This window comes from Pinus tabuliformis, chromosome 7, assembly GCF_031772625.1.
Source record: "Pinus tabuliformis cultivar Carrire ecotype Pingquan chromosome 7, CPIR1, whole genome shotgun sequence".
In the NCBI taxonomy this organism is placed as follows: Eukaryota; Viridiplantae; Streptophyta; class Pinopsida; order Pinales; family Pinaceae; genus Pinus; species Pinus tabuliformis.
This window is the reverse complement of record NC_142293.1, coordinates 520,653,693-520,767,764: the sequence shown is the minus strand read 5'-3', so window position 1 is coordinate 520,767,764 and position 114,072 is coordinate 520,653,693. Positions and strand designations below refer to the sequence as shown.

The 114,072-nt window shown below is 36.5% G+C and overlaps 1 protein-coding gene and 1 pseudogene across 1 annotated transcript; both read right to left on the bottom strand.

Annotated features, from left to right (window-relative positions):
- Nucleotides 1-24,440: 24,440 nt before the first annotated feature.
- Nucleotides 24,441-26,590, bottom strand: LOC149248350 (serine acetyltransferase 3, mitochondrial pseudogene; annotated as a pseudogene).
- A 6,168-nt stretch (nucleotides 26,591-32,758) lies between these two features.
- LOC149248349 (lipid phosphate phosphatase epsilon 2, chloroplastic-like) lies at nucleotides 32,759-98,014 on the bottom strand. Its single transcript, XM_089456032.1, has 4 exons — nucleotides 97,670-98,014; nucleotides 95,930-96,161; nucleotides 59,723-59,796; nucleotides 32,759-33,204 (listed from the first exon to the last, which is right to left on the bottom strand). Exons 1-4 carry the CDS (start codon nucleotides 97,997-97,999, stop codon nucleotides 33,016-33,018), a joined length of 825 nt encoding a protein of 274 aa, XP_089312158.1. The 5' UTR covers nucleotides 98,000-98,014; the 3' UTR covers nucleotides 32,759-33,015.
- Nucleotides 98,015-114,072: the final 16,058 nt, after the last annotated feature.

The window sequence follows — 114,072 nt, the reverse complement described above, 5'->3', positions numbered from 1 at the left end:
GGACCCTTCAAGATCATGAGACAAGATGGATTGAGTAGTGTTAAGGAATATGAAAGTCACACTCTTATTTTAATTCTTGAGTGTTCGGTTCTTCACAATAGTTTGAAAATTAAGGATTGACTACATCATATTGGATTTATGGATAGATGTTGTGTGGTTTTTCATAAAGTGGAAATAGTCATGCATGTATGTCAAACTATGGGGTTTTTTTTTTTTTTTCACACTTTTATTTTTGTTGACCCTATTCATTGGAAAGGGATCCTCTTTTGATACAAACAAATGAAAAAAGAGGCATAAATGCATGGTGAGATCTATTGACATTCTTATGTACCTTTTGAGTTATTAATAAATAGAATCTTGTACCCTCTTATTCTAGAAAATCCTATAATACACTTAAAGGCTCCCTTCTTAATTGATGAATCATTAACGAAAAATACATAATAAAGGTAGGTGAGAAAGCATTAATCTCTTCTAAGCTAGAGAGGAGTGGAAGCTATGATCAACACATATAGGAATTATGAGGTGAAATATGATGAAAATTGGCATGTGTATTTGAAAAAATGTACATTAAGAACCCTAATGAATACATCTGTTAACACTTACAACATTATTTACAAGAAGAAAAAATTATGTTTCATTATCCAAATAGGGAAAATTAGTATATTACACTTTAAATGAAACCATTTTCTTCTTATTATATGTAGCTTTAAACTTTATCAAAATATATGCCAAGACATCACAGTATTCTGCGATTCAATTAAATATTTACTAAGACTTTACAATATTTTGTAATTCAAAGAAAACTTCACCTAGAAATTATACAGAAAATTATATTATTGATAAAATATCCTTTGCATTTTCCTATATATCATGGTGATTCACACATATATTACAAATATACATTTAGGCTGGGGCAGGCGGTGTGGGGGGAGTGGGTGGGGTTTCTTAAACTTTTCCTTTGGTGATATTTACGATGTTAATGATGTTGATGTTTATGTTGATGATTTAATAATGGTATTGATGTTGATTTGCCATTATTGTTAATCTGGGTGATGTTGATTGTTTTATAATGATTTGTTGATATTGATGATGTTAATGATCATGTTGATTTAATAATGATTTGCTAATGGTATTGATGTTGATTTTTTGATATTGATAATCTTGGTGACTTTGGTGATTTGATAATGATATGTTTATATTGATGATCTTAATGATTTGTTAATAATATTGATTTTGATTTGTTCATATTAATGATGCTAATGATATTGATGTTGATTTCATAATATTTTATTATTTGATAATGATTTTTTTGATATTGATGATGTTATTAATATTGAGCCAATATCAATATTCTTGAGAATATTGATGATGATTATGTTTTATAATAATGATTTGATGATGCTAATGATGCTTATCTTATTCAATGATTTTGATGATGGCTATATTGATTTGAATTTAGGATGATGATGTTGTTGATGTTGGTTTGATTTTGATGATATTTATTAAGCATCAAAATGGTTGACGTGCATACTAATTGGATGTTTCTATTGCATTAATTTGGATAAGGACTCAAAATTGGTATTGTAACAGATGTCTTGATTCCAAATTGTGAATGCCATTATTTTACATTGATTGGACATGTAATTGTTTAGGATTATGCTGATAAATTTGGTTGAATAGTTTGATGATGTTTTGTAGTGAACTTGAACGACAGATGATAATTATCGAGTTACTATCTTATTGACATTGCTTATGGAAGCTCAACTCTTGTATTCAAAAGATTGCAATTTTTTGTGTTACTATCCAATAAATGCATGTTTTATGATGTATGAGTCTTGGAATTTAATTTTATGATATAGCATTGGTTAATGACAAAGTGGATTAACTAGTGCTCTAATATTAAGGTGATGGCACGTTCTTTTTTATTAGTGATTGATGAGTAATGCGTTGAAAAATTAATTTAGGGGTAATGATCCCAAGAAATGCATTTGAATTTGGTAGGATGACTTGCCTATGAGGTCATAGCCCTTTTTAGAGGGGAGTTACTTGTAATAACCAATCCTAGTGCATTTTTGTTGTTTTGTTGATACTTCATCGATGAATTTACTTGTTGAATTATGATTCTTGGTTGGGAAATGATTTTTGGATTTACTATTTTCTTAATGATTACTGATGATTATGTCCTTATGATTCATGGTATTATTTCCTTTAGTGATGCATTATGTTCATGTTTTTATATATACCATAGTGTTGTTTGGAAAACAAACCATTTTGGAGGTTATGTTCTTGAGATCCACACTGAGTTGGTTAGGTAATGGGAGGAGCTCAAATGAATATTAATTGAGTTGTGGAAATCATGCCAAGGGATGGACGCTTTCTCAAAGAGGATGGTTTGCCGACTCCTAGGGTCTAGAGATACTAACAAGGGGAAAAATAATTAGAATTTACTTCCTAAATGATCTAGGGTAAAAATCCTAATAGGGAGGGGAGTTATTTCACCTTTTGCCCATTTTGGGACGTTTACAATTTTTATCCTAAGCCTAATTTCTCCCAAGTGTGTTGATGAAGGGGGAATATGAATGCCAAGAGACATTCTTGGGAGGGAGGTCTTATATTATGAGAGATTAGAAAAAAATATGCTTTCCTTGTAAAAGGGGTTGGTTTTCTGGGGATTGTGGTGAATTCCTACCTTAAGAAAGAGTTTGTCAAATCTATGCATTTGATGAGAGTAACTTGAAAACTACTCTAGCATATTTGAGTTAGTAGATGAGGTTGGGGCTATACTTAACTATTCAAGGGTACTAATGCCCATTATTCAAGCTTAGTAAATGATTTTAGTCCCTTTGGACTCCATAATTTGAGGTCTACCAATCAAGGGTATATAAGGAACTATAGTGGAATAATATAGTACTTGTAAAGCAACCTCACAACTAGAGTTGTACCTAGCCAACTTAGGATACATTGGGAGCTAGTGTGGGTTTTTTTTGCACAACATAACCTTGAGGTGTTGTAAGTTTGGAGGCATCTCCGCTACACATAAATGATTAGATGAATATATGGCCCATTGATTTGATTGATGGGTAGATGAGTGATTTGTGCTAAGATCATCTAATATTTATCCTTGCATACTCATCGAGCTTGATCCCCTACTTAGGATGTAGCACCTAGGTTTAGGTGATTGCATCAGTCGGTGGAAAGGCACCCTTTCGATTATGTTACAAGCCATTTTGTCACATCTGTTCAATAGGCTTGAAAACTGGACCAATCAACATCCTTGAACACTTTGTCATAATCCCTTTGTAAATCCCTAAGCACCATCTCTCTAAAAAGTCAAGAGTTTTTGGGTCAATCAACTCAAAAAAATCATTTTTAGCCCCAATGCACCCTACATGCTTGTCCACCTGCAATGGTTGCAAGTTGCATAACTAAGCATATGCACTGATCAACACAGGTTTCTCTTCTCTACAGGTGCTATGGTTTTAGAATTTTGGGAAAATTAAAAAATGTTTTCGAATCTTCTCCTTCCAGAAGCTTCTAAGGTGGTTTTAACCATTTACCATGGATAGAGATATTTAATTCCTATATGATCCTACTCTGGTGGTCTTATCTCTTATTCCTAAAGCTGATCTTCCCTCATATGTGGATCTCAAGCATAGATTGGTAAATCCTAAACTACCATGTTTACCCTATCAATGTACTCTTTCCCATGGAGTCTGGGTTGGCTTTTGGAGACTACTAGTGTCCTCATGCTGTTGCTTTGAGCTTAAGGAGTCATCATCCATTTACATTAGGGTTGAGTGTGTGTTAGGTCCCTATAATACTAGTGTCTTCCCCTATTATTATTGTCATTGTAGCCCCTTATTGTTATTGTTGTGACCATGTTGTTCCCATATTGTTATTATTGAACCCCATAGAAGCCCATTATTGTTATTGTTGTGCCCTTACATTATTATTGTTATGTCAACTCTAATTATATTGTGACCCCTTAGACTCCTATATATAGAAAGGAGGTCTTGTCATTTGTATCATCTAAGAATTGTTCATTTGTGTAATGTAAAGGAGGTTTCCCCCTCAAAGAGGCTACTTTTGGAGTCGTTGATCTATCTATTTCTTCTATTTTGTGAGCTGGTTGCATACCAATGTGAAGGTTTGCTTTGTGGTAAGGAAGGAAAAGACAACTGGGGAGACATCTACAGAGTCAAATTCGATATATGGTTGTAACTCTCTTTTATTTATTAATACAAAAAGCACTATGTTTTCCTATATTTGTGTCATGTTGATGATTATGTATTTCAATTCCATGTTGATTCATTGATTACATATATTTGATTATAGTATGTGGATATTATAGTTCCCTTGCTTGTTTAGTCATTGTTGCAGGTTCCATTTAGAGTGTGTGGAGCTAGAGTTGGAGCTTACAAGCAAGGATAAGAGGAGGACTTACTACATATTCTAGGTAGGTCTCTTTTCCGTATTCTAATATCTCTAAGGAAAACATAGATCTTTTTGCCCTATGTTGTTCTAGATCAGACCAATATATCTAGGGACTTCATTTTTATCTATAGAAGTTAATTTTCCATATAAAAAATTAGCGACTCCACTGGGGACCGAGATTTTCCTTAGTGGTTTCCTTGGCCTTAACATTTTTTCACCTTTAAAAGCAACCTTAATTGACTTATTCAGATAGTAATTGACCTTAAGAAAACACATTTTTGAGCTTGGTAGGGTTTCTTGTGTCGTGTTTTGACCAAATTAACCCCAACACAATTTGTTTTGACACAAAGCGACCCAACGTATCCTCTCCTATCTGGCAGTGAGATGATGCACATTTGTTCCTGTTCTGCACCTTCGATGATCCTGTAGGATGTAAAAATTTGCATTTCTTTGCCTTGCTCTTTATTATGCTTTGGTCCAAAAAGTTTTCTTGAGTCTCTGAGTTTGTTTGTCTCTGAAAAGCCATCATAGTGTTTGCATTTGATTTATTAGCCTTTGGTGAAAACTTCTTTGGTTTTTTCTTCCTTCTTATCAATTAGATATTTTGTAAACATTTGGCTTGATTGTTGATTGGCTTGAAGAAAGTTATTGTTAAAATTGGCAACCAGGGCAAAACTTCATGTGGGTCCACTTATTCATGGCTGATAATATTTTTATTAGATTCCTCTTGTCGAGAGGTGTAAGATTGATATAAAGATCATCCGATTCCGATAAGTATTCATGGAGATATGAATTTATTTTGATTATGGAATTATTATCAAGCCGACCTACAACTCATGTAGGCTCAGAAGCCCAACAGTCGCATCTATTCAAACACCAACGTTGTGTATAAATATAAGAGGAATTTTCCTCATTTGCACTCACTCTTCTCATCACATCTCTCTCTCTCTACTGCGCAGAAATGAGTCTCTTCTCTATTGCGCAGAAATTGGTCTCTCTCTCACACATGTGAATCCGGAAGCTGTTGAACCTGAAGCTGCAACTGTAGATCCAAAGATTGACTTGCGTGGCCTAGAAGATCACCTCATCTGAACTGCGTTGTAGGTTCATCTGAACTTCCTCTGAAAGGCACAACTTTTGGTGGTGGAATGAAGTCAATTCGACAAACGGTTTGCAAGATATTGACTGCCCTAGTTTGAAGCCGGAAACTGCTGAAACTGAAGCTGCAACTGCAGAAGTAAAGATTGATCTACGTGGCCTAGAAGATCTCCTCATCTGAACTGCGCTGTAGGTTCATCTGAACCTCCTCTGGAAGCCACAACTTTTGGTGGTGGAATGAAGTCAATCCGACGGTCAGTTTGTGAGATATCGTCTGCCCTAGTTTGATAAAGAAGCCGCTACTGCTGATGTTGCTGATCTAGGGTTTGCTAATACTGATATGAATCAGATTTATTGTACTATTTCTCTCTGCTGAATTATTGAAGATAAAAGAAGATTTGATCAAAGGGTTTCCCCACACATTGTGGGGTTTGTCCCTAGCTAGCCGCCACATCTTGTGTCTCTTGCCTTGGCTTGTTTTCTGTCAATCGTTTAATGTTCTATCTGCACTTTACTTTATGTACATTTGATTGATAATCTGTGGAATATAATAAGAAAAAGAAGTAAACTATTATAAGCATAGAACATAACATGGTATCAGAGTTGAGGTGAAGACAAAGCCTGAGGAAGAGCAAGAGCAATCACCGAAGAGAAGATTGGCGAGGCTATCCTAAAAGAACTATGGGGTCCTCAACACTCTGCCGAAGGCAAGCTTCGTAAGAAAGATGACTATCACGGATATGGAAGATGTCTATCGATCTAACCCTAGAAGATCCATGAGTGCTGGACCATGTAAGAGGCAATATTGTTGAGCCTCCATCAAATGCATCTGCTGCTGCATGGAACAAATGGAAAACCGAAGAAGTCAAAATAGAAGATCATCCGGGACTCTATCTACAAGCACTTGGTGGCTTACATCTCTGAATTGGACACCTCCAAGGAAATCTACGATAGACTGGGAAATGGCACTCATGACTCTTGGAGGATTACCAACCGAATGGTACGTGTTCAGGACTAATCTTCTAAACTATAACGTAATTCTTGGTTTCGAGGAATTAATGGCTAGATGTATTCAAGAAGAAACAAGGGAAGAAGAGCAAGAAATGCCCATGCCTAAAGGTCCTCCTGCTGCCTTTTCTTCTCATGCTAAGAAAATAAATAATTCCGGGACTAAATCAAAAGGAAAGGTTGGACCTAAGGGTGGAAGAAAAGGACGATGTTACATTTGCGATAAAGCAGGTCACTATGCAAGGGAGTGCCTTGATAGAAAGGACTCACACCGGGACAATGATCAAAATCCCTCTGATGGCAAATCAAAGGAATGACAAATTCAACAACAAAGGTAAGAGGACAGCTGGGGATTGAGGAAGAGGACAACCATTCAAGAAGGCTAGAAAGTCCAGGATGTATTAAATGCACCCGACCTCAAAAAGAACCTAGTGTCCATCTCGGCAATGGAAGACAAAGGCTACAAGGTAACCTTCAGCAATGGCAAGATATGTATATGGAAAAATAATGTTAAATATGCCTTTACTCTTGGGTTTAGTGTTGATTCATTATATCAGGTCGATGGAAGTCCACTAGGTGTCATGTCTTATGACACATCTCTTCAGTCCGAACTTTGGCATCGGAGGTAAGACAGATGGTAACAGGGATGCCTGAATTCCAAGTAGAGAAAGAAGGTGTATGTCCGAGATGTGCCGAAGGAAAGCTCAAAAGGGGACCATTCCCCTCAAGTCAAAGCAAGACCTCTGATATATTACAGTTAGTTCACTCAGGCATATCTGAGGCTGGCATTAAGAGGGAGACTACTACACCACGTACTCTTAAGCAGAATGGTGTGGTGGGAAGGAAGAACCACACGATTGTGGAAGCTGTCCGGGCCATGCTACATGATCAAAGACTTCCGAAGTTTCTATGGGCTGAAACTACAAACACTGCCGTATATGTACAAAATCGATGCCCTCATCAAGCATTGGGTTCCAAGACTCTTGAAGAAAAGTTCACTGGTAAGAAACCTGATGTTTCTCATTTTAGAATTTTTGGAAGCCCTGTATATTTTCATGTGCCGAAAGAGAAAAGAAATAAATTGGGTGCATCTGGAAAGAAGGGAATTTTCGTGGGCTATGGTGAAAATACTAAAGGCTATAGAATCTATGTAGCCAGTCAAAGGGAAGTCGTAATTAGTCATGATGTCACCTTTGACGAAGATATGGCTCTCAGCAAGGTGAACAATCTTCTGACTTTGAGGAGCTCTCAAGAAGCCGACACCAGGGAACCAAAAGAAAAGGATGATGAATCAATGCCTGATGTAGAAGAACCCGCAGATCCGATTGATCCTCCTCCACATGAGCCTTCCTCTTCTAGGAAGAGGCCTTCATGGCTTAGGGGGCTACTTGATGATGCTGAAGGACATGCTGCACCCCGAGGAACCTTTCATGAAAGTAAGAAACCTAATAGGTATCAGGGATACCTAACCATCATGAACACGATCATACAAAATATGCCTTCATCATTCTCAGACGCCGTCAAGCATCAAGTATGGAAGGAAGCTATGACCGAAGAATATGAGTCTATCATGAAGAATGATGTCTGGGAAGTAGTTCCCAGCTTCCCAGACCCCAGGACAAGACAGTTGTTACTTCCAAATGGCTTTACAAGATAACGCATGCAGCAGATGGAAGTACGGAAAAGTATAAGGCTCGTTTTGTTGCTCGTGGTTTCTCCCAGAAGGAAGGTGTAGACTATGATGTGATATTTGCACTTGTTGCCAGATATATGACCATCCACTCGATCATAGCCCTTGCCGCTTCACAAGGTTGGAACCTACATCAGATGGATGTCAAGACTGCATTCTTACACAGCTCGATCAAAGAAGAGGTCTACATGGAGCAACCTGAAGGATTTGAAATTTATGATCGAAAATCTCATGTATGCAGGTTGAAGAAGGCTCTCTATGGGCTGAAGCAAGCACCCCGAGCATGGTATGAGAGGATCGACAACTACTTGATGAAGTTGGAATTCACTAGGAGTGAAGCCGATCCTAACCTTTACTTTAAGGTTGAAGATGACAAGCCTCTCATACTGGTGTTGTATGTGGATGACCTCTTTCTAACAGGTGCAGACCCTCTCATTCACAAATGTCAGAGGGAGTTGGTTTCTGAATTTGAAATGAAGGACCAAGGACTTGAAGTGTGGCAGAAGCCAAGGGAAATTTTCCTATCTCAAGGAAAATATGTGGTAAAGATATTGGAAATATTTGGCATGATGGACTGCAAGCCTGTGACTACCTTGAGGATCTTAACTTTTAGAAGTTATATAGTAGTGATGTCGGACGAGATTTGGGAAATGCCTTTGAGTTTCAAAAACTCATTCGCGTTGATGTTCTTGGTGAACCTCCGTCCGAACATATGTTTTGCAGTTAGCACTGTGAGCTCATATTTGGTTGAGCCTCACTGCATTGATGCCAAGAATATTCTAAGATATCTTCATGGCACAATTACTAATGGATTGAGATACACTACTGGAAATATGAAACTACATGATTATTCGAATGCTGATTAGGCAGTTAGTGTGGAGGATCACTGCAACACTTTTTAGTGCTGTTTCTATTTGGATTCTGCTTCGATATAATGGATGAGCCGGAAGCAGAAGTCAGTCGCCATAAGCACCACCGAGACCAGATACATATCTACGAGTATGATCTCGTATGAAGCTGCCTGGTTGGGGAAGCTCTTCATTGAGCTGTTTGAACACATACCATTGTGATTCTTTGTAACAACTAGAGGTGGGATTCGATTATTGAGGAATCCCGTATTCGTCGATTGCTCCAGCAGATAGACATCATCTAGGATATGGTAAGTCGATGAGCAAGGAGGCTCCATCGCATTAAGATGATGTACAGGTCGATACACCTTGTCAAAGCCGCGAGAAAAGATTTAATCTGTGATTTTCCCAAACGACTTGGAGTCGTCAAGAAACCCTTGTACAAGGGTCCTGCATGTTGCATACATTGAGCTCTGTGAGCTCTAAGGGCTTGCGATTCTTACTAGAGCAACATACGACCACAGGGTGACTCACCCTCCCCTGGTGGTGCGCACTGGAACAAGATGACTCGCTCTCTTGTGGGACAAGATGATTCGCTCACTTGTGGAACATGATGATTCGCTCTCCTGTGTAGCATGATTGATGTGTTCTCTTGTGAGGCCTGGATTGATGTGTTCTCCATGGCGATTGTAGCAGGATTGATTTGTTCTCTTGTGAGGCTTGGATTGATGTGTTCTCCATGGTGGCCTGGATTGATGCGTTCTCTATGGCGATTGTAGTAGGATTGATGTGTTCTCCTATGAGGACAGGATTGATTAGTTCTCCTGTTGAGGCATCCTACCCATGTAGTCTGGGACTCATGGGAAGTACCTCTCATTTGATCAATGAGCAAGGAAATGAAGCTAGGGACCATAGTAGTACCGATGGACGCATCGTTGTATCTACCATACTCCCTACGCTAGGATGACCTCCATTGATCTGGGATCAATGATACTGGTTTGGGACTAGTGGTAGGAGTTGTACCATACTATGACGCTGACTTCGGGTCGTTTGAGACTGGTTTGGGACGAGTGGTACATACTCCGAGACTGACTTCGTGTCAGTGCAGTACTGGTCTAGGACCAGTGAGAGTGGTACATACTATGACACTGACTTTGGGTCGGTTGAGACTGGTCTAGGACCAGTGGTACACTCTCTGAGACTGCGATACTGGTCTGGGACCAGTGGTAGGAGTGGTACTTACTATGAAGCTGACTTCGGGTCGGTTGAGACTGGTCTGGGACCAGTGGTACGCACTCTGAGACTGACTTTGAGTCAGTGGAGGATGATACTGGTCTAGGACCAGTGGAGTTGTACTCACTATGACGCTGACTTCGGGTTGGTTGAGACTGGTCTGGGACCAATGGTACATACTCTGAGACTGAATTTGAGTCAGTATGATACATCCTCGATCATTTCTTCTTCTTCATAATTCGGATAAAAGCAGAGCAGAACAGAACAATGCAAGAGCAAAGCAGAACAGAGCAAAACAGTACCGATCAGTACAGGGCAGAACAAGACAAAGCAGAATAGAGCATAGCAGGGCAAGGTTTAGGCTGTACAAGGCAGTGCATTTGATGGATGAATAGTAATGACCGATAGACAGATTGCAAATGAAGTTCTCCCTGGTTGAGAGGGAGTGTTAAAATTGGAAACTAGGGCAAAACTTCATGTGGCTCCCCTTATTCATGGTTGATAATATTTTTATTAGATTCCTCTTGTCAAGAGGTGTAGGATTGATATAAATATCATCTGATTCCGATAAGTATTCATGGAGATATGAATTTATTTTGATTATGGAATTATTATCAAGCCAACCTACAACTCATGTAGGCTCAGAAGCCCAATAGTTGCATCTATTCAAACACTGACATTGTGTATAAATATAAGAGGACTTTTCCTCATTTTCACCCACTCTTCTCATCACATCTCTCTCTCTCTCTACTGTGCAGAAATGAATCTCTTCTCTACTGCGTAGAAATGGGTCTCTCTCTCTCACACATGTGAAGCCGATAGCTGTTGAACCTGAAGCTGCAACTGCAGATCCAAAGATTGAACTGCATGGCCTAGAAGATCTCCTCATCTGAACTGCTCTATAGGTTCATTTGAACCTCCTCTGAAAGGCACAACTTTTGGTGGTGGAATGAAGTCAATCCGACGAACGGTTTGCAAGATATCGACTGCCCTAGTTTGAAGCCGGAAACTGTTGAAACTGAAGCTGCAACTGCAGAAGTAAAGATTGACCTGCGTGGCCTAGAATATCTCCTCATCTGAACTGCGCTGTAGGTTCATCTGAACCTCCTCTAGAAGCTGCAACTTTTGGTGGTGGAATGAAGTCAATCCGACGGTCAATTTGTGAGATATCGTCTGCCCTAGTTTGATAAAGAAGCTGCTAATGCTGATGCTATTGATCTAGGGTTTGCTATTGCTGATATGAATCAGATTTATTGTACTATTTCTCTCTGCTGAATTATTGAAGATAAAAGAAGATTTGATCAAAGGGTTTTCCCACACATTGTGGGGTTTGTCCCTAGCTAGTCGCCACATCTTGTGTCTCTTGTCTTGGCTTGTTTTCTGTCAATCGTTTAATGTTCTATCTGCACTTTACTTTATGTACATGTGATTGCTAATCTGCGGAATATAATAAGAAAAAGAAGTAAACTGTTATAAGCATAGAACATACCATAACTTAACAGTTATATTACAGTCATATTTTGTGTGATTTATTTTATCAATGATTTAGATGCATCTTAATTTGCATTGCATTTGAAAATTAAGAGGAAAGAAGAAAAAAACGTTCATTATTTGCATCATATATAAGGTTATGAATTTGAATTGGAGCAGTTGCATTGAAAGATTTACTTAGAAAGTTTTGTTTGATGCATTTTTTATTGCTGCATTATTCTTTGTCTCTTCCCTCTCGTAGATAGATCTTCATTGGAAATAAAAGAGTTTTAGTTGTCATGCTAGATTGCATTATAGGGAATTCAGGTGAACACGTACCATGAGCCTTGAAACTAAAATGTAATTGAAGATCACCTTCTAAAATTTACTCAATTAATCTAAGGAGCATTTGGAACATTTGCGACACACATAGAGGTTTAGGCTAGAGACATGCTCCAATGTCTTTAAACATATGAATTGTCATTATTTGTTTGCATTACATTCTTTAGGTAGTCAATATTCCACGTACGTAAGTATATCATATTGTTCTCCACATACCCTTGGGTATATCAGATGGTGCTCCATGTATGAAAAATACATTAGAATGCTTCCTATTGTACATGATACATTTGACAACACTACTACGGACTGCGCTTCCATGTACCTACAGGTATATTTTGGAAGTCCCCTATAGGTTGCTATCTCGCAATAGGTAAACAAGTCAATTGCCTTGTCCACTGTGACATAATGAAAACAACATTCAAGAATATTGCCTACACATACTGGAAATAGTATTTTGTAGTTCGCTGTGACTTGGTAATCCTTTTTTTCATGGTTATCCCTTTTTTATTTTTTTATTTTGTGTTTTTAAAGTTCTAAAATTTATTAAACCATCGTGGAAGAACACCCTCAACAACCCCGTCGTTCGCGTAGAATGCAAATATTTCCTCCTCTACCTCTAGAGGCAACACCTAGTCGTTGAAAGAATAAAAAGACACAAACTACTAAAAATGGTATCTTGGAAGCTTCTCCTTCTGTAACTACATTTGAAATTAACCAACTAGAATCATCACTTCCCATAAGTATTGAACCCAAAATCACATCTTTAACCACTGGTGAGTCCAACACAGTTGAAACTGAAGCCCTTGAAACTTCACTACCTGAGGTCTTCGAACTTGAATTCCCTGATTCAGATACATTGGAACTTGGGGTTATACAACTTGAGGAACCTAATTTAACTAAGCCTCTTTCTTTAGGGCCTTATTCCTCTCTTCCTCTACCTTTGACTCAACCACAACCCATATATTTTGGTCCCTACGGAGAATAACCTCCACCTGATCTTTTGAGTATTGAGGAAATTACAAAAGAGTATCGACCTTCCCGTCCTGTCCATTTAAGAGGGACTCCTCTTTATCAAGCTCATTCTTTCCTTACTCCTCACGCTATGGTACAAGCTCCTTTACATAACACTCCTTGTTTCAACTCACCTTTGAGTTTCCCTCAGAAAACTTCTTTGGGAAGTTTAACCATGATTGAGTGAACGATGATTTATCAACCTGTATCTATTATCATGAGTGAGTCAAACGAAGTTGCAGCTAATTCCATGTTTGTGACTTCACCAGAAACCCATTTATATGGTGGTCCATCAGTGCCACCTAGCAACTAGGCATTATTTGGGAGCTTTTTTAGTGTGTCGACAAATCCATGGACTTATCTCTTGTCATCTTCATCTGGAATGTTATCTGGTACTTCTTTGATGAGCAACTCACAACCCATTCAACCTGTTGCGCCCCAACCTTCTTTGGAGCAACAATATGGTTCATTTGTCAGTGGATTGGGACATTTACAGTAGTCTACGCCACCCTGTTCTGGGTATTATCTACCTAGGGGGAAATCACCTCTATATTCTCCCTATTATCCAACAGGGGGGGGGGGACCTATTGTTTTTGTGTCTCCATCTCTTGATCCAATGTCACAAGTTGGTGCTCCCTCCTATTCAAGTCCTCCATTCTGGGAATGGCTTCTAATCCTTGGAATCCCACGTTTCCTATTCAACCTAGTTTGGTTTTGAATCAACTTCCCATTTCTCAACCTGCCTCAGTCACACCCCAGGTTCCTACTTGTCAACCCACTCAATCTATGCCTCAACCTGCCCAAGTTTTATCTCAAACAAGTTGACCTTGTCTAGGCTACACATCAAATAAAATCTATTCCACTGATATCTCTCAAATCCCACCTACCCAGCCTCTTCATGGTGCATTGAAAACTCCACCACTTGGTCAATCTGTTCCTTAAATGCAAGTAAGTCAACCTGCATATGGTATGGTCTAGTTATCAACTAGTCAACCCAACATTAGGGTGATGCAAAACCCCTTTGGGTAACCTTTCCAAAGTATTCCACAAATACTTGTTGGTTAATATACTATTCCGCAAATGCCTTATCAAGGCCAACAGATTCAAACCCAACCATTTTAGCCTTTTCAAGGTTATCTTAGAACTGGGCAGTCTGTGTATGTTTATCCTAGTTACCAAAATCTTCCTTATCCCGGAATGTAGATACATGTTCTTAATCCATTTCGGCATACCGAGGATATCCTCCCTTTGATTTTAATAGGCAATTGATGATTGTGGCAACTCTTGAATTGCCAGATTTAACCTGACTAATGAATGGTCCTATTTGTCATTATCCCTTTTGGCCAACCGTTCTTACCAAATGACCGAGTGATACCCCAAAATTCAATGGAAATCCTGGAGAAGACCCATATACTCATGTTATGACCTATCATTTATGGTGTTCATCCAACTCCTTAAATGATGATTCAATTCATTTACAGATTTTCCAGAGAACTCTTACTAGTACAACTAAGTGGTATGTTGAATTACCACGAGCTTCATTTAAAAATTTCAATGCCTTGGCAACTACGTTCCTAACCCATTTTCAATTACCTATCTGATATGAAATTGGAACCAAGATTTTGACCTCGTTGAAACAATCTAACTCCACTCATATTTTTGATCATATTCATGAATGACGATGTCGACTGGTTAAAACTTTTATTCCCGATCAATTATTGGTTGAATGGTTTATCAAATATTTGTTACCATTAATAACTGAAGGCGTTGCTAAAGGTGGAGTTGTTACTGAAGAGAAAGTCATTGCTCATGCCCAATATCTTCATTTGATTTATACCCAATTCGACATGCTCTATGATAAAATACCTAATGCTTTGAGACTTCAGTATATTGTTCCACCACCTCCCACTAGAGAATCACATGCCACTGATGGCATGATTGGTTCTACTAGACAACAAACCGTGAGTAAACTATTTGGTTCGTCTCTTGTTGTGGCTACTCAAAGCCCATCTTTTGTTACTCCTACGACTACTTTCGAGATTAATTTCATTCAATCCATGAAGTGAAAATCTCAACAAATCAAAAGTAAAAAGAAAGGAAAAGGAAAGAAAAAGAAACATAATTCTTCGTAGGGAAAAAAATTAATCAGTGTCCTGAAGACAAACGAAAGCCTCGTTACGCTTACCTTATTTGTAATGAGGAACATTTTAATTAGCACTGTCCACATCGGGTGGAAGTTAATCAATTGCTAAAGTCATCATCTAATTTTCCTGCTGTGTTAACAGATCCCTTTCAGAATCAAGAGACGAATATGGTTGCATGAGATCCAACTTCCTCTTCCTAGGTTATGATGTTATCTTCCACCAAACAGAAAAATGAGATTATGGTGGCTACGAGAAATAAAGACTATGGTAACCCGAATCCCTCGACTGGTAAGGCTATTGATCAACCTTTCAGTTCCACCTAATCCACCTCGAATCCTTCTCCAAATGCGATATTGATTGAATTAACCATTAAACCTTCTAAAGGTGTTATTCACAAATCTGCATTCAATCCTCGTGTGAGAGCTACACAAAATTATAATATAGTTGAGGACTTGGTCCAAGCTCCTTCTGCTATGTTATCTCTCGAGGTATTGTAGAATTGTCCTGCCCAAAAGAGGTATTTTCTTGCTGCAATTAGAGGCATAGATCCTTCAGATTCGAGTCTTGTGGTCTTTAATAATGCGAATCATACTCCCAAAATTCCACCTCAATTGGCATTTATGACTCAGGTTGTTGTTCGAAGTAAGACTATGCATCAAACAATTGTGGACGAGACTTCTTGATCATTGTACATGTATTATTGGTTTATATGCTAAGCATGGGTATGCCCCCTTCAACAATGATATCATGATGATAATATGTATTGTAACAGATGATGATCTCAACCAATTTGTTCTTGATCCACACTTATCACAAGGTAGAGAACTTCAGTCCTCAACCATTGCTTATGAATTTGTACTTTAGGAGGCAATCTTTTGTAGAGCATTTTGCCACATATGTTCAATAGGCCTGAAAACTGGATCAATCAACATCCTTGAACACTTTGTCATAATCCCTTTGCAAATCCCTAAGCATCATCTCTCCTAAAAGTCTAAGTTTATGGGTCAATCAACTCAAAAATGTTGTTTTTATCCCCAACGCACCCTGCATGCCTGTTCACTTGCAATGGTTGCAAGTTGCATAACTAAGCACCTGCACTGATTAACACAGGTTTGTCTACTCTGCATGTGCGATGGTTCTATACTTTCAGTGAATTTTTTTTTTTTTTTGAATATTCTCCTTCTAAAAGCTTCTAAGGTGGTTTTAACCATTTACCATGAATAGAGATCTCAAATTCCTATCTGATCCTACTCTAGTGATCTTATCTCTTATCCCTAGAGCTTATCTTCCCTCATATGTGGATCTCAAGCCTAGATTGGTAAATCCTAAACTACCATGTTTACCTATAAATTTACTGCCTCCCATGGAGTTTGGGTTGGATTTTGGAGACTACTAGTGCCCTCATGCTGCTGCTTTGAGCTTAAGGAATCATCATCCATTTGCATTAGGGTTGAGTGTGAAGGTTTGCTTTGTGGCAAGGAAGGACAAGACAATTGGGGAGACATCTACAAAGTCAACTTCTATATATGGTTGTAACTCCTTTATTTATTAATACAAAAAGCACTCTGTTTTCCTATACTTGTGTCATGTTCATGGTTATATATTTCTACGCCATGTTGATTCATTTATTAGAGATATTGGATTATTCTATGTGAATATTGTAGTTCTCTTGCTTGTTTAGTCATTGTTGCAGGTTCCATTTATAACACGTGGAGCTAGAGTTGGAGCTTACAAGCAAGGAGAAGAGGAGGACTTACTACAAATTCCAGGTAAGTCTCTTTTCCATATTCTAATCTCTCCAAGGAAAACATAGATATTTTATCCCTCTGTTGTTCTAGATCAGACCACTAGATCTAGGGAGTTCAATTTTGTCTGCAAAAGTTAATTTTCCATATAACAGATTCTAATTTCCCCTTAATGATAATGTAGTTGTGGAACACTAGTTTGGACTAAAGAATAGTTATAAAAAAGTCAAAGGGTTATAGGTACATATTTTTTCTCTAATCTCAAATTTCCATGGTTTTCATTATATGAATTTTCTCTCATATGTTCCACATTGTTTGACATTATGAAAGCACTATGGACCTATAAGCATGGTTCATCTTTAGGACAATGATTCAAGTTTGAGCTTGCTATTGGTTCATGCAATAAATACTAATCTATACCCTTCGATAGTCTCTATTCTACCTCGATGTGAACTTACCAAGGTTGATTCCTATGTTGGTGGATTATTAAAATTCCATTATCTCTCACCTCCAATTCTCTATCCCCATTTATATTATTAGGATACATAATGATCTCAAGAGCCTCTCTCACCTAATTATTGTACTAATGGTCTTTTTTTTCCATGATCTCAATGCCCTCAAGTTCTATGGCTTTAAGTACCTTAAGAGAGTAGTTAGCTAAGGCCAAGGTTTTAATGTGCTTACTATGAATATCAATGCTATTCTCTCTGATCCCAACTTGAAAACAACGATATATTTCTCCTATGTAACATTTTCCATATGAACATGAATTCTTAAAGATCCCCTTTTATTGCCTTGTATCCCATGCTATATTTTACTAATTTCATTAACTACCTCATTTTACAATGAAGTTTAAAGAAATCACGATATTTTTTTTTTTTAGAATATAACAAAATCTTGTCTACAATGACATGTATGTAAGGTAAGAAATCTTTCATACCTTCTAGATTGTTTTGTTCCCTAGCCCTACCACCTCTTATTTTGGCTTTGTGAATGCATTTTATTATTTTCCATTCTTTATATCCAATGTCTTTGAAAACCTTGACTAAGTATCGCTCCTCCTCACTGAGGTGCTCTTCATCTGAAATTAAGCAAACCCTAGGGGCCATTTTCTAAGCAGAGTGATGATGAGAATCAACATGAAGGTACCCTTATGTGTGGGTTTTCATTCGAAAAATTTGATGTTATAATGTTCCATCCAATTCATTCTCGATCAACACATCAAGGATATCTGTTCTTCCTTTTTCCTATTTCTCCATAGTCAATTTAATTTGTTTTAATTGATTGTTGTGATTGAGAAATGTAAGGACCATGTTCAGACTATGTACGCATTTTTTTTTTTTTTTAAAACAGCAATGGCAACCAGAAAGGAAACGCATTGAAATTCAAATTTATTTAGCACACACATTCCTGCGACTCATTTTAGGAAACATACCCTAACATTTTCATACCTTTAACTAAGATCAATAGTAATGAAATACATATGTACCGTTCACCAGAAGGCGAGACTCCGCTTGCTCTGCTGTTGCTGGTATTCCCTGGTAGCTGGTCACCTCTGCGAGTGAATGATGACGCACTTGATCCGAATGTGAAGACTCACCGGTTAACCTCCCAGCCTACTCCTTGGGTACTCTTCTTCCCCGCGGACCCCCGAGCTGCAATGGGGTTGTACAATGGAGACAAGCACTAGCTGGTAGAGGAGAGCACACCTTGGCTCAAGAGTCCCCTCTCTAAATCCTCTACCTCACCAAACTCACTATAGCTTCGTAATCACTGCTCTCACAACATCTCATCCATCCAACAATAGGGTTCCCCCAAAAAAGTCCTTTTTCCCATGGCTTGCCCCTTCTTTTATAGGAGTCCTCATAGGTGACACTTGTCATGTCATGCATAATTAATTATTTTGTTATAATTCAATAACTTGATTATTCACCCACCCATGTGTCATTCTCACATCAAGGTCTCCCAAAATTATTTACTTAAATTTTTATTTAAAACTAATATTTTCCTCACCTCAACAAGATTCCTATTTCTTCTCCTAGTTGTCTCTTTATTCCCCCCTTTTATTCCTTAATTTGTGTTCATTACTTGAAGTCAATTAATGAGTCAAGATTTTATCCCCAAACTACTCCCTAATTTAACTCAGGTTATCTCCTAGATGGATATTCTTATGTTGGTTGTTGACACATGGAGCTTCTCTACATTTCTCTAAATTTAATTTATTATTCTCATTTTAATTCAACTTCCCCCTCTTTTATAATTAGGTTTAAATTAGTTTAGGATTAATCTTTATCCTTACTATTATGTTTGTCTTTCCCCTTTTTCCTAATTAAACCACATAGTCTTCCTAGTATTTTCCAACATGGGACGGGTAGAGTTTTTAAGGTACTTTATTTTAATTCTTCCTATGATCCTCCTTATTCCAAGTTTTATTTTTGATTTAATTACATTGGTTTCTAATCATCATTTACCCTTGATGTAAATTTATCTAGTTTTCATTCCTTGCTTATATTTATTTATTATTATTTATTTTTAATGATTCCAAGGATGCCAAGTTTGGTTGTGCCCTTCAAGAACTTCCCTAGAAGTTCCAAGGGTGCCACACCTAATAGCTTATTTGTGATGTCAAGGGTGCTAGTTTGGTTGTGCCCTTCAAGAACTTCCCTAGAAGTTCCAAGGGTGCCACACCTAATAGTTTATTTGTGATGCCAAGGGTGCGAAGTTGGTCGTGCCCTTCAAGAAATTCCCCTGAAGTTCCAAGGGTGCCACACCACTTGCCCTTCAAGCATCCAGTGATTACGAGGGGAAAGTATAGTGCAATGTCATAGACCACTGTCATCTCTTATGTTGCCTGCTATAGTGAGACTAATGGTGTCGGGGATCAAGGAATCCGCCTTGATGCGCGCCCCCCGGTAAAGTCCTCATGAGCGAACCAACTTTGGAACCTGCCCTCATGGCATCGTGATCTTCAAGGCGAAGGTGTTTCAACCCTTCCAGCCCAAGTCACGACGGGAGTGCTAGTGGGTGAGATCAGGGACTCTGTCCCACCCCTCCCATGTAGTTCCATCCATTTGTACAACCCCATCACCCATATGTGAGTCATTCGGTTAAGCAACTAATCTGTGCCTGCAACCATTAATATATCATCAGAATATAGTTAAACATATATGGCAGATTCCAAGATCGACTTAGACTTTCACAGATAAAGTAATATAAATTTTCATCAAACCAGGTGTCATCGACATGTCATATGCGGGTGCCTCTGATGGTTCCCTGCCATACTCAATAATCATCAGTAACACGGTTTCTCAATGTTAGTCAATTATCATAATAGCATCATTAACAATTCCTGGTCATTCTCATCATTGTCCATTGTAAGTCTGAACTAAAGGAAGTAGGTAACATAGGGGACACATCCCTTATGGCTATCATCAATAATCATCAATGGAAACATACATATTAATTAAGCTATCAACATTGTAACATTGTAGAAATATACCTACCCATAAAATTTATCCTCATTATGCCTTTAGTAGAGCGCATACATATTCTTTACTACCCTCATCATAATTTCAAATAGAGACCACTTAACTATTAATATTGCAATCATCAGAATACTTATAGAGATACATAACCATTCATGCTACCATAATATCCATGGATAGCATTCATAAACATCACAACCATGAATATCTCAATCGCTAATAATAGTGTCATGGGTCCAGATCTTCAATCTGAGGTCCTCGAAGAATAGAGTGTCTAAGATAATGTCGTATCCGGGTCAGGAAACTAGAGTGGGCACTACATACACCCCCTCTTAACAATGGACTTCGTCCCGAAGTCCTTAGAACATAAAGGAGGAACGGCGACACATAATCCTTGGAACCCTTCCTGAAACTCTTGCCAACCTTCTGGTGGGCAGGTTAAAATTTTCCCAAGGTATTTATAGCACGAATTCCGTTATAACTGAAGGACTATATCTGGGGAACATTGCAACCCACTTTTTGTATAAATGTACAAAACATACATTATTAATAGTTACAGGAAGCGTCATTCATAAACTTTTCCAACAAAATCATCATAATCAAAATCACAACTATTTAAAGCAACAATTAATAACACCCACCTTCCTTCAAATGACAAATTGACTAATTTAGGAGAAATCTCTCTAGTTTTATTCCTTCAATCATGCAATTAAGATAGCAATAATTTTGTATTAACTCAAATTCATAGGGGATGCCTATGCCTTTTTCATAGGAGGAACTACCCACCTTAAGCTTGGACTTCAATATTTGTAATGGTCAATAATAATTGTGTTAATTATTGTTGATATTTCACCTATGACGTAATCCACCTTTGTTTACCATGTTCTAAATCTTCAATTTTGTTAGGAACTACAATCAGTACTTTGAACTAGTCACAATAGATGCATTTGAAGAACTTGGTTGTGGAGTGGTTGTATGTAGAGAATTAACACTAGATGAAAGTTTTTATATGTGTTCCTTTAAATCAATTATATATTTCTTTAGTTTGTTGTGATTCTTGAGTTCTATTTTTTTTTTAAAAGCTCTAATATGAGTGATTTTAGATCACTTTTATTTTTCTCTAGTTTTCATGATTCTTGGCTTTGATTTTCTCTTCAACTTATCATGATTCTAATCAATCAATGATATGTTTGTATTGAGTATCTACCACTTGCATGTCTCTAATTTGTCCATTCTAAATTGGCCTTTGGAGAAGAAATTTTAAATTTTGTAGTTTAATTATTGGTAGTTGAGTGAATGAGGTCTTCCATACTTAATTGTATGGTTTTGTCGTTCCTCAATTTTCTTAACAAAGCATAAACATTTTTTTCTAAATATTCAAATTGCTCATATAATGATACAAAAATGGCAACACAAGGTTGAGTTGCAACTATGTGTTGTGACGAATGGACAACAATATGATATGGCAACTATATGACATAGAAATCACATCTATTGTACAAACATGGAATGATGTTGGTGTATGCGTTGCAGAGTGATACAACAATTCCAATGCACGACAATTACATAGAGAACTTGGCAACATAATTTTTTTAAATGTCAAGCCTAATTCTTCTAAATTTTTTCTCTTTTGCAATCAATTTTGCTTGAAATCCAATAGGAATTTGTTGGAATTACAAGTTATAGTATGTATAGATTGAGCACCCCAAAGGTTTTTTCAAGGTAATAAATCCATTTATGCATTCAAAAATGCATTGAAGTAACCAAAAATCACAATCTTGCCAAAAATTGCATCACTAGATCCTCATGAAAGAAACCAAAATATAAACAATTAAACTATGCATTTTTAAACAACAGCGAATGAAAATAGTATATAAAAATCAACTAACAATATGGAAAAGAATATTTTTGTGTGATCACAGTGACAAGTATGGTAGAAATGACAAGTTCAATATCTCAAACTATCTTTGATACCAATGGAGCATAAAAGTCCATGATAAATTTCCTCCATGATATAAAGACAAAAATATAATAATATGTTGAATGAATAAATTAATAATGATGACATTTATTGTGAATGACCCTCATGCATATTATGAATAACCTTTATGCATATTATTTAGGAAGATATTTTCTTTTAATTATTATTATTATTTATTAGGTTTATTTAGTTGATATTTATAGACAAATATGAAAGAAGAATTTAATATACAAATATAATCTCAAAAATGTTATATAAAGAGATACTATATTTAGGATATATATATATATATATATATGGATTTTCACATATCCACATTAGCATAAGTTGCCATTAGGGATGATCGCTTTATATATCTTTATCTTTAGTGGTTCATCTTTGATTTTGGAATGATGGGATAAATTATGTGAAATTAATTGAACATTGACTCTTCAGTACCATATATTATCAATTGTTTATGTTATATAGCATGGTTGTTCTACCATCAAGACATGATTGATTGATGTTTTTCTAGAGCTCTAACCTAATATCTAACATCTTTAGCAATTTCCAATCCGACTCATCCACCAGTCCTAAAGATTCCTCTTATTTCCTCCATATATGGATGCTTACACTCTCCCATCTCACTATTGCTAATGTGTTGTTCTCTGATATCTATTTAGCTAGCCTTTCATTAAACAGCTACACAATGCGAAAATCGATGTCAATTACCCGGTATAAGCAGAATTCAATCATTTTATAATAATAACCCATTGCTCTACTTTGCCTATTTGGTAAATCGACCTGTTAAGCTTACTTTGAGGGCGTTTGTCCTCTAATTGAAATTGGGCAGAAGAAACTTGTGGGTCTAAAGTTGCAGGCTTCGTGGAAACCAATAAAGCCTCCAGTTTATCCACGAACCACAAGAGGCTTCAAAACTGCACCAAACGGCTTAAACCTTTACAAGCAGCAGAATCTATCTTTTGGCAATACAATACAAAAACACGAATATTCCCGCACAATTCTCAGATTGGTGCCACTTAATCATATATCGACAGCTGCAGGGTTTACTGTTCTAGAGACTCAACCTTGTCAACAAGACTTTTATGCAAGGTGCTGGACAACTTACAACCCAGGTGTATGAGATATATAACTGCTACAGATTTTAAGTCACCGTGATAAGGTCGTATTACAGGAGATAGCTGCCCCTGGCTAGAGTATATATGCTTCATGAGTCTGCCATACAGGACTATAAAAACTAAGATCACTAGGAACCCAAATCAGAAAGTCATATGAGATCATGCTGATGTGAAAATCTAGACAATTATGATCTGAGATCTGAGCTCACCATAATAACAGGTCTGAACTTGTTTAGCTCTAAGTCACTAATATCTGCGATGTGTTATAACACGAGGTTACAACAATACATATTACAAAGTGATATCTCTCGTTCATCATAACATGGTCGATATAGGTCACTGGGATGAAGACCATATAACTTGAGGTACTGAACATTGCCATTCATTTCGATAAGACATAACTTTAATTTGTACCATAAAAAGTGCGAGTCTCCAGGACAACAAAAGGATCGAACCATGGAGATTGTGTAGACATAATGAGTGAATGTCATGCCAATAGAGTGAACCATGATGATAATAGTATCAAGTTACCGTGGACTGGAGGATAACAAGGCATTAAAGAAATATAGCGTTGACTGAAGCTAGATATTTATAGACAGAGATGCAATGCCCATAATCATACTCAGATTCATGCTGCTGAAAAAAAAAAAAAAAAAAAGGTCTAGTTATATCGATGCTGTAGTGTCAAGAGCGGAACATGAATATCTATATATATATGTATATGTTGGGCATGAAATTTCCTGCAGGGGTGAGCGATATCATGTGGCATATCATAGAACCCTAAGGTAGTTTTGAAATGAACTGCACCGTGAAGCGATACTGAAGTCAACGTCTTGTAGCCAGATCGAGAGGCTAATTTGACCGGGAGCAAGAGTTGGATCTTAGGGGGGCGGAAATACTTTGTAACGTTGCGCTGAGACCATTTGATGAGTCATAACTATTATGAAACATGAACTTCGAGAAAATATATTTATGGTGAGGAGATGAAGCATTATACTAGGATCACTTATATATGATGCTGAGATTGCCCATATATAATAGTGCCAGAGTTATACTTGCCGAGATGAAGCCTTATAGAGACCATAATTCTATAACACAGATATCCAATACAGAGAATGGTCCTGAGAGTAGTCCATACATGTTTGGATCACGCTGAGATTTGCCAGGAGTTTCAAAATCAAGCCATCATCTTAGAGTGAGATGTGCCTAAATGCCTTTTTAAATCAAACCTTTTTCTTCCAGGGAATGCGATTCCTGTTGCGGATGCGAGATCTCATCCAATGTGAGACCCATATATGAGAGCAAGAGTATGGTCATAAGGATGAGAGATTCTTGAAGCGAGATACTTGTAGCCAATAGCAAGTAGTATATATCTGGAACAGATTGACGAAGGTCTCAGGAAATGCAAATTCACAGAGAGAGGTTCAAGTCATCGTGCCACAAAGCAAGATCGCATCTTTGTGATGATCTTTTACGGAAAATCCTATTTGATCTGCGAACCACACCATTACCGCAGGTCATAAAAGAGCCATATAATGACGTTATATGTATTGTCCTGACGCGAGAGGGTAATGCTGAGCAAGAGTACTAAAATGGCACAGTCTCGAATCATAAAGTATGAGCTCCAGGAGGAATGCCACAAAATTGCTCCAAAATAGATGCAAATGACCTTAGAGGAATACGAGTCAAAACAAAACCACAGAGTTTGATCTTTTTCGTAGTGATCCCTATTTTACTTTGCAAGGGTCAAGAGAAGGAAGGCCACATAGAAGGGCCAAGAGAAAAATCTGCAACCTCTGTCCTGGTTAACTTCATGGGAAAGATGAGGGTGTAATGTAACGACCGTATATAGAGACTAGATTACATAGTCTGACCACTCAGAGACAGAACGATTCATGGAGGAACTCAGCAACAAATTTGATTCTGTCCGCTCGAGCCACTTCATTACTCCAATCAATCAAGATGCCGGAGTTAATGCAGAACCTGTATCAGATTCACTAACATGGATCAAATGATGGATGTTCTTCGCTGCCCACTCCGAATGAACCGAGAAGGGCGCTTTCACCCCAGCCCGCAAGGGGTTATTTGAATGAGCGGTATACAAAGAACATAAGTCATCTCAAGCAGTCGAAGAGAAAGGTAATGAAGATGGCTTGCATGCAGCTAGTTATTGGAATAACCATTACGGATTAGGTGCTCCATTAATTCATCATGTTCGGATCGGGAACACCTGGGGCATAAGAATAACCCAATGTCGGTCGAACATAATCTTTTCTTGAGATGAAGGAGGTATGATCCATGGCTAAACTGTCAGTCTTATCAAGCTTACCGCCAATTAACCGTGCTGGACTGCCAACAGCCGTAGTATAAGGGGGCACATTAGTGAGCACTACAGACCCTGCTCCGATCTTGGCATCCTCCCCAATACTGATATTGCCCAGAACATTCGTTCCAGCGCCCATTAGCACGTCATCTCCAATCTTGGGATGGCGGTCGCCCCCTTGTTTTCCAGTGCCTCCAAGGGTAACATGGTGCAGAATGGAAACATTATTCCCAATTATAGCAGTCTCCCCCACCACCACTCCAGTCGCATGATCAAACATAACCCCCTTGCCAATTTGAGCGTCGGGATGGATGTCAACCGCAAAAACCTCCGAAACCCTACTCTGAATTGCAAGGGCGAGAGGAACCCTTCCCCTGCTCCAAAGCTTATGCGCCACTCTGTGCGCCTGGCAAGCCAGAAAGCCCTTGAAATGGAGCAGGCAATGTATATAATAATGCATGCAGGGTCCCTCTCTTTCACGGCCCTAAGATCCGTTCTTATCGCTTCTCGGATCTCTTCATCTTCCAGTAAAACACCTTTAATAACATTGTAGAGGACGGTGCTTGAAAGAGTGCAATGTGACCTGTCGATATTTACAAAGGGAAGCCAAAGAACCAACAAAATCGTATGGAAAAGAGGTCGATATCCATCAGATTCATATCAATATGGGAGCAAGAAATGAATGTAAGAGTGACAGAGATGGAAATGCGAAAGAGAACGGTGCAGTGGACAGTGGAAAGTTTCCAGCGAAAATGTCTACTGTGAGAGTGATAGAAGAGAAACTTTGTGGGGCTATTGAGGACTGTGAAATAATAGGACTATATAACGGTTTGGCTAACATGTCGAATATTAAACAAGGATATGGGTTTATCGAGATGAAATGTGGATGTACAAGCTTGAACCAGATCTGTTGAGTTCTCAACTGCAGTTGGAATCGCCTTATTAATATTACAACTGACAATATCCAGAACTTTGATGCGAGACTTCAGGAATCGGCAATTTCCATATTTCGGTGTTGTCCCTAATAATCCGCGCAGTCTCTTCTAAGATGTTTTCTGTGGGATGAGATTCGAATAACTGTGCAGATCTCGTCCCACTTTCCACTTGTTTCACAAGTGGTATTGCATCAGCAGTATTGTTCAAAAGAATTTTTTTTTTTTCGCTTACAGATCCCCAGAATTCTAAATTTGCCAGAACTCTCCCTTGTTATATAATATAATAGCAATAATTTAATAATAATTAGCACGACCAAGATAACTATCACATTAAAGTGGTAAAAATCATACAAACCCTTTATTTTCTTTATAGAACTTTTTGCTCTTTGGTTTTTCTACTGTGCAGCGCTATGGAGACCAACAACTGGAGGAATGAGGAATCCAGGAGGAAGGTCGTCAATATGATGTACTAATTCTGCTCACAACACCCATCTCGCTCGTTCTTTTTCTGGTTTATTTATTTATTTGGGTCATTGTGGATATTTCAATGTAGATTTGGGTTTATTAATTGATGATAGTTTAGGCCAACTCCATCAATCCACAGACAATAAAATTACGATTGTGGACTTCTAAATTATGATTGAGAGGGGCTCTGGAATATTACAATTCAATAGCAGCTGGTATTGCCCTTTGAGAATATCGAATATACCCACGCCTTTGTTGTTGAGCTCAATGAATTTACTCATCCTCAATGATTATTTTGTGAAATACCTTGCAAGGAACGAAGGCCCGATGGCGTCTATTTATTAGATTGAGATTTCTGGGATTACTTTTTCCCAGAGACTCAAAGGATTTGCAATTTTCTCAACTTGCAGTTTAAATGAGCGAACACCCATATACGCGAACTTTCTTTATTCTGGGCATGTAAAAGAGGACTAACGGGCTATTATTGGTTTTGATAAATGTTTTTTTTTATTAAATCATTTCAAGAGTTACGAGAGTCATTAAAACTGTGATGAGCAAACCGAGAGAATGTACACTGGTAAAAGATTCGTAGACAGCCAATATGGATCTCCCAAGCCATAACGAGAACGCGAGTGGGCTAATAAGCATAGTGTTTTGATCGAACCTTAAACTTCCCAGACCACAATAATAAATCAAAAGTTTTCTAGTGATGTATGGCAGACTTTTTTTTTTTACTTTTTTTTTTTGAAACTTGAGTAATTTGATTTTAGAAAAATACCCACATATAGCAAACAAAGCTAGTCATGCATGCATGGGCCCATAGGCCCCAAGGGTTCAACTTGTGCTCTGATACCAAGTGTAAGGACCATGTTCAGACTATGTACACATATTTTTTTTTTTTTAAAAACAACAATGGCAACCAGAAAGGAAACGCATTGAAATTCAAATTTATTTAGCACACACATTCCTGCGACTCATTTCAGAAAACATATCCTAACATTTTCATACCTTTAACTAAGATCAATAGTAATGAAATACATATGTACCGTTCACCAGAAGGCGAGACTCCGCTTGCTCTGCTGTTGCTGGTATTCCCTGGTAGCTGGTCACCTCTGCGAGTGAATGATGACGCACTTGATCCGAATGTGAAGACTCACCGGTTAACCTCCCAGCCTACTCCTTGGGTACTCTTCTTCCCCGCGGACCCCCGAGCTGCAATGGGGTTGTACAATGGAGACAAGCACTAGCTAGTAGAGGAGAGCACACCTTGGCTCAAGAGTCCCCTCTCTAAATCCTCTACCTCACCAAACTCACTATAGCTTCGTAATCACTGCTCTCACAACATCTCATCCATCCAACAATAGGGTTCCCCCAAAAAGTCCTTTTTCCCATGGCTTGCCCCTTCTTTTATAGGAGTCCTCATAGGTGACACTTGTCATGTCATGCATAATTAATTATTTTGTTATAATTCAATAACTTGATTATTCACCCACCCATGTGTCATTCTCACATCAAGGTCTCCCAAAATTATTTACTTAAATTTTTATTTAAAACTAATATTTTCCTCACCTCAACAAGATTCCTATTTCTTCTCCTAGTTGTCTCTTTATTCCCCCCTTTTATTCCTTAATTTGTGTTCATTACTTGAAGTCAATTAATGAGTCAAGATTTTATCCCCAAACTACTCCCTAATTTAACTCAGGTTATCTCCTAGATGGATATTCTTATGTTGGTTGTTGACACATGGAGCTTCTCTACATTTCTCTAAATTTAATTTATTATTCTCATTTTAATTCACCTTCCCCCTTTTTTTTTAATTAGGTTTAAATTAATTTAGGATTAATCTTTATCCTTACTATTATCTTTGTTTTTCCCCTTTTTCCTAATTAAACCACATAGTCTTCCTAGTATTTTCCAACATGGGACGGGTAGAGTTTTTAAGGTACTTTATTTTAATTCTTCCTATGATCCTCCTTATTCCAAGTTTTATTTTTGATTTAATTACATTGGTTTCTAATCATCATTTACCCTTGATGTAAATTTATCTAGTTTTCATTCCTTGCTTATATTTATTTATTTTTAATGATTCCAAGGATGCCAAGTTTGGTTGTGCCCTTCAAGAACTTCCCTAGAAGTTCCAAGGGTGCCACACCTAATAGCTTATTTGTGATGTCAAGGGTGCTAGTTTGGTTGTGCCCTTCAAGAACTTCCCTAGAAGTTCCAAGGGTGCCACACCTAATAGTTTATTTGTGATGCCAAGGGTGCGAAGTTGGTCGTGCCCTTCAAGAAATTCCCCTGAAGTTCCAAGGGTGCCACACCACTTGCCCTTCAAGCATCCAGTGATTACGAGGGGAAAGTATAGTGCAACGTCATAGACCACTGTCATCTCTTATGTTGCCTGCTATAGTGAGACTAATGGTGTCGGGGATCAAGGAATCCGCCTTGATGCGCGCCCCCCGGTAAAGTCCTCATGAGCGAACCAACTTTGGAACCTGCCCTCATGGCATCGTGATCTTCAAGGCGAAGGTGTTTCAACCCTTCCAGCCCAAGTCACGGCGGGAGTGCTAGTGGGTGAGATCAGGGACTCTGTCCCACCCCTCCCATGTAGTTCCATCCATTTGTACAACCCCATCACCCATATGTGAGTCATTCGGTCAAGCAACTAATATGTGCCTGCAACCATTAATATATCATCAGAATATAGTTAAACATATATGGCAGATTCCAAGATCGACTTAGACTTTCACAGATAAAGTAATATAAATTTTCATCAAACCAGGTGTCATCGACATGTCATATGCGGGTGCCTCTGATGGTTCCCTGCCATACTCAATAATCATCAGTAACACAGTTTCTCAATGTTAGTCAATTATCATAATAGCATCATTAACAATTCTTGGTCATTCTCATCATTGTCCATTGTAAGTCTGAACTAAAGGAAGTAGGTAACATAGGGGACACATCCCTTATGGCTATCATCAATAATCATCAATGGAAACATACATATTAATTAAGCTATCAACATCGTAACATCGTAGAAATATACCTACCCATAAAATTTATCCTCATTATGCCTTTAGTAGAGCACATACATATTCTTTACTACCCTCATCATAATTTCAAATAGAGACCACTTAACTATTAATATTGCAATCATCAGAATACTGATAGAGATACATAACCATTCATGCTACCATAATATCCATGGATAGCATTCATAAACATCACAACCATGAATATCTCAATCGCTAATAATAGTGTCATGGGTCCAGATCTTCAATCTGAGGTCCTCGAAGAATAGAGTGTCTAAGATAATGTTGTATCTGGGTCAGGAAACTAGAGTGGGCACTACAAGAAACTTCTGAATAACTCGTCATTCTCGTGTGGCCATTTTACAATGGTATCATCAATAAGCCTCTTCTAAGTTGGCTTGAGCAAGTAAGATTTCATTTCTTCTCTTTTGATGTGATCCATGAATAGGTTAGTAACTATAGGAGTAATCGGGGATCCCATGGCCACCCCAATGGTCTAATGTCAAAATTTCATTGTACATTGAAGAATGTAGAGAAAATATAGACTTTTCTAAGCTCATTCTTCTTATATCTAAGAGTCATTAAAAGGAATATTGGTGAATAGTGAAGCCATGTCAAGCATGGCTTAAATTAATGTTTTGTTATTGAATTACTTTCTTGTTTAGAGATGTTAGACTTATTTGATTTGGCTAGAGAAAAAAACTTCTAATAGATAAAGTCGTCATAGTCCATTCATGTCAAGTAAAGTTACAACTAAAATGCAATATCAATGATTTTTAACCATCTTAATTAATTTCTATTATTTACTAAAGACTTGCTTCATATCTTAATTCCAATTAAATAACTATTTTATTTTTTAAATTTATTTTCCATCATAAAAAAATCAATTCATATAATATAAGCAATCAAATTCCCCGGATGCGGGTGTTTAAGACGATGGGACGGGAGTCGGGGGCTGGCCACATGCCGCCCCTCAGCCATCACGTGGCATCCCAAGCGCGAAGCTGGACAGGACAGAGAAGATTAAAGGCGAAGGGACCTGGGGCAGTTAATGCCCGGAGAGTGCACTCGATCCAGAGCAAGGCAGCAGTAATGGAGGAGGAGATCCCAAGCAGAGTAGGTGAGGATGAGAGGAATAAAACTGGGCTGGAGCATGGAATGTTGGTTGTGTTGCATTCGGTCGGCCTCTCTGTCGTTGAAGTGGTCCCTGCTCAGACGGACGGGTCCATCGAGGGGCTGGCTCTCGCAGTTGATAGTCTGGTTCACCTGGTTGTTTGTTGGAAGGCTCATCCCACTATGGTGAGACCCCGACAGCGGTTGTTAAGCCGCCGAGGCTCATCCAGAGGAGGGGGCTCGCGCAGACCTGAAAGGGATAGTGTTGGGCATTGTTGCCACTGCAATCTTGCAAGCTCCATGAGAGCCGCCCCCCTACACTCAGGTCAACACATGGATGCAGGGGCTTCAGGCTCGGCCACCTTGCCAGCTTTTGGATCCACCATATTCAATTTCACCAGCTCAACAATAAACCCACGCATCAACGCGCATGTTTCCATTCTGTTCATTGAGAATCCTCCAGAGGCTGATGACCCCATAGATGCTTGGGAGCAAGGAATGCAAGACTACCCAAGGGAAGCAGAGCAGGCTTCGACAGCTGAGGCGGAGCAGGAAGCTCAGGGTCGGGCTATTGACAAGGAAAAAGCCAAGCACACCCAGAATGCTCCAAGCGTGGAAATTGGGGAAGAGGCAGCGACATCTCCTACTGAAGCTGAGCCGGACTACTATAGGTGGTGCACAATTGTGGAAGAGCAACCGGATGAATCGAACGAATGACGGCGCCAGTGCTCATGCTTCACCAGGTCGCTCAAGGTCCAGTTATCGTTTGCTGTTTTGATATCTGTTCAATTAGTGTTTTCTGGGGTGTTATAGCTGTTGGGTATTTTGTCTCCCCTGCGCGGGAGGATTTGGTCGGCATCTTTTGTCTAAGGCCCCTGCGAGGGCCTTCGTCTATGGGCAGTCTTGGTATCTCAGTTTACAACCCCTGCGCGGGCTTGCTGTGGGGGACTATGTCTTGGTTTTTATCAGTCTTAGTTTCTGTCTCTGTCTGATGCCCCTGTAAGGGCAAGAGCTCACTGGTTTCACCTGATGTAATTTTGAACTCTGTACATATTTAATAGATTAGCCTTTTTACCGAGAAAAAAAAAATATAAGCAATCAAATTTAACTCCAACCTCGTCATTTACACTTCAAAATTATAAATACACCATATCATTCCCTTGCCATATCTTAAAAATAGGTTACATATATCAAATTTACACTAACTTCAATATATACAATAAAAATATCCTTCATCATATCATTCCCTTATCATATCTTAAAAAAATGTTACACATATCAAATTTACACTAACTTCAATATATACAATAAAAATATCCTTTTACAAATTAAACTTAGTCACTATTGTTGAAACACCTTCCCAAACATGTTAATAGTCATAGCAATGTTGAAATAAGAGTATATGTAATATAAATGACATTTTCTTCCTCATTACATATCATCTTTTAACAGGAGTCCTCATCACAACACCAAGTAGCAATCCTCTTAAGATTACATTTTTGTTTCATAAACAAAATGGTACTTTTTCCAAATTAAACTCTTACAAATTTAACGAGATAATAAGTGAAGCCAAATGCAAGTATAGTCTAACTCTATTAAAAAATAATAAATGTGTGACTATTATAGTGTTCCATGTATAATACCATGTGATGGCTGTAATGAAACCTAGCATTATGCCCACCATAACTTGAAGTCGAGTATGCAATCCTTCCACAATACGCAACCAGGCCTAAAGTATAAAGATCAATACATTACACTTTAGAATACATGCACCAAAACCGTTGACTCCTCAATCCATTTATCCTTATTTTTATTTGAATTAAAAAAATAAATTTACAATGAAGATAATGGTAAAAGCACATTATTTTACTTCGATCAACTTATTAGAGGGTAAGTTCAAAAGTAGATAAATATAATATATCGAAAATGTGGATCATTATGATTTCACTTGATTAATGTTAATTTTTGATGATAAGATATTTTATTTTTATACCTGTTTAGAACGTAGGGCAGGTTCTATTTTAATTAATTTGTAATTAAAATGTTTTAATTTTCAATTAATTTTTAAAAAAATTAAAAAGATTTTATAAAGTTTATTAAAGTTTTGAAAAAAATAACTATTACACGAAATATTTTGAAAATAAAAAATAATTTTTGAAGTTTAAATTTAAATTTTCTTATTTGTTAATATAGATGAAATGAATAATTTTATGAGGTTATAAATAGAATTTGTTAGAAATAAAAACTATTTAAAAAAAATAAAAAAAAATTCTATGTACCACCAATTGTCATAATAATAAACTCATCAAATTTTATTATTTATGAAAAAACACACATCAAATTTCAATATTTATGAAAATTTCATTATTTAAAAGAAAATTATATGCCACCAAATGTCATAATAGTACACACATCAAATCTCAATATGTATGAAAAATAGTACACATCAAATCTGAATATTTATGGAAATTTCATTTCCAAGTAAATGTATCAAATCATGTTTGACTTTTAATTAATAAGTGTTAAAAATAATTTAAAAAGATTATTCAAGTTTTTGAAAATTTTTAACAATCACATTTTATTTTATGATTTTTTTTTGGTCATTATATATATATATGTGTGTGTGTGTGTGTGTGTGTGAGATATTTTAAATGTGAGATTACTTTATATATAGATTCAATTTTATATATAATATTAACATATATAATCTATTTAATATAAGAAAAACATTTAAAATTATTATGTCAATACTTAAATAAAATATTTCTAAGTTATAATGGGAAATCTTTAACAAAATTTATTTTAAGCCTTACTATTAGGACCTCTAATACTATTGCAACAACTGCAAAAAAAATCCAACAAACACATTTGTGATTTTCTATCACTTCTTATATCAATATAGAGATATTTTTGAAAATGCAATCTAAATTTTTCCTCTAAATTCTTGTTGCATTTGAGTCCCTTCCTACATTAGTGCAACTTCTTTAGATAGATGATCAACATTTGAGTTGAGTTTTATATATATATATATATTGCTTTTTACTTTCATAAATTGATTTCTAATTGAAACTGATACTATAGTCTCAATTTTACATTTATTGCATATCTAATCTATTAATAACTTAAAGTCTCCCAATACTTATAAATATTTTTCTATTGTTTTTTTTCATAAAAATATAAAATGCCTTAACTATGATATTCAAAAGTTTGTGGCAAAATGTTTGGTTTGCCAACAAAATAAAGTCGACACAATTACAACCCTAGGTATTTTACAACCATTATGCATTCAAAGTCAACATTGGGAGGAGGTCTCAATGGATTTTATCACAAGTCTACCCAAGTCTAAAGGAAATAGTGCCATCATGGTGATAGTTTGTATACTTACCAAATATGCACACTTTTTTGCATTATCTCATCCTTTCAAATCCAATACAATCACTACTGCGTTTGTGGAAACAATTTAAAAACTACATGGAAACCCAAATATTATTGTAAGTGACAAAAAGCCCATTTTCACTATAAATTTTTGGAAATAATTATTTTCTTGTCTTGGTACTCAATTAGCTCATATCTCATCTTATCATCTTCAACCTGATGGGTAAATTGAGATAGTGAACAAATGTTTGGAAGGATATCTTAGTTGTTTTGTATCCGATAAACAAATAAATGGGTCAAGTGGTTACTTCTAGAAGAATGGTGGTAAACCACTTCCTTCCATACAACAACAAAAATAACCCATTTATGGTGCTTTATGGATATCTTCCACTATCCATCATATCATCTCTAAGAGACAATTCTAAGATTCAAGCAATGGAAGATCACATTGAGCATCAACAATAATTTCTCCAACTCTTAAAGGATAACCTGACTCTAGCGTAGAATCAAATGAAACAACAAGCAGATCAACATCGCAGTAAAAGAAGTTTCGACGTGGGTGATTGGGCTTTTTTACGACTACAACCATACAAACAAATGTCCTTCAAGCAAGGTAAGAAGGATAATAAATTATCACCCAAGTATTATGGCCCTTACAAGGTGTTGCAAAGGATTGGTACTATGGCATACAAATTGGAGTTGCCTACAACTTCGAGAGTACGCCTACTTTTCCATGTTTCATGCTTAAAGAAGGTTATAGGTGACAAGTTCCTAGTTCAAAATATATTGCCAGAACTTGACGAGGAAGAAAAAATCATATTGGAGCTTAAAGAAATCATGAAAACAAGAATCTAACAGCTATGAACCCGATCGATTTCATAGTATCTCATTAAATAGAAGAACTTACATGTTGAAGATTCCACATGGGAGGATGAGTATTTTATACAAAAGCATCCAAAAATACTCAAGCATCGAGGACAACACTTTTTTGAAGGAGAGGGGCATGTTAGGTCCCTACATGGGGGCTTCACTGGAGGAGTAATACCATACCATGTGCGTTCATATTGGGGATATATATTGAGGAAAAAATGACATAATATATTAGGGGATATATAGGTGGTAAAGGATTTTTATATTGGCATGTATAGAAAATGGAGATCAAAGTTAATGAAAAAATATAAACAGGTATAAAGAATGTTAATGAAAAATGGATACCTACAATATCTAGTGAAAGTAGGAGTTTTTTAAATTGGGAAGTTATATTGGGTTCGTATTGGTAGAGTGTTAAATAATGTGATTTTTAGAGGTATTTTCCAATATGTAGTTAAATTAGGGTATTGTTTAATATTGCATGAACACACATGATATGTCAGAGGTTCATGGAGTAAAGCCCCTATGGGTCCCTATAATACTTGTGTAGCCCCTATGTTGTTATTATTGGGACTCATAGAAGCCCACTATTATTATTGTTGTGCCCTTACATTATTATTGTTATATAGGCCCTAATTATATTTTGACCCTTTAGACTCTTTTATATACTAAGGAGGTTTTTCCATTTGAATCGTCTAAGCATTGTTGATTTTTGTGATGTAAAATGAGGTTTCCCCCTCAAAGTGGCTTATTATCAAGTCGTTGATATATCTTTCCTTACGTTTCTATGTTATTTTGATCTAGATACATAACATGTTACATCAACTTTTCTGGCTCCAACCACAAGGAGACACCCATCCTCCGAATTCAGAGACATTAGAAAAATTTTGAGGTAAAAAATGGGCCTAAAAACAAAAATGTACAAAAAAATCAACTTTATAAGAACAAATAGGATTCAATGTGATGATGTCAACCATTGGGGATGATTCACCATTTTTGGAGTAAAACTATTTTTGCAACTCATTTCTCCCTACGATTTAACTCAAATTTCGAGTAAGAGCACTTGTTGGATGCAAAATTTATTTTTTCATCTAAGGAGTACCCATGTTGTATATTTTCGATGGACCCTGCTACACAAAAATGTGAAATACATGAAAAACGTGATTAGAATCACATTTTTAAATGTATTTCACATTTTTCATGTAGTAGGGTCCATCAAAATTACGCAACATGGGTACTCATTTAATGTAAAATTATATTTTGCATCCAACGAGTGCTCCCTCTCCTAATTTGAGTGAAATCACGGGGAGATAAGTTGAAAATACGAGTTGAAAAAATAGTTTTTTTTTGTTTTTTCCTCCAAAACTTGATGAGGTAATCTAATATTATTTTATTATTTCCACTATTATTTTATAATTTCCTTAGGAGGCCCATTTTAGACCTCAAAAATTTCTCTAATGCACCCACTCCCTGATCGTTACAGGAACCAACCTGATAGAAGCACCCACTCCTTGATATTTACAGGAACCAACCTGAAGGAATCACCCACTCCCTGAATTTACAGGAACCAACCTGAAGGAAGCACCTACTCCTTGATGTGTAGACACCAACTTTCTTTGCCTAGTATATCAATATTTCATACATTTTCAAACTTAGATCCATATCCTTTCTTCTCATTTTAAACTTCAAGCTTATTATATTTATATTTCAACTATCACTCGGCTAGATTTTTTACCGCATCTCAAAAATGCTCAAACTATTAACATTTCACTCAATCACATCTGCAAACACAATCTCTATTTTGCATCTCTTTCCTTAGGTCCAGATTTGATCACAACTTTTAGATCTATTCTCACATATCTTTTCTCTCTTTTCTTGCAACAACCTCGATATCTCACATTTGGACTTTACTTGCATTCCATGTTCAGGACATCTTTAGGACAACCTTTCTATTTTAGCTTATCTTAGAGACGAACTCTACTCATTTTCAACTTTTTTTGTACCTCCTGTTTTCATTCGTAGATCAACTCTCTCTTACATAGGTTGAACACTTACTACATTGTTATTATCTTCTTTTATGGTTTTAGTCATTTATTTACCATGGGTATTAATCCATGGTACTTACCCATGTTATTTATCACTTGATTGAATCAACAAAACCATGCTCCCTTCTATCCAACCTTTCTATCGACTACCCCCTTGTTCATATCTCTTCACAGATTCAATGGTGCTTAGGCCACTCACTGCAACTATCCAGAGTGTTTACATTGACTCCTCATTATTGACGGTGGGAACCATAGCCTTAACATTTTTGTTAGACCTCGAGTGTTGGGATCACCACTTATCTCCATGCATTGTTGTAGCCCAATGGCCTAATGATCCATGGAATTGGTCTTAAGGCATTCAAACTATATCCCCATGTGACCTGAGGTGTGGCTGTAGACTTAACCACCATTAATTTGTCTGTTAGCTCACTACTTGTTGCCCTTACTATTGATGGTCGATATGCCAATAGGCCCTTGGGCTCTCACATGTTAGCTCCTTTGACTAGGGGGTATAACCACTACTTTTCTACTCACCACTCATCGCTCACTTCCCAAACTCTGAGTCTTGTCTTCCCTCTATTAGTGATTTGATAGACAAAACCGCTAAGAGGGTGCTGCACTTGAAAAACCAAATTCTATTTGATGCCTCATCGCTTGCCACTTTGCTACTAGACAATGTTAACATTGCTTGTATTGATAACCAATTAGCGATCGAATAGATGGGACTATCACTTGATGGTACCGCACTTAGCATGTGAATATTTGTTAGTTTCCTCATTGCTCATTTCTCTATCGTTCACCACTATATCACTATATCGCTCATTACTAGATCTATCTTCCACTCACAATACTTGCAGGACAAGCGATGGGTGATGTTCGATGGCCCCAGTACATGAAGTCACAAGAAACAAAAAAATATTTTAACACTTTGATGCCTTACAAAACCATTCCTTAGCGCAGATCCCGAAGCATCCTAGGTTGTCATATCATGTCCACATGCACCAATTAGAGCCTCCCACATGTTTTCTATTGGCATGTACCTACCACATCACTTTCTGCCATGTGTCCTACCATGTGTACTTCCATGTCATTGCTACATCACTTTCTACCACATGTCCCACCACATCAATGCAACATCACTTTCTGCCACATGTCATGCCATGTGTACTGCCACATCACTACAACATCACTTTATTCCACATCATTTCCATGTTCCACTAAAAAAAGGGCCACTTGGCCACCCAAAAGGGCCAAATCCACCTACCATATGCCACACCTACAAGCTCCACATGTCATCCTATATGTGTCTACCTACTAGTTGTCTCGACGTCATTTCCACCTGCCACATGGAGGTGCCACCTATACTTCCATGTTGTGCCACCCATCACTCGTCACCCATTCTTTTGTGTGTACATGATTTGGTTTTGGTGGTTCCATAAGCACTTTGGTGCCTAGGCCAAACACCCTATGACGAGGGGCTGTGACCAAGAGCTTTATCGACCATTGCTCACCACTCACCACCCATTTCTTTTGTTTGCAGTTCGAATGGATGGGGTGATCTGATAAGTTCCTTGACACTTAAGCCCTACTACCTGTGATCAGGGGCTACAACTAGCCACTTACCGCTCCAATTCTCATTGACCTTCACACTTCTTCCTGAGCATCTTTCAAGTTTGGTGCCAGTTTGATGGGGTCCCACGCTAAAACCATGACCAACTAGAACCTCACTTGAACTGCAACACTTCAAATTGAGTTTTCTCTTTATTCTTTGGAAGATAGGTCAAGTGCCATATATCTTTGGAAATCTCTTTGAGAGGGCTATCTAACTAAAAACTTTACATGCCCTTTTTATTAAGTCCTTGTAGTGCAAATCATTGGAAAGATATATTATCCACTTGATCTAGATTTATGACTTCAACTCGTACAATATGCAACCACACAACAATCAATGACACTAGATACATTAAGCAACAATTTCATTACTAGCATCATGAAAACACAAGAAGCTCCTCAACAGCCACCCCCCCCCCCCACCCGAGCTTAACATCAATGACTAGACTCGACATCAATGACAACAACAAACTACCAACATCAAGCTCCTCCATAGCTCAATATTTCACCTGAATGTTGGTATGGAGTATTCTTAAGGTGTCACTTTTCTTTTTTCTTGGTTTTTATAAATGGTTCGTAGGCAGAGGCCATTACATATATGAGAAAGAGACGGGCCATGTTTTTTTCTTTTATTTTTTGTTTATTTTATATGGATATAATGACGATAAGAGGGTAGACGTTGGTGAAAGACACGAAAAATATAAGGAAGCATAGTGCAATGTGAATAAATGTTCACATACATGTCAACTTGCTTTAGATTAATTTGATTACATAAAGTCTTGTACTTCTAAAATTAAACCTATTGACTATGCTTTTAAATCCTTCCTTAGTGAGAGTTGTTTGAAGGTCTATCCTTAGTATTTCATTTCTAACTATGCAAAAATGGGTTTATTGATCTTAATTATTAGTTAATGGTTGTTTGTAGGATACAATAAAAAACCAGAGGCCTTATAGTCTCTTTGCATGAGAAAACCAAACAATTAAGCTACGAAGTTAGCCAACATACCATCCTCACACACCTATTGAAGGACAATGAACATAGAGGGTTATAGAGGATCTTGAACTAAGACCTTAATAATGTTGTATACAGGTCTAATAGCCTTATGGGAGGTAGAATCTAGTGTTTCATATATATTGCACCTATTAATAGAGGCTTAATAAGAGCTCCCTGTATACGAAGAGAAACAAAGAGGAAAAAAAACATAGAATAGGTTTTAACTTCCAGAAAGGATCATGTTAGTGAAGTGATTAGGCAATATGTCTCTAATTTACATATCAAGAATTGATATGTAGAATCACTAGCAAGATCAACAACTATTTCCTATGTTGTGTAGAGCCATCTAGGAAGTGTTGGTGCTAGTGCAAGCTCATGTTCAATGGACCCAACTAGAGGAAGGTGAGTAGGAAAGGTGGATTTTCATCCTCATTATCAACATCTACAGAAGAAAATAAAATAGGATCATTGAAATAAAATCCAGGAAGAGAATATGGAATAGGCATTGAAGATGGCAGAAATATTGAATTAGGCTAGTAGGATGAGATATTTTCATCAAACTTAACATCTTTTCTAATAATAATTTCAACCCAATGAGGTTGAAGAAGTATATACTTTTTTACGTCTTTGAAGTATCCAACAAAAATGAACTTCTCACTTTTAGGTTGTAATGCTTTCCTTTTCTCATTAGAATGTGTCAAGCCTATGCTTTATTACCAAACACATGAAAATGACTTACATTTGGTTTAATTTTACTCCATGCTTCTTTTTCAATGTTATATTTTTTAACGCCTAGTGTAATTTACTATGTAATTAATACAATTAAAGGATTTTCCCAATAATGAAGACTTAATCCTTTATATTAGATCATATGATTCACAGTTTCCTTTAATGCATAATTCTATCTCCAAACAACACCATTTTTTGTGTGGCATATATGTAATAGTATGCTACCTCTGAATGATGTGTGCAATGCAATAAGTCGTACATTTGTTGTTAAAATATTCACCTCCATTATATGTTAACTTTTGTAGTTGATGTCCATATTATTTTTCTGAGTGCCTTGCAAGCCTCAAACATGTCAAAAAATTCACTCTTGCCCAAGTGTGTTTACAGAAGTCATCAATGAAAGGTAAGAAGTACTTACACCTAAACAAATAAGGAGAAAGAAGCATACCAATCAAATCACTATGAACATGCTAGAAGGGGGAAAAGGCATGATAAGGGGCATGCTTTTCAAATCTATCAAGATGATGTTTGCAAAGAACACAACCACAACAAAAATTGTATTTGCAAGAAATGACAAGAAGGCCAATCACCATATTTTCATTACATAGTTGTTGCACAAAGAAATAGTTTAGATGACCAAATTGCTCATGCTAAATTTCACTCACTACATCGCAATAAAAAATGAAAACTAATGAAAAACATGATGATTTTGTACAACCTACTAATATCACCAACAAGTCGAGTTACGAGCTTAATGCTTAGGGTCTTTTAAACCCTTGAGTATAAGTTGGTGAGATGAAAAATTTAGTAATTTACTTTCACTTGAATGAATGATTTAAGATACTGATAAAAGTTTGTGGGAGAGACTTGGAACACACAATACATCATTAAAATTGCAATAATCTAATTGAATTTCACTAGACTTGACAACACCAAGATATTTATCGTCACCAACAAATATTGCTTTGGTGTTACAATGATTAAGAGAAGGAAAAATGACTTTATCCTTAGCCCTATGATAAGATTCTTTATAATCATTAAGTCACTCATTAGAAGAAGAAGAAGATGTTGCATTGAAGTGAAAACCAGAAATAGAAAGTGCATCTACATAAGAAGAAGAATAATCAAGATTAATGTTGTTCTTTATAATAGTTGCTTCTAATTCCTCCATATTTTTAAAACAATGAGAGTCTAGATGATCTTCTGACCCACAAAATTTGCAACATCTCATAGTTTTCTTACTTTTTGATTTTGATTCTTTGTGTTAGGTCCCTATAATACTAGTGATTCCCCCATTACTATTGTCATTGTATCCCTTATTGTTATTGTTGTGCCCCTGTTGTCCCCATATTGTTATTATTGTGCCCCATAGAATCCCACTATTGTTATTTTTGTGCCTTTATATTATTATTGTTAGGTCAGCTTGGTTATATTGTGACCCCTTAGACTCCTATATATAGAAAGGAGGTTTTGTCATTTGTCTCATCGAAGAATTGTTCATTTGTGTAACGTAAAGGAGGTTTCCCCCTCGAAGAGGCGGAATTCTAAGGTGTTGATCTACCTTTTTATCTTTTTGTGAGCTGGTTTCCTAACATTTGGTATTAGAGCTTTGTATTGTAGGGTTTCGTTGCTTCAAATAGGTCATCGTGGCATTTTCGCTATAAATTTTTTTCTGAGATGTTTCAGAAGCGAAAAAAAAACCCATTTGAGATGAAATCGTGTTGAACCTCAAAGCTTGTCTCACTATATTTTTGGAGATATGATATGAGGAAGTTAGGGTTTTTGCAAGCTCTAGAATTTAAGCTAAAATAGGTCATCGTGGAATTTTCGCTATAACTCTTTCGCTACGAAGTTTCAGAAGCTAAAACAAAAACCCATTTGAGAAGAAATCGGTTTGAACCTCGGCTCCGAATTTCAGATCCTGTCTCGCTATATTTTTGTAGATATAGTCCGAGGAAGTTAGGGTTTTTGCAGATCCCTGAATTACATTCCAAACAGGTCACCGTGGGAAAATCATCATAACGGTCTCTCTGAGCATCAAATTGAAATTTCGTAAGAAGTTACAGAAATACGACGGAGTGTAGTTTCTTGTGTATATTTTTCAGGTGCAAAGGTCGAGACGGTGACACGTGGCACGTCGTACAAGTTCGCTCTACTGAACTAGTCTATAATCAGGTCATTGTGGGAGATTTGGCATAACTCTTTCTTGGAGAATCCAATTTGGGTCAGACTGGTGGCATTGGAAATAGGACGCGGAGGGCTACTGCAGGTCATGATTTTAGAACTTGGAGATGCAAAATTACAGAGATACATCAGATTCAATATCGAGCTCCTACAAGTGAAAAAATATGTGTATTTTTTAAATTTTTGCATAAGCTTGGTTTGAAAAATTAGTTTGAAGGAATTCAAAGGGCATAATGAAACATTATTATCGGTAATTGATGCCCCAAAGAAAGAAAATGGAAACACCTAGTAAGCAACCTGAAAGCTCTAACATGACTCAAGAAGAAGAGGAAGAAATGCAATATGATATATCAATATTATGAAACCAAGTGCAACGGATTTCACTCGCACAAAAGCTAACATAAAATAAGATGGATGGTTTAAAAAAAGGCATAGAAGCTAAGATGAATGGCATGGAAGCTAAGATGGATGACGTGGAAGCTAAGATAGATGGCGTGGAAACTAAGATGGACTATTTGAAAACAGGCATGGAAAATTTGAAGATAGATTTGACAAAGTTTCTACAAGAAATGCTTACCAATGGCGAAAGGGTAGTAAAGGAAACTCATGATGAGAAAAAAATAAAAGTTAATCATGATTTCATAGACTCTAATGTTGGATTGAAGAACCGCCATGTTCCAAAGATCGATATGAGGAAGTTTGATGACAAGGATCTCAGAACATGGATACTACAGATAGAGCAATTTTTCAACACACAAAAGGTACGCACTGCAACTTTATATTTGGAACCAAATCAGTTTGTATGGTATCGATGACTTTGCTCTCGTAAACAAATTGTCACTTAGGCTATTTTTATAGATGAAATGATAGCACATTATGAGGATACAAAAAGCAACACCTTTTTTAGCCAATTGATGAATCTCAAACAAAAGGGTTCAATGATGGAGCACATTGAGGACTTCAAAAAATTGAATATAAGGGTAAAAGATATTCCAGAGGAGCATAGCATTGATATGTTCATAGGGGTTTTAAAAGATAACGTCCAACATGAGGTTTGCCTTTGGGAACTATATTCATTGGAGAAGGCATTCAGGTTGGCAAGAAAAATGGAAAGCAAAATTATGGCAACAAGGAAGCCTACCACTCACAATCATAAAGATGGAAATGTTGCTACCCCTAGCCATCCACAATTTACAAGGTTGGCACCACAATTGGAAGAAAAAAGAGCAAAAGGGCTTTGTTACAGTTGTGATAGCAAATACACTAAAGGTCATAAGTGTTAGGTCCCTATAATACTAGTGATCACCTCATTACTATTGTAGTTATATCCCTTATTAATATTGTTGTACCCCTATTTTCCCCATATTGTTATTCTGTGCCCCATAGAATCCCTCTATTGTTATTTTTGTGGCTTTATATTATTATTGTTAGGTCGGCTGGGTTATATTGTGACTCCTTAGACTCGTATATATAGAAAGGAGGTTTTGTCATTTGAATCATCCAAGAATTGTTCATTTGTGTAATGTAAAGGAGGTTTCCCCCTCGAATAGGCTGAATTTTAAGGCGTTCAACTATCTTTTCTATCTTTTTGTGAGCTGGTTTCATAACATTTGGTTTCAGAGCTTTGGATTCTAGGGTTTCGCTACTCCAAATAGGTCATCGTGGCATTTTCGTTATAACTTTTCTTTTGTGATGTTTCAGAAGCTAAAGAAACCCATTTGAGGCGAAATCACACTGAACCTTGGGTCCGAATTTCAAAGATTTTTGCACTATATGTGCGGAGATATGATCTGAGGAAGTTGGTCTTTTTGCAGACTCCTGAATTACATTCCAAACAGGTGACCTAGGGAAAATCGTCATAACTTTCTCTCTGAGCATCGGATTGAAATTTCGTAAGAAGGTACAGAAAGAGGACGAAATGTAGTTTCCTGTGTATATTTTTTAGAGCCAAAGGTCGAAACAGTGACTCATGGCACGTCGTACAAGTTCGCTCTACTGAACTAGTCTATAATCAGGTCACCGTGGAAGATTTGGCATAACTCTTCCCTGGAGAATCCAATTTGGATCAGACTGGTGGCATTGGAAAGAGGACGTAGAGGGCAACCACAGGTCGCAATTTTAGAACTAGATGATCCGAAATTATACAGATACATCAGATTCAATATTAAGCTCCTACGAAGTGAAAAAAGGTGTGTAGTTTTTTTTTAATTTTTGCATAAGCTTGGTTTGAAAAATTAGTTTGAAGGAATTCAAAGGGCATAGTAAATCATTATTATCGGTAATTGATGCCCCGAGGTAAGAAAATGCAAACAACTAGTAAGCAACCTGAAATATCTAGCATGACTCATGAAGAAGAGGAAGAAATGCAACATGATATATCAAAATTACGAGACCAAGTGCAACAAGTGTCACTTGCACAAAAAGTAATAGAATATAAGATGGATGGTTTAAAGAAAGATGTAAAAGCTAAGATGGATGGTTTAAAGAAAGGCGTAGAAGCTAAGATGGATTGTTTAAAGAAAGGCGTAGAAGCTAAGATGAATGACATGGAAACTAATATGGATGATGTGAAGACAAGCGTTGAAGATTTGAAGACAGATTTGACAAAGTTTCTACAAGAAATGCTTACTAATGGTGAAAGGTTAGTAAAGGAAACTCATGATGAGAACAAAAGAAATGTTAATCATGATTTCATAGACTCTAATATTGGATCAAAGACCCACCATATTCCAAAAATCGATATGAGGAAGTTTGATGGCAAGGATCCCACAACATGGATATTACAGATGGAGCAATTTTTCGATCTCAATAATATGCAAAACACACAAAAGGTACGTATTGCAACTTTATATTTGAAACCAAATTAGTTTGTATGGTATCAATGGCTTTGCTCTCGTAAACAAATTATCACTTGGACAATTTTTACGGAATAATTAACAACAAATTATGAGGATACAAAAAGCAACACATTTTTAAGCCAATTGATAAGTCTCAAATAGAACGGTTCAATAATGGAGCACATTGAGGAGTTCCAAAAATTGAACATAAGGGCAAAAAATATTCCAGAGCATAGGATTGATGTGTTCATAGGGACTTCAAAGGATAATATCCAACATGATGTTCGCCTTTGGGAACCTGATTCATTAGAGAAGGTATTCAGGTTAGCAAGAAAAATGGAAAGGAAAATTATGGCAACCAGGAAGCATACCACTCACAACTATAAAAATGGAAGTGTTGTTGCCCCTAGTCTTCCACAACCTATAAGGTTGACACCACAACAATTGGAAGAAAAAATAGCAAAAGGGCTTTGTTACAGTTGTGATAGCAAATACACTAAAAGTCATAAGTGTGCTAAGAAGAAATTATTCTACATAGATTGTGAAGAGGAAGAAGAAAAGGAGGAGGAAAAGTCAAAAGAAGAGGATATACACCACGAACAAAGCTTAGATAAAGAAGAAATGAATCCAACCATATCTTGTAATGCATTAGCTGGAATTACCACTCTCAAACTATCAAGATAGAAGGACAAATCATGAAGAAAAAGGTAATAGTGTTGATTGATTCAGGAAGTACCCACAATTTTATTCATTGTAAGGTAGCAAAAGAATTGAATTGCTTCCTATATCCAGCACCAGAGTGTCAAGTGATGGTTGCAAATGGAGGAACGATAAATTTCTCTGGAAAGTGCCATAATATCAAGCTATCCATGGGAGAATATGTATTAACTAGCCCAATGCTTTCCATTCCAATGGGAGGTGTTGATGTTGTACTAGGAGTCCAATGGCTACAATCCTTGGGTGCAATAGCTTTTAATTTTCAAGAACTTTTCATGAAATTCTCTGCGGAAGGAAAGGAAGTTGAATTAAGGGGTAGTGTAGGGAAACCGGGAAAGATAATCAGCTCTAACGGTATGACAAAGCTTCTAAAAAAGGAACAAAGAGGTGTAATTGCACAATTATGTTCGCTCGATGTTTCCACATCGGAATCATCTATTTCTCCAGATCTCCAAAAAGTTTTGGACAATCATTCCAAGGTATTCGAGACTCCCAAAGGTCTCCCACCTATTCGTGATCATGATCATGCTATTCATCTGATTCCAGGAAGTGTTCCTCCAAATATCAGGCCATACAGATATCCCTATGCCCAAAAGAGTGAAATTGAACGTATGGTTGCAGAAATGCTAGAGGCTAGTATAATTCAACTTAGTCAAAGTTCTTTCTCTGCTCCAGTAGTATTGGTGCACAAGAAGGATGGATCATGGCGCATGTGTCTGGATTATAGGGAGCTCAACAGGCTCACTATTAAAGATAAGTTTCTCGTTCCTGTCATTGATGAATTACTGGATGAATTGCATGGATCAATTTACTTCACCAAGTTGGATCTTCGTTCAGGATATCATCAAATCAGAATGAACACTGAAGAAATTCCGAAAACAACATTTAGAACTCATGAGGGTCATTATGAATTTTTGGTCATGCCTTTTGGCCTTGTCAATGCACCTTCTACATTTCAAGGTTTGATGAATGCCATTTTCAAACCCACCCTTAGAAAATTTGTGTTAATATTTTTTGATGATATATTAATCTACAGCAAGTATTGGAAGAATCATGTTGAATATGTTGATAGGGTGCTACAACTATTGGAGGAGAAACAATTATATGCAAAAAGATCCAAATGTTTCTTTGGAGTACAAGAGGTGGAATATCTGGGTCATATTGTATCTTATGAAGGAGTTAAGGTAGTCCCTAGCAAAATTAAAGCCATTAAGGAATGGAAAATCCCCACGTCCATAAAGCATTTGCAAGGATTTCTTGGGTTGACAGGGTATTATCGCAAGTTTGTTAAGAATTATGGGAGAATAACAGCACCTCTAACAACTGAAGAAATTCCGAAAACAACATTTAGAACTCATGAGGGTCATTATGAATTTTTGGTCATGCCTTTTGGCCTTGTCAATGCACCTTCTACATTTCAAGGTTTGATGAATGCCATTTTCAAACCCACCCTTAGAAAATTTGTGTTAATATTTTTTGATGATATATTAATCTACAGCAAGTCTTGGAAGAATCATGTTGAATATGTTGATAGGGTGCTACAACTATTGGAGGAGAAACAATTATATGCAAAAAGATCCAAATGTTTCTTTGGAGTACAAGAGGTGGAATATCTGGGTCATATTGTATCTTATGAAGGAGTTAAGGTAGTCCCTAGCAAAATTAAAGCCATTAAGGAATGGAAAATCCCCACGTCCATAAAGCATTTGCAAGGATTTCTTGGGTTGACAGGGTATTATCGCAAGTTTGTTAAGAATTATGGGAGAATAACAGCACCTCTAACAACATTATTGAAGAAAGATGCATTTTCATGGACTCCAGAAGAAACAAAGGCCTTCGAACATCTTAAAGAGGCAATGTGCCAAGCACTGGTCTTAGCTACACCGGACTTCACAAAAACCTTTATTGTGGAATGTGATGCTTCAGGAAATGGAATCGGTGCTATTTTAGTGCAAGATGAAAGACCCATTTCTTTTGAATGTCGTCCAATCAAGGGAAAGTTTTTACACAAAGCTATTTATGAGAAGGAAATGTTGGCAATACTACATGCACTTAAAAAATGGCGACCCTACCTAATGGGAAGACACTTCAAGGTAAAAACGGATCATGATAGCCTTAAATACTTTTTAGAACAAAGATTATCCTCTGAAGAGCAACAAAAGTGGGTCACAAAGATGTTGGGTTATGAATTTGAAATCATTTAGAAAAAAGGGAAGCAAAATGTGGTGGCAGATGCACTCTCAAGAAAGGATGAGGATGTGGAAGCATTGTGGTGCACCATTTCTATTATCCAACCAGATTGGATTAACGAAGCAAGGGAGGAATGGAAGAATGATGAAGAAGTGTGGGCACTTATTTGAAAGTTACAACAAGATTCCAGTACATCTGATACATTTAGTTTGAAAAATGAGTCGTTATGGTACAAAGATCGCTTATACCTCTGTATAAGAATTCCCAACTCAAACAAAAGATTCTTATGGAATTGCACACTTCTCCCTTAGGAGGGCACTCAGGATTTTTAAAAACCTACCACAGGGTTAAGAAGGAATTTTTTTGGGATGGCCTTAAATTGGATATTCAAAAGTTTGTGGTAGAATGTTTGGTTTGCCAACAAAATAAAGTTGAAACAATTAAGATCCCAGGTTTATTACAACCTTTATCCATTCCAAGCCAACATTGGGAGGAGGTTTCAATGGATTTTATCACAGGTTTACCCAAGTCTGAGGGAAAGAGTGTCATCATGGTGGTAGTTGACAGACTTACCAAGTATGCACACTTTTGTGCATTATCACATCCATTTAAAGCCAGTACAGTTTCTACTGCATTTATGGAAACAATTCAAAAGCTACATGGAAACCCAAAGATTATTGTAAGTGACAGAGATCCCATTTTCACTGGAAATTTTTGGACAAAATTATTTTCTTGTCTTGGGACTCAGTTAGCTCATAGCTCATCTTATCATCCTCAATCTGATGGGCAAACTGAGATAGTAAACAAATGTTTGGAAGGATATCTTCGTTGCTTTGTATCTGATAAACAGACACAATGGGTCAAATGGTTGCCTCTGGCTGAATGGTGGTATAACACCTCCTTCCATACTGCAACAAAAATGACCCCATTTATGGAACTTTATGGATATCATCCACCATCCATCACATCATATTTAAGAGAAAATTCTAAGGTTCAAGCAGTGGAACATCACATCGAGCATCAGCAACAAGTTCTCCAACTCTTAAAGGATAACCTTACCTTGGCGTAGAATAGAATGAAACAACACGTAGATCAACATCGCAATGAAAGAAGTTTTGATGTAGGTGATTGGGTATTCCTACGGCTACAACCATATAAACAAATGTCCCTCAAGCAAGCTAAGAAGGATAATAAATTATCACCAAAGTATTATGGTCCGTACAAGGTGTTGCAAAAGATTGGTACTATGGCATACAAATTGGAGCTTCCTGCAGCTTCTCGAGTGCACTCACTTTTCCATGTTTCATGTTTAAAGAAGGTTATAGGCGACAAGCTCCCAGTTCAAACAATATTGCCAGAACTTGATGAGGAAGGAAAAATTATATTGGAACCAGAAGCAGTCACAGAAACAAGAAGTCGACAGCTACGAAATCGATCAATTTCAGAGTACCTAATCAAGTGAAAGAACTTATCTGCTGAAGATTCCACATGGGAGGATGAGAATTTTATACAGAAGCATCCAGAACTACTCAAGCGTTGAGGAAAACACTTTTTTGAATGAGAGGGGCATGTTAGGTCCCTATAATACTAGTGATCACCCCATTACTATTGTAGTTGTATCCCTTATTAATATTGTTGTGCCCCTATTGTCCCCATATTGTTATTACTGTGCCCCATAGAATCCCTCTATTGTTATTTTTGTGGCTTTATATTATTATTGTTAGGTCGGCTGAGTTATATTGTGACTCCTTAGACTCGTTTATATAGAAAGGAGGTTTTGTCATTTGAATCATCCAAGAATTGTTCATTTGTGTAATGTAAAGGAGGTTGCCCCCTCGAAGAGGCTGAATTCTAAGGCGTTCAACTATCTTTTCTATCTTTTTGTGATCTGGTTTTATAACAATAAGTGTGTCGAGAAGAAATTATTTTACATAGATTGTGAAGAGGAGGAAGAAAATGAACAAGAAATGTCAAAAGAAGAGGATATACATCAGGTAAAAACCCTAGAAAAAGAAGAAATGAATCCGACCATATCTTGTAATGCATTCGCTGGAATTACCACTTCTCAAACTATCAAGATATAAGGGCATATCAAAAAGAAAAAGGTAATAGTGTTGATTGATTCGGGAAGTACCCATAATTTTATTCATTATAAGATAGCCAAAGAATTGAATTGCTTCCTATATCTAGCACCAGAGTGTCAAGTGATGGTTGCAAGTGAAGGAACCATAAATTGCTCTGGAAAGTGCCATAATATCAAGCTATTCATGGGAGAATATGTATTGAATAGCCCAATTCTTTCCATTCCAATGGGTGGTGCTGATGTTGTACTAGGAGTCCAATGGATACAATCCTTGGGTTCAATAACTTTTAATTTTCAAGAACTTTTCATGAAATTCTCTTTAGAAGGAAAGGAAATTGAATTAAGGGGTATCACAGGGAAACCGAGAAAGATAATCAACTCTAATGGAATGACAAAGCTTCTAAAGAAAGAACAACGAGGCATAATTGCACAATTATGTTCACTAGAGATTCCCACATTGAAATCATCCATTTCTCCAGATCTCCAAAAAGTCTTGGACAACCATTCCAAGGTATTTGAGACTCCTAAAGGCCTCCCACCTATTCGTGATCATGATCATGCTATCAATTTGATTCCAGGAAGTGTTTCTCCAAACATCAGGCCTTACAAATATCCCTATGTCCATAAGAGTGAAATTGAACGTATGGTTACAGAAATGCTAGAGGCTGGTATAATTCAACCTAGTCAAAGTTCTTTCTCTGCTCCAGTAGTATTGGCTCACAAGAAGGATGGATCATGGCGCATGTGTCCAGATTATAGGGAGCTCAACAAGCTCACTATTAAAGATAAATTTCCCATTCCTGTCGTTGATGAATTATTGGATGAAATGCATGGATCAATTTACTTCACCAAGTTGGATCTTCGTTTAGGATATCATCAAATCAGAATGAAGACTGAAGACATTCCAAAAACAACATTTAGAACTCATGAGGGTCATTATGAATTTTTGGTCATGCCTTTTGGCCTTACTAATGCACCTTCTACATTTCAAGGTTTGATGAATTCCATTTTCAAACCCTTCCTTAGAAAATTTGTGTTAGTATTTTTTGATGATATACTAATCTACAACAAGTCTTGGAAGGATCATGTCCAACATGTTGACATGGTGCTCAAACTATTGGAGGAGAAACAATTATATGCAAAAATGTCCAAATGTTTCTTTGGAGTACAAGAGGTGGAATATTTGGGTCATATTGTATCTCATGAAGGTGTTAAGGTAGACCCTAACAAAATTAAAACCATTAAGGAATGGAAAATCCCCACATCCATAAAGCATCTACGAGGATTTCTCGGGTTGACAGGGTATTATCGCAAGTTTGTTAGGAATTATGGGAGAATAGCAACACCTCTAACAACATTATTGAAGAAAGATGCATTCTCATGGACTCCAAAAGCAACGAAGGCCTTTGAACATCTTAAAGAGGCAATGTGGCAAGCACCAATCTTAGCTACACCGGACTTCACAAAAACCTTTATTGTGGAATGTGATGCCTCAGGAAATGGAATTGACGCTATTTTAATGCAAGAACAAAGACCCATTGCTTTCGAAAGTCATCCAATCAGAGGAAAGTATTTACACAAAGCTATTTATGAGAAGGAAATGCTGGCAATACTACATGCACTTAAGAAATGGCGACCCAACCTAATTGGAAGACACTTCAAGGTAAAAATAGATAATGATAGTCTTAAATACTTTTTGGAACAAAGATTATCTTCAGAAGAGCAGCAAAAATGGGTCACAAAGATGTTGGGCTATGACTTTGAAATCATCTACAAAACAGGGAAGAAAAATGTTGTGGTAGATGCACTCTCAAGAAAAGATGAGGATGTGGAAGCATTTCTTTGTGCCATTTCTATTATCCAACCAGATTGGATAAACGAAGAAAGGGATGAATGGAAGAATGACGAGGAAGTGGGGGAACTCATTCAAAAGATACAACAAGATCCTAGTACATATGATACATTTAGTTGGAAAAATGATTCGTTATGGTACAAGGATCGGTTATACCTATGTAAGAATTCCCAACTCAAACAAAATATTCTTAGGGAATTGCACACCTCTCCCTTAGGAGGGCACTCAGGATTTCTAAAAACCTACCACAGGGTTAAGAAGGATTTTTTTGGGATGGCCTAAAATCGGATATTCAAAAGTGGTGGAATGTTTGGTTTGCCAACAAAATAAAGTTGAAACAATTAAGACCTGGGGACATTACAACCCTTATCCATTCCAAGCCAATGTTGGGAGGAGGTTTCAATGGATTTTATCACAGGATTACCCAAGTCCGAAGGAAAAAGTGTTATCATGGTGGTAGTTGACAGACTTACCTAGTATGCACTTTTGTGCATTATCTCATCCATTTAAAGCGAGTAAAATTTCTACTGCATTTATGGAAACAATTCAAAAGCTACATGGAAACCCAAAGATTATTGTAAGCGACAGAGATCCCATTTTCACTGGAAATTTTTGGACAGAATTATTTTCTTGTCTTGGGACTCAGTTAGCTCATAGCTCATCTTATCATCCTCAATCTGATGGGCAAACTGAGATAGTAAACAAATGTTTGGAAGGATATCTTCGTTGCTTTGTATCTGATAAACAGACACAATGGGTCAAATGGTTGCCTCTGGCTGAATGGTGGTATAACACCTCCTTCCATACTGCAACAAAAATGACCCCATTTATGGCACTTTATGGATATCATCCACCATCCATCACATCATATTTAAGAGAAAATTCTAAGGTTCAAGCAGTGGAAGATCACATCGAGCATCAACAACAAGTTCTCCAACTCTTAAAGGATAACCTTACCTTGGCGCAGAATAGAATGAAACAACAGATCAACATCGCAGCAAAAGAAGTTTTGATGTAGGTGATTGGGTATTCCTATGGCTACAACCATATAAACAAATGTCCCTCAAGCAAGCTAAGAAGGATAATAAATTATCACTAAAGTATTATGGTCCGTACAAGGTGTTGCAAAAGATAGGTACTATGGCATACAAATTGGAACTTCCTGCAGCTTCCTGAGTGCACCCAGTTTTCCATGTTTCTGAAGATTATAGGTGACAAGATTCCAGTTCAAACAATATTTCCAGAACTTGATGTGGAAGGAAAAATCATCTTGGAACCTGAAGCAGTCAAAGAAACAAGAACTCTACAGCTATGAAATCGATCAATTTCAGAGTATCTCATAAAGTGGAAGAACTTACCCATTGAAGATTCCACATGGGAGGATGAGAATTTTATACGGAAGCACCCATAACTACTCAAGCGTTGAAGACAACACTTTTTTGAAGGAGAGGGGCATGTTAGGTCCCTATAATACTAGTGATTCCTCTATTACTATTGTCATTGTATCCCTTATTGTTATTGTTGTGCCCCTGTTGTCCCCATATTGTTATTATTGTGCCCCATAGAATCCCACTATTGTTATGTTTGTGGCTTTATATTATTATTGTTAGGTTGGCCTGGTTATAATGTGACCCCTTAGATTCCTATATATAGAAAGGAGGTTTTGTCATTTGTATTATCGAAGAATTGTTCATTTGTGTAATGTAAAGGAGGTTTCCCCTCGAAGAGGCTGAATTCTAAGGCGTTGATCTATCTTTTTGTCTTTTTGTGAGCTGGTTTCCTAACACTTTGTCATGACTAGGAGTAGACATTGGCTGAGAGGGTTTGGGACCCTTCTTTTTCTTGTCATTTTGAGGATGTTGCTACTTGAGATGCTTGGATTTATCCTTCTATTGGGCCATTAAATATTATTTAGATGCACCTACAATGTTGATCACTCCAAGATGAAAGAGCTTATCTTTCTCTCTAATCAAACAATCACAAAAATATTCAAGAAAGGGTGGTTTATAAGAAACCACTAGAATTCTTTGGTTAAATGAAAAGTAGATACAAAAACATAATCTACACTACCAAGCTTAGTGAGAATGGCATATACACATTGATCATTCTTCATTTTTATTTTATTTTCTACAAGTAAAAGTATGAGTATCTAAACTTAGACAAATGATCTTCATTGTAAGGAAAATAACTAGGATTTAAAGAAAGTAATTGGATTGGATTTCAAGCTAGTGGGCTTGCTCATTGTGCTTATCAAATACAACTTCTATCTCTATTGAAGCTTCAATAGGTTCATCAATTCCTTGAAGGTGAAAATGTAAATCATTAGAGATAGACATTTCAGTTAATTGATGTGCTTAAATTATGATTAGAGTTGCCTTGGCATAAATTGAGGATAAATCGTAAACGATTAAATACATTGTTGTAGAAGGAATTTAGTAGAATATGCAAATAATAATTATAAAATTATAGAGAAGCTTCAAGCATGATATATTTGTTATAAAGCTATCAACATTATTTTCTTTCTAACAAATTCTCTCTTTTGGACCATCAAAAATATCAAAAATATTGTTAATAAGTTGATTTTATTAATATGTTTTAGTAGGTGACTCATGATGTTACATAAATATGGTTTTGATATTTTTAAAGAAAGTGAAACTGTATGTGGGACCATCTCCTTTATCTGAGATAGAAAATAGAGAGAACTAAAAAAACATGAGAAAAAGACTTTACTGCTACAAGCATGTTCCATGTACAAGGATTTCCCAGAGATCTAGAGGATGTGCTCCATTTTTTTCCTAATGGATAGGCTTCTAGTGCACTTGGGATGGACTTATATACATGGATTGGACATGATATGGAATAGATAGATTTGGATTGGACTTACCAACTTGGAATGACTTATAAGCATTGAGTGAACTTGAATAGGTTTATTTATGGTGTCTTATATAAAAATGGAATGGGCATAATATTGAGAGTTTGTGTCCAACTAACAAACATAGAGAATTTGATGGTGCAAGAGCATTCAGAGGTGTGGAAGGATACTTGTATGTGATAAATACATCACAAAAATTATTATTTGTTGGATTTTTGGCCAATTTTTTTCGATATTCAAAATTTGTGAATAAATGTGAGTAATGTTAGAAAGAAACTCACAAATTTTAAGTATACTACTTTTCACGCATTGAATCCCATCTCGCCAAGGAATACTTTTCAACACTTGTTATTGTACTATATTAGTGCATTTGGTGTACCTAAGATGGCACAATATAAACATTTCCTTTGTGCAACAAACATCTTTACAAAGTGAAAAAAGGAAAGAAGTGTATAAAAGGACACAAATTTAGTGATAATTAAATTTTGGTTGAGTTTGTATTTTGTGGTTTGGATGATTGATACACATCACATAAAATAGGGGAAATGATTTCATCACAAACTTGATTAAAAAAATGATTAATATATTCAATGTGATGCATCATAAAAGAATCTTGTATTACCTTAGGATAAATGGAAAAGAAGAAAACTCTCAAAGGAATGGGAGGTAACATTGCCAACGATATATGACTTGAAGATAAGAGACTAGGTATATAGGCTTTATGATACCCTTTTGGATTATTAGATAACATGAACGTATTATATAGTTCATACGCTATTCAATTTTCATTTAGAAATCATACCAATAAAATGTTAGACTCATATCTTAGGATTATGATGGACTAAAGATAGATAAAATAAAAAATGATAAGGAATGGGTGGTAAGAGATTGGGAGATTAAAAGAGGAAAGGTTATAACATGTGAATTGTAGTAGCTAACGGAAAAATATATCATAATAAGGAAACATGGAAATAGATTCAAGGTTTACAGTTTAGGGTGGTAAAACAAGTTTTATTGTGTGATATATGGAAAATGAAAATATGACAAAGCTAAATTATGAGTAGCTTATATTATAAAAATTAAATAAATTGTATGAGGTTGGGTTAATTGATCTAGATAAAATGTAATAGTTTTCAAACCATAGATGGGTGAATGTCTCTTGGTTGAGGTTATTACATGCCTAAGGGTAATATCAGGTTAAGGTGAGAAGATAAAATTGAGAAATGCCCATCCCCATCAATGGAACAAAAATATCAATCCTAAGAACAATAATAGTTGAATGGAAGCCAAGTAACCACTAAGTGTGCATAAGTTTATGATTCTAAGTTGGATTGCAAGCACTAAGTATATTATATAGAGGGAACATTTAGAAAGGATCTAGGAAGGACACCAATGGGGACAATCTAGGGTGGACAAGAATGTTCCAAATGATGAAAAATAGGAATAATAAAGGATGATGATGTACATGGGTTTAATAAAAGAAATTCTAGGTAGGAAGTAGGAATGAATGAGATAGCTAGACCAAAATTTTCAAAGGAAAAGGTCATCTAGAAAAAGATAGGAATATAAATTAAATAGGATCCAAGTTATATAGGGAAAGTGGTCAAGGATAAGAAGAATATATGTGAAACATCATGAGGTGAGAGGGAATTAATTGAGGTAACAGGGCTTTGAAATTCCTAAAGGAGAAACATTTAGCAAAAACATTGCATGAAATGAGATAAGAATACCAAATTCAATTTTTAATTAGAGTTAGAGAGGATAGGGACATGGGTGTTAAGAATATTGAGGTGAGGAAAGAAAGGGAGGACAAGGTGGGACATGTGGTATTACATAAGACAAGTCAACAAGGACATTGAAAAAATATAGATGGTCTTAAAGGATTGTAATAAGAAGATAATGGGGTAATAGAATGAATGAAAACTCTGGAAATAGTATGGAATACATACATGATATGAAAAGAGAAAGGTTGCAATGAATCTAGGTCTATTATATTTTTAATAGAATATGTCCTAAGGACTCTCAATGTATACAAAGGTAGGAAGAAAGGTTGTAGACAACATGGGTATAACATAGATTAAGAGAAGACTAAAGATAATGAATTTAGGTAAAACAATTATAATTGTCACAAAAACCTAAGTGGCAAAAAAATAATGAAGGACTTCTAATTACATTACATGGGATAGTGTTGTTATGAGGCTATTGAGTGCTTTAAAGTTAGATGAATGTTGTATATTTTTTAATTAGTGATTGAGTATGCCCTAGTTTGATGTAGCATTGATCACATTAAAGTTACAATAAATGGTTTTGTTACGATTTTGTTGGTACTATTAGACCCATTTCCATTGCAGCTATTCCAAGTGGTCATGGGATGGAGTGTTATCCTCCCCACATGTGCTATATTTGTGCAATGATATGTTGAGCTCATAATGAGTATATTGTTGTAATGGCTTTGATCCATATAGTTAACTTAGCCTTATGTCTTGAATAATTTAGTATTTACATCCTAAAAATGAGAGGAAAAGCCTAGGGTTTTCTTTGAGTGTATTGTTAAAAATAAATATTAAACTCATTAGCAATATTAAGAATAAGGTAAAATGTGTGAATAATTAATATGAGTTATGCTTCATGGTTAGGATATGGTTTTAATAGTGATTAAGGAAAGGCCTGTTTGAAGGCATGAGGTAGAGTGAGAAACATTATAAATGTTAGATATGTTACCATATGTTGAAGAACTAATTAAATATGTTAATGATTGGTGTGGACTTTTAGTGTATGCAAGTTTCAATTCATTATTGGGTTAGTCCATTGTACACATGGTCGTACATATGTAATGTTTAGTTAGAAATTAATGGATTATATAAAATTTAGAGCGAATTTTTATTCCAATAGTACATTTCCTACTATAAATATATTTATACATCATGAATGATAATATGTTGTTTTTTGTTATATTTTTTTATATTGCTAAGTTTTAATTAGAGAATATATTGGTGGTTATTTCAATTTTGAATAATAAACTAAGTATGGTTATAGTTTAAAAAATTATTATTATTATTATTATTATTATTTTCACTAAGAAATATACTAATATTGAAATGATGTTTTTAATATTATTATGTTTCAAAGAATACCAATTAAGAAAAAATAAATTTAAAAAGAAAAAATTTCTTAAATATTTATAGAAATCTGTTTAACCTATTAAAATGTAATGTTACATACTGTTTAAAATTTAATGCTGCATAATGTTATAATTTGTATATATTTGTAAAAAAATTTAATAATAAAAAACATTAATTTTATAATAAATAAATAAATAATTTAATTTTAATACAAACCTTTCCTATAAAATTTAATGAAAAAATATTTTTTATAAAAAAATATTTTGAATAAGTTACAACTAACAAAAAAAGCATTACAATTTATTACAAGATTCTAAAAACTAATAGCTAATTATCATAAAAGTTATTAATTGTAAAAGTTATATGTAAATAAAACAAATTTAACAAAGTTAGGAAAGAAAAGCTTAGGAGATCCAAAAAAACTTAACTATATACAAATAAAACTATTTTAACAAAATTAGGAAAAATGTATTCTAAAAACTAAGAACTAAATAATAACATAATGACTATATAAGGTTAAATAATGATACATATTAAAAGTAAATAAATACACGAAGTTAACTTTTTAACTCTTTGTATTGACTAATTGTAAATATAAGCATAACATAAATTTAATATGCTTATGTTGAGTTAACCTATCTTTATTATTTAAAAATCTACATTTTAGATTAAAATGTTATTTATGTGATTTAATATAATAAAAAAATAAAAAATATTTATATTAAAAAATACTGGAATAAAATTCACTTATAAAAATTACACTTACTGCAAATGCTCCAACCGCTATAATTGCAAGCCCCATTCCGAAAGTGGTTTTATTTAAACCTTTCCCACCAATCACTGCCACATAAAACATTAATATATATTTTAAAATTTCATGTCATCTTAGAACCAAAATAAAACATGTACTAAACCATTATGGAAATTTATCAAATTCCACTTTTTAATTATTATAATAAATATTTCTTACCACAAAAGATGAATCATTAAATTTATTTTTATGGAAGAATTATAATGCAACAACATGTAAGTCTTAGTCTTAACAATTTGATTGGATTAGAAATTAAGGAAGATTATAAATAATGTTTCTATTCATTTATTAAAAAGGGTTTTATTAATGTATTTTTTTATGATATTTAATTAATTGGTTTAGATGGTGGGAAATCAGGAAAAAGATAGGAACGTTATATATTCCTAAAATGATTCATTTAAAATATTAAATAGATTAATTTATTTAATTATAATAAAATAAAGTTATTATATTTTAATTAAATAATAGACCTGGAAATACTTATATAATATATGATATTAAGGATTGATAAGTGTTTAGAGGTTGGGTGGGAAAGTAATAATGTGGAATTTTGAAAGTTATAAGTGAATTGTTTGATTTAAAGTTATAGGAAAATGATACATAATATTGAGTTTTTTTTAAATTTTTTTCTAAATTATAAGATGGATTTTTTGCAACCAAGTGCAAGTAATGATAAGAATATGTTGGCTAAGGCCCTCAAAATCGACCGCCTAAAGGAACGACCTTCTCTAGTCAATAGGATGCTCCCCTTCAGGTGATTTATATATCTCAACAACTTCTCGAATGAATACAGATAGATGCACCTAAAACACTCTATAGATTCGTTAAAAATTAGAGGTTGGGAGGATATGCAATGAAGTTAGGATATTAATTGATGTTCTCAAATAAAGTCCAAGAACCAAATTGGGGTTGGAAGGTGTTACCAAAACTAATGGCACGAAAAGGACTTACATATCTATGTAGTTAGAAATCAAGAATAAAACTTTGACATATAAATAATTTAAAGGAAAAGTCATCAAATACTAAGAATATGAATATTACTTACTAAGGATCAACATTTATTACTTAATATAAATAGAAGATATACAAGTTAATGTTAATGATAATGTAGATTTACCATAATAAGCGAACAAACCAGAATTGAAAGAAGAAACAATTTTTGTTATATATAATTATTTTAATAATATAGTTAGAGAAAAACTTATAAATGTTTAATGAAAAATATATAATTTATTTTTAGATTTATTTTTTCTATAGGTAAGATTATACTCAAGAAAAAGAGGGCAAAGAGACTTTAAATTATAGGATAATGGGGCCAAGAATTCGGTATTATATATATATATATTTTTTGTGACTAGGGTGAGTATAGGCCAAGGCCAATTTATTTATTAAATGAAAGAAGATCCATTAACCTATGGTAGGATATTATGACCAATATTATATATGTATGTTTCAAAAACATACAATTAAATTTAAAATAAATTTATAATCTAAGAACAAACAACTAGATTTAATTATTCATAGATGTTTGATAAAAAATACCTCATTTATTTTTAATATGTTTCAAATATATATATATGAGTAAGATTACACTTAAGAAAAAGAGGATAAAGATACATTATAAGATGATGGGGCTAAATAAGGTTCTCTAAAATTTAGCATGGCAAGTAATATTTAGTATATTTCAAAAACTCACAATGTTAAATTTCATATAGATTTAAGAGTTGAGAAAAAACAAGATAAAGGTTTCAAAAATTATTTGAAAATATATAACCATAATTTAGTAATGTAAGTAATATTAAATATATTTCAAAAACTCACCACGCTAGTTTTAAAATAAATTTAAAAGTAGAGACAAACCATTATATTTAGATAATAGTTTTAAAAATTATTTGAAAATATATGATGTTAAAAAATGCTAAAAATATTAAAATATATCTAGATTCCAATTTGATTATAAATTAGAAAAAACTAACGATATAATTGAATTATATGACTTATAAGCTTGTTTTTATATATATATATATATATATATATATATATATATATATATATATAATATTTCATATATATATATATATATATTTATATATTTAATTAGTAACAATAATAAAAATTTACATTTATATGATAGTGCTAATAGTATATAGAAAAAAATGTAAATTTTAAGTTATTGCTGTTATTATATTGTTAGCCATTTTTATTAAATTATGTTCTCTAATGGAATGTTTGTTGCACCTTGTTTGTTTGTTTCTCTGGTTAGATGATTATTAGAAACTTTCTCTTTGTCTATTTTTATTAGTGTTATGTCGAAACTCTTTGGCCTTTACACTCATTGGTAACATTGATGTTTTGAGCAATTTCTCAATTTTGAATACCAAATCCTCATCGATTCTAGTCTTTAATGTTGGAGTGTATCATTATAACATCCCAGGATAGCTCCATATATATAGGTTTTTTAGTGGTGGAGAGAGAAACATTTATCCCTTGCATAAGAGGCACAAAGGGAGTGTGCACTCGCATGTGCGTGCATGCACGTGCGCGCACACACACACACACCTACATCCTTTGGACACAATGATGAGAGGGGCATTTTGGCTCTATAAAGGCTTGGGTATTATGCTAGTGATGAGTAAATTATTAAGGGAAGATGGAATTACTGACCTTTATAGTGGATTTTTAATGGTACTCATGGGAGCAACAATATGGTTTTCTATATACTTTGACATAAACATATTTTCCAAAGCTTTTCCCATCTTTCAAACTAGGTTGCTTGAAATCTCATCTTCAGCCATTCCTTTGGCATTAGGGGAATTACACAATATGGTCTCATCCAACATCATCGTACCCATTGAATTAATACTCAATATTATCTAAGTAGGCCTAATTTTATCCAATTTTGGCAAGTGTTATTAAAAATGAAAGAGTATGAGAACATCTAGGTTTTGTACATTTGGTATTTCACCCTAATTTTCATAATTGTTGACATGCTGCACTTTTCTTTTTTTCCAATACTTGAATATTGCGTTGAGAAAAATGAATGAATCCCATTTGGAGCCATTTCTGAGCATCTATTATGTGCATCTGTGAAATATTTTTTTGTTGTTTCTTTTGAGTATCTCTTGACTTTAAATCATACTACCACTCTTCACTTTGCCTTTTCTTGTGGATTTTTTTTAGTTCAAATTATGTGAAACCTTATCTTTTACTTGTTCTATTATCCCTCTCTGATTCTCAATCACACAAATCTAAATTTCTGATAAAAGTATGATATTCTAATACTTCCCCTTACATTTGCACATATTGAATGGAATACAATTATGAATCTACACAACCACAACATCAAAATATTACCTGGACATATTGCTTTTTTAAAACTTATATTATAATGTTCATAAATACATTGTTGTGAGCATCAACAATATTTATTTATTTTTTACTTATAATCATGGTCATCTTTTGCTTTATAGTATTCGACAAGATTCAATGAAGACCCTCTAAATCATAGTCTTCTTGAATATGTTGCACCTATGAATAACTAATGCGATAATGTTTAGAAAGTTGTATATGGGTGTTTAGTTAGTTTGGCATAACATTAGATGTATTTAGGTAATAACTTTTTTCAATTTTTTTAGTAAGTCATTCTTTAATTTGACATATAAAATTTAAAAAACCATACATTCTTTGATTTCATTTTTTGTTTGTTTGTTTGTTAAGCTTGGCAGGTCCTCTTTTTTCCATTCATTTATAAGCAAATTTACACCACATAGATTGGCTAGGTGGCCTCAACTTGCCTATTGGGAAACCAAGTCTGTTGGCTACCTATCCGCATTGTATGCCATCCAAAAAAAGAAAAGTTTCAGTCTTTCTATCCAAGCTATATATGTCTTTGTTTCATGACCATACTCTAGATTTCTACCTATACATATTCTTGCATAACGAAAAGTAAAAGCTATCCGCATATAAAACAAAATTAAACAAGGGAGATTATCTAGTCATTCTGTTCCTCCGAGGCCGATTCCACTAGCGCATGGTCTTTGACATTTGATCTAGGCATCTCGGACAGTTCCAAGATACATGGGATGTGTCTCTCAATTCTGCCCAACCTGATATCCTGCTTGTGGAGTTGAAACTGAACTTTTTGGAATTCCTGTTTGTAGCTCGGCATACCTTGGACAGAAATGACCATGCCCACTGAGATCTACTCAATAGACTTGCCTAAAAGGCTTTTCATCAACCAATAAAGGTATAAGGTCTGCTTAAATTGCGTTATCCTGCCTCTAGTGGTACTAGGGTCCGGGACTAGGGTCCTCTAGTCATCCATGTCCTCCTCTGTCTCGCCGCACTGCATAGCTTCCTCTTCCCATTCCTCTAAAATTTTCCGAATGTCTTCATCAGTGCCCTTGCGATATGCCTCGATAACTTCACTGATAAGATTTTCCATCGATTTTCTCCCCCTGCGAGACACAGACGTGCTCGGCTCCTTTTTATTTCTGGGCATCTGTTAGGTCCCTATAATACTAGTGATTACCCCATCACTATTGTAGTTGTATCCCTTATTAACATTGTTGTGCCTCTATTGTCCCCATATTTTTATTATTGTGCCCCATAGAATCCCTCTATTGTTATTTTTGTGGCTTTATATTATTATTGTTAGGTCGGCTGGGTTATACTGTGACTCCTTAGACTCCTATATATAGAAAGGAGGTTTTGTCATTTGAATCATCAAAGAATCATTCATTTGTGTAATGTAAAGGAGGATTCCCCCTCGAAGAGGCTGAATTCTAAAGTTTTGATCTATCTTTTCTATCTTTTGTGAGCTGGTTTCATAACATTTGGTATCAGAGCTTTGGATTTTAGGGTTTTGCTACTCCAAATAGGTCATCGTGGCATTTTCGCTATAACTTTTCTTCTGCGACGTTTCAGAAGCGAAAAAAAACCCATTTGAGATGAAATCGCATTGAACCCCGGGTCCGAATTTTAGAGCTTTTCATGCTATATTTGCGGAGATATGAACTGAGGAAGTTGGTATTTTTGCAGACTCTTGAATTACATTCCAAACAGGGGACCTGGGGAAAATCGTCATAACTTTCTGAGAATTGGATTGAAATTTTGTAAGATGGTACAGAAAGAAGACGGATTGTAGTTTCTTGTATAGATTTTTTGGAGCCAAAGGTCGAAACAGGGACACGTGGCACATCGTACAAGTTCGCTCTTCTGAACTAGTCTATAATCAGGTCACTGTGGGAGATTTGGCATAACTCTTCCTTGGATAATCCAATTGCGATCAGACTGGTGGCATTGGAAAGAGGACACAGAGGGCTACTATAGGTCGTAATTTCAAAACTAGATGATTAGAAATTACAGAGATACATCAGAGGCAATATCGAGCTCCTACAAAGTGAAAAAAGGTGTGTATATTTTTTAAATTTTTGTTTAAGCTTGGTTTGAAAAATTATTTTGAAGGAATTCAAAGGGCATAGTAGAGCATTATTATTGGTAACTAATGCCCCGAGGAAGGAAAATGCAAACACCTAGTAAGCAACCTGAAAGTTCTAGCATGATTGATGAAGAAGATGAAGAAATGCTACATGATATATCAAAATTACAAGACCAAATGCAACAAATTTCACTCTCACAAAAGCTAACAGAAGCTAAGATAAATGGCGTGGAATCTAAGATAAAGGGCGTGGAAGCTAAGATTGATGATTTGAAGATATATTTGAAGACAGATTTGACAAATTTTCTACAAGAAATACTCAATAATGGTGAAAGGGTAGTAAAGGAAACTCATGATGCCAACAAAAGAAATGTTAATCATGATTTCATAAACTCTAATGTTGGATTGAAGACCCACCATATTCCAAAAATCGATATGAGGAAGTGTTCCCACCTATTCGTGATCATGATCATGCTATTAATCTGATTCCAGGAAGTGTTCCTCCAAACATAAGGCCGTACAGATATCCCTATGCCCAAAAGAGTGAAATTGAACGTATGGTTGCAAAAATGCTAGAGGCTGGTATAATTCAACCCAATCAAAGTTCTTTCTCTGCTCCAGTAGTATTGGTGCACAAGAAGGATGGATCATGGTGCATGTGTCCGGATTATAGGGAGCTCAACAAGCTCACTATTAAAGATAAATTTCCCATTCCTGTCATTGATGAATTATTGGATGAATTGCATGGATCAATTTACTTCACCAAGTTGGATCTTCATTCAGGACATCATCAAATTAGAATGAAGACTGAAGACATTCCGAAAACAACGTTTAGAACTCATGAGGGTCATTATGAATTTTTGGTCATGCCTTTTGGCCTTACCAATGCACCTTCTACATTTCAAGGTTTGATGAATTCCATTTTCAAACCCTTCCTTATAAAATTTGTGTTAATATTTTTTGATGATATACTAATCTACTGCAAGTCTTGGAAGGATCATGTTGAACATGTTGACAGGGTGCTACAACTATTGGAGGAGAAACAATTATATGTAAAAAGATCCAAATGTTTCTTTGGAGTACAAGAGGTGGAATATTTGGGTCATATTGTATCTCATGAAGGAGTTAAGGTAGACCCTAGCAAAATTAAAGCCATTAAGGAATGGAAAATCCCCACATCCATAAAGCATCTGCGAGGATTTCTCGAGTTGACAAGGTATTATCGCAAGTTTGTTAAGAATTATGGGAGAATAGTAGCACCTCTAGCAACATTATTGAAGAAAGATATTTTTCATGGACTCCAGAAGCAACAAAGGCCTTCGAACATCTTAAAGAGGCAATGTGCCAAGCACCGGTCTTAGCTACAACGGACTTCACAAAAACATTTATTGTGGAGTGTGATGCTTCAGGAAATGGAATTGGTGCTGTTTTAATGCAAGATGAAAGACCCATTACTTTTGAAAGTCGTCCAATCAAGGGAAAGTTTTTACACAAAGCTATTTATGAGAAGGAAATGTTGACAATGTTACATGCACTTAAGAAATGGCGACCCTACCTAATGGGAAGACACTTCAAGGTAAAAACGGATCATGATAGTCTTAAATACTTTTTAGAACAAAGATTATCCTCTGAAGAGAAACAAAAGTGGGTCACAAAGATGTTGGGTTATGACTTTGAAATCATCTACAAAAAAGGGAAGAAAAATGTGGTGGCAGATGCACTTTCAAGAAAGGATGAGGATGTGGAAGCATTGTTGTGTGCCATTTCTATTATCCAACCATATTGGATAAACGAAGCAAGGAAGGAATGGAAGAATGATGAAAAATTGTGCGCACTTCTTCATCATTCTTCCATTCCTTCCTTGCAACGAGATTCCAGTACATCTGATACATTTAGTTGGAAAAATGATTCGTTATGGTACAAAGATCGCTTATACCTCTGTAAGAATTCCCAACTCAAACAAAAGATTCATATGGAATTGCACACTTCTCCCTTAGGAGGGCACTCGGGATTTTTAAAAACTTACCACAGGGTTAAGAAGGAATTTTTTTGGGATGGCCTTAAATCGGATATTCAAAAGTTTGTGGCGGAATGTTTGGTTTGCCAACAAAATAAAGTTGAAACAATTAAGACCCCGGGTCTATTACAACCTTTATCCATTCCAAGCCAACATTGGAGGAGGTTTCAATGGATTTTATCATAGGTTTACCCAAGTCTGAGGGAAAGAGTGTCATAATGGTGGTAGTTGACAGACTTACCAAGTATGCACAATTTTGTGCATTATCACATCCATTTAAAGCTAATACAGTTTCTACTGCATTTATGGAAACAATTCAAAAGCTACATGGAAACCCAAAGATTATTGTAAGTGACAGAGATCCCATTTTCACTGGAAATTTTTGGACATAATTATTTTCTTGTCTCGATACTCAGTTAGCTCATAGCTCATCTTATCATCCTCAATCTGATGGGAAAATTGAGATAGTAAACAAATGTTTGGAAGGATATCTTCGTTGCTTTGTATCTGATAAATAGATACAATGGGTCAAATGGTTGCCTCTGGCTGAATGGTGGTATAACACTTCCTTCCATACAACAACAAAAATGGCCCCATTTATGGCACTTTATGGATATCAGCCACCATCCATCACATCATATTTAAGAGAAAATTCTAAGGTTCAAGCAGTAGAACATCACATCAAGCATCAACAACAAGTCCTCCAACTCTTAAAGGATAACCTCGTGTTGGCGCAGAATAGAATGAAACAACAGGCAGATCAACATCGCAGCGAAAGAAGTTTTGATGTAGGTGATTGGGTATTCCTGCGGCTACAACTATATAAACAAATGTCCCTCAAGCAAGCTAAGAAGGATAATAAATTATCACCAAAGTATTATGGTTCGTACAAGGTGTTGCAAAAGATTGGTACTATGGCATACAAATTGGGGCTTCCTGCAGCTTCTCAAGTGCACCTAGTTTTCCATGTTTCATGTTTAAAGAAGTTTATAGGTGACAAGCTCCCAGTTCAAACAATATTTCCAAAACTTGACGAGGAAGGAAAAATTATATTGGAACCGGAAGCAGTCACAGAAACAAGAACTTGACAACTACGAAATCGATCAATTTTGGAGTATCTCATCAAGTGGAAGAACTTATCCGCTGAAGATTCCACATGGGAGGATGAGAATTTTATACAGAAGCATCCAGAACTATTCAAGCGTTGAGGACAACACTTTTTTGAAGGAGAGGGGCATGTTAGGTCCCTATAATACTAGTGATTACCCCATTACTATTGTAGTTATATTCCTTATTAACATTGTTGTGCCCCTATTGTCCCCATATTTTTATTACTGTGCCCCATAGAATCCCTCTATTGTTATTTTTGTGGCTTTATATTATTATTGTTAGGTTGGCTGGGTTATATTGTGACTCCTTAGACTCCTATATATAGAAAGGAGGTTTTGTCATTTGAATCATCAAAGAATCATTCATTTGTGTAATGTAAAGGAGGTTTCCCCCTCGAAGAGGCTGAATTCTAAGGCGTTGATCTATCTTTTCTATCTTTTTGTGAGCTGGTTTCATAACAACACCTGGGCCCGTCTTCCATAGCCACGACTTTTCGCAAGTCGAGCCATGGTGGAGATGCCCATAACTTGTTCAGAGCAACAATTCGTTAACCAAAAACAATTCAATATGATATGGCAATGCTCTCGTCCCTGAGTTGAATTACCAGTGCTAATCACCCCACCTTGCTCCTCCCCTTTCCCTTTGGTATTAATACTAGGGCCTTCATGGTCACAGGCCCATTCCCCAGGAGGGGCTAACCTCCATCCACTAGTAATACGCCCTCATCGCCACACCCATCTCCTCACGACCTTGGGCAAGTCATCTTCCCCTTGCCAAGACCAAGCTAGTGAGCTCTGCCACTTACCAATGTTAGGCCAACCATGATTTGTAGATCCTTTCCCCTCTGCCCAAGATACAAGCGCATATAATTTGGCATTTTCTTGCCCGTCCTCCCACCCGAGAGTCCTAGCAATTCCCTCTCCCCAATAGTTGCTATCTATTTCCCAATAGTTGCATTGGCATCGACAACAGGGGACCTCTCCTAGGCAACAACTTAACTGACACCCGCTCCCCTCAGCACCTGGCTCACAACCTCTACCCGCATGACCCCTGTCGATATCCTCGCTCAACCCTTGGCCCTCAGTTCCCAGGATCCCCATGCAAGACAACATAAGTTCGAAACAGAGGAAGATTGAAGCAATCCCCGACAGTGGCAGAGCATAGACGTAGAACCAAGTCAACACAACCAAGTGCCAGCCCCAATTCCACCAACAATTCTCAACTTCCCAATTAACATTCCTAATTTTCCCCCGCTCCCACCAGCAGAAACCCAACCAGGTCAACATTGCAATGGAAGAGATGAGACAAAAAACATACCCGTGGAAACTTGCTGGCTGTCTACGAGCTTGAGGCTGAGAATGTCATCACTCGACCCTTCCAGAGCTCCAGCTCCCCCGTCCGTGAACAAACAAAACAACATCTCCCACCTGTCTACCCTTTCCTCTGTTAAAACCTGCTCCTTCACCACCTTCGCTACCACCTTTTGTTAAGTTTAGGTATGTTCTATGCGTGAGCAATTTATTTAAATTTTCGCAGTTAGCAATCACATCAGCATTACGATAAACTGCAGATAGAACACAAATATAATACGCAGAAGACAAGCCAAGACAAGAGGACATAAGATATGGCGCAAGCCAGGGACAAACCCCACAATGTGTGGGGAAACCCTTTGATCAAATATTCTTTTATCTTCAAAGATCAGCAGAGAGAGAGATAGAGTACAATTACAACAGAAGTTAACACCTTGACTTATCTAGATCTAGCATAGATTATTTCCTATAACAATAATGCATGAGATCAGTTGAAGACATTCTGCTTCAACTGATTCTCCTAGATGATGGCTTCTATTCATTTCGTTCATTTGTTGCACCTTACCGTGTAGCACCAACACGCTACATCCTGCATCATCATGCTGCTCATGATCTTCATGCTGCCCATTCATCATGTTGCACTGCACCCAAATATCACTGAGTTGATCTCAACATCATGTATCTGCACCTATCTGATGTGTATTCAATGACTGGTTTACTGCTCTCATTGATATACAGAGATTTCTATTATGACAGTCATTTCATTATGTCAACAAGGTCTCCAATGAGGTCTACAACATGATGACTATATCTAATATCCTTATCAATACTGCGACAATGATTATTAGATTGTAGTAGCTTTGGTACTGCTTTCCGTTATAAATAGGCATGTGATCTATAGAATAGATCCATGACATGGTCATCCTTATACCAGGTATTGTATAGGAGTACCACGACAGCATATTGTCATACCTTATCCATGTAATACCAAGACTGTCATACCAAGGGCTATGTCTCCATGTAGTTCAAACCTTACTGCAGTTACTCCATTCGAGATCTATACTTCTTCGTTCATCCGAGCATGGATTAATAGGTAGAATATCGATCAGATATGCATCCATATCATACTTATGAGTTCTAGTCATGAATGCACCTCATACCCTAACCAAGGTGCAGTCAGATCCTGCTTCTCCATGCGAGATCTAGCTTTCTGCGTTCTAGACTGCGGCTCCACTGCTGCTTCATTCCCTTAACAGTATGATTATTATAGTGGACAGAGTTTCGACATTTATCTTGTAACTATTCTTCAAAATATCAGAAGTATCCGAGTTCGTATGACTGTCTCCGTGACTGCACATAGGTTTTCACTGCGGCTTCATTAACTGAGTACCACACATAACGTTATCATGTTGTGCGTATATATATTGCCTTTATGAAATAGGTTTTCACTGCGGCTTCATTAACTGAGTACAGCGCATAACGTTATCATGCTCTGCGTATATATATTGCCTTTATGAAATACGTTTTCACTGCGGCTTCATTAACTAAGTACAGCGCATAACGTTATCATGTTGTGCGTATATATATTGCCTTTATGAAAGTGTATGGACTGCGTCTTCATTCCAGCGTATGATCTCTACCATACTGTGCGTATATATATATATATATATATATATATATATATATATAGCCTTCAATACAGCGTATGGACTGCGTCTTCATTCCAGCATATAATCTCTACCATATTGTGCGTATATATATATATATATATATATATATATATATATATATATAGCCTTCATTCCAGCGTATGGACTGCTTCTTTATTCCAGTTTATAGATCTATATTATATGACTCTGATCCTTTGCTTCATTACGTTGGCTTCATAGCTGCGTATAGATCCATATTAGCTGTGTTGTATGTCTGCGTGTAGAGTATAGGGCATGTTGTGCATGTAACAGGTTTGCTGCGTATATAGCTAGGGCATCATCCACGTATAAGCATGTTACTCTTGGTGTCTAACTCCTTCTCCAAAAACCCAAGATGTGGAGAGGAGGAGATCACTCAAGAATACATATTCAAATGACATCAAATACTCATCTATTTATACTAAAACGAGGATGATGAATAGACACGTCGGTTGGGCTTCTAGAGCCTACATAAGAGCTGGTCGGCTTGAAAATAATTACATAAACAAAATAAATTCATATCTCCATAAATACTTATCGGAATCGGATGATCTTTGGATCAATCCTACACCTCTCGACGAGAGGGATCCAATGAAAATATTAGCTGCCATAAATAAGCCGACCCACATGGAGTTTGGCCCTAGTTTCCAATTTAACACTCCCTCTCAACTAGGGAGAACTCCATCCATTGACCCATAAGTCTGACTGTACTATCTCTGCCATTAGTGCCCTACACTATTCTACCCAACTCTGCTCAACTATGCTCTGCTCAGCTCTGCTGGCTCTGCTAGTTATGCTTTGCTCAGCTCTACTGGCTCTGCTAGCTCTACTCTGCTCAGCTCTGCTGGCTCTGCTAGCTCTACTCTGCTCAGCCCTACTGGCTCTGCTAGCTCTGCTCTGCTTAGCTCTGCTCGGCGCTGCTGGCTCTGCTAGCTCTGCTCAGCTCAGCTCTGCTGAACTATGAAGAAGAAGAATTGATCGAGAATGTCTCATACCATTCTCCACTGACCAGAAGTCAGACTCAAAGTGCGTACCACTGGTCCCAGACTAGTATCGCAGGCGCAGAGAGTGTACTACTGGTCCCAGACCAGTCTCAACCGACCCGAAGTCAGCGTCATAGTATGTACGGCTCTCACTGGTCCTAGACCAGTATCATTGATCCCAGATCAATGGAGGACATCCTAGCGTAGGGAGTACGGTAGATACAACGATGCGTCCATCGGTACTACTATGGTCCCTAACTTCATTTCCCTGCTCATTGATCAGATGAGAGGTACTTCCCATGAGTCCCAGACTACATGGTTAGGATGCCTCGATAGGAGAACTTAATCAATCCTATCCTCACAGGAGAACACACCAATCTTGCTACAATCGCCATGGAGAACACATCAATCCAGGCCGCCATGGAGAACACATCAATCCAGGCCTCACAGGAGAACACATCAATCCTGCTACACAGGAGAGAAAATCATCCTGTTCCACAAGAGAGCAAATCATCTTGTCCCACAAGAGAGCGAATCATCTTGTTCCAGTGCGCACCACCAGGGGAGGGTGAGTCACCCTGTGGTCGTATGTTCCTCCAGTAAGAGTCGCAAGCCCCCATAGCTCCCAGAGCTCAATTTATGCAACATGCAGGACCCTTTTACAAGGGTCTCTTGATGACTCCAAGTCGTATGGTAAAATCACAGATTTGATCTTTCCTCGGGGCTTTGTCAAAATGTCAGCGACCTGTACATCAGTCTCAATGTGATGGAGCCTCCTTGCTCATCGACTTACCATATCCCAGATAAGGCAGTATTTGATGTCTATCTGCTGGAGCAATCGTCGAATACGAGATTTCTCAATAATCGAATCCCACCTCTGGTTGTCACGGAGAATCACAGTGGTATTCATCATGCATACAAACAGCTCACTGAAGAGCTTCAACAACCAGACTACCTCACAGAAGGCCATACTAGCAGCAATGTATTCTGCCTTGGTGGTGCTCAGAGTCACCGACTTCTGCTTCCTGCTCATCCAGGATATCGAGGCAGATTCCAAAGAGAACCAGCACTGAGAAGTGCTCACACTGCCTGCCCATTCAACATTCGAATAATCATGTGGTTTCATATTTCCGGCAGTGTATCTCAATTCATGAGAGATTGTGCCCCGAAGATATCTCAGAAGATTCTTGGCACCAATCTAGTGAGGCTCAACCAAATATGAGTTCACCATGCTAACTGCAACACATATGTCTGGACGGAGGTTCTCCAAGAACATCAACGCGAATGAGTTTAAGAAACTCAGAGGCATTTCCCAGATCTGGCCTGACATCACTACCATATAACTTCTTGAAAGTTAAGATCCTCGAGGTAGTCTCATGCTTGTAGTTTATCTTTCCACATTCAGAATCCAACTCCCTCTGTCTTCTACAAATGAGAGGGTCTGCACCTGTCATACATAGGTGCCGATATGAGAGGTTTGGCATCCACAACCTTCAAAAGGTTTGGATCGATTTCACTCCTAGTGAATCTCGGCTTCATTAGACAGCTATCAATCCTCTCATACTATGCTCGAGGTGTTTTTCTTCAAGCCATAGAGGGCTTTCTTCCACCTGTATACATGAGATTCCTTGATCATGATTCTCAAACTCCTCGGGTTGTTCCAAACCTGTGAACCTGCTGCATGAGGGGAATGGTCCCCTTATAATATTTTCCTTCGGTACATTTCAGACATGTACCTTCATGCTTCTTTTTGAATTCAGGCATCCTAGTCACCATCTGACTCACAGACCTCCGGTGCTGAGTCAATGGACATGGTCCCCAGTGGACTTCCTGCAACTTGATACAACCCTGAACTCAAAAACATCTTTAAAAGATCTATTTTCAAACACGTACCTTTCCATCGATAAGTGCCACCCTGTAACCTTTGACTTCCATTTCCGAGATGGACATCAGGTTCAATCAAGTACATAAAAGAGATTTTAGGATTCCTTTCTTTCGTGGAAGAGTCGACCATTTCCTTGATGACCTGCATTACCAGTCATTCTTTTGATCATTGAAGATGTCCCAGGAATGATTGTTATCTTCATCAAGAGATCTGTCTATGCCATTCGGACATTCCTTCGCATAATGGCCGAACTTATTTCAACAAGGCATCCGCCTTTCCTTCCACCCTTAGATCTGAACTTCCCAATGAAGTGATCTTAAGATGGACCATCAGAATCTTTCGTTGCGCCATTCTGATAACATTCTCTGCTTTGACTTCACCCTAGGTGAATTATGAGGAACCCATTGATCCTTCGGTCTTGTCCCAACTGTATTTGGTGATTGCTCTTTCACTCTTGCTTGGGCATTGTCTTCACCTCAGCTCTGATACCATGTTAAGTTTAGGTATGTTCTATGCGTGAGAAATTTATTTAAATTTTCGCAGTTAGCAATCACATCAGCATTAAGATAAACTGCAGATAGAACACAAATATAATATGCAGAAGAAAAGCCAAGACAAGAGGACACAAGATATGGTGCAAGCCAGGGACAAACCCCACAATGTGTGGGGAAACCCTTTGATCAAATCTTCTTTTATCTTCAAAGATCAGCAGAGAGAGAGAGAGAGTACAATTACAACAGAAGTCAACACCTTGACTTATCTAGATCTAGCATAGATTATTTCCTATAACAATAATACATGAGATCAGTTGAAGACATTCTGCTTCAACTGATTCTCCTAGATGATGGCTTCTATCCATTTCGTTCATTTGTTGCACCTTACCGTGTAGCACCAACACGCTGCATCCTGCATCATCATGCTGCTCATGATCTTCATGCTGCCCATTCATCATGTTGCACTGCACCCAAATATCACTGAGTTGATCTCAACATCATGTATCTGCACCCATCTGATGTGTATTCAATGACTGGTTTACTGCTCTCATTGATATACAGAGATTTCTATTATGACAGTCATTTCATTATGTCAACAAGGTCTCCAATGAGGTCTACAACATGATGACTATATTTGATATCCTTATCAATACTGCGACAATGATTATTAGATTGTAGTAGCTTTGGTACTGCTTTCCCTTATAAATAGGCATGTGATCTATAGAATAGATCCATGACATGATCATCCTTATACCAGGTATTGTATAGGAGTACCACGACAGCATATTGTCATACCTTATCCATGTAATACCAAGACTGTCATACCAAGGGCTATGTCTCCATGTAGTTTAGACCTTACTGCAGTTACTCCATTCGAGATCTATACTTCTTCGTTCATCCGAGCATGGATTAATAGGTAGAATATCGATCAGATATGCATCCATATCATACTTATGAGTTCTGGTCATGAATGCACCTCATACCTTAACCGAGGTGCAGTCAGATCCTGCTTCTCCATGCGAGATCTAGCATGTGTGCTTTCTGCATTCTAGACTGCGGCTCCACTGCTGCTTCATTCCCTTAACAGTATGATTATTATAGTGGACAGAGTTCCGACATTTATCTTGTAACTATTCTTCAAAATATCAAAAGTATCCGAGTTCGTATGATTGTCTCCGTGACTGCACATAGGTTTTCACTGCGGCTTCATTAACTGAGTACCACACATAACGTTATCATGTTGTGCGTATATATATTGCCTTTATGAAATAGGTTTTCACTGCGGCTTCATTAACTGAGTACAGCGCATAACGTTATCATGCTGTGCGTATATATATTGCCTTTATGAAATACGTTTTCACTGCGGCTTCATTAACTAAGTACATCGCATAACGTTATCATGTTGTGCGTATATATATTGCCTTTATGAAAGCGTATGGACTGCGTCTTCATTCCAGCTATAATCTCTACCATACTGTGCGTATATATATAGCCTTCATTACAGCGTATGGACTGCATCTTCATTCCAGCGTATAATCTCTACCATACTGTGCGTATATATATATATATATATATAGCCTTCATTCCAGCGTATGGACTGCTTCTTTATTCCAGCGTATAGATCTATATTATATGACTCTGATCCTTTGCTTCATTACGCTGGCTTCATAGCTGCGTATAGATCCATATTAGCTGTGTTGTATGTCTGCGTGTAGAGTATAGGGCATGCTGTGCATGTAACAGGTTTGCTGCGTATATAGCTAGGGCATCATCCACGTATAAGCATGTTACTCTTGGTGTCTCACTCCTCCAAAAACCCAAGACGTGGAGAGGAGGAGATCACTCAAGAATACATATTCAAATGACATCAAATACTCATCTATTTATACTAAAACGAGGATGATGAATAGACACATCGGTTGGGCTTCTAGAGCCTACATAAGAGCTGGTCGGCTTGATAATAATTACATAAACAAAATAAATTCATATCTCCATAAATACTTATTGGAATCGGATGATCTTTGGATCAATCCTACACCTCTCGACGAGAGGGATCCAATGAAAATATCAGCTGCCATAAATAAGCTGACCCACATGGAGTTTGGCCCTAGTTGCCAATTTAACACCTTTCCCACCTCCCTTGCATCCAATCATGCAAAGGGCCTCCGCAGCCATCGCCTTGAACGTGTGGGGGGCAGTGGTACAATACTTAAGGGTACTCTTCATTAATCCCCGTCTACTGTCCCAACCACTGAATCATACCTCGATCAGGGTAATTTCATTTATTTTTTAGTCTATAAACCTTACTGTCTTTTTTATTGTGAAATATGTTACACTTATATATATATATATATATATATATATATATATATATATATATATATATATATGCTTTACTCCTATGTAAAACTCCAATTTTTTTTAGTGCTATAAATTTTATATATTACTATTATACCTACATGTTTCCATATATTTCCAATTTATTATAATGTTATTTTCATCATTTTCTTATATTTACTATATCCTTTTACCTAGTTCAAAACCAATATTAATTACCTAACAACCAAAAAAATCACACATAATAATAATGTAACCAATGAATCTTTAACCTTACTAAACAATTAACCATTTTCTTAATATCCAAACAATGTCACTACATCAACGATAACACATATCTAAATAATGAAATAAAACATTGAGAAAGCAATGACATGATAATGGGAAGAAATAAAATATTGAAGAAGAAATGATAGGATAATGTAGGAACTCACATCTCTCGCTAGAATAAAGTGAAATGATATTTTTAATAAATAAAAATAAATTTGAGGAAGATAATTAATTAGTTTGTAAGTTAAAATATATAAAAAAAGATGGTTTAGTTTGTAAGTTAAAATATATAAAAGATATGGTTTAATGAATTAATTCTTTATTTATTTTTAATGATGTAATGTTTTGTTTTTTTCCCTAGTGATAAAATCATAATATTTAATTATCTATATTGAAATTAAATTTAATAGATTTTTTATATAGAGAAGATATGTTTATTTTAGAAGAGGTTTTTTATAATTTTAATTTAATTATTCATAATTATTAGGTGGAAAATATAGCTTTAACTTGCATGAAATATGCCAAAATATTAATAGTAGTATTCATAGACCATCTTGTTTGGATGATAATACATCTTATATGGCCAATAAAATTTTGGTGAATGAGAAGAATCCATGGGATCTACCATAACATCTGGTTAGGGTTAATGAAATTAGGGTTTCTCCCTAGGACCTGAGCTTCTTGAGGCTATGGCATTGGGAGGCTTTGGAATTTGTATGCTAGGGCGATGAAGAGATGTCACAATGCAATTGGTAGATCGGGAGGGTAAATTATGATTGTTTTCTATTAGAGGAGGAGCTCAAGATTCTTCGTGACAATATGGCTGGTTATGGACCCATTGTCAGTAGGGTAATCCATGTTTCCAACTGATCTAATAGGGAAGGAAGTTTTGGATGCATGGGGTATGGGGACTTTGGTTGATTTTGATTTGGTAAGCCATATTTCGACCACTATTTTTGGTACTTTTATTGAGTTCATTGCTTCATGGAAAGGTAGCGGTCAAAACCCTAGTTAAATGGATTGGGATTTTGACACCCAAGTGACCTTAGCCCTATCAAAGGATCGACCTTTTAGTTTGGGTTCAGAAGTTGAGTTCTTTGTCCCACTTTTGGGGTTTCCACTCTGCCAAACCTTATATCCACGGGAGTGAGAGCATGAAACTATCAAGGGCTTGTGGGGTTTTACATTGGCTTCTTCTTGAGTATTAACTGTCTTCCCATAACAATTTTCTTAATGAAAATGACAGTTTTTTGGGCTTCATGTAGAGGATTTTTACCAAATCCATAAGTTTCATGATACAAGTAAGGGTCAAGTCGGTTACAAGGGTCTACAATTAGTTTCCAATAGTCTTAAATTCTCTTTTGAGGATAGATGATCACACTACCCAGACATCAACAGTGGGTGTAGTAAACCTGTCAGGGTAGTCTTGACCCTCTAGAAAAGGAACCTCTACATCCTCCATAAAATATCCAGAGAAGGAGGGTAATCATAAAAAAAGAAGGGTTCTTAAGAACAACAAGAAACCAACAAATTAAATCATGTTTTGGGTAAATACGTTGTAATGAACGAGGAGGAAGAGCTAAGGGAAAAAACCCTTATTGGAAGAGCTAGGGGTTGAAATTTTTCTATTTTATTTCTAAAGGTATGGCTCAAAGAAATAATAAGTGTAAAGGCACAAGACAAACCTACTAGTTTCTTACTAATAAAGGGGTGGATTAAGATTGATTTCCAAATGCATAAAGAGGCACTCATATTGTCAAAACCGGTGTGAGCCAAAAAGTCCACTTTTGTATTATTTAAATTATAGACACCATTATTTGATGCTAGTTGAGAGTCGATGGATGTGGCACCCATTTGGGTTAGGCTTCTAGGCCTCCCCTCAGATATGTGGAAAGAAGAGGTATTCCAGGACCTGGGGAATAGTTTGGCTAATTTTTTGGAGGTTGATCTATCCTTGAGGGAAACAAGGGATAAATCAATCGCTCAACATATAAGTAAACCTGGATCTTAGGAAGGGACTTCATGAAACAATAGATATCAGAGCTGGGAGAACAAATAAAAATCTTGGATTATGAAGGTGTGTCTTTTAGATGTAGGCAATGCCACAAATATGGACACCTAGTTCGAAACTATTTCCTTCTTATGAAAAAAAATATTTGTAATGTCGTGACAGGAAAGAAACAAAAGGTGGACATAGAACTCTATGCAGATTTGTATGCTTAGCTTCCACTTGCCATGGATTCAAGCCAACCCAAGTAGACCACCTCAGTGTTTAATACATGCATAGAGGAACCATGGGTTCACCAAGCAGAGGATGATTTATAGGCCAAAATCGAAGCTTCGATCCTTGAAGGTTAGACAACTACAGGGGTTGATACTTCTCCTAATATTTATACACCCTTTCCTCCTGTGTTTTTACTTGATGATTCATTTATGGGTTATGGGAAGGATTGGGGAGATGTATCATCTCAAGAGGAGTCCATGGTTGTCAGCTCTTTGGTCACATCCTTTTCTTATGCTCAAGCCTCTTGTTCTTGCCCTCAAGCAGAGCTGGTTTTCTCATCCCCTATCTTTTCTCTATCCATGAGATGTTTGGAGGATCGAGAGGTGATATTTGGTATAATTTATGCTCAAGACTAGTTTTTCCTCTCCTTGATAGTCTTCCTCGGGGCCTAGGGAAAATTACTCTCTCTTCCTAAGGGGGGAAATTTCAGGGTAGAAAGTCACATATTTCCAAAGTGAAGGAGAAGGCGAGGGAAGATATGACAACAGGTAAATAATTATCAATAAATGGGGCACTTAGAGAATTACAAGCCCTAGTGGGGGGTAATCCATGAAAATTCTTTCATTCAACTATCGAGGTTTGGCAAGTTCCTCCAAAAAAATTTCCTTCTCTCGATATCATTTTTCTTCAGGAAACTTTGTGGGATAGGGTTTCTATTAAAAAAAATCTTGAACATCTGCTGAGTGGTTGGACATTTGTGGTTTTATATGTTCATGGATGTTCTTCTGGTTTAGCTCTAGGGTGGAACATAGGGGATTCACTAGGGGAGAAATACATTACCATGTAAGTTCATATTGGGGGATATATATTGCGAAAAGAATGACATAATATATTGAGAATATAACAAGGGGTAAAGGGTTTTTATATGTTGTGTAAAAAAATGGAGCTCAAAGTTAATGAAAAAATATAAAGGGGTATAAAAAATGTTAATGAAAAATGGACACATGAAATATCTAATGAAAGTAGGGGTTTGTTTAAATTGGGAAGGTGTATTGGGTTTGTATTCACAGGGTTAAATAAAGTGATTTTTAGAGGTATTTTCCAATATGTAGTCAAATTAAGGGTATTGTTTAGTATGCCACGAACTCACGTGCTATGTCAAAGGTTCATTGAGTGAAGCCCCCATGGGGTGGAATGTCAAAGATAATTTAAATCTTATGAATTCTTAGAGTATTGACTTGAGATTAGGTATATAGTTTTTCTATGAAGCATTTGGCTCTCCTCTAACCTTTGTAAATCTTTACGGGCCTTATGTAGACAGAAGGAGTTTTGGAATAGATATTTTGAAAAATCACTTTTATACTCTAAACCTTTGATTATTGGTGGAGATATGGATTTCTCATTCGGAGCATCTAAGGTTTAGGGGCCTAGAGCCAAGGTTGATCCCTGATCAGACTATTCCACTCAAAAATCCCTGGTACAAAATATGATGGTTGTTGAGCATGTTAAGATAAAACCTACTTGGAGAAATTGTCATATAAGGGAAGATATCTAATTACAAAAGGAATGGATCAAGTTTTTCTCTCAGAGCCTTTTTTGGTCATGCTCAACCTCACTAGACAGTGGGTGAGCTCAGGTGGGGAATTCGATCATTCTCCAATTATTCTAGAAATCAAAGGTTTGGACCCTAAGCTTTCTAGTCCCTTTAAATTAAACTCTTCTTGGCAGAAAGAGGAGGATTTCCTCTTGCTCATGAAATAAAATTAGAAAATCTTCGACCCTCTTTCTGGAGACTTCGAAACTAGGCAATTTCAAAAAATATAAAGGATCTAAAGAAGCTAGCATCAGATTGGTCATTTAGGAAAACACAAAGGAAGATGAAGAACTTGTTCTAGTTGAGAAAGAACTCTCTTCTCTTACTGACACAAGGGAAGAAGGATTTACATATGCAGAGACTATAAAGGGGTTAATTTAACTGGAAGCTGGTTCAGGAGTCCATTATGGAATCAAAAGCATCATAGTGCCTCAAAAGTAGAGCTATCTAGTTAGACTGTGGGGATGAGAATACCCAATTTTTTCAAGCCCATGCAAAAGGATGAAAAATGTGTAATATTATTTTGAATATGTCAGATCATGAAAGAGGAGAAATCTCAAATTTTGATAGCCATGATGGGGAAAAATGATTTTTAGAATCTATTTAAAGCAGATGAAGGGGTTAATATTGCAGAGGTCATTAGGGTTGCTCATTTTTTTCCACGTTTTGTGGAAGAAGCTGAAAACAAATCCTTAATGGAGGAAGTTTCTAAGGATGAACTGGAGGCAGTCCTCTCTAGATTTCAAAAGGATAAGAGTCCAAGGATGGATGGATGGGGGGTGGATTTTTTCATGGGTTTTCTTGAGGTGGTTTTGAATGACCTTTTGAAGGTGGTCAATGAATCCAATACAAATGGACACATGCTACCAACTTTTAATTCAACCTTCATAGCACTTATTCCAAAGGTGGATAAACCCAAATCTTTTGAGGATTTTCTCTCTATCTCTTTGTGTAATTGTTTATAGAAGGTGATAGCCAAAGTAATAATGAGGAGGATTAAGCCGCTCTTAGCAAAATTAATATCAAAAGAGCAGTTTGGAATTTTCGAAGGTAGGCAAATTCATGAAGCTATAACAGTAGCTCAAGAAGGCCTGCACAATATTAAAATTCATAGATTAAAAGGGGTCGTGTTAATTTTTTTTTTAATCTCTAAAGCATATGACCACGTGGGTTGGTTATACATCAAATTGTGGTTAACCTGCATGGGTTTTAGTCCTAACTTCATCAGTTGGACCATGAGTTGTCTTTTTTCAATTTCTTTTGTGGTACTTATCAATGGTTCAACTTCACCTTTCTTCCATGCCCAATGAGGTTTGAGAAAAGGGTGTCCTCTATCTATCCTATTGTTCTTGTTAGTGGTGGAAGGACTAAGCCAAATTTGGAAGATTCAAAAGGCAAGTTTCAAGGTGAAGTAATAGCATTCCCTTCCGTTACACAATTATTATTTGTATATGGCATCCTTATTTTCAGTAATGGATCAATAAGGGATGATAATAAATCATTTGAAATTTTAGCTCTGTTTGGGAAGGCTACTGTTATGGTGGTCAATGACAAAAGATATTCAATCACTTTTCAAAACCTGGAAGACTTGGAGGTACAACACCTAAGGGATGTCTTTACTTTTGAGACAAGAGATCTAGATGAAGGGCTAAAATACTTGGGTTTCCATCTGAAACCAAATTCCTACAAAAAGGAGGATTAACTTTGGCTAATTTCCAAGCTGGAAAAGTGATTAAAAGGGTGGAGTTTCAGGTGGATTTCAAGGGTGGGTAGGCTAGTTCTTGTAAAATATGTATTAGAAACAATATTGTTTTATTAGATGTCACTCACCTGGATTTTGAAGGGAATCCTTGAAAAGGATAGATGTATTTGCTTCAAGTTCCTATTGGTTGGAAATTAGGGGAAATGTATTCTTCCTTGGATCAAATTGAATCGTATTGCAACTCCAAAATTGCTGGGAGGATGGTGCCTAAATAAAAATTTTCAATTTTCAAAAGCTTAGGTATAAAAATGTGGATGGAGGCTACTATCAACACATAGTCTCTGGTCTATTATGGTTTACCAAATTATATTGCACGAATTTCTATTGAGGAATGGATTAGACATACAAAAAAGTCTTAGGCTAATATTTCTGTTTATTTGGAGAGTTGTTTTAAACTCTTTCAATTTAATTGATTAGGTTTGGCATGAAAAGTAGGAAATTGACATAAGGTTAGAATTGGAGCTGATCCATGGCAAGGAAGTGGTGAAAAACATTGAATGTCATAGCCTCTAATTGATTTTCTTCGTGACAATGGGAACTCTAGATTATCACATTTAGACAACCTAGCTCAATCTACACTTTGGAGGCAAGGATGGAAAATGGCAGAAGTACTGGAGTTAGATGTAGGCTTTCATGAGGAATGGAATCGGTATTTGGAAGCATTGGCAAAGTCTTATGTAAGACTTATAGACATAGATGATAAACTGGTTTGGTCACATTCTCCCTATGGGATCAACATACCAAAACATGGGCACATTCACCTAAATTTTGTAGAATGGGATGCTGAACAAAAATGGTGGTGTAGAGTGGTTCAGAAATCAAAATGTCCATCAAAGTCCATTTTTATGTAGTATATTTTGGAAAAAAAAGTCCAACTTGGGAGGTCATGCAAAAACGTCATAAAATCAGACTAGGGTTGTGCTCACTGTGCAAAATGAGTGAAGAAACCACTGATAATTTGATCATGGAATGTCCTTTTACTGCTCAAGTATGGAATACTTGTAGATCAGTGTTAGGACAGGCTTGTAATTGGACAATCCAGTCTATTGAGGAAACATGGAGGGATTGTACACAGAACATGGAAACTAAATCTTATCGAGTTGTTGGGGTATTTGGTTGGCTAGAAATAAGGCTATTTTTTAGGATATATCTTCCTCCTGTGATCATATAGGGACTCTCAATTCTTACTCACTTTCCACAGTAAAAAGACTCAGAAAAACCATGTTGTATAGTAGCAAAGATTCCAAGCACTTCTATGCTATAGGTTTTAGGTTTTTTTTTTTTTTTAATGGTGCCTCACAGGGAGGTAAACAATCCTATGGTGGGGGATTTGTATTAAATATTTCTTCATTGTACTCATTACATGTTCAAATGAAATTGGGGAGGGGGCAAATAATTTTGCACCTGCAAATCTCTTATGACCGTTGCAATAGAAAAAGGATGTGACCATCTTTAATTTTTTGTTGATTATATGTTAGTCATCAACTGGGTAAAAAAAGGTGCAACAATGTATAAATATTCTTCTTTCTCCTCTATTGGAAGATTTATTGAGGATAAAGTACACTTCTAACTTTTTCTCTTGCCTTCACATATACAAGGAAAGAAATGGCACCACAAATTAGTTATCTAAATCGGGTTGTGTGTTGGATAGGGGGGCTCTAGTTGATCATCGGGTAGAGGGATGTTGAGCACTTTAGTTTTTACAAATGACCATATATGGATGATAAAGAACAGTCTAATATCTCTCCTTCTTTTTGTTATTTCTGCTTCTAACGAGTAGTGTTGGAAAAAAACATTGTCTTATAGCTAGAGAGTCCTATAATATGTATAGTTTAGCTCTTAACGTTTGGGAATTCCATTTTTATATGTAACTGCTAAAATGTAAAATCAAGTCTAAAAGAGATAAAATGTGAACACTTTCAACCAAGCTATGATTGAGAGGCGCTCGCCTAGTATAAGGGTATATGTGTAGGTGTAATGTAAGTATGCAAACAATTTTAAATGTCGGCTCAATTAAAATATTAAAAAAAAGTTAAAAGTGGTATCAAGCATGAGTGTAAACATTTAAATGTTGGTTTAATTAGTAATAAAAAGTTAAAGTAATAACAATAATAAAATTCAATTTTCATATTTTGATTTTTTTATTAACTTGTGAATAGGTTTTGTTACAATACCATGTCTTATCAATACCATATGTCTAAAAACCATAATTTATTTCACAACAAAATATTTTATAACAATATCACAAGATTCTTAACCATCGATATTCACCTCCACTTTACCATGGATATTATTAACTTGTAAAAAATAGGCTTTGTCACAATACCGTGGCTTGTCAATACCACATGCCCAAAAACATAGCTTATTTCACAATCAAAATATTTTATAACAATATGAAAATATTCTTAACCATAGATATTCACCCCCACTTTACCATGGATATTATTAACTTGTAAATAGACTTTCTTATAATACCATGGACCAATATCATGGCTTATCAATACTACATCCCCAAAAATCATAACTTATTTCACAATCAAAATATTTTATAACAATATGACAAGATTTTTAACCATGGATATTCACCTCCACTTTACCATAGATATCATTAACTTGTAAATATGTTTTCTTAGAATACCATGGGTCAATACCATGGCCTATCAATGCCACATGCCCAAAAATCATAACTTATTTCACAATAAAAATATCTTATTTTTATATATTTTTTTAATTGAATCTAAAAGGAAAAAGAATATAGTTAGTTTTGAGATATATCTAAAACCTTTATCCTCAAGGCTACTAAAAATATTCCCATAGAAATTAAATTACGTTTTAATAAAATTAGAAATGAAATAATTTTAACCAACATAGATCCATATTAACTAAGGATCCAAGCAATGAGAGCAAACAAAGTGATTAACATTAATAGAGGAAAGATAATACATGATTTTTGTTTAAATTTTTTCATTATTATATTTTCTTTGACATGATTGATCCAAAATATAGGTTTAATTGTTTATAACGAATTGAGTTAGTTTAATTTAGATACTTTCTTAAACACAATACGATAGGATCAAATTTAAGTGAGAGAGGGGGGCACTGAGAGGGGGCGAGAGAGAGGAAGGAAGATAGTGACAAAGCTGGAGGGGTAGAGAGAGAGAGAGAGGAAAGATCAAAGACAAAGAGAGAGAGGGAGTGTCAAGAAAGATATGAAGAGAGAGTGAGAGAGAAAGGAGAGGAGGGAAGAGAGAGAAGGGGAGAGGAGAGAGATGGGGAGAGAAGGGGAAGAGAGAGAGAGTGATGGGAGAGAGAGAAAGGAAAGATCAAAGACAGAGAGAGAGAGGGAGTGTCAAGAAAGATATGGAGAGAGAGTGAGAGAGAAAGGAGAGGAGGGAAGAGAGAGAAGGGGAGAGGAGAGAGATGGGGAGAGAAGGGGAAGAGAGAGAGAGAGAGGGAGACACAAAGATGGAGGGGAGAGAGAAGGAGAGAGGGAGGGAGATAGTGATAGAGTTGGAGGGAAGAGAGAGAGAGAGTGATGGGGGGAGAGATAGAGGGAGGTGGGAGAGAGAGGAAGGAAGAGAGAGAGTACTCAAGAGAGAGAAGGACAGAGATGGAGGTGGTGGGGGATAGAGAGGGAGGAAGAAGAAAGAAATAGAGGGAGAAAGGTGGAGAGAGAGGGAGAGAGGGAGTTACAAGGGAGAGATGGAGAGAGAGTGAGGGAGAGAGGAGAGCAAGAGGGAAGAGAGAGAGAAGGGGGGGGAGAGAGGGAGAGAGAGGGAGAGAGAGAGAGAGAGAGAGAGAGTTTGTATTTTTGGGGGGTGAGATAGAGAGACGAAATAAGAAAGAGACACATAGATACAAATATAGATATTATATAGTATTATATAACCAACCTAGATCCATCTTAACTTCATATCTATTAAGCCATGAAATGGATCAAATACCTAGAGGTGAAAATCTTTCCTTAAGTTTTACAGTCAAAAAGAAATATGCACCTTTAGAGATTGGACCTCTCTTAGCACTTGATATGTCACGCCCACGAGCTGGCATTTGCGATGTGCGACAGGCGGGTGGCATGACTCTTGGTTAAAGGCGATGAGACATTTTGTGTGACGAGTTGGGCGGTCCGTTAAATGCGCCTCAGTCAAATGCAACGAAGTTGTGATGATGGGATGAGTTGGGCGTTCGGTTAAATGCGCCCGAGACATGAGTCACAACATGTTGGCATGAGGGTCGAAAAACCGAGAGTCAGAAATTTGGCTAAGTGTGGATAAGTGTGACGAGTTTATAGGAGGGTCGTAAAACTGAAGAGGTTGGTGGAGCCGATGTATGGTTGGGGAGAGCCAACTTAACATGGTGGTGCAACGACCAAATTACATGGTCGACTTGGGGAAGCCGACCCACCATTATCCATGGAGGATGCATATATATTGGCGGTGGACGCATGGAGGAAGGCATTCAAAAAATAAGTCAGATTCAAGCATAACCAAGCAAAATTGGCAACAAGGAGGACGAGCACATAATGAATAGGCAGAGGTGTAGGTGGACCGAGGGCCGAAACACCAAAGCCGCAAAACCACAGGAAAACCGAACGCAGGTCAAAGGGAGGGTGGACAAGCTATAGGTGGCAAGGCGGGTGGCGAGTCGGGTGAAGGGCCACAAGCTCTAGCCACAGGGCGAGTCACCGTAACACGCAAGTGCGCCCACTTGGAAGTATGAATGGAGATGGGTGAATGGCGAGCGGGAAAAGTTTGTGAACCGCGCGGGTGAAGATTGTGAACAACGAGCGGGCAGAGCTGTGAACAGCGCGTGAGGCGGAGTTGTGAACAGATGCGCCAGAGCAGAGGTGAACAAATGAGCTGAAGTTGAATGGTGAAACGGGTGAGCATGGGGCGCTCCTGCCCACAGGTGGGGTGACACGACACAACTCGACACGGTGAACGTGACAGGCAAGGGCAGTGTGGGCGCGGTAGGAGGCGACGAGTTGGGCGTCGGGTAGACGACTCGAGCGAGGGTGCTCCTGCGCGAGGATGAGTCAGGCCGGGGTGAGGCTAAGCGAAGGGTGGGTCAGGGTGGGGCATGCCTGAACGAAGGCCAAGTTGGAAGTTGACATTTGTAAAGGTGAAATTTTAGGGTTGCCTTGCAAAGGTTGAACATTGTATATTCTTGTAAAAATCATAATACTGTTATTACTTGGGCAAGCTCTAACCAAGGAGTTGCCCCTCCCTTTGAATAAAGTATTATTCCGGTGTGTATACTTTTAAATAATGATGATGAATGTTTCCGTTGTGTAAAATAATGATGAATGCTTATTAAAGTTGAAAAATATTCTAAGTATTGAATGTTAGGCATAGTCCATACTCAAGAGTATTGGTGAAAATAAATTGGGTAGCGGTGTCGCACCTGCCTATGTGCGGTTGAAAGATTACCGCTAGGATAGGGGCGTGACAGTTGGTATCAGAGGTTGATTCAGTTGAACCAGATTTATAGAAGCAAGATACACTTGCATGACAATTGGTATTAGAAGTTGATATTGGGTTTTTGAAGCTAATGACCATTGAAGGTAAAGAAGCTGTTGAAGACTTGCCGAACATATGAATATGGTTGAAAGAGTATTTCAAAATCTTGAAGACATGACTGATTATTGGAAGGACGAAACACATAAAACCTATGAGACTCTTATACAAGAGTGGGAACCCTTGATACATATGGGAGACAAGATAGTGGACATGCGAAAGGAATTGAATAATCTTCATGGGAAGACTGATAAACTCAATGAACTTGATGGGAAGATACGACGGCGTGATCGTAGATTCCAAGAACTCATGCATGAGTGAGTTTGACTAAGGGAGAAGAGCACCATGGTGCAGGAAAAAGTGAAGGAACTTGAGGAGGACTTTCTTGGTAGAAAGCCCATTGTGATAGAGCAAGATGAGCTCGATTACATTGATAAACTTGGGGATTATCACCAAAACATGAAGACAGAGGTTCGGAAGATTGGGTCACTTCGACTGGAAGGAGTCAATTTATGCTTGATAGGTATACTTAAGCAAGAAGCAATGGAGGATAAGCTTGAAGGAACTCAAGCTGAACCAAGGTCGAATTTCTTAGATGAATCGAACAAGGAGTTGAAGTACCTTAAGAAGGAAGTCAGGTCGAAGCATAAGTCGAAAGACTCTTCTGAGGTCAAGTTATTGAAGAAGGTTGTTGAAGTAAGACGCAAGATCAAGCCTAGAGAGGATGGTGATTCCTTGAAGCTGAGTTTTGTGCAGGTAACCGTACGTGGCAAGAAGTTTGCTGCATTGGTGGATACGAGGGCTACTCATAGCTTCCTTAGCAGGAAATCATCAAAATATTTTTGGAATAAAGTTGAAGTGGGAAGAGAGGAGTGCTTTCAAAGCAGTGAACTCTACTATGAAAGATGTGACTGGTGTATTGAAGGACACACAGGTGAGAGTGGGTTCATGGTTTTGGAAATTTGGACTTGAGGATTGTTGACTTGGATGATCATACTATGGTGCTGGGGAAAGACTTTTTGAAAGTTGCACATGCCATACCCGTGGTGGACCAAGACATTCTCTTGATTATAGCGGATGAAAAAACTATGTTGGTTTCGATGAATAGGAGGAGTTGCTTGGGGTACATACCAAGGATGGCTTCTATGACTTTGTATCCAAAAGATCCAAATGTGAAGCATGACCATGTGGAGCAAAGAGGACTTGGATGTATGACTCAAACAACGAAGGAAAGGAAGATATTTGACTTTGTTGCGAGAGCTAGAAAGGAAGATGGAGGTGGAATGAATATTTCACACATCTTGAAACACTTGACAGGTGCTTCTTCTATGAAGGATCTTCACCATGAAGTTGCGGATGAAAGGAGTTTTAATAATTCTTTAAAGGCAATGGTTGGGGAATATTATACAAGTAGAGATCTGGCTAGCATAGTGGATTTTTGTAGGTATCCCATGGGCATATACGATTTTCAATTGACGAAAGACAAGCTTGAGAAGCTTGGTTGTACACACGAGGAGGTTGAATCTATGCACAAGTACTTGAGGATGCAATATCAATCAGACACATGGGTAGATGAGAGTCAGAGAGGAAACTTCTGGCCCTGCTTTCTAGATAGACAACCTTGAAGATAGGTGTGTGCAGGTCCTTGATTATCTAGGAGGACTGCACCCACCCTTACAATGGGCCTTGGAGATGAGGCTTCTTTCTTTGAAAAGTTGATGATGCTGGGATTGATGCGACTGTATGACAACACATTGGCAATAGCATCATGGGAAGCATGTTGCAGATGGGATGAATGGACATGTCATGGACCTGAGCATGGCTTATTTTACACTTGGATGGATTCTTGATTGAGTTGAGATTGTGACAGGATGCAGAGAAACAACCAACGGTGGCATGGGGAGGTACATTTTCATGGGTTGAGCATTATAGTTGGATTAGCTACCCAACTAGTTCGATGACATGGGGGCATGCAGTGCACCGAGTTTGTGTCAGATAGATGTCTTGGTTACAACTGAGATGTTGTGTTGGATGGAGTATTATGCAGTGGATGACATGATGATGATACATGATTGAGGAAACGTTCTGTTTATGGAAACATAGACCTTGGTGGTTCATGCAACATTGGAACAGAGATGGGCAACATGGGCATTTTTGGATGTTGGAGTTGACGACACTTTGCGACGATGGATGGTGATGTTGTCAAGGACAACAACCGTTTAAAGTGGAGAAGTATGTCCCGCCCATGAGCTGGCGTTTGCAATGTGCGATGGGTGGTGGCATGACTCTCTGTTAAAGGCGACGAGTTGTTGTGTGCGACAAGTCGGGTGGTCAGTTAAACGCACCCGAGTCAAAGGCGACGAAGTTGTGACAATGGAACGGGTTGGGCGTTTGGTTAAACACACTCGAGATACGAGTTGCGACGAGTTGGCGCGAGAGCCAAAAACCGAGAATCGGAAATTTGGCTAAGTGTGGAGAAGTGCGACAAGTTTATAGGAGGGTCAAAAAACCGAAGAGGTTGGTGGAGCCGACACATGCTTGGGGCGAGCCGACTTAACACATTGGTGCGACGATTGAATTACATGGTCGGCCTGGGCAGGCCGACCCACCATTATCCATGGAGGATGCATATATATTGGCAGTGGATGCAGGGAGGAAGGCATTCGAAAAACAAGTCACATCCAAGCATAACCAAGCGAACTTGGCAGCAAGGATGACGAGCGCATAAGGAATAGGTAGAGGTGTAGGCGGACCAAGGGCTGAAACACTAAAGCCGCAGAACCGCAGGAAACCCAAACGCAGGTCGAAGGGTGGGCGGACAAGCTATAGGTGGCAAGGCGGGTGGCGAGTTGAGCGAAGGGACGCAGGCTCTAGCCACAGGGCGAGCTGCCGTAGCACACGGGCGTGCCCGCCCGAAAGTCTAAAAGGAGACAGGTGAACGACGAGCGGCAAAAGTTTGTGAATCGAGCGGGCGAAGATTATGAACAACAAGTGGGTGGAGTTGTGAATAGCGCGCCGGGCAGAGTTGTGAACATATGCGCTGGAGCAGAGTTGAATGGACGAGCTAAAGTTGAACGTGAAATGGGTGAGCATCGGGCACTCTTGCCCACAGGCGGGGCAACACGACACAACTCAACATGGTGAATGTGATAGGCAAGGGCAGTGTAAGCGTGGTATGAGGCGATGAGCGGGGCGCCGGATAGGCGACCCAAGTGATGGCGCTCCTGCCTGAGGACGAGTTAGGCTGGGGCGAGGCTAAACGAAAGGCGGCCCAGGGTGGGGCATGCTTGAACGAAGGCCGAGTTGGAAGTTGACATTTGTAAAGGTGAAATTTTAGGGTTGCCTTGTAAAGGTTGAACATTGTATATTCTTGTAAAAATCATATTATGGTTATTACTTGGGCAAGCTCTAACTAGGGAGTTGCCCCTCCCTTTGAAAGAAGTATTATTCCGTTGTGTATACTTTTAAATAATGATGATGAATGTTTTCATTGTGTAAAAGAATGATGAATGTTTAGTAAAGTTGAAAAATATTCTAAGTATTGAATGTTAGGTGTAGTCCGTACTCGAGAGTATTGTTGAAAAGAAATTGGGTAATAGTGCCACACCTGCCTATGTGCGGTTGAAAGATCACCGCCAAAATAGGGGCATGACAATTGGTATCAGAGGTGGATTCAGTTGAACTAGATTTACAGAAGCAAGATACACTTGCATGACAAGTGGTATTAGAAGTTGATATTTGGTTTTTGAACCTAATGACCGTTGAAGGTAAAGCAGGTGTTGAAGACTTACCGAACAAATGAATATGGTTGAAAGAGTATTTCAAAAGCTTGAAGACAAGACTGATTATTGGAAAGACGAAACACGTAAAAAATATGAGACTCTTGTACAAGAGTGGGAACTCTTGATACATATGGGAGACAAGATAGTGGACATGCAGAAGGAATTGAATAATCTTCATGGGAAGACATAATTCAATGAACATGAAGGGAAGATACTATAGGGTGATCGTAGACTCCAATAACTCATGGATGAGCGAGTTCGACTAAGGGAGAAGAGCACCATGGCGCAGGAAAAAGTCAAGGAACTTGAGGATGAAATTGAGAAGGACTTTCTTGGTAGAAAGCCCATTGTGATAGAGAAAGATGAGCTCGATTACATTGACATAATTGGAGATTGTCACCGAAACATGAAGACAGATGTTCGAAAGATTGGGTCACTTCGATTGGAAGGAGTCAATGTATGCGTAATAGGTACACTTAAGCAAGAAGTGATGGAGGATAAGCTTGAAGGAACTCACGTTGAACCAAGGTCGAATTGCTTAGATGAACCGAACAAGGAGTTGAAGAACCTTAAGAAGGAAGTCAAGTCGAAGAATAAGTCGAAAGACTCTTCTGAGGTCGAATTATTGAAGAAGGTTGCAGAAGTAAGACACAAGATCAAGCCTAGAGAGGATGGTGATGCCTTGAAGCTAAGTTTTGTGCAGGTAACCGTATGTGGCAAGAAGTTTGTTGCATTGGTGGACACAGGGGCTACTCATAGCTTCCTTAGCAAGAAAGCAACAAAATATTTTGGGAAGAAAGTTGAAGTGGGAAGAGAGTGGAGTGCTTTCAAAGCAGTGAACTCTACCATGAAAGTTGTGACTGGTGTATTGAAGGACACTTAGGTGAGAGTGGGTTCATGGTTTGGAAAGTTGGACTTGAGGATTGTTGACTTGGATGATCATACTATGGTGTTGGGGCAAGACTTTTTGAAAGTTGCACATGCCATACCCGTGGTGGACCCAGACATTCTCTTGATTACAGCCGATGGAAGAACTATGTTGGTTCCGATGAATAGGAGGAGTTGCTTGGGGTATATACCAAGGATGGCTTCTATGACTTTGTGTCCAAAAGATCCAAATGTGAAGCATGACCATGTGGAGCTAAGAGGACTTGGATGTATGACTCAAACAACGAAGGAAATGAAGATAGTTGACTTTGTTGCGAGAGCTAGAAAGGAAGATGGAGGTGGAATAACTATTTCACACATCTTGAAACACTTGACAGGTGCTTCTTCTATGGAGGATCTTCACCATGAAGTTGCAGATGAAGGGAGTTCGAATACTTCTTTAAAGGCAGTGGTTGGGGAAGATTATGCAAGTAGAGATCCGGCTGGCATAGTGGGTTTTTGCAGGTATGCCATGGGCATATATGACTTTCAGTTGACGAAAGACAAGCTTGAGAAGCTTGGTTGTACACATGAGGAGGTTGAAGCTATGCACAAGTACTTGAGGACATAGTATCAATCAAACACATGGGTGGATGAGAGTCAGGGAGGAAACTTCCTAGCCCTCCTTTCTAGATAGACAACCTTGGAGATAGGTGTGTGCAGGTCCTTGATTATCTAGGAGGACTGCACCACCCTTACAAGGGGCCTTGGAGATGAGGCTTCTTTCTTTGACAGGTTGATGATGCTTGGATGAATGCGACTGTATGACAACACATTGGCATTAGCATCATGGGCAACATGTTGCAAATGGGATGAATGAACATGTCATGGACTTGAGCATGGATTATTTTACACTTGGATGGATTCTTGATCGAGTTGAGATTGTGATAGGATGCTGAGAAACAACCAACGGTGGCATGGGGAGGTACATTCTCATGGGTTGAGCATTACGGTGGATTAGCTACCCAACTAGTTCGATGACATGGGGGCATGCAGTGCACCGAGTTTGTGTCAGATAGATGTCTTGGTTACAACTGAGATGTTGTGTTGGACGGAGTATTATGCAGTGGATCACATGATGATGATACATGATTGAGGAAACTTCCTGTTTATGGAAACATAGACCTTAGTTGTTTATGCGACATTTGAGCAGAGATAGGCAGCATGGGCATTTTTGGATGTTGATGTTGTCGAGGACGACAACCGTTTAAAGTGGGGGAGTATGTCATGCCCACCATCTGATGTTTGCGATGTGTGACGGGTGGGTGCCATGACTCTTGGTTAAAGGTGAGGAGTCATTGTGTGCGATGAGTCATACGGTTGGTTAAATGCGCTCGAGTCAAATGCGACGAAGTTGCAACGATGGGACGAGTTGGGTGTTCGGTTAAACGCGCTCGAGACATGAGTCGCGATGCTTTGGCACGAGGGTCAAAAAACCGAGAATCAGAAATTTGGCTAAGTGCGGAGAAGTGCGACGAGTTTATAGGAGGGTCAAAAAACCAAAGATGTTGGTGGAGCCGACGTATGGTTGGGGCGAGCCGACTTAACACGGTGGTGCGATGACTGAATTACATGGTTGGCCTGGGCAGGCCAACCCACCATTATCCATGGAGGACACATATATATTGGTGGCAGACACATGGAGGAGGGCATTCGAAAAGCAAGTCACATGCCGAAATACTAAAACCACAGAACCATAGGAAAACTGAACGCAGGTCAAAGGGCAGGGGGGGTGAGCTGCAGGTGGAAAGGCGAGTGGCGAGTCGAGCGAAGGGCCGCAAGCTCTAGCCATAGGGCGAGCCGTTGCAGCACACTGGTGCACCCACCCGGAAGTCTGAATGAAGATGGATGAATGACGAGCAGGCAAAGTTTGTGAACTGAGCGTGTGAAGATTGTGAACAACGAGTGGGTAGAGTTGTGAACAACGCACTAGGCAGAGTTGTGAACAGATGCGCCGAAGCAGAGGTGAATGGATGAGGCGAAGTTGAACAGTGAAACGGGTGAGCGTGGGGCGCTCCTGCCCACGGGTGAGGTGACACAACACAACTTGACATGGTGAACGTGATAGGCGAGGGCAGTGTGGGCGTGGTAGGAGGCGACAAGCTGGGCGCTGCGTAGGTGACCTGAGCTAGGGCGCTCCTGCTCGAGGATGAGTCGGGCTAGGGCGAGGTTGAACGAAGGGTGGCCCAAGGTGGGGCATACCTGAACGAAGGCCGAGTTGGAAGTTGACATTTGTAAAGGTGAAATTTTGAGGTTGCCTTGCAAAGGTTGAAGAATGTATATTCTTATAAAAATCATATCACTGTTATTACTTGGGCAAGCTCTAACCAGGGAGTTGCCCCTCCCTTTGAAAGAAGTATTATTTCGTTGTGTATACTTTTAAATAATAATGATGAATGTTTCCGCTGCGTAAAAAAATGATGAATGCGTAGTAAAGTTAGAAAATATTCTAAATATTGAATGTTAGGCGTAGTTCATACTCGAGAGTGTTGGTGAAAAGAAATTGGGTAGCGGTGCCGCACCTATCTATGTGAAGTTGAAAAATCACCGCCAAAATAGGGGCATGAAAAATAAATCCTAAATTAAGATGAATCTAAATTAATTCTAGAAAAATTCAAGTAAAAACACATTAATTTTGTTTTTTCTATGAAATGAAATTACCGTCCTAAAGACCATCTTGCTTAAGACTCATCCTCTAAGTTCAGTTAAACTGAAAAGCAAGATATCAAGTATTTATGTCCAAATACATTTAACACCTGCATTGAGCAATTGAACTTTTGAAACTATGTATAGAAGAAAGATTGGTTAAGAAAATACACTGACATGCTAGTGTGAAGTACGCAGTAGTATATAAATGCATATATGCATGTGACGATGGCATCCCTGGATCTGTCCTTATACCAAGCGCTGAATTTGGGCGTTTCTGGTTGAGCAAGACTTTCAAAGCTTTTGAAATGCAGGCACTGCTGACGACGCCCATGACAGCCCAAGTGACCTGTGGATTGTTTCTCCGACCTATCGTACCAGCTATGAATATCAAGTAAACCAACTTCAGCTGCAACCAGATATGAAGGCTATTATTGAAAAGCAAACATAAAAACGAAGGCTTGCATAAAAACATAACTATGCAGATAGATGCATCTTACAATAGTGAGTGGATTGTAACTTTTGTCTGATTTTTTTTCAAAGAACATAAATTTATCTTTATCTTAAATCCATGATGCTTTTAGACAATCAAATCTATCATATTTTTAGGTTTTTTATTTAAAACTTATACTCTATTTCGCAAGTAAGAGGAAGATGGATTTAATATCTCTTAGCACTTTATTTAAAAAAATAAAATGCGATTCTCTTCGCACTTATAACTCAGTAATTAAAATAATCTGAACTGGTATTAGCACAGTAGCACAATATAAGGTAAGCAAAATCAGAATGACTAAACAAAATAAGAATAGGAATAATAATATGTGGAAATCTATAATATTGAAAAATTAGTTATTAACATTATATTAAATATAACTATTTTATAAATGTCAAAAATGAGTAAGTTAAGTTTCTATAAACTTAAACTATTCTACTGGCTAAACAAATTATTCACCAAATCACTCAAGTTAAAATCTAGTTAAACAAATTATTCACCAAACCACTCAAACTAAAATCATTAGATTTTTATCTTAAAAAACAAGCTAACAAAACAACTGGCTTTTCTAATATACTTGAAAACTAAAATCATTTTTCAAACAACAATTTCACAACTGTTAAAAAAAAAGGGATACGGAAGAGTGGTAGCAGCATTAGCTTTTTCATTAAAAAAAATTAATATACAGCAAAACTAAAACTAAAACTAAAATCATTATTCAAATAACAATTTCACCAACTGCAACATTTCTTACAGAAGGGTGGTAGCAGCGTTAACTTTTTCATTCAAAAAAATGATATACAGCAAAACTAAAACTAAAAGCATTATTCAAATAACAATTTCACCAACTGCAACAAAAATGTAGAAGGGTGGTAGTAGCATTAACTTTTTCATTAACTAAATGATATACATGAAAACTAAAGCTAAAAGCATTTTTCAAATAATAATTTCGACAACTGTAAAAAAAAAATTGTAGAGGGGTGGTAGCAGCATTGCCTTTTTCATTCAGAAAATGACATACATGACAACTAAAACTAAAATCATTATTCAAATAACAATTTCAACAAGTGTAAGAAAAATGCAGAAGGGTGGTAGCAGCATGAACTTTTTCATTCAGAAAATGATATACATGACAACTAAAACCATTATTCAAATAACAATTTCAACAACTGTAAAAAAATGCAGACGGGTGGTAGCAGCATTGAGTTTTTCATTCAGAAAATGATATACATGAAAACTAAAACTACAAACATTTTTCAAATAACAATTTGACCAACTGTAAGAAAAATGTGGAAGGGTGGTATAGCAGCATGAACCTTTTCATTCAGAAAATGATATACATGAAAACTAAAGCTTAAAATATTTTACAAATAACAGTTTCATCAACTGTAAGAAAAATGTAAAAGGGTGGTAGCAGCACTAACTTTTGCATTCAGAAAATGAAACACTGCCAGTGAGATCGGTATCTCATGATCGGCTGTCCCAGATTTAGTCACAGGTTCGTCTGCAACCTTGAATGAGTTTTCTCCCTTCATGCTGTCTGTGGCGCTATTTCTTCTGCAAACTCCAGTATACTGTATCAGTGCAGAAGGAGATGGATATTTGATAGAATATCTATGGCGGTAAAGAACTGGATGAAGTGGGTTACTGATATAGCATTTTACAGTGCTAATTGTATTTGTATTTGAATGTGAGGCAACAAACCCTACAGATTTATATAACTTGCGAAATAGAGTACTAAGAGATATAACCATTTTGGAAGTATTAGGAGATATTAAATCCGGTGGCTTTATTGCATTTCCGTGCAGTACTTCCAAAATGGTTATATAAATCTGATTATTTTTATAAAACTTCAAGTGCAGTGAGAAAGGAGATCAGCTCTCATATCTATATATAGATATATGAATCAGCTTAATATTTTAATATATATGTTTGGGATATATGCAGGGGATAAGCTTGATATTTTAATATATATGTTGGGATATATATACAGGGGACAAACTTGATATTTTAATATATATGTTGGGATATATATACAGGGGACAAACTTGATATTTTAATATATATGTGTTGAGGTATATATATTTGCATATTAACTTTGAGTAATCTGGATCCCAAAAAAATATTCTCAGATAATAAAAGTAAATTTCATTATCTGTGTCACTGAAGGCTGTGGCGATGCCACTGCTGTGTTTGCTTAAACTTTTTACAACAGTTGCAATCAAATGAACATCCAGTAACAGTCACCTGAATATATTTAACAAATTCCAAAATGGTTATAGAAGTGCAGTGATAAAGGGGATTAGTTTAATATAAAAAAGGGATCAGCTTTATACCAAAACTGTATTCAGTCAACTTTTATTTTCTGTCATTCAAGGCTGTGGCAGAGCCAGTATTGCGTTTGCTTAAGCATTTTACACAGTTGCAATAAATGAACATCCAGTAGCAGGTAATTAATGAACATGCAGTAACAACATTGTTAATAAATTCCACCATATCTAACATTTATTATTTTTATATTTTTTTCATATGCATGAAAATATATTTTATTTAACATTTATTATTTTTATATTTTTTTCCATATGCATGAAAATATATTTTAGGTCAGTTGTTAAATCAAAAGTAAAAACAATTATTTCTAACTGTTAATGGTGAATGTAGGCTGACTCATCACCCTTATTTAAGGAAAACCACCCCCCCTGAAATAATTGGCTGGTGATCCATAAGGAACAGACTCTAACTCCTGGATGCCTGTGGGTAAGGAACAGACTCTAACTCCTAGATGCCTATTTGAGTTTCCTTCCTAAAAAAACAAGCTCTTAACCAAACAAAAACCTTTTTAAAACTACTCCAAACCCAACAACATTACTTTATATATATATAATTTTCAAAATATATATATCTAATTTACAAATAGTTTCCCCTGACACATTAATTGCAACCACACAATAATAGCGGACACATTAATTGCTGCCATTAAAACAGAAGACACAATAAGGAGTTGTCTATAATGAGACTTTTTGGAGATTCCGGTGACGGAATCCGGCGGAAGAAATTGAGGTTAAATCTTGATTTGTTGCAGTTAAAATGGTTTTTTAACTGCATATTTGGATTCAGCACCCTAAAAAACCCCTGGGACGTTTTGATTGTGCAGAAACTAGCTATCAAACTTGCGATTCCAATAAATTGCTGCCGGATTTTGACCAAAAAAACCCACCGGAAAAGCTTCCAAAAAGTGTCATTATAGACAACTGCACACAATAATAGCGAGAAAGTACATTTATTCACAAAGAAAAAGAGAGTACGATCTAAGTTTGATTAAAGAGAACTGTAACAAGTTGACTCTGGACAGCTTACTTTCTTTTTTTTTTCCTTTTTCCTCTTTTCACAAAGAGAGGCATATATAATAATGGGGAATTTTATTTGTTTATTCATTTTAATTAAAAGGTTATTTTATTTATTAAATAAATAAAATTGTTTTTTAGATTAATCAATAAAATAAATCTATATATATTTTAATTGTGGGGCAAGAAGTTTTATTTTTCCTTCAATTATTGAAATTTTACCATTCAAACTTCCAACCTGGAATCCATGAAATGATTGTTAATACTATACAAATCTAACCAGGTCGACAGAAGCTGAACGTTGAGAGCTTGGGCGTGGATATTGGACATTCATTTTGTCTTTCTTATTTGGCAAAAAATATTGCCTTTAAATCCAGTAAGAATGGTTTGCCTAGCCAGAAAGCCCATCCACCTAAAAAAAAGTGTTTTGAACTTATATGCAGCATGAGTTTGCCTAGCTAGAAAAAGATCAAATCAAAAGTAGAGAATTTGAAGGCCCATATACAATACCAGGAGTTTATCTTAGCCTTCCATGAAATTGTCAACCGCACAGTTTATCCACGTTGGTTTTGTGTAATTAACTATTATATTTTTGGAGTCTTTAGTTTATACAAGTTGGCTTTGTCTAATTATTATGTTGCGAAGATTTTGATTGAAATGGGGTGATTTTTTTTAAAATTTTGTTTTTTATTGTTTAGAATAAGTTTTTGGTTATATATAGATTTATATTTCAAATTTGTGATTCTAACAATTTTTTTAAGGAAAAATATAATAAAAAAACTCTATTACATTGAAACTCGAAACATGTTTTAATGGTTCCCCATCCTTGGGAGCTTTGGCACTGTATGACAACTTTACCTCTTCAGCTGGAGCTGGGGAAAGTTCTGGGAGCTTTGAACACTGTTTCTGGAGTTCTGAAGTTCATTGGGGTTGGGGAATACAAACCCTGTAGAGAAATAGCTTTGAACACTGTTTTTTGGAGTTCCTACTTTCCCTAGGGTTGGGGAATACAAAGCCTCTAGAGAAATAGCTTTGAACACTGTTTTTTTTGGAGTTCCCACATTCCCTGAGGTTGGGGAATACAAAGCCTGCAGAGAAATATGTTGAATTGCCCACAAAACATTTGAAACCTTTGCACCTAGAAAGACCAAAGACATTTTTAACACGGATATCCTTAATTGAGAAACTAGAGCAATCTTTTGATGGGTTAAAGAAGGCACCTCGACGTAATATCTGGGATGTCATGCTGATGAGTTTTTCTTTTGTTGTTTATGTATATATATATCGCAGAAGATTGTGTGTGCATATTGTATGTGGCAGTCAATGCTTAAACATTAGCCAGTTGCTTTGCTTTTTTTAAGCCAGATTGTGTAAAAGACTGGTCATGTGTCAAAGAACTTATGGGTTAAAGAAGCATGGGGCACCTCGAAGTAATATCTGGGATGTCATGCTGATGAGTATTTCTTTTGTTGTTTATGTATATATATATCCCAAAAGATTGTGGGTGCATATTGTATGTGGCAGTCAATGCTTAAAAATTAGCCTGTCGCTTTGCCTTTTTTAAGCCAGATTGTTTCAAAGGCCGGTCATGTGTCAAAGAACTAATAATGAACTTGACATTTTATATATATATAAGAGTGAGACTGAGGGAGAGAGACACCCAGAAAATATATTTACATATAAGAGAGATACGAGTTATCTTTAGTGCGACTTTTTATAAGCTTTTATGGTGGATTTTTCCTGTGTAATTTATCTAAAATCCAACAAGAATTTTTTGAATTTTCAGGGTGTTGAATCCATATATACAATCAAAAAACCAATTTAAATAACACAAATCAAAATTTCACTACAATTTTTTCTGCTGGAAAGTCTAAAAAATCCCACTAAAGACAACTCCTTTATTATTTATATATCTAAATTGATTTTAATATTTGAATATTTTGATTATTATTTTTTTTCTCTGCAAATACTAAATTCTATTAACTGTAAGGCAAAATATTTTTACATAGAGTCGAGGCCTTAGGAAACATAGTTTGAGGGCGCTCAACAGAACAGAACTGCCCCCTTACAAACAGAAGCTGGGGAGACCAGTTACAAAGAGCAAGAAACCAGATGAAAGACACAGAGAGTGACATGTTTAGCTTAGAAGGAGAATTGAGCCACAGAAACACAAAATCAGTGCAAACCAACATAAAGTGTATCACCAATTCCCCAGCTGGAAGCCAAAAACAACAGGTCATGAGTGCTGAAACCTGACTGTGAGCCTGAAACAGTAGCCGAAACAAAAAAGAAAGAGGCAGTCCCAGGTGGTGCTACCCCTCCTTTGCCTTGCCATGATTCTTCTCCTCAGCCAGACCTACACTACCGGTCCTCAAACTCTCATTGTCGCCCAAGTCGCTGACAGGGATTGCCATGGAATGACTTGCTTCACCTTGAGTCCCTTCCTCAACAACAGGTCCTGTATCTTCAAGGGGAGGAATATTTTTGAGAAATTCCTCCTGTCCAGACTTCTCACTTTTCCAATTCTCCAGGCTATCTTTGTCCATGGAATGCTCACTGCTTTGGGAAGGATCAGGAGCAATGCAAGCCAGAGGGGAGACCTAATTTTCCTCTTCTGAAAGAATAATGGTGATGTGAGCAATAATAAGAGGCCTGTTCAAATTACTCTGAAATTTAAAGTGCGTGGTTTGGAAGGCATTGTTCGAAATTGGCTTGCGCCCAGAGCTCAAAGGTGGCACAGCCTCGTGGATGGGGGGGATTGATGGGCGCCGGCTCAGTTTCCACAGCATGACCGGCCGAGGAATGCAAGCCACTGTCACGACGCCCCCCTGAACGATGTCTCTTGCCCGAACGAACCATAATGACAGACAGGTGGTAGGGCGCAGAGAGATTATAGACAACAGAGACGACAGAACAGAGTCGGTTGAGGCGATAGGGATGCCAAACAGAATTCACAGAATACACCCCAGACGACGACACAATACATCCAATGCGTAAATCCAGAACAGGGGAGAGCTTACCCTTGGTAATGTTGGCCTGGAGCTCGCGGCGGTGAACCAAAATCAGCCCATCACCATCTGCCTCCGCTAACCAGGTTCCGTTGCCGTGAGACTGAGCATAAGGCGTGATGAAAACACTGAGGATCAACATGATTATAACAGAGAGAATGTTGCGTCGAACAGCGCGAGCCATTAATGCAGATTTGCTAACCGATCCTCCTTTAATACCTTCCTCCCGCTCGCACAAGGTGAAGTCTCGGGAAGCCACGCTGCTCTGCAGCTGGCAGTACCGGACTTTAATTTTCTGCATGATATGCATTAAGGGTGATGGTGCCACCCGCATCCGGGGTGAATATTTTGATTATTATATAAATTATATAATTAAAAAAATACATATATATATATATATTTTTTTTTTTTTATATTTTTAACTTTTTTTATTATATAATATTACCATTCTGACCATCCATTTCTTGTAAGTTTTGGGGAAATCTTTAGCCACCCTAGTACCCAAATTCCCAACATTTGCACGTTCCAAAAACTCATGCAACATAGCAAAAAAACCTCCAAAACATATTACATATTGTAACATAACATATATGACTACCAATAGTATGAATGAAAAATAAGACCCAATCACTTATTGTAAAGAATGTGATTCCACCAAATCTCTGCAAAAAAATATACCAAAAACACTTCCAAAACATATGACAAACAAACTAAACTGTCAAAAATACCAATAAAAAATAAAAGTAAAAATAAAATACAATCACGGAGATTAACAAAAAAAAATGTGATTTCAAGAAAAATATACCCATAAATGAACCTCAAAAACATGTCTCCAAAACATATTACATATAACAGCGAGACTAACATACATGGCTGTCAAAAGTACGAACGAAAAATAAGGCGCAATGAGTGAGTACAGAGAGGGCAGTTTTTTTCAAAAAATAAGGCGCAATGAGTGAATGCAGAGAGGGCAGTTTCTGTGTGTGTCAGTGGGTGCATCCACCTCAAAACCGCGAGTTTCTGTGTGTGTCAGTGGGTGCGTCCACCTCAAAACCGCGAGTTTCTGTGTGTGTGTCAGTGGGTGCATCCACCTCAAAACCGCGAATCACAAATGGGCACAATCACTGACGTAGTAGGTATACGATTGACCAGAGACCATGTTCAAGGAAAGCACAGATACTTCCAAGTATATCAGAACTCTTTGTTGAATTTTCACAACGGTCACTGGAACTGTTAAAACTGTCCTATCTAATGGGCGTTTGATTTTGAAATTCTAAAAGGTTTTTAGATAATATATCATATCAAAATCCCGTGAGACAAGAAGATTGTTTTCATGTAAAATAAGTAGGAGTTTTCTTTCGTGTGATTTTTTGGGATTTTTGGGTGGTGGAATTTGGTGAAAAAATTTAAGGTGAAATCTTGATTTGTATTATTTAAACTAGTTTTTGACTATATATATGGATTCAGCGCCCTCGAAAACCCCTAGAGCACTTCTATTGCATATAATTAACCATCAAGCTTGCGATTTCAATAAATTCCTGCCAGATTTTAGAGAAATTTGACAAAAAAACCCACTGTAAAAGCTTCCAAAAAATCGCACGAAAGACAACTCCAAATAAATACGGTCACTAATTAATATTTGTTTTTAATAAATTAATAAACTAATATTATAATTTAAATATTATAATAAATAAATTAATTTTAAATATTATTTTTCAAAAACTAACTATTAATATAATGGTTACCTATTAATATTTTAATAAATTAATAAACTAATATTATAATTTAAATATTACTTTTCAAAAACAAGTGGTTTAATAATATTTGTTTTTAATATATTAATAAATTAATATCATAATTTAAATATTATTGTTCAAGTATAGTGGTTACTTCAAATTATGTCTTTACATTGCTCTCTATTTAAGCTTTTGCCATGGTCTGTCTCTTCATCTGGTCTTGATGATAACCACATAACCACATTTTGGTTCGAAAAGTGTTGGCCAAAAATTTCTCTTATGTGACCACATAACCACATTTTGGTTCGAAAAGTGTTGGCCAAAAATTTCTCTTATGTGATTTCAAAAAGACTTTGCTTAATTCATTATGGATCACAAAAAATTGAATACATAAACAAAAAAAATGTTTTCATGTAAAGCAAAATGTCAAATTAATGGGTGTTTTGAAATTTTTACTTAGGTTAAAGTTTTTTTTTGGCAGGTTTGGTTTTGTAGTGTTAAGATAAAAACAGTTTAAAAGATGCATATGTTTAGTTTGTCGGTTTTGTAGCGTTAAGATAAAGATAATTTAAAAGATGACATATGTTTAGTTTGTCGAGTTAGAATAAGGGTAATTTAAAATATGATATTTTAATTGGTGAATTTTTGGATTTTTTAAAATATATTTTATTTAATTTAATTAAAATTTGAAAAAAATGGAGTTGTAATTTTCTTGGGTGTTTTAACTCGAGGGATTCAAGTGCTGGAGTTAATTTTTGGAGCTAAAAGAAATTGTAATTTTAACTTTTTGTATTTATATAATTAGACTGTTTAAAATGTTTTTAGAATGTTTATGATTTTATAAGAATGGCGAAATAAATTTAATTTAATTGGTTGAATTCAAAATATTTTTAGAATGTTTATGATTTTATAAAAATCATGTTATTGGATTATGATCTTCATTAAATAATACCACTTTAAAAGTTTTTTATTTATTTTAATATTTATTTTTGAAGTTAAGGCAATTGGACAAGAGATGTCTAGAAAGAAGCCAAGACATTAAATTTTTGGATTCAAAGTTTAGCATTGACAAAAAGTTGGTGGCAAATGGATTGATTATAAAAACTTATGCTTCTTAATGTTGAATGATCTCATAAAAACTTATGCTTCTTAATGTTGAATGATCATATTATTATTTTTTAATGGAGAAATGAATAATTAATACACATTATTATTAATGTTATTTTAACACTATTGCCATTATTAAGTTTATTTATTTATTATTGAGGAGGAGATATAATAAAAAAATAAGCCAGAAACACATTATATTCAGAATATTATTATTTATAAGAGAGTAGTAACTAAAACACATTATCTTTGAGTCTATTAGATTTTATCTAACTAACTCATTCAATATTATTTAGTTTAATAAAAAATTTAACCAAATTGAATTTGCATTAGTCTTAACCATTCAAATAAGTGCAAAACTTGAGAAAATGTTTACACTTCAAGAGATTTGATTCCTCTTAGTCCTTCTTAGATATCGAGTTAAGATAGATCTATCTAGATTTGAAAAAAACACTAATAAAATGTTTAACTATAAGAAACTTTTTATTTTCACTCTCTCTCTCTCTAAGACACACACATATATTTTATGATTTACATTCTCCACAAACATATATTCATATGATATAATCTGTGTCTACATACATATTGAATTATTTTTGTTTTTTACTTCTTTTTTTTTCTTTAAATCTCTCTATCTAATTTATGATTTACATTCTCCACATTAAAATATTAATCTTATATACCCTCTTATATTCAAAATATAAAACATATATTCATACCATAAAATCTCTCTACACATATTAAATTATTTTTGGTTTTTACTATTTTTTAAATGTTACATCTCTCTATATATACTTTGAATTAGAAATACCCTATTACTCATAAAATAAATTATACATATAGTAAAAATATAATTTTTTTATTTAATGTTTTTTTTTTTCTCCATATAAAAATGATATAAATTAATATCATTTAATAAACACATTGAAATGTCTTTATCAAAAATTATATTTAATGTTTTTTTTTTTTTTCCATATAAAATAATATAAATTAATATCATTTAATAAACACATTGAAATGTTTTTAATATTAATTTTTGTTGTTAATTTAATTTAATTTAATTTTAAATATTATATATTAACATAATAATAAAATACACATTACATAATATCAATAATAATATTTTTACAGGCCGTGAAAGAATTATATATAATTTTTTATTTTTTATTTTCACTTTATTTTTATTTTTATTTATAAAATTAATATAAAATTAAAATAGAAATTACTCTGCAAATAAACACAATCTTGATAGCTTCAAAATCTCTCATTGCCTCCCAAAATCTATCAGCAAACGAGTTTAGGTAATTGGTATCGCTTTACTGAATGCACCAGTTTTAATCACAGGTTGGTCTGAATCCATAATATAGCAATTTGCAGTGTTAATTGTATTTGATTGTGAGTTGAGGAGGCGTTATTTTTAATCACTGAATTTATATTAGGTTTTTCTTATTCAGGTTTTTGTGATTTATAATAAATTAAGCAAAATAATTTAGTAAAAATTACATAAAAGAACAGATATTTTTGGCCGATGACTAACAAGTATGATTCACATTGATTGATTCGAAACATTGCTAAATTTTGCCAATAACCAACAAGTATGATTCACACTGATTGATTCGAAACATTGCTAAATTTTTTCCTCGTATAAATTAAAAAAAAAAAAAACTTTGCTTATTCAAGGTTATTATTTAATGTGATTGGCTCATGAATCCAATTGCTCTGCAAATTAATTTTGGTACAACTATTTTTTAAAGAGGTCTCATCAGCCGCAGAGATGAGAGCCGTAAAAACTCTTTCACATGCTGCAGAAGGCATGAACCATCTGGTAGTCGCCACGTGAAGAGACACAGTAGCAGCAGAACCACGGCGTTCAGTGGCAGAAGAAAAGAGAGCTTTAGGTATGAATACACTGAACTGTAGCACTTTAATGAAGCTGACAGTTCATTTTGATTGATAGTTACGCTTTGACTATTGGTAAATTAAAAATTTTGTATTTAAGATTGTTTGTTATCATAGAATTTGGATTGAATTGTGGTGCTGCTGGATGATTTAAAAGCGTTTATATTTGATTTAGAGTTTATTTTTTTGGACTTAATGAAACACTTAACCAATTAAGATGGAAAGATATTGACTTGGAGTGAAAGTGTGTTATTTTATGATTGACCAGAGTGAAAACGGGTGCTTTTACTAGAACAACGATGATATTTAGAACAATGGTGATGAGTCAGTTAGTATTTGAACAATGGTGATGAGTCAATTAGTAGTTTTATTATTGATTAACAGCTGATTTATGATTAGTTTTTTTATTATAGAGATAAAATATATTTTGAATTGATTTTTAAAAATAGAATGATTATTTAAAGAAGTTGGCTTCTTTTCCACGAGATATTATTAAAAAGATTAATAGTCAATGTGTTTGGATTGACTAAGTTTCTTTTTGTGTTTTGGGTTTTATTAGGTTTTAAGTACTTGTAAATGGACTCTTTAGATAAAGTGAGGTTTTTCATAAGGTAGTCAATTTTCTATGAAAAGGAGACTTGAGCTTTTTTAGCAAGGTAGTCAGTTTTCAAAAGTACACCCCCAAGAAGTAGTAGTTAGTGGATTATTCATGAGGGCCCTAGATTTGGGGAAAAGGTACATCCAAAAATAATAGCTAGTGGGCCATTTATGAGGATCCTATATTAGCTGAGAGGTACATCTCTTAAGTAGTAGTTAATGTGTAATGTCATTCATTAGTGCATGGAGGACTTAGATCAAAGCAATTGTGGAGGTTGAACATTTGATTTAAAAAAAATGGCTTTTTTATGGAGATATTATAGAAATATGACAAGTCTAATTTAATTTCAAAGATGTTGAGATTGATGAATGTGACGAATCATGTTGGGATTCTCCCTACAGGTGTACTTGGGGTGGGAACTGAAGGGCCCATTAAAGTAATAATGGTACATGCCATTCCACGTAAGGTCCACTATGTTTCTTAGTATTGAATAAGATCCACTCAAGTCATTAAAGTAATAATGGTACATGCCATTCCATGTAAGGTCCATTGTGTTTCTTAGTATTGAATAAAATCCACTCAAGTCACTATGTTGAGTAATAATGGCACATGCCATTCCATGTAAGGTCCACTGTGTTTCTTAATATTGAATAAGATCCACTCAAGTCACTATGTTGGTCAGTATTGAGTAAATATAATGTGTCTTATTAAAGAAGGTCCATTAACTAGTTAAAAGGTTATTATGATCATTGTTAGTTATAAATATTGATAAAGTATTTCTCATGAAAGATGTGGAGTTTATTGTATTTGAAACTTAATTCATTAAAAGGTGACCCAATTTTAAGAGTCAAGTGAACATGAATAACTACCTTACATAAAAGGATCATTAAAAAGTGTTGCTTATCTTAAATACTTTTGATATTAATAATAGCTAGTGGGCCATTTATGAGGACCCTATATTAGCTGAGAGGTACATATCTTAAGTAGTAGCTAATGTGTAATGTCATTCATTAGTGCATGGAGGACTTAGAACAAAGCAGTTGTGGAGGTTGAACATTTGATTTAAAAAAAATGGCCTTTTTTTATGGAGATATTATAGAAATATGACAAGTCTAATTTAATTTCAAAGATGTTGAGATTCATGAATGTGACGAATCATGTTGGGATTCTCCCTACAGGTGTACTTGGGGTGGGAACTGAAGGGTCCATTAAAGTAATAATGGTACATGCCATTCCATGTAAGGTCCAGTGTGTTTCTTAGTATTGAATAAGATCCACTCAAGTCATTAAAGTAATAATGGTACAGGCTATTCCATGTAAGGTCCACTGTGTTTCTTAGTATTGAATAAGATCCACTCAAGTCACTATGTTGAGTAATAATGGCACATGCCATTCCATGTAAGGTCCACTGTGTTTCTTAATATTGAATAAGATCCACTCAAGTCACTATGTTGGTCAGTGTTGAGTAAATATAATGTGTTCTTATTAAAGAAGGTCTATTAACTAGTTAAAAGGTTATTATGATCATTGTTAGTTATAAATATTGATAAAGTATTTCTCATGAAAGATGTGGAGTTTATTGTATTTGAAACTTAATTCATTAAAAGGTGACCCAATTTTAAGAGTCAAGTGAACATGAATAACTACCTTACATAAAAGGATCATTAAAAAGTGTTGCTCATCTTAAATATTTTTGATATTAATAAAGTGTGAATTATTAAGGAGTTTTTTATATTAAGAAAGTGTGAATCATTTCTTACATCTTGTGAGTGATTGAAGTTTATAAGTTAAGGATCATGGTAAGTGGAATATATTTGGATCTTTCATATGAGTATTACCGGGGTCAAAGGGCCCATTAGAATAGTAAAAATAAAATTTATTTGGATATGATAGGAGTCAAATGATAATATTTATTGTTAGCTTGCATATTAAACAAATGGATATTAAATATATAAATTTGAAATTTTTGTTTTGATGAATGGTATTTAAATAATTTTTTTCCTTGAAGTTATTTAACAAAAAAAAATCTCAAATGAAAAAATTATTTATTAATTTTGAAAAATCTAATTAAAAAATATTATAAACATGACCCTCTAACATAATGTGACATAAAAATTGTTGGCTTTGCAATATTTAAAAATGTGCATTGGTTATTCGTTATGGAAGGGCATTTGTAACCAAAGAAGTTTGGGTTGTATTAATATTTTTGTTTGAAGGTTTAATATCATGTAGTCTAAACATTTTACATTTTATTTTATTGATCTATTTTTAATACTTTTTAAACTCTTTTCCTCTCTTTCTTTTAAATATGGTAAAAAATTTAGAATGATGGTTGGAATAGATTTACGTTGTTGAGGTTGCATAATCTAAGTGCTATAGAAGTTTTTAGAGGATGTTCAATCGATTTATGTTTTAAAAAATGTAATTTTTTCTTTTATTTTTAAACAAACATTTGGGAATTTATGTTAACAAATGGGATTGTAGCAAAATATTATAGGAGAGTTATACAAAAATGGCTTCTTGCTAGAAGAATATAAGTTAGATGGACCAATTGTTTTTTATTAGAAATTACCATCTATAGGTACCTTCCAATATAATTAGGATTGAAAATTTATGTATGTGAAAATATAGTAAACAACCTCTAATATCTTAACTACTAAGCAATGCATATTTCATTGTTATGTGGAATCACCGCTCATTATACACTAGTGCATCCAAGGTTTGTTGAGTACTCTCTAAAAGTCTTAATTTGACTTCTTCTCTGTATAGTCTTTATTTAATTGTTAATGGAGGAGAAGGATGCAAATCCTTCTTTAGAATTTTTGCAATTGAAAGAGATTTAGAGGAATCTCCCTCTCTCCATTGAATGCCTCCCCCTATGAGGTAGGGTCCTTTTCATGGGAGCAATTGAAATCTAAATTGTAGTCCCATCCTTGTTGAATGGAGTTGATACCATATTTTTTGGTTCTATTTCCTTCACATTTAAAGTTCCATAAACTCCAAATGAGATGTCATCTCCTGTTTGAACCAAAAAGAAATAATTACAATCCTATTCCAGGGGGGAACCTCCTTTTACAATGAATACAATGCATAAGAAAATATTTGATGACTCTAAGAATAGGTCTATGTAGTATATATATAGGAGACAAGAGGTACATTTATAATAAAATGGGACCATTAGGGGTTCTAGCCTACATAACAATACAACAATAGAAATGTAATCACTCAATATCTAGGTCTTAAGGGGTTTTAGGGTTCAAATGGGGCTTATATAGGGCTTAACATGCCCCTCTACTTCAAACAAGTGTTGTCCTTTGTTACAGGGAAAAGTGTCTATTTAGAACTGCTCTATCCCACTAAGGTGTGACAGCTACCTTAGAAACAAACAAAGAAAAACTACTTTTGTATTTCCTTTATGAATTATAGACAGAGAGGAATAGAAAGAACGAACCTGTGTCTTGCGCTAATCCTTTGATTCAATCCCTCTCTTCCTTGATAGTCTCCAGCTACCTGCTCCCTTGCATGCCCAGCTTCACAAAGTACCCGTAAGATCACAAAAGAAGAGCACTATACAAAGACATGGATCTATATTCATAAATAACTTAGGATCAGATTTAAGTTAACCATACAAATGTAACAAGCATCAATGATACAAAAGCATGGAGGAGAACTCAAATAGTTTTTATTGATAAACAAGAAAAGATCCAGGAGGAGTTACAACCAGTGGTTCCGACCCAGCATCAACCTCCCAGCAAATAAGCCCCTCTTCACCTCAAACAAAGCATAAATCACCCAACAGTCTGATGTTTGTCTCTAGAAACCAACAACAATTCCTTACAATATGCAAAATTCCAGCCTCTGGATCTCTGGGATGAGGGATCCATATATAGATAAGTGTAAGGAGGATGAGTCAGCTTGTGATTTGATTAGTGTCTTCTCTCTGTCAGTTCTTGCTTCCACTTGGAGATTGAGGGTCTCTTACTCATCTTTGGTCGAATTCAGTGAGGCAAGTGTCACAGGAGAAGATTCTGGAAGCTTCCATTACCTCTCCACCTCGCGGAATGACACTGCCATTTGTCATTTCTCGCCCATCGCACCCTACAAAAGGGAGTTTTGAAATGCAACGCACCCTCACAGTGTATTTAGGTGCAATGCAACGCACTCAGCCAGTGGAGCAGCTGAAATGATCCTGTTTTGACCAATTCTGAGCAGTTTCTGGTGGAGAACTGCTGGGAGAAGCTGTAATCTGTTGACCTTGTTCCTTTAGGGGTTAGAACAACACTTTTAGGGACTTAGGAGCCCTTGGTTTATAAACATTTCATGCTTGGAGTTGTAAGGCACAAAAATGTCTATAACGTCCTCAACACTTGACTAACTGCTAGTGATTATGAAAGAATAAGTCATCTTCCCATCTCATCTCTTCCATTGGTAGGTTCTTTTATTTGATGATAGGCTCCACAATTGTTGGGTTACCATGGTAACAAAATGGATTGTAGCAAAATATTATAAGAGATTTATACAAAAATGGATTCTTTCTAGAAGAATATAAGTTAGAAGGACCAATTGTTTTTTATTAGAAATTACCATCTATAGTTACCTTCTAATACAATTGTGATTGAAAATTTATGTATGTGAAAATATAGTAAACAACTTCTAATATCTTAACTACTAAGCAATGCATATTTCATTGTTACGTGGAAATCACCACTCATTATACACTAGTGCATCCAAGGTTTGTTGAGTAATCTCTAAAAGTCTTAATTTGACTTCTTCTCTCTACAATATTTATTTAATTTTTTCCAATTGTTAACGAAGGAGATGGATGCAAATACTTCTTTAGAAATTTTAGAATTGAAAGATATTTAGAGGCATCTCCCTCCCTCCATCGAACTCCTCCCCCTATGAGGCAGGGTCCTTTTCATGGGAGTTATTGAAACCTAAATTGTAGTCCCATCCTTGTTTAATGGAGTTGATACCATATTTTTAGGTTCTATTTCCTTCACATGTAAAGTTGCATAAACTCCAAATGAGATGTCATCTCCTATTAAACTAGAAAGCAATAATTACAATCCTCTTCTAGGGGGAAACCTCCTTTTACAATGAATACAATGCACAAGGAAATATTTGATGATTCTAAAAATAGGTCTCCTTAGTATATATATAGGAGACAAGAGGTACAATTATAATAAAATGGGACCATTAAGGGTTCTAGCCTACATAACAATATAACAATGGAAATGTAATCACTTAATATCTGGGGCTTATATAGGGCTTAACATGCCCCTCTGCTTCAAACAAGTGCTGTCATGATCCGTATTTAAACAGGAACACAACAAATTACAGAGATAGCCATAAACACAGAGATGCAATGGAAATAATACTTCATTTCATTAATGTAAAATACTGAAATATGCTTACAAACAACAATGGAAATAAACTAGCTAGGGCAATGGTAACTTATCTCTGAGAAGAGATATGGTGGCTACATGCCTCTGAACTGCGTTACAATGAGGCTCGAAGGCCTATTTATTGTTGAGAAACAATGGAAAACCTTAAACATCCAAAAACCTAACCCTAGAAGATGAAATGCCAAACTGTGGGCCCCGTTTGGGTAAATTGCTACATCAACTTCTCGGGGTCGTAACTTTGACATACGATCTTCGTTTGACACACACAATATCTCGTTAGAAAGATCTATCTGAGAACTACAACTTTGGGAAGAGAAACATCCGTCCATGGACCCATGTTGTTCCCAGTTTTCCCAAAAAACGTCGTTTAGGACCTCAAAACGGCTCTGGAAGTTCAGGACTCGAAAAACTGCTAAAATTAGTAATTTGTGCTACAATTAAGGAAACTGAAAAGCTGAAACAAACAATGGTGGGGGTCTAAGTGGACTCGGCAGGTGGCCACCAATATCCACCTGGATCATTCCTCCCCTTTAGGAAGCAATGGTCCCCATTGTGTTGAGTTCCTCCATGAGATGAGGAAACTTCTACTGAACTTGGTCCTTGGTGAGCCACTTGCCCTGGTGAAGGAGTTGGCCTGCTTTGACAACTTGATACAGTTGGATATTCTGCTGGCGAGTGTGCTTGATCTGTGTGTCCATGATCCAATCAGTGGCAGCTTGTTCCATGC

Excerpts from the sequence above, each read along its gene's own strand:
- LOC149248349 (XM_089456032.1), bottom strand. The coding sequence starts at position 97,999 with ATGGTTATATCTCTTAGTACTCTATTTCGCAAGTTATATAAATCTGTA. Across the intron at positions 96,162-97,669 it reads TTCATTTTCTGAATGCAAAA|CTGAAGTTGGTTTACTTGAT; the intron begins GTTAGTGCTGCT and ends ATCTGGTTGCAG. Across the intron at positions 59,797-95,929 it reads TGCGTACTTCACACTAGCAT|TGATTGGTGGGAAAGGTTTA; the intron begins GTCAGTGTATTT and ends TTTATGTGGCAG.